At 38.5% G+C, this 141,890-nt stretch overlaps 12 protein-coding genes and 1 non-coding gene across 23 annotated transcripts; 6 read left to right on the top strand and 7 right to left on the bottom strand.

Annotated features, from left to right (window-relative positions):
- Positions 1-2,720: 2,720 nt before the first annotated feature.
- Positions 2,721-6,989, bottom strand: LOC117791013 (doublesex- and mab-3-related transcription factor A2). Its single transcript, XM_034630642.1, has 4 exons — positions 6,843-6,989; positions 6,668-6,769; positions 6,171-6,594; positions 2,721-4,060 (listed from the first exon to the last, which is right to left on the bottom strand). The coding sequence occupies exons 1-4, from the start codon at positions 6,987-6,989 to the stop codon at positions 3,207-3,209; spliced, it is 1,527 nt and encodes a 508-aa protein (XP_034486533.1). The 3' UTR covers positions 2,721-3,206.
- Positions 6,990-14,186: 7,197 nt separating this feature from the next.
- LOC117790163 (protein RUFY3) lies at positions 14,187-23,766 on the bottom strand. Of its 5 annotated transcripts, XM_034629482.1 has the most exons (7): positions 23,366-23,766; positions 22,652-22,659; positions 22,495-22,566; positions 17,867-18,300; positions 17,552-17,802; positions 17,044-17,479; positions 15,615-16,812 (listed from the first exon to the last, which is right to left on the bottom strand). In XM_034629482.1, exons 1-7 carry the CDS (start codon positions 23,623-23,625, stop codon positions 16,294-16,296), a joined length of 1,980 nt encoding a protein of 659 aa, XP_034485373.1. In that variant the 5' UTR covers positions 23,626-23,766; the 3' UTR covers positions 15,615-16,293. The 5 variants fall into 5 exon arrangements, with proteins under 5 accessions (XP_034485369.1, XP_034485372.1, XP_034485373.1 ...); XM_034629478.1 differs by lacking the exons at positions 15,615-16,812; positions 23,366-23,766 and adding exons at positions 14,187-15,032; positions 15,417-15,514 and having other exon boundaries at positions 22,006-22,840; XM_034629481.1 differs by lacking the exons at positions 15,615-16,812; positions 22,495-22,566; positions 22,652-22,659 and adding exons at positions 14,315-15,032; positions 15,417-15,514 and having other exon boundaries at positions 23,316-23,756.
- Positions 18,447-21,415, top strand: LOC117790165. Its single transcript, XM_034629483.1, has 6 exons — positions 18,447-18,690; positions 18,766-20,418; positions 20,465-20,847; positions 20,899-21,052; positions 21,110-21,222; positions 21,281-21,415. The coding sequence occupies exons 1-6, from the start codon at positions 18,462-18,464 to the stop codon at positions 21,329-21,331; spliced, it is 2,583 nt and encodes an 860-aa protein (XP_034485374.1). The 5' UTR covers positions 18,447-18,461; the 3' UTR covers positions 21,332-21,415.
- A 663-nt stretch (positions 23,767-24,429) lies between the features above and the next one.
- LOC117790711 (zinc transporter ZIP13 homolog) lies at positions 24,430-30,022 on the top strand. Of its 2 annotated transcripts, none has more exons than XM_034630247.1 (6): positions 24,430-24,797; positions 28,252-28,628; positions 28,687-28,794; positions 28,860-29,273; positions 29,332-29,487; positions 29,547-30,022. In XM_034630247.1, the coding sequence occupies exons 2-6, from the start codon at positions 28,418-28,420 to the stop codon at positions 29,723-29,725; spliced, it is 1,068 nt and encodes a 355-aa protein (XP_034486138.1). In that variant the 5' UTR covers positions 24,430-24,797; positions 28,252-28,417; the 3' UTR covers positions 29,726-30,022. The 2 variants fall into 2 exon arrangements, with proteins under 2 accessions (XP_034486138.1, XP_034486139.1); XM_034630248.1 differs by lacking the exon at positions 24,430-24,797 and adding an exon at positions 27,248-27,357.
- Positions 30,023-31,301: 1,279 nt separating this feature from the next.
- LOC117789434 (40S ribosomal protein S8) lies at positions 31,302-32,804 on the bottom strand. Its single transcript, XM_034628463.1, has 4 exons — positions 32,786-32,804; positions 32,395-32,501; positions 31,745-32,156; positions 31,302-31,492 (listed from the first exon to the last, which is right to left on the bottom strand). Exons 1-4 carry the CDS (start codon positions 32,787-32,789, stop codon positions 31,389-31,391), a joined length of 627 nt encoding a protein of 208 aa, XP_034484354.1. The 5' UTR covers positions 32,790-32,804; the 3' UTR covers positions 31,302-31,388.
- LOC117793088 lies at positions 31,579-31,625 on the bottom strand. Its single transcript, XR_004618230.1, has one exon. It is a non-coding gene; the product is annotated as a small nucleolar RNA R442 (small nucleolar RNA).
- Positions 32,805-33,225: 421 nt separating the features above from the next.
- Positions 33,226-34,559, top strand: LOC117789433. Of its 2 annotated transcripts, none has more exons than XM_034628461.1 (2): positions 33,226-34,082; positions 34,135-34,559. In XM_034628461.1, the coding sequence occupies exons 1-2, from the start codon at positions 33,417-33,419 to the stop codon at positions 34,420-34,422; spliced, it is 954 nt and encodes a 317-aa protein (XP_034484352.1). In that variant the 5' UTR covers positions 33,226-33,416; the 3' UTR covers positions 34,423-34,559. The 2 variants fall into 2 exon arrangements, with proteins under 2 accessions (XP_034484352.1, XP_034484353.1); XM_034628462.1 differs by having other exon boundaries at positions 33,228-34,082; positions 34,156-34,559.
- On the bottom strand, positions 34,438-36,546 carry LOC117789432. Its single transcript, XM_034628460.1, has 5 exons — positions 36,381-36,546; positions 36,091-36,326; positions 35,843-36,028; positions 35,133-35,783; positions 34,438-35,077 (listed from the first exon to the last, which is right to left on the bottom strand). Exons 1-5 carry the CDS (start codon positions 36,406-36,408, stop codon positions 34,568-34,570), a joined length of 1,611 nt encoding a protein of 536 aa, XP_034484351.1. The 5' UTR covers positions 36,409-36,546; the 3' UTR covers positions 34,438-34,567.
- A 484-nt stretch (positions 36,547-37,030) lies between these two features.
- Positions 37,031-39,700, top strand: LOC117789766 (KAT8 regulatory NSL complex subunit 2). 2 transcript variants are annotated; one of them, XM_034628899.1, is made up of 6 exons: positions 37,031-37,623; positions 37,680-37,872; positions 37,927-38,090; positions 38,157-38,557; positions 38,893-39,363; positions 39,451-39,521. In XM_034628899.1, exons 1-5 carry the CDS (start codon positions 37,113-37,115, stop codon positions 39,346-39,348), a joined length of 1,725 nt encoding a protein of 574 aa, XP_034484790.1. In that variant the 5' UTR covers positions 37,031-37,112; the 3' UTR covers positions 39,349-39,363; positions 39,451-39,521. The 2 variants fall into 2 exon arrangements, with proteins under 2 accessions (XP_034484790.1, XP_034484789.1); XM_034628898.1 differs by lacking the exon at positions 38,893-39,363 and having other exon boundaries at positions 37,039-37,623; positions 39,451-39,700.
- An 87-nt stretch (positions 39,701-39,787) lies between these two features.
- LOC117789765 (glutamyl-tRNA(Gln) amidotransferase subunit A, mitochondrial) lies at positions 39,788-42,636 on the top strand. The gene is made up of 4 exons (XM_034628897.1): positions 39,788-39,940; positions 39,994-40,241; positions 40,296-40,538; positions 41,601-42,636. Exons 1-4 carry the CDS (start codon positions 39,908-39,910, stop codon positions 42,601-42,603), a joined length of 1,527 nt encoding a protein of 508 aa, XP_034484788.1. The 5' UTR covers positions 39,788-39,907; the 3' UTR covers positions 42,604-42,636.
- LOC117789767 (NADH dehydrogenase [ubiquinone] 1 beta subcomplex subunit 11, mitochondrial) lies at positions 40,680-41,332 on the bottom strand. The gene has a single exon (XM_034628900.1). It carries the CDS (start codon positions 41,264-41,266, stop codon positions 40,805-40,807), a length of 462 nt encoding a protein of 153 aa, XP_034484791.1. The 5' UTR covers positions 41,267-41,332; the 3' UTR covers positions 40,680-40,804.
- A 238-nt stretch (positions 42,637-42,874) lies between the features above and the next one.
- Positions 42,875-45,885, top strand: LOC117789497 (uncharacterized protein C2orf42 homolog). Its single transcript, XM_034628527.1, has 4 exons — positions 42,875-43,873; positions 43,938-44,561; positions 45,371-45,532; positions 45,595-45,885. Exons 1-4 carry the CDS (start codon positions 42,875-42,877, stop codon positions 45,862-45,864), a joined length of 2,055 nt encoding a protein of 684 aa, XP_034484418.1. The 3' UTR covers positions 45,865-45,885.
- Positions 45,886-46,182: 297 nt separating this feature from the next.
- On the bottom strand, positions 46,183-77,912 carry LOC117792899 (tyrosine-protein phosphatase 99A). 4 transcript variants are annotated; one of them, XM_034633209.1, is made up of 12 exons: positions 77,131-77,912; positions 66,591-66,794; positions 63,652-63,932; positions 61,948-62,064; positions 60,681-60,820; positions 52,841-53,130; positions 52,437-52,777; positions 52,212-52,378; positions 51,595-52,150; positions 50,235-50,503; positions 49,899-50,173; positions 46,183-49,529 (listed from the first exon to the last, which is right to left on the bottom strand). In XM_034633209.1, the coding sequence occupies exons 1-12, from the start codon at positions 77,600-77,602 to the stop codon at positions 48,988-48,990; spliced, it is 3,654 nt and encodes a 1,217-aa protein (XP_034489100.1). In that variant the 5' UTR covers positions 77,603-77,912; the 3' UTR covers positions 46,183-48,987. The 4 variants fall into 4 exon arrangements, with proteins under 4 accessions (XP_034489100.1, XP_034489099.1, XP_034489101.1 ...); XM_034633208.1 differs by having other exon boundaries at positions 46,183-50,173; positions 77,131-77,909; XM_034633210.1 differs by lacking the exons at positions 60,681-60,820; positions 61,948-62,064; positions 63,652-63,932; positions 66,591-66,794; positions 77,131-77,912 and adding an exon at positions 55,898-56,331 and having other exon boundaries at positions 46,183-50,173.
- Positions 77,913-141,890: the final 63,978 nt, after the last annotated feature.

Genomic DNA, 141,890 nt, shown 5'->3' on the forward strand with positions numbered 1-141,890 from the left:
TGCTATTAATTCATTGTCTATTATCAAGCAGTTCCTTGCCTGACATTGTATGCATTTTGTGGGCCACTCCAGCGGCAGAAGCAGCGGTAGAAGCAGGAGCAACAGCAGGAGCAGGAGCAGCATGTATGTTGCCTGCTCGCTCCATTGTTTGGCCTACATGGACCGATACTCTAAGATATTATCGACAGCTCGTCCATTGACAATAACAAGCCCAGTACAGCACAGGCCACGCCAGGTCAGGTCAGGCCGACCGACTGACTGACTGACTGACTATACACTGGAAAAAAGACCAATTATTAAAATCAAGAACATCAATCTTAATTACAAAAACTAAGATTATTAATCAAAAATATCGTAAAATCTTAATGTACTATTTCGTATCAAACAAATGGTGGCCCGTGGCGCTCTGGTTAGAGAAACCGCTTCAGTTGTGAACGCAGTAGGCGGCGGTTCGAATCCCACTCCGTAACAAATTAAATTAACATTTATAAAATCACTAAGACATAATAAAATGTATATAAATCAAAATTTAAAAAAACAATAATAATAAATTAAAAAAACAACTTTTAAATTTTTATTTTTTTATTTTAGTTTTAAAAAAATTTATTCTTAAAATAAGAACTTGGTCTTAAAACCAAGATGTGCTCTCTTAATTCTAGAATTCTATGTTCTCGACGCATTTTAAAAAAAAAATCTTAGTTCTAAGACAAAAATCTTGATTTTTGAACATTTATTTTTATCAGTGTAGTCACTGCCCAGAAGCAGCCACAAGGCAGTCAGTCGACTGTTAGTTCTATTGTCCACTGAAGCGATTGGTGGATGGTCTCTGGTCTGTGGACCACCCCGTCATTGTTAGGCCCTGACAATGGTACATAGAGCGCATTGTATGTCCCTGTTGCCAGCAAAATACACACATGAGGCATAAATATATACACACACACACACCACACTACTGTTTTTATTGTTGCTGTTGTTGCTGTTGTTGTCGTTGACTTTTCGAGTTTGGCCTGGCACACAATGCCACACAACGCAATTGGACAAATTGATATCCAATAATTTAATTTTGTTATCCATTTCAGCTCCATGTCGGAAAATAGTTTTGTAATTTGCACTCCGGCATGCGTGTAACCGATATTATTGTCATTCAGCAGCCTGCGAGTCCTTTTGGCCCATTGTAAAGTATCTCAACTATACATTCTCATCCTGATAATTTTCGCATCCCTGACCCTTGACCCCGTAGCCCCGACTCCTGCCCTAATCCCCAGTGTGTGGGCATTAGTTTTATTATAATTTGTTTATGTGTCGTGTGTCCGAACAACAAACAAGCGAAACCATTTGTGTGAAAAAGGTTTTCACACTTTTCCACACAGTTTTACAGTAAACAGTTTTCATAGTGGATCTGTCTAGGGTCGTGTGCCGTCACTTTGATAATAGTTTATAGTGGCGAATAGATAATATTTATATGGATTAACGCTTCACAATTATTATCGTCCTCGTCGTATCATAAGCCCAATAATTGTCAATGCTGGCGTCCAATTGGAAATATTCTCACATTAAAATGTTTGCAATTTTCCCTCATTTATAGCTGAATACTAATTTCCCACATTTTTAATTATTATATGATTAATGAATCAATTACGAGTGCTTGTCAATGACTTATTAAAATTAACCTTTGGTCTGTTAATACCACACTAGTTTAATAAGTTATTAATGGAAAGCCATTTATTTTACCAACACAATCTGCTTTCATACAGTTCTTTCTCAACATTCTTTAGTTAAGTCTGGTATTTTTTTGCTTTACAGCTAAAGATTTAGCATGCAGGATATGTGTTTTGAATAGATCGGATCGGATAATTAACTCAAATGTTGTTCAAGATTATATTTTTCGCAGCCTAGAAAGAAGATGAACTCAACTGTGTTCGTGATTTTTTTCACAAAATTCAATGGCAGTAAAAAATGTAAAAGTGGGCAGCGTTATTTTAATTTGTCTGCTTTTTTTTATTAAAAATTGGATCTATATATACATATAAAATTCTTTGTCCTCACACATGCATTCATTCATTCACTAACTGAGCATTGTACAGGCCACACCGCTTGGCGTACAAGTTTGAAATTTTGGCACATTACAACTTTGACAAATTCATCGTGGGATAAGACGGCATTTTGAGAAATTGGACCTATATCATACGTGTCTATACGTGTTTATGAACCAAAGAGACTGTACCAGGGTAGCTGTAGTCGAGTTCTCTTAACTTAAACTTTCTTATTTGTTTGTATAACTTTTACAGATCATTTTTTTTACGAAAATCAAGGACAACTTTCTTGACAATCCCAAATTTTTGACGTATTAATTGGGAAATCGTTGCTGAGTTCTCAATTCTATTATGCTGTAAGATCGATGGGGCCATAGAATGTATAATTCATTATTGCAAGATGCTCCCGGTCTTCTTGTCCTGCAGCTTCCGTACTTAAGGTGATCTAAAACTACCTAAATCTTATGATTTAACTCAAAAAAAGTTTTAAGCATCCTGTGTAGATAGCATTCGTCTTACACATCCTTAAAGATCAGGTATTCCATTAATAAATACTCCAGTACAAGTATTCCATTGCAGGCTAGATTTGTAAATTTTAGATCCCATTATTGTTCCAAGAAAAATGTCGTGTAATTTGATTTATTGAATTTGTTTTTAAATTTATTAAATACTTTAACACAGTGTTTGAAATGTATTATCTAATACATAGTACGATATATTTATATGGTATATGGTACATATACATAGGTATCTCAATAATTATATATATATTTATATGTGGTTCTTTACACAATAATCTCAATAGGTTTAATTTTATCTAATCGTATCTTAGAGCTCTTAACATATGGTACAATACTTCTGAGTGATAAACATGCCGGGTATACAATTTACAGTTATGCTTAGAGGGTGATTCGCTGGGTACACATACATACATACATACATACATATGGGGATATATAGATTCTAGGATAAGAGTATAGCTAGAGTTACAATCGCATACAAGGATCTTACGAACTACAATAATGAAAACCAATTGCTAGGCTAAGATTCGGCGATTTCTCTAGAAGAATGTTTACAATATACCTAATCCATATGGCTTGTGGCTTTCAGCTAGGGCTCAAAGGGTCGGAAGACGACAACACCGCTGGCATTGGCGTTGCTGTTGCTGGAGCCTCAATCCTGAGAGTCGCCTGCATTGCTGCTGCGATCCATGGCAATGCCACCGGCGCCATTCGATTCGGATTGCTCGATATCGGGTGTGCTCAACACTCCGGGCAGGTAACCAGTGCCGGCATAGGGGGCAGAGAGGAAGCGCTTGGCATGCGCCTGCATGAACGGATGATAGCGATGCGGATGAGTGGGTGAGCCAAAGACCGCGGGCGGTACCAGCGGCGAGAAGGCGGACTTCATGGGGAACGGCGGCGAGGGTGGCACCTGCGGCGGCGGCGGTGTCTGCGTCAAATCCTCGCCAGCCAGCATACACTCCATGGCTTGGAGCACGTCGCCGCGAAAGCGCTGCATCAGCTGCTCCACATCGCTGCGCCGTCGGTTGGGAAAGACACGCATGAGGACATCGATGGGGGAACGCTGCTGTTGCTGATGCTGCTGCTGATGCTGAGCCTGCGCATGTTGTGCCAAATGCTGGGACTGCAGCTGCGACTGCGCTGCCGGATGATGGGCGGGAAGTCCAGCGGCGGCCAGGAACTGCGTGTGATGATATGGCATAAAGCCCTGGGCATGTCCATTGCCAAAGGAGCGCAACAGATGCAAATTCTCGGCGGGCGTGTTTGGCGGCGAGTTGCTGTCCTCCTTCTTGAGGCTCAGATTCTCAGGTGTGGCCTCGTCGGGAGCGGAATCCACATCCAGATCGGACTCGGGTGAGCTGGGCGGACCGGTGCGGGCAGGTGAAAGGCTAGAGGTCAAATTGAATAGGCCGGCGCCCTTGGGCCTCGGGCTGCTGGGTGAGCCGGATTCCGATCCCGTGTCCGGATCGGTTTCATTCGAGAGAGCGGCGCCGCGCTTGGAAACTGCAAATGAATAGAAACGCAGAGCCAGAGCCGAGGTTAGATCAGGCAGGTAGTTGTGGGAAACTGTGCGGTTTTCCACTTGACAGGGCAAAACAAATAAAAGTATCGAATTGTGCGCAGAGGACATAGAAAAAGAAAAATTTTAAATGAAAATACAAATAGAAAAAAATCAAAAAAAAACAAAAAACAAACAAATAAACAAAATGTAATCACGGGAATCGCAAACACAAATGGGGTTTGGAAATGGAGGAGAGGATGGTGGAGAGGGTTCGTTGACATGCCAACCCCAGAGACAATGGGATGAGTTATGGACTGCAACCTGTACCGAAATGAAACAAGTTATACGATATTTTTTTTCTATTTGATTTGCAGTTGACGAAGCCGCAGTGAAAATTTAATTAAGTTGCACCCTGTCGATTTGTAACCCTCGGTTCTGGTATACCGATACCGATACCGATACATTCCTCTGGGCACGAACTGGGACACGGACACCTGGTGTTGCTCCTGCTGCTCCTTCTGCTACGTTTCTATTTCTGTGATGAAACTCAAGCGTGAAATCGTCTTGAATTTCAGTGCAAATAAACAGTGAACTACTTAAATGGACAGGTTCGATTGATTCGCGTGAGAATCCTTGTGTGTTTTCTTTTCTCGAAACAATAAAGGCAACCAAATCAAAAAAAAAATAACCCCGAAAAAAAAGGAGCAATAAAGAAGTCCGCAAGTATTGCGAGTCTCGTATTACGCCCTCAGTTTGGAATTGTCTTACAAGCTGACAATGTAATCCACATCCAAATTAGCCCATTGACTGGATAAGTATCTACTGATAGGCTTAAAAACTGTTCAATATGTTGCTTGAGCGATTTATAGGGATGATACACCAAGGATGCTAATGTGTCGAATAATATTGAATTCTGTCAACTTTTGAAATTACTCTTGAAGATACTCTATATAGGATACACCCGCATAAAATGAGCTTTTACATGGAAATGAGTCGATCAAAGAAATCAAAAATCAAATCAGTTGAATTATAAAGAAACTGTAGAGAGAGAAACGCATTTCTTATGTTCCATTTACTATTATGATAAAATCTATTCGGTTGGAAGAAAAAATTATAGCATAAACTTCATTTTTTCATTGCTTTCAAATGTCTAAAAGAATTTTGAGATGTTGAACAAAATTTAATATTTATTAAATTGAACTAAAATATCTTTAAAATAGATTTAAGATACAAAAAAAATTGTTCCAAAAGATTAAATCTCTGACGTTTAAGGAACACAAACATTTTGAACGGATGTTTTTAAAAACATTTCTATTCAAAATCTCTAGAGATTCCAGGAACACACTTGTATATAGTGTTTTTATTACAAATTTCGACAAAAAGAAAAAATTTGCTTACTAAATTGTGCAAAATTAAAAAATATTTAAAAAACAGAAATTTTATTTTTAGTAATTTGAACTAAAGTTGGAACCAAAAACTTCGTCAAAGTTTTGTACATTTTCAGCCTGGAATTTTATATTATTTTCAATTTTAGCACAGAAAGAAAGGTGAAAGAATGTAAATTTTAGAAGTTTTTAATTGAAATTGAATACTTTAATGTTTTAAAGACCGCTTAACTAGCCAACTCCTTGCTTAAGAAATCTCCTTAATTGTTGCAAATTATTTTTCTATTTACTCGCATATTAAATTTGAACTTGTGAGGTTTGAAAAAGCGTTGAGTTTAACAAAGTGCAAGGCAACGCCTTGGCTGGGAACTCTTTGTGCTATAAACACCTAGACCCACACACACACACTCACACACACTTAAGCAGTCAAGCACACACACCCACACACACACCCACACACACATATGCAAATGGGGAGTGTGGCACTTTATGCTCCGTTGCGCTTTTGACAATTGAAAATAAAAATTATGCTGGTATTTCTTGAACGCTTTTTTTTTTTTTTGTAAGACTTTGAAGCGCTTTCGGGGATGTGGCCACAGACGGGAAGGGGAGCGGGAGTTGGAATGGGGTAATGTCACACATCAGCTGCACTGTGAAGTGCCTGTTGTTGTGGCATGATGAGCAACAGGGCATAAATATAATAATTTCATTTTTTAGCAGGACTTACCAGGACTCTCGTCCAGCTCGGTGCGCGTGGGTGAGAAGCCGACGCTCAGGTGCTCAGATCGTGTGCGTCCATCCGTGTCGGATTCATTGCCATTGTAATGTTGCGTCGACTGTCGCTGATGTTGGTGCTGATGCTGATGCTGATTATGCTGATTATGCTGATGCTGCTGATGGTGACCGGGCGTGGAGCTGGCCTCATAGCCATCGCTAGGTGGCGACGGAATGCCGCCATGGAAAACGCCATTCTGTGTGGCAGCATTGCCAGCTCCGGCGGCTGCATTGCCGCCACCATGTGGTGGACTGTGTGAGGTGGGCGTGACACTGTCGCTGCCATTCTGTTGCCCCGAACCGGGCACCGATGTGTACAGCAGACCCAGTTCACGTGCCTCGTTCTCCTCCTGCGCCTGCTGACGACGCAGGGCAACCTGGAAACCAATGGAAGCGGAAAACTAACTGATTAGATGACTATGCGGCTTGGCACGACCATTATTAACCCACCTGTGCGGCCATCACACGTTGACGCTCCGCAATGAGCGTGCACTTGGCACAGACGCAATCCCGCCAGCGGCAATAGCGTTTGTGACCCTTCAAGGCGCTGACCTGCAAGGCAAAACAGATGACAATCTCGTTAGTAGGCGTCCCAAGAGTGCGGACAGGGATTAGGTACACCTACCACGCCATGGTTGCGACAGCGCGCACATTTGGGAGTACGTTGATAGCGCTCCGAGGCGGCGCGCAGAAAGAAGGCGGGCGGCAGAGCGCCCAACACTGGATGCTGGGACATTAGATTCTGCATATCCACGCCCGACGGTAAACTCATCCTGCACACACACAAATGTATACGATATTCCACACACTACACACACACACACACTCGAACACTCTTTGAGAGTTTGCTTTGATCGGTTTGCTGATCTTTTTGTATTTGTATTTGTCATAAACAATTTCGTTTGTTTTTTAATTTCAAATTTACGCGCATCTCTTGCGACGTAGCGATTTCGATAACGATTTCGATACAGATTTCGGTAACGATTTGAGAAACGATTTGAGTAATGATTTGAGTAACGATTTGTGTAACGATCTCGTGTAACGGTAACGGTAACGATCACGGCTGATGGAAAACAACACGCGCAGTGACGACCATGTCAGACGGAACACTCGATTGCAACTGAATCAAGTTGGGATAAATCTAAAGCGGGCAGCAGCCACGACAGCGACAGCGACAACGGCTCTGACAGCGGCAACAGCAGCGACAGCATCAGGGCAAATGGCGGCAAGCGGCAACATTTACCAATACAAAAGCCGCACACACACACACACACACACGCACGCACACATGCACAGTGTCGGGGAGAGGCAAAAAACGAGGGTTGCAAATACATATACACGCACGTACATAAATGGGACATTCAGAGAGTGTTGCCACCACCTTTTGTGCGCTGCCTGCGTCGGCGTTGGCAGCAGCAGCAGCAGAGCCAAGTCAGCAACAGCGACGGCAGCAATTAAGAAAAAAGTTTCAAAATCTAATTTGGTACTGTATACAAATTTGTGCACTCGAGGCGACGGCAACGACGACGATGACGACGACGGCGACTGCGGCAGACGCGGCGTATAAGCAACGTGCAATGTGGAGCGAGTCTGGTGGTTGGCTGTGTTTGTGCTGCTGCTGCTGCGACGGATACTACTCCTGATGCTGGTGGCAACCGGGGAGGAGATGGTTGTGGTGGTGGTGGTGGCAGTGCTCATATTATTGCCTTAGCCGCTGGTGGTTGTTTGAGGTTTCTTTCATTTTCTTTGTTGCTTTTGTTTCACAATTTCTTTTTTTTTTTGTTGTCGTTGTTGTTGTTGTTTTTTAGCTTAAGCTATGTGTGTGTGTGTGTGCAAGAGAGCTTCGTTAATGGAACAGCCAACCAAAAACGTTGTTGCGCCTCAGCAGCGATGCGACCTCGCCGCTGGTTGGCATGGCAGCGTAGGCGATACATTAACACACACACACACACACACACACTGTGAGACACAACTGACACAGTTGGCATACAGTATTTGTTGTTTCCTTTGCTTATGTATAAAACTGACAGAGAGGATGGAGCAACTTAGGAGGTCAACTGTAACCTGGACTCGTCTGAATCATTGTGCAGCTGCTCTCAATGTTAAAGCTGCTTGGTTTTTTATTTTTTTTTTTGGCATGTTGCCACCTGCTTTTCATTTTCAGCTGCTAAAAAGAATGGCATCAAAGTAGAGGGCAAATAATTGTTTATTGTTTATAATTAAGAAATGTTCACTCAACTGAAAGACTTGAATTCTAATGCATAAAAAGAAATTGCGGTTTATATTTTAATGTAAATAACAATAACTATATGAAGTAGTAATGAAAGAAATGAAATGTAAGTACTTAGATTGTATGAATACCGTTGACAGCAGTCGAGAAATGAAATAAGTTGAGAATTTTTATTACTTGAACCAATTACATTTCCAATTATTCGCTTAGTGTTACACTTATCATTTTATTGAAATGTTGCATGTATTAAAATTTGTTGAAAACACCTTACATAGACTTTACTACTTTATGCTTTAATATCTGCAAATTTAAATTTTACAATTTAAGTCCGATAATATAAAAAACCGTCTATTTTCAATAACAAGCCTAAATGCAACGTTAATAATACAAGTTAATCGGCGTAATTTATTTAATTTAATAACAAAGTTTATTAAATAAATTGAATACCAAAAAGTCTTTCCGATGGCTTTTATAGAAGTTGACGTTTAATGAATAAATAATAAAAATATTTACAAAACAAGAAAGGATTATTAAATACGGGGTATGTAAGTTAATGCTTATTCTGATTTCAACTTTAGGCAACATTTTTCGGAATTGAATTTAATTTACCTATACCGATTTTCATTTAAAGCTGCTCATCTTAATTTAGATTAAGTGAAAAAATTTAACAAATTAAATAGAAAAAAAATTATTTTAGAAAATAATTTACATTTAAATAAATACATATATTTTTTTTTTTAATTTTAAGGAAAAGGTCTTAAAAATAAATGTGTTGGCAGTCAGAGTCAAGAATCGAAGCAAGAAGTTTACAATAATACAACAAACAACTTAAAGCTGTTTGTATATAAGATGTCAATGGCAGGGGCTGTGTGGGGCAATGGCGGCGCCAGTGGGTCGTATTGGCCTATTAGAATGTTACAAAATTATTGCAATTGAAACAAACAGCGACGGCGACGCCAGCAGCAGCAGCAGTAGCAACAACATCAGCAACAACTTCAAACCAAAAGTCACGTGTGCGACGGAAGCGGCGACATTTTCAAAGCTCTGCGCACATTACTCTCTCTCTCTCTCTCCCGCTCTCGCTCTCTTTAACGCGCTGCACGTTTTGCGCTCTTTATGTAAACTCCGCCTACGCGCAGAGGCGGAGCCAATGCTCGCACACATACACATGCACACACACACGCACATACATACACATGCAATGAAAACACAAAGCGGCTACAATGTTGTATTTGCCAGTTGGTCCAAAAGAAACAAGTTTCCAAACTGAAGAGAGGAGTAAAATAGCAGCAAAGTGTGTGTGAGAGCGGCAGAAGGACAGCCAACTGACTCTCTCTCTCTCTCTCTCTCTCTCTTTCTTTCTTTCTGTCTATCTGTGTTGCTTTTGCGCATACATATACAAGCACAAAGTCACTGGTCGTTGGCAACTGTAAATGGCTAGAAATTGTTGACTTTGTTGTTGTTGTTGCTGCTGCTGCCAGTTCTAGCGCGTTGCTTATTTCTCGTATTTTAACTTTGTTTAAAGTGCGCACACACACACACACACACACAGATATATGTGCTGTGAGCTGCTGGGTGGCCACTTAAAAAGTGTTTTTACTGGGGGCCAAATATGCAAATTAGTTGGACCGCACTGACAACTTCTTCAACCAACAAAAGCTGAAACATGTCCATTATGTCGTCGTCGTCGTCGGCTTGGCCGTCGCTCTTCATGCATGAGCTGGGCTCCACATCAGCGCCGAGGGGGTAGCCACGGGGTACCAAATGCGGCGGCATAGTCCAATACAAACAATATTCGTAATCATCAGCTACCACAGTCAAGGCGTCAATCAGTAACCAGTAACCAGTAGCCAGTACACTACAACAACAAAGTGTGCTTAACAACAATAAACAACAACGGCAACTTAAACAACAATAAAAAATAAAAAATACTCACAATGGAATGATGAATCTGATATGCCCTAAGTGATCAGTTGAGTACAAGTACGGAAAGCATTTATTTTAACAATTGAAAAACATAAATTACAAATAAAATAAAATTAGTAGCTCAGAATAAAAGAAATTATGTATTAAATTTTAAATAAAACTTGATAGTTAATGAACATTTGTTTTTTTTTTTTTTTTTATATTAAAAAATGATTATAAATATCACTTTTGAGAAAAAATGATGCGGTTCTAATCAGAGCTGGGAAAATTAAGAAAATAAGCTAATCCAACCTAATTAAATAATGTAGTGTTATTGAAAATTTGTTGGAAGCTGTTTAGTTTTATTTTATTTAGTGTCAACTTAGAAAAGCTGACATAAGTTAAATAAAAATTATGAAAATAAATTTAAAATAAAACTGAAATAATAATAAATAAAACAACAAAAACATGCGGGAAAGGCTATAGTCGTTACCCCGACTACAGTAATACCCGTTACATACTTTTATGAGCTTTAAGGATTAAAAATTGGCATTGCTGCCGTTCTATTAAACCGATCTTGTTGTGATTAGGAGGGATGATAGATAAAAATAATAGAAAACGTTAATTATGTTAAACAAAATAATAGCAGAAATAGTAAAAAAATTAAAATAATTAAATTATATATTTGTGCATTGCTGGAAGACATCACAAGATATATATCACAATATAATAAAGACAATATTTAATCACTATTTCCAGTTCAGGTTCTATTTATTGAGTGAAAGCTTTAACTTCTATCTTTTTAATCCTCTCTAATCTATAGAGAACTGGTTAACTAATAAACTGTTAATACTCTAGTATTAGTAATCTTTAAGAGAATCTTTATGGACGCATTTGGATTCGTGTGACTAAAGTTAGTCATCATTAGCTTGGTTAGATGTGAATAAGATAAGAATCATTACAGTGTAATACAAATAAGTAGCCGTTACTCGCAAAGTGCTGGTGATGGTCATGAAGAAGGTTGCTGGTGACGAAAGTTGAAATCACTTGGGGATCATTGCTACTTGCTACTTTACGTGCCCCCTTGACGGCTGTCGGTTAACTGTTGACTGTTGCCTGTCGGCTGTTGGCCATGTCTCTTTGCTTTTGATGCGTCCGACGGGGCGAGGACCGAGAGTCAAGTGCTCAAGTGAGCAGCAGACTGCAAGTTACGATGAACTGCTTCTGATTCAGATGTCGAGACAGTGACAGATACGGATACAGATACAGATACAAAAGGTATAAAGGTATACGAGTATGGTATGGCATGGGCTAGGGGCTTGGCGGGGCACTTACTGAAGACGATTGAGAGACAAAAGAAAAGTGCCTTAAAATGTTGACAAATATTTGCCATGCATTGGCCGCAAAATTATTTGATCAAGACCACCGAAAAAACAATATGTATACAAAGATCTTTGTGTCTTCTCACTGAACGTAGAGGAATGAAAAAAGAGAGAAAAAAAAAGATTGTACAAAATTAAAAATGAAACTTGAAGACACGCGGCTAATGAGATTTCCTTGCGTCATTGCCTCATTCATTCATTCCGATTGCGAATTGTTTGTTTTACGTTTTATGATTATTATTGTAGTTGTTGCTGTGGTTGTTGTTGTTGCTGCTGCTGTTGTTGCGCAGTTGAACTTGTGTTTTGATGTTTATGCATCTTGTGTCGCATCCAACGACAATATTTGAGCAATCATTTAAGTGCGAGGACTGCAGCGAACATTGTCTCTATTTTGAAAGGTCTATGAAAGGTACAGCCAAGCCACCCAAAGCGTAACCCCCAGCTCCAAAACGCTTTCCATTTGGAGCTGTCAGCGGCAGGCATTGAACAAAGCCACTCCAAGTGGACAGGGGCGAGAAAAAAGTTAATTTAATTTCAAGTGTGTGCAACAATTGTTGGTCTGCGCTTATCCTTTTCAGCCGTGTTGCCGTCGTCGTCGTTCTCCTTGTCGTCGTATCATCATCATGTTAATAAAGCCACAACCCTCGTTTCAGCTTGAGCCTCGGCGTGGGACAGTTCAATGTGGTTTTTTTTTTTTGTGGCCTTTGCTGATTGTTTTACAAGACCAGGAACATTTGCTTTCTTAGTTGCAAACTGTGAACATTTCTCCTTCGACTTATCTTTGACATAAAGAAATCTCATTAAATAACTTCCGGCGCTTTCAAGTCCTGCCAGCCAGCATATCCAGCATCTAGAAAGCTACAAGCTGAAACTTTGAACACTCTCTTGTATTTCTCGTTCTCGTCGTTCAGCGAGCCATGAAATTACATTTTGCTTCTCTTCCGTCTTAGACGATAATATATGTATTCGGTACGAGTACAAGCTGATTTTTCAGAGGGGAAGCACCGTGAAAGTCGGAAGCCATTTTCATCTACCACGTGCTGCTGGCTAGCGAAGGACGAAGGATATATACAAGTATTGTGAATTCATGGAAACGTGAAATTTTCTTAAAAGTTCACAGAAACTTTTGTGTTGTTTCTTGTTTTCCTGCCAAAGTTGTTAGCTGAATTTCCTCGAAGATTGTCGGGTGTCATATGCAGATCCTATACATATGAGCCAGGCATTGATGAACTCTAACAATTACGTATTTGTAAATGTAATCGAATTTGCAATTTGTAATTCCCTGTTACATGACACACGCCAAAAGCAATCCTTGGAGATCTGTACTAAAATTGCCACTACAAATCTGGCAAAAAATAACACCAAACCGGAAGCTCAGATTTCAAACAATTGCCGTGACACAAAATGGCTAAAAACAAAACAACATTCACATTTATACAATATTGCGAATTCCAGCACAAAATCAAACTTGACACCCTGACGTAAATGGTCCATTATAGGATCGTTAGCAGGGCAGGACGATGGGATTATGAACCCGTAATTTGAGCTGGCCACATTACTCAAAACAAGGTCGCAGTTCGATGACTGACTTTGGCTATGACACGCACGGGTCTTGAGTGTTAATATAATAACACAATATTGTACACAGTTTGTATAATTTTTTAATAACAATCAGGAACATGAAGAGGCAACGCCCTTTAGCCTAGCTCTCAAAACTCACAGCCATTGTTTGGGTACAAACACTGTTTCCGATTTCGAAGAGCTACCCGGAAAAAAAAACTAAACTGAACCCAACCCCGTTATCTAACCCTCAGTTAGGAGAGCAGAAAAAACGCCCCTTTGACAATTTGGTGAGGCAACTGTTATTAGTTGAATCTGCACATATGCCTGGGCAAAGGGCGCGTGTTTCCCAGCCAAACACCGGGTTTATATTCACTCTCTCATATTATGGTAATGACAACTCTTGAACGGCCGTGGGCTGTATTTAGTTGTAGACGCTGCCAGCTGTGAATTTTATTTGATTTAATTAAAAAACTATGTGTATAATGGCCGACAAACTGACAGTCATTTGAGTGTACCGTCGATGCATGTCCACTTTCACTGCGGCTGACGATATTAATTTTCAGCTGGTACATGGAAAACGAGTACGTTATAACGCGATTAAAACGATAAAAAATTGTATCTATAGTTATTTATTATAAATAAATTAATGAAGACAGATTAAAGGTATTAGTTTCAAGTATTCGCTGCAACTTTTGAATATTAGCGGCAACATATAAGAACTGCATTATCGATTGCGATACTTCGATAGTCGATACATTTAACAAATATACCAGAAAAATACCGAAATGTTAAGTGCCACCCAGACCGACCAAAAACTGTTAAGTTAACAGACTACTGTAGTTACAGCTATTTTAATTTCAATTAAAAACAATTTGCATAAATAATAGAATTTCAGTATGTAGAATGTTTATTAAATTTTAGACAAGGTTGTTTATGTAAAATGAAAACATGCTTTGAAATTTATTGCCAATTGGGAATGTGTATGCGCGGTCAATTGTCAATAAGTGGATAACTGTATACATATGTAGACTCGAAACAATATTTATTTATAACAATTGCAAATATATCGTACTTAGTATGCACATAAAACATTATTATTGATCATTTCCCAGTGGAAGCGTAGCAGGCGTCACAAACTCGCACAGGTCGGCCAGGCTGTCCCTGGGCATTGAGCAGGGGCAGTGTGTGCTCGGAGCACGCCTTGCAGAAGATCTCGCCACAGCTGCGACAGTGATGTTTGCGCCGGGTCAAATTGAACTCCCGAGTGCAAGCTGTGCAGTGGGTAGCTATGGAATCGGGAGCCCAGATGCCAGGGCTGCTTACTGTTTCGGGCATTGTTTGAAGGGATTGCGATGAGCCGGACAGTAGTTGTTGCTGACGTCGTTCGTTGTCCTGGAACTCGGATATCTTCAGTTTGCTCACGCTCAACTGTATGCCAAGCTCCTCGAGCGTCGTCTGAGCCTCAGACCATTGTGTTCGCACCTTTTCCAAGTCAAACTTTAGCTTGTCACTCTTCTGTTTCTCCTCGTTGAGCTCTTTGACACATTGTTGCAGCGTTGCAATCTTCTCCTTCAGTTTGAGCTCCTTCTCCTGCAAAGAGACACGCCAGTCCCGTTCAATGCGACTCTCAGCCTCCGCGCGAGCAGCCCGTTCCTCGCAAGCCGTCACTTGGGTCTTTAGCGTTTGTGAGGTACTCTTTAATATTTCACCCAAGTTGCTCTTATCATTAGTCCATCTGGGGAAAAGGGGTAACAATTGTTTCGATTAGACATGCGCTCAAAATTGGAGGCGTTTTAAATAAATTGTGATAATAAATAACATCTATTAAACGCTTCTTATCTGACTGACGCATAGTTTAATATACTTTCAATAATTCTTTTATTTTAAAAGAAGAGTTAAATTCCAACATATGCTAAAAAATAAGGCAGATTGATAATGTTTTCTCTAATTTTTATTCTGTAACGGAGAAATTGAAAATTCTCTTATAAAAAATAGTTTGTAAGCTGATTTCATGACTGATTTTATCAACATGCTACCAAAACCCATTATAATTAAATTAAGCGATTTTCCTAACTAAACTTCACATTCTCGCAAATAAAATCCATCAATTCCATCTTACTTTTTCTCTAATTGTTCAATTGTGCTCGCCATGTCTTCCTTTTGGCACTCTAATTTGCTCATTAATTCCGTTTTGTGGGTCAGCGAAGCCTTGCAGTCCTGTCGATAAAGATAAGATACGGGAATCTTTTGTACAGGTTTTCTTAGAAGAATACAACACACATTAGCCATAATGAAAGATTGTTCAAGGATTAATAATAAATGAAACACTAGAGTTAAGATAAGTTTTATTTCTTTGGTTTGGTTTAGCTAGAGTTATTAGTAGTATGTGTGTGTGTGTATGTGTATGTAGTCCCTTTAACATGTAAGTATAGATACATATTTATATAATTACACTGTTAGACAAGCAAGTTGAAAGTACATATGCGTATCGAATATCATCGGGTTTAAGTATAAGTACATATAATATAATTATTCAGCTCTATAACTGTACATACGTACGTACATTACATACTAGTATAATTTGGAATTCTTTATTTGGGGAGGAAGGGTATTCAGCTAACAGCTTATAATTTTTAAGAATCTTCAACAACTTGTTACGATTATTATATATGTATGTAGTTCTATATCATATGACTAGGGAATCTATAAGCATTGAAGGCATCGTACATTTATGTAATATCGTATATAAAACATAGACTCGATAATATTTATTATTGTTAAGCAGTTGCACATTGAGTTCCGATTAGGTTTGTTTTGTAACTCTACAGGTGACAGCAGGTCGCCAGATCGAATCAGGAACCATAACATAGTGCTTGTATATAGGGCTGTCTATATGCATGTACATATACATATGATGTAGTCCCAGCACTGGTCATAGATTACAGAACTTAAGTAAATGCCTTCTCAACAAGTAATTAAAGCTACATCTAATGACTTTAAGTATTGCCCAGTGTGTCCTGATCCTGGGACAGAGCGTAGTCACTGCGAGAACCATCGCCGCCGACCTTGAAGTGCTGCGTTAAAGCGGCAGCTGCCTCGGCCAGTTCATCGTTCAAGGATTTGGCAGATGTGGGCGTTTTGATGGCCACCGGCTCTCCAGGGGGCAGCTGAGATTGGAGCGGGGGAAGAGCACCACTCGCTGGTGACTTGCGATAGTTGTTGGGATTGAAGGGAGGAATGCCGTCCATCTTGAGGTGGAGTCGCTTCATGGGTGGCCCAGTGTCCTGTTTGTGCTTCTTGGTGAGTGCCTCGAACTTCTGCAGATTTTGTAGACGACGTCGCGTGTTGGGTGATCGATCGCCGCCTGCTGCGGAGTTACCGCTCATCTGGTGCTGATCGCTGAGCTTGGACTCGTATTTCTTTTCTAGCGATTGTAAAATGTTACCAATTTGTGAGGCTTTCGTTTGCAAACGAGAGACCATCTCGCCTTTCTGTGTTAGTTCATCTTCACATTCCTAATTAAATTTTAAACGAGGGGGAGTAGTTATATATATTTTTTTTTTTTGTCAAATTGGCCAGGCTAAAAGAAAATAGCCAGCTTACGATTTGGGTCGAATTTGTTGAAACATTAAACCAAAGACAGCAAACAAACCAATAACCAGCGACCAAATGAGTTGATGATGATGAATGTGATCAGATGAGGAGTTTGGTTTGATGATGCTGATGATCTGTGAGGGGATACGCACCTGCAGCTTGCGATACATCTCCAGATTGATTTGCTTGATGTCATCCAGTTGCCTGCGCAGCGACACAATCGTGTCCTGCTTCTCATGAATGTCCTTCTCCAGCAGCTTCATGGCCATATCCGACTCGGCCTTAAGCGACACCTGCAACTTGAGCTCCTTGTCCAGTTCAACATTCTTCTTGCGCTCCTCGGTCAACTCTGCGCTCAGAGTCTCCGCCTGCTGTGCCTTCTCCTTCTCCTTGTCACTGCCACTGCCACTGCCATTGGAGCTGCTGTCCGAGTGACTCTGCATTGTCTGGGTGGCCGACTGACGCATGGCCTGATTCTCGGCCTGCAGAGCCAGTAGACTGTTGCGTGCTATGGCCAGATCCTCCTTCATCAGGGCATTGGTGGTGGTCAGGGACTCGACCTTGGCCTGCAGATTTCCAACGGTTGCGCTGAAATGCGTGTGGAAATACATTACTTAGATGGATCCATTCGCCGGGCATTATAGGACTTGCTAGACGCACTTGAGATGTCGATTGAGCTCCTCAATATAGTTCTTCTGGTCCAGCACGGCAATCATATTACCCTGTCCAGTCGCATCCATCGGTACAGGTGGTACATTGGTCTCCTCGTTAGCCTCCGCCTCGCGGGAACTGGAGCGCAGATAAAGTGAAAAGTCAATAACACCCTGCTGCGAGTCCAGATCCTCCTCCTTGACGCACAGATTGCAGTCGATGACATTGAGACCCACCAGAATGCCCATTATCACAACAATCTACAACAAGGCAAGGGGAACGAGTTACTAATGGACAAGCTGGCCGGGATTGAGGGCCACAGACCTCGTCACTCATCATGAGCGCATGTGGCTCATAGTAGTCATTGAGGGAGTCATCCCGATGCTCGATCAGAGCCTGCAGGTAATCGGATAGCTTCTTTTGCATCAAGGCAATGCGCAGCCAGGCACGGGCTCGACCAATGTGGGTGCGCACGGTGGGCAGGTCACGTACACTGGCCGTAATGTCCTGTGCCTCAGGGCAATAGCTTTCGACACTTTGCAACAGATCCCAGAGCTCCTTGCGAGGTCCCAGCAATCCCTTCTTAGGCCTCAATCCATGGCCTAGCACATGCTCGATAACAATGAAAAAGTGCTGCAACGGCAGGTGATCCGAGTCCAGCATTCGTCCATAACGCAACGATTGCTCCAACAGCTCCTTGACAACCAGCTTGCATATGTTGACCAAATTACTCCGCTCGATTTCAGCCGTGTCGCGTGCTGCAAGAGAAGTAATCGGCCCAAGTGACGGTTTAGTGTAACGTTTCTGGCCGGGATTGTGGCTAACATGTGTAACTACATAGCGAACACGAATTTAAGATCCAAGTTATTGTCGAACCGGAGCATTCTGCTTCAAATACAATGAAAACTCAATTGAAATTATGAACATTTATGTGCTGTTCTCGTTGCTGTTGTTTCTGGCGCCCGGCGGTTGTCCCATCTATAGCATCGATCTGTCAACACTGGAGGTACCCAATGACTTTCAAAATGAGCTGACGCTCCAATCAATGCTGTCGTCCGAGTTGCATCAGTATAGGAATCGACTGAACTCGAATTCGAAAATCAATGAATTGTCGGCCGCCCAGCATTTCGAGCAAGCGCATCCCCCCAGTCCAGAGGATCTGCTCGAGAGGAATGAGCTAATGCGCAGCATTGAGGACCGCATCAAGGCAACCTATTATGCAGCTGCCTCGCCGGATGAACTGGATTCGGACCTGGAGACAGAGACAGAGGCCGAACATCCGTCGAGTAAGGTCTATCGTAGCGCCAGCGATGAGGCCTCATTTCTGGGCACAAATCTGTTTGGAAACTATCCCAAGAAATGCTTTTCCGCGGAAGACATTGCCCTAATGTCGGCACGCAAGGATTTTGAGATTCTCATACCCAAATCCTATCCACAGTGTCTGGTCCACGACGGCATTGTCTACACCTTGATGAAGTATTTCAACAGCGTCAATCAGGTAATAAAGCGGGTGTCCGACCTGGAATCGAGACGCCTGCTCCAACGGGCTTTCTACGATGCCTTGGGAGGCTATCTGCGCTTCTACCTGCTGCCCGTGGCGCAGGTGTCCTACTACGCTGGACGCCTGAAGCTGTGCACGGTGGAGCGTCTGGTGGCGCTCTATCGTCAGTGTCAACTGGTGCTCAACACAAATGGCAATGGCTGGAGGACACCTGTCGCCGACGTGCTCAGCCAGCTGAAGAGCGTGCATATTAAACCCATTAAGCTGAACGAGGATCGCGGCAGTGAGGACGATGCGTCCAGCTGTGCATTGCTGGATCAGAGTTGCCTCAACGAGGATGCACAGAAGGAGCAGATGATAGTGCCCCTGCCGCATCTAGAGTCTGAGGATAGCAACGGGTTTCTTAGCAACATCTTTCTGCCCTTTAAGCATCGACGTATCTACAACCTGCGCTCTCCCGATGCCTCATTTATCCTGGTCAAGTTCTTCAAGACACTGATCAACTGCTATCGGTTTCAGGGTATCAGTCCGAAGACTTACAATCGGAAACTGCGCAACTGGATTCGTGAAAGTCTCCAATTGCATTATCGGGATGAGTCCTTTTATCCAGGTCTGGGCGGTGTACTGCAAATCTACGAGGCTCTTGACTGCTCTTCAAAGTCATCGGAGCAATCAGAAGAGAACGAGGAGCCAGTTATTGGTGAAGATGACTGCAAGGACTATCAAAGTTCCCTCGATGATGACAACAAAGTAACCGAGAACGACAGCAAGCGGAACAACAACAGAACTGAGCGACTTCATAAAAGCAAAAAGGATAAAGACGCTGCGAATTCCCGCAAAGAGAGCCGATCTCCTCGACAAAAGCTCGGTCCACGCGATGCCTCCGACCACAAGGATGGCGAAGAGGTGAAGAAGAATCTGAATGATCGCAACGAAGAGGAGTGCGTGGATTGCAACGATGAGAGCTACGTGGCCTACATTGCCGCAATCTTGGGTCTGCTCCTGTTGCTTCTGCTCTTGACTATCTGTTGTTGCTTGCAAAGACGTAAGAAAAAGAGTATTAACAACGTATTAAAGGAGCAGCCGAAACCAAAACACAAAGAGAAACCACACGAGAAATCATCGGATAAACATATCGAAGATGTAGAGGCACCTCCGCCCAATCCCAAATCCGATGACGCCAATCAAAGTTGTTGGAGCAATCTTTTCCGTAGTCGCAAGAAAAAACCGAAGAAAGACCGGAAGAAGCTTGACGAAGTAGATAATACGAATCAACCGACTCCAGGCATGGGATTAATAGGCAGTCAACAAGACGATCCGTATCCCTACCCCATGAAATTGGCCAATTTGGAAAAGTTTATTTCCCGCAAAAAAGGTAAGTACGAAAAGAAAAACTATAACCTCCTCACTTCTAAAATCAGCCTTAGCCTCAACCACAGAGCATAATTATGAACAGGAGTCTATGACATCGACTTCATCGCTGGGCTATCAATTCCACAGAAAGTTTATACCCCTCAAAATGAGTCGAGAGAAACGAGACGAATATTACGCCAAAACGGAGAAAAAGCGTTCCAAATCGGCTAATAAACAGTCAAGCTGTGTTTATAAGAAAGAACGAGAGCGTGATCGGTATAGGGAGGAAAGACATCAGAAACCACAGACTATATCTGAAGAAGAATTGCCGGAGAAGAGGGAGGCTGCTGTGAAACCTGTTAAAGAGGACGACGGTATTCGACAACTTTATAGCCATAGTAAACATAAAAGACAGGAGGGTGGTCGGACCAGTGTCAGTCACGAAAGAGAGGTAAGTGATCTATTACTTAAGTAATTAAAGCCCCATTCTAATAAAGACTAGGTTGAACCTTGTGAAAGTGATTTAAGTAGCAAAAGCGATTACTCCAAAAGCATTAGTAGCCCAGCTAGCAGGAAGGAGTCTTCGCACGACAACGACCATGAAAGTCAGGACCGACAGACTCCCGCCAAGCAACAGAGGACAACTGAAATGAGTAGTATGTTCCCAAGTAGATCTTTACCTACAACACTTTAAGTCATAAACTCATTTACAGCGTCTAATCCCAGCAGTTCGATAGTATCAAACATTTCCGAGTCGCAACCCAACAGCGCAGAAGCTGTATCAATGCCCCTATCCTCACCAGTTCAGTCAAGAGCTACCTGTCAGGTAAGTATCGTTAAAATCTTCAGTAAAGGATTCTCATACCTTATCTCAACCTTTTTAGTCGTCTATGTATGCGGCCAGCTGGGAAACATTTGAAGAAGACAGCAAGTGAAGAGCATTTGCCTGTCGCCTATTTTCCACCCTATTACATTGTTTTACAAATATATTTGCTTAATAAAGTTCATTGCATGTTTAAGCTGCTCTGCCTGTACAATGATCTAAGATTAGGACAAGCGCCCTCGAGACAAGAGAGACGACAAGACAAAAGTGTGCACAAAACATAATAATGCAGCAACATAGACATGAAGATTAGCGTTAGTAAAGTAAAAGAAAACAAGAAATTAGAATAAATCTATTATTAGCTATTTTTTCCATATACAGTAACAACTCTGTCTGTTTTTGAATTGAAACGACTTAACCTCACTTCATGCAATTGATAGGCGCAGCCAACTTAACGTGCTTGCACAATTAAGTCAAGTTGCCAGATTGACCAAATGACCAGTCTGGCAATGCCAACAAACAAATTCAATTAGTGTGACAAGGAAAGTGCGCAAATGTTAAACAACAACAAACTACAAACTACAAAAGAAGAAGAAGAATAATATGAAATCAAAAGCAATGCAAATTAAGAATGGGCAAGAAGCAACCTACAGAGATGCGACCACTCAGCAAGTGTGCCACCGATGAGGCCCACATTCTTGTGTTGCTGATGCGGTGCCGCTAGTGCATTTGAGCCGACGACGTCGCACAGACGACGCCCGATTAGATTTTCAATTGCCATAATACCATTATCCTCGAATGTGCTGCCGCCACTTGCCGTCGATAGGCCCGAGAATCGTTTGTTTCGCTGCCCGAACTGATGGTTTGTCTGATGACGCTGCTGCACGAAGCCACCACTTGTGGTACCAGTACCACCACCAGCAGCAGCAGTTACATTTAGCGCTGCAGCACCGCCGCCAACTGTCTTGACACCACCAGCCACATCAATGTCCTGTAGTTCCTTGAGACACAACCACTCGCCGTCGACGGAGACACGGAAATTGCACAGATAAATCGTGTCCTGAACTCCGCCGGCCAACTCCTCGTTGGTATTGGCATGCGATGCTTTTGGTAGTGCAATTGTGTTGCTAATGTTGTTGTTGTACGGCTGCAGCTGTTGCGAGTGCGACTGCAACGGGGGCGCGGGGGTGGGTGTGGGCGTCGCTGTCGCTGTCGGCGCCGCTGTCGATTGTGTCACTGTGGACGTTGGCTGCGTTTGTTGGGGTTGATTCTGACCCTTTGGTGCTTGTGCTTTTGATGTTGCTGGCTTTGCGCTTGAGCTGCTTGCTGTGGTGGTAGTTGTTGTTGCTGCTGCACTTGATGACGCAGCCGTGGACTTTGTGGACTTGCCGACTTGTTGTTGCATACTTTGTGGCGTTTTCTTTGCACCAACGGACGACGCTGTTGTTGTTGTTGGCGTTTTGATGACGCCTTTCATTTGTCTGGACGTACTTGCACTTGTCATCGATGTTATGGGCTTTGAACGACCACTGCCCAACACACTGTTGTTGTTATTGTTGGCCTGCGACAGTTTTGTCTTCTTTGCATCCTCGACTAGTCCACGCATCGTGCTGGCCTCCTTGCACCTACTGTGTGTCCGTTTCAATAAAAATAGATTGCCAAAAATGAGCGCATTGAACGTTTAAAAAAGCACTCTGCACACAACATACGTAAACGAATTGAGTTAATCCAGCGCTTTCCTCCGGCTTTCAATTGCGTGCCGTTGAGCACCGAAGTTCCGTAAACACTTAATGAATATGTTATAATATTTGTACTGTGAAATTATGACTAAAATTATACAATTTGCTGTTTTTTAAGTCGCTGCGATGAGTTATCCTGTTGTTGCGTTGAGTATGACTGACACAAAAGCTCCTATTGATTTGTCAAGCCCGCTTGGCAACGCAGCTTTTGCAGAGCTTTTCATGGGGGTTGTTCAAGATAACGTTTTGCACATTTTTAAAGACTCACAATAACTAAACATTCGATTTCAAATATGACACGTTTGTTTTTCTTAAATTTTCGCGCAATTAAGTAAATAAACAGTCGTTTGTACTCACCGGGTTTCTTACGTTTGGGATTGGAAGTGCCCGAAGGGAATGTTGAAGACGTCGCCACTGTCTGTGGAACTTCTGGGTATGTGGTAGTACCGTCGATAATTTCTGAGGCGGTCGCTGCGGCAGCGGCATTCGAGAATTGAGTTGAGATGTGGTTAAAAATGTGCGACGATATACTCTCAGTCCGGCGAAACGTGTCGCGCAAGCGATTCAATGATGAATTAGGCGCAGGCGTTATTGTTGGTGTTGCTGGCGAAGTTGACGGTGAATCGTCGCCTTTGTCGTGGCGCACCAATAAATCATCTGTACTCATCTCGCTTTATATCTTACACACATTCACTCAGCACTCACAATGCACTTTAATGCACATCTACTTAATTTTATACACTGCACTTATTAATATTTCTTTACAACACAAACATAAACAAAGCCCGACACCAAAATTGTAATAAAACTGAAACAGCTGTTGCATGCGACCAACCCCTCCCCCCTTTTAAGTGTTGTTTTTGACAACTTAGCATGTTACTGTAATGTTATTAACAGAGAGCATCTGATGTTGCTGTAAATTCATTTTTTCTCTTCCCATTTTCTACAATTTATCAAATAAATTTTAAATCAACAAATCTAATAAAACTACATATTAATATTGGTTATTATAATAATTGGTTAATAATGACACTGTCTATCGCTCGACCGCCACAATCTAACTTTTTCTGAACGATTCGAACCAAGAGAGTTCTGCGCACAATTTAAATGTGAACTCATTTTAAACTATAAAAAACTATAAAATGAATAATTGAATAAATAATTTAGTTTAAGTTCGAAGTTCGCAACTCCTCGAGGGGTGAAGTTGTAATACTTAATAAGAAAAGTTCTGAACAAATTAAAATAAATAAAAATTGTCTAGCTTTTTAGCTATTTTGCATTGCAATCTCAGCCATTTTTCGGTGCTTTCCAGCCAAAAATAAACAGCTTTTTTCATCTTTTAAGTTGGCAACACTACTGAGGAATGTGTGTGTGTCTGTACCGCACAACTCTATTACTCAGCTGTTCGCCATGTTTGTCTTTCCACACGGCCCAAAACAAAACAAAAACTGCGCTCATAAGGCGTACCTGCTTCATTTCAGCTGTAAATGCCCGCGACGAAACGGCGAGACTTGATAAACATTCTCGAAAGCTAGAAAACTGGGTGACAATCCTCGTAAATTAAATAAAAGTGTAACATAGAAAACTTTAAGCTTGTAAGCATCTCGAATAAAATCCAGTTACTCAATCTCAGTGTAGATTAGTGGTCTGGCGAAATTGATCGATACTGCGCATTAAGAATATTTTTGCATGTTAGCCTATCACAGACTTAACAAAGAAGTTGATGCACTTATGATCCCGAAGTACGAATTAAATCGGTAAACTATATAATGCAGACAAAGGCGACCGCAGCAATTAAGTGAAAAACCTGCAAACATTACATGAACAAGGAAGACAACGGTAAGACGGAAGTAGTGTATAACTAACCTACACCTACAACCAATATGTTTGTATAACAAATAAAAGTTTCAAGTAGTGATAAATCGTCACTGTCAGCGGCCATATTTGTTATTTTTGCGAACAGCACTAAAGTTATAAATGTGAATCTGTGCAATGAACAACACTTGAATATGGCCGAATGGCTGGCTGATAATCAAAACGATAACACGGTCAAAACAACAACAACAATAAATTGATAAACAGGTTTTGGCTAGATCACAATTGCGCCGTAAAGACTTGTTCCGAAGCCAAATAATGTGGATAAACCCTTGGTCAACACAATCAAAATAGCTTTTCACATTTCACAATCCTTTGTCATTGACTTTTTTGTACATATGTATGTATGTATATTCTGCATATGTTTACTTGTACATACACTCATATGGAATGGCAGCAAACGACGCCATGTTCCCACTTTTGCTCTCTATGGCATTCCCTCTCTTTATCTCTCATTTGTCACTAGCACAGCTGATCGACTCAGGCGACTTGCTCTTATCATTTCGTCACAACGGCTGTGTTTTCTTGATACCCCACATACACAAAACCTATGTATGCACATATATAAATACATATTTATGTATGTAGTACCAACTAAACAGAGCTGCAATGCATTTCGCTTTTAAGTGACACATTCTCATTACATTGACTTGCTGGAACGGCACGTTTCGATTGATAGTACGAGTAGCTCCATCTCTCTCTCTCTCTCTCTCTGCTCTCCCATTCCAAATTCCTCTATAGTGCAGCGTGCAAAATAATGTACGCCATTGCATTTCACATGGAGAACATAATAACGGATCGTCGTCGTTATAGATGTCTGATTCATGTTATTATTATACACTTATATGTGACAATTTTAAATAAATATAGTTAACTCTACGTAGTTGTGCGTGGTTGGCAACGCTGCCTCATTGAAATCCCCCGCAAATGGTATTGTGCAGATCGGACAGTCACGATATACACAAAGTATTATTTAAAGGAGGAGCAACGCATCTCTAGCCTCATATCGAGTAAGGTTGCTGGCGTGATAAGACGGTCGATCATAAATTTCCGCATTAGCAGCAGTCAAGTGTGTGCCAGGGAATTGTATTGTGTGTGCGTGTGCGTGTGACTTTTCGGTTGGAAGATAAACAAATACAATTACATCCACAAATACACGGATACCACAAATCAAGTTCAAAGCACCGGCAACCGCAGTCGGAGAAGCACTTGTCAATTTTTAATAGGCAGCTCTTTTGTCCTCCATATCTACCTATATTCATACATATGTACAGATCTTTATGTGTACGCCTGAGTGTCAATTTCTATAATTGAAATATTTTGTGTTGTTGTTTGTGCGTAAAGTTCTTTGTATGATCATATTCACACATGTATATAAAGTGCCTGTGGTATCAAAAACAAGAACTGTAGTCCCATCTCGACTCTAGTATTTCTTTTTGATTTACGTGCTTTGCTTATGTGCTACGTTTTTCGCCCCAAGCAAAACTCATATATGAATATACCTATGTATTTATGTATAAATTTATTATAAACTGGTATTAGTTGTGACCAGCTTGTTCTTCAGGTTGGTCTCTATGAGCAAATACTTTGCCGCACTTCAAAACACATGTGTTCTACAAAATACAAAATTTGTTAGATATTTTTTGAGTAGTAAGTGCAAGTGATACAATGTAAAGACTTGTTTCCTTGACATTTAAATATGAATTGAAAAATCTTGATAAGAGAACCACAACTGATAGTTTTGTGAGCGAATGCAGTACATTTATTTACTAACAAACAAACCGCGTCTATGATTAACTTGAAAAAAAAAAACAACTAACTGGTAACTACTTGGTTAAGAATTGTTGATAAGCAAACCGCAGTCGCTTTTCGAGACTGATAGACTTGTGAGCTGGCTGAACAGTTAGCAGTCGCTGGCGTCGCAGTTAGCAGGTGAGACGCGTTAGTAGAAACCGTTTAAACCTTAAACGCATTTGCTCTACCAATTTGGCATTGATGTACGTATACGTGATATTCGAACGCGACTCACATAGTCACCCAGTCCCGTAGACGCCGTGTGATCAATCACAATCAATACACATAGAGAAAGAGAGAAGTAAGTCCAGTGTTCACGTTTTTCGATATTTATCCATAGTTGACGGCTCGCTAACACCTCAAAGACTCCCAGTTAGGCCCGAAGTTAATCACCGACATGAATATGTATATCTTCTGAATGTCTACACACTCGCTATTGCCATTTAGCGGCGTCTATTTATACATATGTATGTATCTTATCGCCAGAAATTGAACAATTTAAGCTGCATTGTGCACATCAAATCAAAAGTGAAGCGAACTGATTCAAACTGTGTCGTAAATCACAGGTGCACAAGTCTTCAACTCGACTTTCAGTTACTATTCCAAAAAAAAAGTGTTTCAATCATTCAGTCTCCGTGTGCTCGCCAACTGATTCGGATTCGGATTCTGATTCAGCTTCAGATTGTATTTCCTTACCATTGCCAAAGTGTTGTTCCAGACGTTCCTCAAAGTGCGATTTTTAATTGATTATCTGTAAAAATTATGTGTGTTTGAATTTGTGCTGATTTGAATCATTAGCTTGCTGGTTTTCCTTGAGTACCACCTGATATCTGTTATTATAAGATTGCATTACAAGATTCAGGGCGATTTCATTTGCACTATGAAAATACAATTTATACGAGACCTTTAAACTGATATTTATTAATACTAAGTAATGTTATTATTATTTAAAAGATCGTATCTTTATTTAAAATCAAGTGCGTAATTCTATAAATAATAATAAATATGGTTTGCTGTTATTAAAATGTGCAATACTGAATTAAAATATCAAGTGTTCATCCAACATTCGTACATTTAAACAGCTATTCGACATAGAAATCCATGTATTTAAGTACTTAGTCAGAGATATCTTTAAATGTTGCAATTATTAATAATGCAGTAAATGCTTTGAAGTGAGTAATTCTATGCTTTTCCATTGCTCCATCTTCATAGTGAAAAACCCTCACGAAGTTTAGAAAATCTTCTATGAGCCTCATGGGGGTTTTGCGACTTTTGATAAACTGTCACTTTTCACACAGTTATCAGTTATCTAGTCATATATAAGCCGTGCTACTTGACTTTTACACTAGACCGCTTATCGATCGTGTCAGTCAAGGGTGTGGATCATGTGGCTCTAACGGCTGTTGCCCGGCGGAGAACATATTGTGGAGGATTTGTACATCAATCTAGTATCAGGAAAAGTGTCTGCACTGATCGGTTGCTAGGCGACTAAGTTGTTAAATTGTTGTTGCTCATTGTTAACTTAAAATCCAGTGAAAAATATTCTTATGAATTCAAAATCTCAAAAAAAAATGTTTACATTGTTTCTTGTTTTTTAATATTTTTTTCCTTTTGTAAATTGCAGTTTCTAAAAAAAAAGACAAATTGTGGGACATGATAAGGACTTGATTGAGCCATAGCCGAATACCAAAGACACTTAACATCTAATCCACTCAAGGCCAACAGATAAAGCTAGTAATAAAAGATAACAGTATCGTCATCATCAAAATCAACAAAAAGAGTTAACCACAATGAATGTGAGCAGCGGATTCTTCGATGAACACTTTGGCATGATCTACTCAAATCTGGTTAATCAGTATATGCCCGAATATATAAAGAGCTTGGAGTACACACCATGGGTATTTTCGCTACTCGGTTCCATTGTGATTGGCCTCAGCGGCATTTTTCCGCTTTTCATCATACCCTCCAACGAGAAGTTGGCTAAAGAGGGCTATAAAGATCGTAAGTCTGACAAATATAAATAAACAGTCATCACATTTCTGAATTGCGCCATTTATAGCATCCGAGTCCAAGTTTTTGAGGGTGCTGCTCAGTTTTGCGGTGGGCGGACTGTTGGGTGATGTTTTCCTACATTTACTGCCAGAAGCCTGGGAGGGCGATAACCAGAGTGAGTAATCTCTTGTTGTAGTTAGTCCAAAGAGATAACGAAAGTTCCCCCTTTGTGTTTTATAGACTCCGACGGTCATCCATCGTTGCGCTCCGGCATGTGGGTGCTTTCCGGAATACTCATCTTTACCATAGTCGAGAAAATCTTCTCCGGCTACACGAGCGCCGACGAGGAGAATCCTCAGCCCAAGTGCGTGGAAATCGCCAATTGTCTGCTGCGTCGCCATGGCGGCAAATTGCCCGAGGGTCAGACGTCGGACAGTTGCGGTGGCGCCTGCGACATTGAGGATGTGGGCAAGGTCTGCTTTTTGCGGGAACGCGAACAGAAGGCCAAGGTGCAAAAGGAGCAGCCCAAGAAAGTCGCTGGCTATTTGAATCTGCTGGCCAATTCCATAGACAATTTCACCCACGGTCTCGCAGTGGCCGGTTCTTTTCTGGTTTCCTTCAGGCACGGAGTGCTGGCCACTTTTGCCATTTTGCGTGAGTGATTGTGTCCTAGCCAGCTTTGCGTCAGCCTAACTAATAAGTCTGTTTGCAGTTCATGAAATTCCACATGAAGTGGGAGACTTTGCCATTCTTTTGCGTTCTGGTTTTAGTCGATGGGATGCGGCACGCGCACAATTGCTGACGGCCGGTGCCGGCCTATTGGGTGCTCTCGTGGCCATAGGCGGCTCCGGGGTGACATCAGCAATGGGTAAGCATACTTACGGCTAAGATGAATTCTTTAACTAACAAAGTTCTTTCCCATTACAGAGGCGCGTACCTCCTGGATTATGCCATTCACCGCTGGCGGGTTTCTACATATTTCATTGGTCACAGTATTACCAGATCTCTTAAAGGAGGAGGAGCGCAAGGAGTCTGTCAAACAGCTGCTGGCCCTAGTCTTTGGCATTGCCTTAATGGCCCTCATGACGATGCTATTCGAGCACTGAGCGCCCAAACAAACGATTAGAAGTTGCTTTCAAATTTTCTGTTATCTTCATAGCCACTGCATATCGAAATTGTCATTGGCAGTACAAATTGCCAGATATTTGTTGTACTACAACTTCGACTACGACTAATTGACGGGCCCTGTGTGTTTGTGTTATGTAATTATAGCCAACTAATACGAATGATATTTGAACTATTGTTATTGATTACGTATATTTTGTAACATACTGTATGAATTAAAATTGCATAGAAACAAACGAAAAAAAAATATACACTTAAATATACTTCTCATTTAAGCATGAATCAATTTATGCAGTAAGGTCTTCTTATTTTTCCATTGTTTTGTATATCAGAAAATGCTTACCAATGAAACTATTTTTCCATTTGCATTTTACAGGGTAATGAGCAAGATCGTAGCTCGTCATGCTGATTATAACAATTTGGACACGCTAGTCATAATGCTTAACACAGTTTATAATAAAATATTACAACTAATTCGGTAAAAGGTTCTATTTCAGTTGTCTCCTTTCGGTTTCTTTTTTGAAACATTTTAAAATTTGAAAATGATAAAAATTTAATAAAATTTGAATGCAGACTAAATTAAGATGCCAAACCATGATCGAAATGACATTCCGCTTGAAAATCGGTAAGGCTTTGCCAAAGTTATGACAGTTCGAAGTTGTTTAATTCCTGACCTAGAAACATTTAAAGTCAAAATATTTCTTAATTTTGACATGATATTTTACAAAAAAATTAAAGGTCTTACAATCAAGTTTAAAGTGTCGTTTTGTACTAATTAAGATTAAAAGTGAAAACTTGAGATTTAAAATTTTGAATTTCCAAATTTTCAAAGGGGGGACCCTTACCATTAACGTGAAACCATGGCTATGATGGTCGAAAAATTATACAATTTTCTAAACGCAAAAAATTTAAATGTAGTATGAATTAAGTGACCGAATCATGATCAAAATGGTATTCCGATTGAAAATCGGGTCAGTTTTCTTCGAGCTATGACAGTTGGAAGTTTATAAACTCTTTGACCTAGCAACTTTACCACAGCCGTACCGGTACAAGCGTTTCGGGTTTCGGTTCTTGAAAGAGAATCAATTTCGGTTACGGTTTCAGTTCCGGTACTGAAAATGAAACGGTTAGATTCGGTTAACGGTTCAGATATCGGTTACGGTGTTCTTCCCTGGTTAAAACCTTAAATCAATTGATCCATCAAACAGAAAAATACACATTAAGCAAAATAATACCTAATAGATATATTGAAGTGCTGATAGTGATTAGATAATAAAAATACTGTCGTAACATCTATAAGACGTCTGTTTCGTTTTATAACACCAATATTTGCATTCTTAGCTAATTAGGCTACAATCATAATTGACTTGACTTTGATTATATCCAGTTAGTTGATCCCATCACTGCGAATTGAGAACATTATAAGCCATTCTAAAGGGTCACCTTACTGTCTGTGCTTATTTTGTGTTTAATACCAATTTGAGAACATTTTATAAACAAAACTATTTAACATAGTAAACTGCCGAGTGCACAAATACGATTGAGTAGTAAAATGTGTTCAATGTTTTTCTTATAAAAAAAACAAGCCGTTTTATTGTTTTCAGTTGCAAATCAGTTGGTGGTTTGCATTCTTATCTAGTGCCTTTATTTCTTAGACTTGATCTTCTTAAGGTAGAATTCCAATTCCTTGCCTTCCAGAATGTAGCCATCGGAGCGACCGCACTGTCCGGGGCGGGAAGAGATGCAAGCTGTCGGAGAGAAGAGAGAGAAGTATAGATATTAGAGACGATAGCATATAATGAGCAAAGTCGATCTGTTAACTATTCAACAATGTCATCAGAGTAACTATGACAAGCAAAATTCACACCCAACTGGCTTGCATCGCACTTAAAACAAGATTGATGCAATAAAATTAGCTGGATCGCTATAGTTTTTATCATCATCGACTGGGACAATTATTGAAATGGTAACAGAAATGGAAACGAAAGGGGAAAACATACCCAAGATGCGGCCAGAGGTGAACTGATCCTCAAGAGCCTGCTCGACCTTGCCGTACTTTTGGCGCTCCAGGTACTTCTTCATGACCTTGTCGCTGCGCTTCTTGGACAGCACATCGTTCTCATCCTCCTTCTGCGCATGCTTGGGATTACGCTTGCGTCCCAGTGGCAGCACATAGTGTGACTCGTACCATTGACGGAATGGTGTGGCATCGATGACAACAATGCTGTTCTTCACCAGCGTCTTGGTGCGCACCAGCTCGTTGTTGGAGGCATTGTAGACAACATCGGCAATACGCGTCTTGCGTGCAACGCCCTCAGAGGCCCACGCAAAGTTGCCGTTCTCCAGGCGCAGAGCGCGCAGTTTGGAGTTGCCACCACGGGTGCGCACTGAGTGCACGCGGGAGGAGCCAAGCTGCAAATACAAGTGTCCAATGATTAGCAAGAATTCTCCAAATACTTAAACTACAGATAGGGATTTCTAGTATGTCTAATCAGTAGTCCGAACATAATGCTTTTTAATCATCAAGGATATTTGCTTACGAACTAGTCGAGTGCGATTGCAGTTGACACGCGTTAACATCATTTTATATACATACACACATGTATTTATCAAACACTGGCGAATTGAGTGTTGGAAAGGGGGAACTCACCTTGGTATTGGCAGCGGGACGACCCAACTCGAACTTGCGCTTCTTGCGGAGCGACTTGCGCTTGCCACCAGTGGCGCGACGCTTGTGTGAACTATCGCGGCTAATACCTTAAATTGATTTAAATTATAAACACAATTAAAATGTAATTCAATTCACTCAACTTGTCAAATATCAAGAAAATCAAACACATACACACAACAGTGCAGCACGCGGTGCTGCTGCTGCTACTCAACTTTAAATGCACAAATAACTGCAAAATTTATATATTTCACATATTCGTCTACTGCAAAACATGCAGTCATAAGTTATGCGCACTATTATGTTATTTTTATGCATTTCACTGATGATTTTCTTGATATTTTAACACAATTTTATCAAGCCGACGACTCACCCATGTTCGAGTAAAAAGCGAGAAAGAAAGGAAAAGACACGCACAACCTCGTGTCAAAAATTTTTAGGTTATCGACTGGGCAGTACTTAAACCATTTGACAGCGATGGGCAGCACTTTTGCAGGGTTGCTTTTCAAAAATTACTGCCAACTTGCCGCAATTTCTGTTGATGTAACCTCATTTTAAGTTCATTTAGCCATAGATTATTAAGCAAATGAATTGGAAATAAGAAGAAATAAGGGAATAATAATTAAAAAAGGATAGTTTTCAGAAAAATGACTATAAAAATAGTGAGAACACTATCGTACTTTTTATTCATTTTCAATCTATCGGTATTTCTTTTTGAGATTCATGGCTGCCACATCGGTTAAAAAAAAATTGAAGCATCGATACATCGATGCACGTACTGAAACTTACCATCTCTACTATCGATATAGTCGATAGATCAAGGGTTTCTTAATCGCAACTGTACACGAACTAATAATAAAATTTTCGTTCAGGATTATTGAAGTTGTTCGATCGAACTTAATCGGAACGATACTGTACACGAACCAGAAGATTAAACCAAAGCCAACTCGGTCCAAATAATTGTTGTTTTTTTGCATACAAAAACGTAAACAAGAAGAGCAAAAATGGTTGGCAGAAATGCTAAAGCGTTGTCACACTTTCACCGCCTCACCGAATACATTGTGCAATGCAAGCACTGCGATAAGACGCTGTCATCCAAACACACCTCCTCGAATCTGACGCGCCATTTAATAAGGAACCACAAGTTACTGGCTCGAGCCATATTTGCCGGTGATGAGGGCAAAATGCTGGCCGAGCTGAGGGAGGAACTTAATGCCCCCGATCCGGAGCCCGAGCCCGATGTCGAATTGGACGCCACGATGGGAGAGCGGGAAACTAAGACGGCGGTACGCACCATCATTGATAACCAGCATCAGGGAACAATGAAACAGGATCAACAACATCATCATCATGACACACGCAACAAAGTAATTGGCAAGAATAATAAACTGTGGGCGCATTTTGTGCGTATATCCGAGTTTATGGCCAAATGCAAGCATTGCAGCAAAACGTTATCCTCCAAGCACTCGTCGTCCAATCTGATGAGGCACATCGTCCGGCGACATCATAATTTTTCGAAAAACTTGAGCTACTCCCAACACAGCCTAATCTCACCTAAAAAGGAGAATATTAAGGTGGAGGAGCGAAGACAAGTGGATCCACTGGAAAAGGTGGACTTTGACGATGTCGACAGTATAATTGAGAAGGTCACGGACCAAATGGATGATGAGGTAAGCTACTGCGAAAACACTTAATACTGAAGGGAATGAATTTTGATTTTAGTTTGATTCGATTTCGCAACAGGAACCTTTCTACGAATACGTGGTGGACAATTCGGAAGTAATGGTAGCAAGGCATTGTGATGACGAGCCATCAAACATGACCAACTCTATGGAGCATCAAGGCGATGGCAATTCACTGCACGAGGGAACCACTCAAATGGACGAGAAGCTCAAAGCTGAAACCATATATTACAATGAAATGGCCGAATTGGCAAGAGCCAAGCGACGCCTTATTGATCTGCAAACCAAGAAACTCTTACTTGACATGAACGTCGTGGAAACCAATTAAATAAATTATTATCAATTATTTTGTTATGATAATATTACACACAAATATATTATATGATTTAAAAAACAGTAATGACAGTTGGCCTATGTAACAGTTTGAACTTATATACATTATTCTTAATAAATACAAGAAATAAATCGAATTGTTATGAGCTCGTCAGATTATTAACAGACTCTTCGCTTTTCCCCATCGCGTTTAGTCTTTCGAATTCCAGACGCTCCTTTCGCACCTGTTGGGCAACCAGAAACTTCTGCATGCGATAGAAACCAGCTTTCTCGCTAAAATATATTGCCTGCTGTCGCAACAGATCTTCTTTGAGTTCCCTCATGAGTGGCGTATCGTCGGCTTGAATCGTTGTCGTCACCAGCTGGGCATCATTGCTGTCATTACTAAAGTCGGAGTAAACATTTTCACCCGATTGCGCGGAGAGGGAGTTCTCACAATTCTCGCTTTCGATTAACTGCTCTCCAACATCGTCCAGATCGTTGAGATCGTCTTCTTCAACCTCAATAATTTCGTTATAGAGTGCTTCATCGGTATCGGTATCTGGAACTGCAATGTCAACCTGATCGGCAGCTCTCTCAGCGTCGTCTCCAGCAATAGGGGAATATAGGGTGACAAACTGTTGTTCTTCGCCTTCTGTGGCTGGAGACTCCTGCAAAAGAGCGGGCAAATGTAATTTAAATGTATAAATATTGGCAATAACGTACATCACCATAATCTCTGCGCATGGCAGCTCCGTGAACCTTAATCATATGTGTGCTGATGTTTTCCTGCATGTGTTCGCTGTCCTCGAAGTGCTCCTCACACATTTGGCACTTCCACACCGACGGATCACTGGTGGATTCACAAAAATCGAAGAATGAATCCTCGCTTGATGGATCTGTCTCGGTTTTGACTGGCAGCGATGTATCTTGAAGGTTCCAGATAATGTTGTGCATGCGATGGAGATGACGTTGCAGATTACTGGTGCCCTGATACGACAAGTTCTTGAGGCAAACCCGACAACGCACCGTATCCTCCGAGAGACGCGTAATGTATTTCCAGACCACACTGCCACTGACACTGCTCCTGCGGGACGTGGCATTCTCGTTGGTGCTGGACATGGCAGCTTCTTGTATATTGCCAGGTGATTCTATTTTAACACAGCTGGTTTCATCCATAATATCGTGTCTGCGCTGCAGGTGCGTTATGACATTCGCCGTTCCATGGAATCGCATCTTTCGATTGCATAGCTTGCAGAGAACTGTGTTCTTCGTCAGCTTTTCGCAGTAGTTCCATACATAGCTGGATCCCCTGCGCTCCTTTGTGCACGACTTCGTTTCGGTTCCCCAACGAACGTTTCTCGGCATTCGGTTTGCCTAGAATTTATAGAGATGTCTTGAAGTAATTCGATACACAGGCTACAGTCCATACTGACCATTTCATCTATTTTCTCAGCGTGCATCCGTTTTAGATGCTTTGTAATATTGGAAGTGTTGCCGCCACCGAAATATAGCACCTTCTTGCACAGATGACAAAGTGCGCGCTTGTGATCTAGCTTGGTGCAAAAGTTCCAAACGATGCTGCGATTCGGTCGTCCCTTCTTTACTGAATCCTCAAGATGCTGCAATGAAATACGTTTGTTTATGTTAACAAAGTTCTTTCAAAGATTGAAAGTCTACTTACGATGTCGCTGACGCTGTGAACCGTTTGTAAATGGCGTCCTAGATTGGCGGTTTTGTTGCCAAAGGTCTCACTGCATATCTTGCATCTATATACTTCGGAGTGGTCAGGCACAGGTGTAAAGTATCTCCAGACGTAGCTGCGACGATTGTGCTTGGGAAGAGGAATCGTATTTTGACTCTCCATGTGCTCCTCCGACTCAGTCTCGGCAACTAAATCACTTTCCTCCGGTTCCTCATCTGGGATTCACCAAGTTAATAATATAATTATTAATTTAACTCAAAAATACTTACATATTAATTTCATTTTACCCTCGTTCATGATGCAGTAATATCGTGATTGTTTCAACTAAATTCGATAGCTAGTTCCATCTAAAGTAGCGAATTACTCTTTGATTGGTTACAGGTTACTTCGTCAGAAGTTCTTATTATATACATTAAAAAATATTGCTTTGGTAAACCACAATTTATTCACTGTTGATATAAAATATATTTTAGAAATCTTGATATCAAAATATTTTTTAGTTATAATCGATGACATCGATTGCAGTTTGGATATTTAGTTCAATTAAAGAATAAGTTCAATCTAAACTAACTAGTATTTGTTATCGATGGTCAACTTATTTTGCCGATATAAAAAATGCAATAACTGAATAAAAAATTAATAAATTTGACAAAAATCTAAAATTCGAATATATGAACTAAAAAAAAACAATTTTTTTGATAAAAGGTAAAAAATTTCAGAATACCTGGTAAAGGAAATTAAATTTAAAAAAATCAAACCAGATCGGGAAGTTTTACTGGAGTGGGAACACTCTGTTTAAGGACGCTGCGCCGAAAAACGACACTTTTCGTTCACTGAACGAACTGTCTTTGAACTAAATGACCCAAAATCAGCGATTTAGTTCGTTTATTCACTTTAGTGGTTTGCTCAATAGAACTTATTCCGAACGATTCGATACAACTCTAATTTTCAGTTCTGTCGTTGGAAAATCAGTCGCAGCTGAAAAAAATATTGAAGAAAAGATGTCAAGTTTTTCTCCGAACCAATTGCGCCAATGCGCGCGGTTCTCGGGAACTGCATGTACACCAGAGAAGGAGCAAAAGCTGCGCGATCAAATACACAGCGAGCTGGCCAAGATTAAGTACTGCAGCAATCCCACATACGAATGTAGTTTGATGCGCCTGGATGGATATGAGTATTGCATTCGTCACATTTTGCGCGATCCGCGCGCCAATTACCGCCAGTGTACACATGTGTATCCCAACGGGAGGAAGTGCACCAATGCTGTGCCCAAGCTTGACACCAAAAAGGAACAGATTTTAACAACACTGTGCTTCGAGCACAATCGTCAGACACAATTGCAAAAGACTCACTTGTCCGTGGGTCGCTTGCGCAGTCGGGTCGAGACTAATGAGACACTACTGAACAATTTATCGCATCACATTAATGTGGAGGACATCAAACCGGAGCTGCCCAAACCCGAACCGGACGATGATGAGATTGATGTCGTATCGCCGCACGTGACACCGTTTGGTAAGTGACATTTCGCTATATTGTGAAATTGTTTATAATCTTCAAATGTCCTGCAGTCAATGAGGATCATACGAATAGCATTGGACAGGTTGTGGCAAGCGTGCGAAAGCGTCGTCGCATCTTGGATTATGCCTCGGACAGCTCCAGCAACGATGACGACCCACCATGTCTAAGGAACACTGCACGAGATCTAGAATTCTTCGAATCGGACTACGAGAGCGTCGACTCGGAGGAAGATGATCCACTCAAGTGAGTAACAATACTTTTCTCTGAATATAACGTGTTTAACAATAATAATTGCAGACATGCTGGTGTCTACACCCGTGCCGAGGCAGTGCGTCTATCTGAGCTGAAGTTGATCAAGTTACAGGGATTGTATCGAGATCAGATCACACACTTGCAACACGTCTTTAAGCAGCGACGACGCAGCTATTTGCACGACATTCGCCGCGAGCGGGAGACATACTGTAAATAATTTGTAGATTTAGCAAACGTGATGCAACTGTTTTTATACTTTGTACCTTCAATTACAGGCAGCATTCATGATCAACTCAAGGAGACACCGCACGAGCGCAAATTGTATGAGCAACTGAAGGCATTGAACGGCTATCATCGCAGACAGGGCATGGAGGCGGTTCTGTATAAGAAGATGAAGGAGAAACGCACACGTGACACCTTGCTGTCAGCCAAATCTTCCAGTCAGCCCAAGTGCATCTTTACCGAGGGCGGCGTCAAGTGTGGGGAACGAACACTGCCATGTTGCAAGCATTGTCGCAAGCACATTCTTGAAGATAAACGTCAGGTGCTGTATCGCGCCTGTGGCGTTGAGCGTAGTGGGGTTGTGTGCCAAGAACCAGTGGCTAGCATTCTCGAGGACTCCACTTGTGTTCTCCATTTGAACGTGGCGACTGCCAAGCGTCAGTACATACAAAAGGTGCGTTAAACAGAGGCTGAGCCTAACTACTACCAATACCACTACCAAATCCACTACCAATACCACTAGCACCTAAATAAGCCTTGTACACCATTTGTATACACACTTAAAGCATACATACGTTAACATATTTGCATATTCATAAAACAAATCAGATGATACATACAGACAGCATTTATACCTAAATCAGTTGGTAGTGCTGTAGTATATATACTTACTATATAGTCATAGCTAGACTTACACGCATACATAAGTATTTCGTAGCGTTAAATGAACAAGCTTGTGATCGAAATTTGAATAAAAGACCGACCTTTCACCCCCCTCCCTCCTCATAGTTTTATGGAGTGCCGAGCACCTCGAAGAGCGAAAGTATATTTGCAGCAGGCCGCAGTGCGGATAGTTATAACAGTGACGGTGATGGTGATGGTGAACGAACCGTTGATTCTAATGAGTCTGGGAATCTATTGGACTTGACAAACGGTATATTTAATTTTGACAATGATATAGCCGAAGATCTGGCTAATTCTATTGATGAGAACTATGCCATGCTACTGAACATGGACTGTAGTGAACTGGGGCTGGGGCTCGAAGATCCCTATTTGAACGATCGTGGATTAAGTCTTGAAAATCAAGAGCAAGTTTCGAATCAAGGCGAAGAAGCAATTGCAACTCCAAGTTCAAATGACATCCAAATCGAATCAAGTTTTGAATTAAATCAAGTCGATGATGATATTATGAATATTCTCGAAGGCATTGAAGAAATGCCTTGGTTCGACGATCTACTCCACTAACTCAAATCATATCCTGCATGTACCATTTCATTATTATACTTTGCAATTAGTTTTATTTCTCAATATAATTATAATTAATGTGTCTTTTTTTATCATCTACAGAAATGCGAATCTGAGACTGAAGACGAAGAACCGTCTTCTATTGCCATTAAACTGGAGATAAAGAAAGAGGAACCATTGGATGCAAACACTTCTCTTAATATAACTACAGTACATGGCGAAGAAAGTCAAAAAAGTATTGAGATGATTAAATCTCAGTCTAATGTATTGAATAAGGCGTAATATGTAGTCGAATTGTTTAGTAATGTAGAATGTTTTAAGAAATATATATGTGTATTACTTGTTAGTCAGATAAAATGGTTTTCAAGATATTCCCGCCTTTCAAAAGCTGCAGTCAAATTTGAAATTATCGATATTATGCCCATCCCTAGTTGACAGGGTGCCGGCAATAAAACTGTTGATGGCCAAAATATAAAAAAGGCTGTGCACTTCTTTTGTTTATCATGTTCTTTTTTAAATAAAAGCATAAGAATTTTTGAATTACAGATTAAATATAACAATGAGACGTCACGTGCAGTTGAGCATTAAACAGGTACGGAATATTTGCAAGTTCTTGTCTGGATTTTCAAATGACTGAAATTTCAGCTGACTGCCGGTTACATCAATGGTCAATTGTCTCCACTCACAGTGGCGGAGCAGGCGCTGGAAGATGCCGCCAAGCTTAAGACTTTGAATGCCTTTGTGTGCGTCACACCGGAGCAAGCTCTTCAGCAGGCCAATGAGTCTGTGCAACGCTATACAAAGAAGCAACCAATTGGCGACCTGGATGGTGTCACTATTGCCATCAAGGATAACTTTTGCACCACTAATGTGCCCACTACATGTGCCTCCCGGTATATGGATAGATATACTTACTTTAAAAGTGTTAAAATCATTCAATCCTGTAGCATGCTTAAGGATTTTGTGCCGCCCTACGATTCGACGATGAGTGCACGGTTACGTCAAGCGGGAGCTGTTTTAGTTGGTAAAACTAACATGGATCAGTTTGCCATGGGCGCTGGCACTGTGGATTCTATTTATGGGCCAACGAAGAATATATGGAGCGAGGACTTGAGCCAGGACAACTGGAGAATAGCGGGAGGCAGCTCTGGTGGCTCAGCATCAGCTGTTGCAGCGGGTTTGTGTTATGCGTGAGTACAAAAAATCATTTGTTTACATTTTTGTTACTCTCTCTAACCTCAACGCGCAGCTCGCTAGTCTTAAAAAAACCGAAATCATTAGATGGTGTAAATTAATTGCTATGATTTTCATGGCTACATTTCACTACAAGATTTCATGCCGTAATATGCAATTTTATTGACAGGCCTGATGAGCGAGGCAGCATTTTGGACACCAGCTTTTCGCAATTACATAACATTCGCTTACAAAACAAACTAAGGGATAGTGCACTAATTGTTTAAATGATAATTTCCGTATTGCCGAGATCCTCGTCGGAAGGCAGCACTATGCTAGCTTTGTCCACGTAGTCGGGGCTGACCAAATCAATGCCTGCCTGTTCGCGGCGACGCAGCTCGAGGAAACCTTCGCGTTGTGCCCAGCTGCGAAGTTGCGTGTCGGGCAAATATGCCCAGTAGAATGTTCCCCATACCAGGCAGAGTGTCACAGTAACAAAGAATGTGGACTTGGTTGCCTTGCGATCCTCCGCTTCGGTTTTGTAGTCAAAGCCATAGCTCATCCAATTTTTAGGGCTGGGATTGGCAAAGTCTTCGGTTGTAACGCTGGCTGGTGCTGCAACCGTCTCGTCCTTCTTCGGCGACGTGTTGATGCTGCGGCACGCACGCAAAGCAATCGCTTGATTGAGCGCCACAGAGCGCTGAAGCGCCACGGCGCGGCTGGTTAGGCGAAAAAGCGCAGACATCGCTTCAGAACGCTAAAATGTTCGTAATTTTCGTAAATTTTGGCAGTCTCTACGTTCGTTTTTGGCGCAGTGTGACCGTTCTGCCTTTAAATGTCAGCTGTGTTTTTTTTAACAATCGAAAGAGCGTACATCGATGAATTCATGTTGGCTATCAACTTATCGAAGTGACTTAATTATATTTTAAGTAAATTCAAATTGAAAAACGGAATAACTTTATTGATTCAAATTTTAGTGACTAATGCAATAATTTCTAAGTCATTGTGAACTTGTTGCATTTGGAATTAATGCATATTAAATAGAGTATAAACTATTATTATTTATTTGTGCATTCTAGAGCAATCGGATCTGATACGGGTGGATCAACAAGAAATCCAGCTTCATATTGTGGAGTGGTGGGTCTTAAGCCTACGTATGGCCTATGCTCGCGACATGGATTAATTCCACTGGTCAACTCAATGGATGTGCCAGGTATATTTGCACGTTCCGTTGGCGACTGCGTCGATGTGCTGAATGCGGTAGCCGGTCCGGATTCCATGGACTCGACGAGCATACAACAGCCATTCAATAAGTTGCAGTTACCAGAAGTGGATCAAATTGATTTGCGATCTGTGCGGATTGGGATACCAAAGGAATATCACTGCGACGGACTGTCTGTCGAGGTGCTGGAAACCTGGACCAAGGTGGCCGATTTACTGGAGAGTGCAGGTGCTAGGGTGCGTCAGGTGTCACTGCCCCACACAGCGGCCAGTATATTCGTCTATTCGATTCTAAATCAGTGCGAGGTTGCGAGTAACATGGCTCGTTACGATGGCATCGAGTATGGACATCGTGCCGCCGATGAACGCAGCACGGAACAGCTCTATGCTCAATCTCGGGCGGAGGGCTTCAATCAAGTGGTCAAGACACGTATTTTGACGGGAAACTTTCTGCTTTTGCGCAAAAACTATGATCACTATTTTGAGAAAGCGTTGCGTGTACGTCGATTGATTGCGGAAGACTTCAGCCGTGTCTTTGAGGCTCAAGAGGATTTTGAAAAGGTTGATTTACTGCTAACACCCACAACGCTAAGTGATGCACCGCTTTACAAGGACTTTATCACACAGAGCAATCGTGATCAGTGTGCCGTGCAGGACTTTTGTACACAGCCCGCCAACATGGCAGGTATTCCAGCGATTTCAATTCCCGTGCGCTTGTCAAAGGCTGGATTGCCGCTCAGCCTACAAATAATGAGCAACAGTTTAAATGAACAACTGCTGCTGACAGTGGCACGTTGGATAGAAGCACAGGTTGGATTCGATAGCTTAAAGAGTTTACAGAGGCCTGCTGAAAGACTGTAAATTGATTTAATAAACATTTAAATATCAAATTAATTTTAGTTTCCTTTGTTTTCGTTTTTAAATTGCGAGCCCAACTTTAGAGTTATCGATAGTTACATGTACCATCGGTCTGTTTGCGCATTTGAAAATGAAGTCAAGCTGGCAGCCCTTTGAAATCAGCTGTGCCGTCGCATCTCTGCTCAAAAAGTTGCCAGATCGGAAATATGGGCAGGGTGGCAGCCCCCAAACAAATCGCATTTGAAAATGCTGAAGTCGAAAACATTGAAGAAAGATGTCAAGTTTTTCTCCGAAGCAATTGCACCAATGCGCACGGTTCCCAGGAACTGCATGTACACCAGAGAAGGAGCCAAAGGTACGCGAGCCGGCCAAGATTAAGACAGCTACACTGCGTGGTATCAGAAAATGTCTAAGTTGTGGAACTATTAATGGCAGTCGTGCGCTTCTGTGTCGCAATCCTGTGTGTCCACAAAATAAGAATGTATTTGATGGAGTGCAGCTGGTCTGTCGGCGAACCGGCTGTGCTGTGTACTCACTGCGTACAAAGGAACGGGAGCAGGATGCACAACCCCGGAATTTTGTTTGCATTGAGGATGTGACATTGTCACTGCAACCGAATGCAGCCGTTGTGTCCAGCAAAGCGGTCTGTCATGTGGATGCGTGTAGGAATGACAACAACTGCAAGCACATCAAAGCCTGCCGAGAATGCAGTGAACAGATGCCCAAGGCGCTGGTGTATACAGTGTCGCGGGAGGTGCTCTGGAATCTCAACATAAGCCTGGAGCAAAAACAACAGCTCTGGCAGCAGTACAAGATCGCCGAGGAGCAGGAGCAGATGCCAGCGGTGCAACGCTTGAATGCCACCACTTTTGTGGTGAAATGTGAACGCTCGAATACGTTTCCAGCTGAGCATCTGCATGTTACCGCACTGGCTAATGGTTTGTCCACCAAAAAGGGCACCTATGCCTGTGCCTGTCGCAAACTTAAGATCATTGTGGAACCGGACAACTCGCTAGTCATGCAGGATGAGATTTGTGATCATTTGCTGCTCGTCTTGGCTGGAATTCTAAGTTCGCCGCAGGGTAAAACGGTCTATGGCAACTTTACGAAATCTCTGCAATCCTTTTGGATGCCCGCCAAGTTGGAAACACCTCTGGGCGAGGTCACACACGATGATTTGCGTTTGAGCTTAAGCATCAACATTGGCGGTGACATTGATCCGCATGAGGACATTTACATCTTTGACGACGAATGCTGTGAGACTGTTACTGACGTAAGATGGTTCAAGTAAACGAATATATAACTATAACATAGATACATATTTGTTTCCATTACAGCTGCTGCCTCTGCCGGAAGAGCTTCCCGATGTTGTTTACAATGTGGATTCTACGCCTGCCCAGAACAGTGCCAACAGCAGTGCTGTGGTCCGCTATGCCAACGATGCTCAGCTCCTGTCCAATTATGACATATATGCCGAACAGCAGAATCAACACCTGGAGCTGACAGACTGCAATATTGAGCTGATGGATCAGTATCAACTGACTGATCAAATTGATTTGTGCAGCGAAGATATTGAGCTGCCGTTGGTCAGTGAACCTTTCAACATATTGGCGCCTCCGCCCATTTTTACAAATGCGCCACCAACGACAACCAATCAGCTGCCACCTATTGAATTGCCCACCATTTCTGTGATCAAAGAGTCGGCCATCAAAGCATCCGAAATTGTCAACGAAGTAAAGACTCGTAAGCAGCCGCCCTTGCCAGCGAAACGTACGCTTATTGTAAATGAATCCACGGGTACAGCCGCTGTTGAAGCTGTAGGAGTGGAGGTGGAGCCAGCGTTGGCCTATGAGGCCTGGCTGGATTATGTGATAGAACTGATCAATGACTCCATTGAGCCTGTGCCAGAACAGGCGGCAGTAAGCAGGCGCTTGGTGCAGCACAGCCTTCATGTTCACAAGGTATGCTACCGATTATCCTAGACAATCCAACTACTCAGGGAATAACACCAAAACCGATTCCGGAACCGTTAACCGAAACTAACCGTTTCATTTTTAGTACCGCATCTGAGACCGTAACCAAAATAAATTCTCTGTCCAGAACCGAATACCAAAACGCTTATACCGGTACGGTTAAAGAGTTGACCAACTTCAAACTGTCATAACTTGTTCAAAACTAAACCGATTTTCAATCGGAATGTCATTTTGATCATGATTTGGCCTCTAAATTCATTCTGCATTTAAATTTTGTTCATTTAGAAAATTTAATTATTTTTGACCAAGATTCGATATCGATGGTAAGGGTCCCCCCTTTGAAATTTTGAAAATTCAAAATTTTAAATCCCAAGTTTTCACTCTTAATCAACTCCCTATATCGTAATTAGTGTAAAACATCACTTTAAACTTGATTCGGACACCTTTCATTTTTTTGTAAAAAATCATGCCAAATTGAACAAAAATTTTGACTTGTAAAGTGACTAAGTCCGCAGTCTGACCAACTTCAAACTGTCATAACTTGATCAAAACTGAACCGATTTTCAAGCGGAATGTCATTTTGATCATGATTTGGCCTCTAAATACATTCTGCATTCAAATATTGGAGAATTCGTAAAAAATTGTTTTTTCTCTATGTACCGGTACTGAAAGAAATAAACTTAAATAGAACCTTTTACCAAAATAGTTATTTCGGGACTTACCGGAACCGAAACCGTAACCTATATTTGTTTCGGTTTGATTCCCTGCAACTACTCCTTTTTTCTTGCTACTTTTAGGAAACCTTCTCCCATTTTTGCAAGAGTTTCAGTGCTGGAATCAAGCATCGTCCACTTCATAAGGTCGCCGTCATTGAGACTGGCAAACACAAAGGTCTCAGCAAATATGTTTGGCATTTTAGCGCTTCGCACACTGTGAAGCGCATCTTCAGTAGTCGTAATGTGTGTATATAGTCTCAACAACATCCTGACCAAGACACTAATTGGTTTTTCCTCTTTATTAGCTCTGTCTGCAGCTGGAACGCTCCTTTCAACGTCACAAAGATGGACATTTTGAGCCATATGTGCGTCAAGCGCCTGTGCAGACAATTCCACCAATCAAGCAGCGTTTTGTCTATACAAAACTGAGACTATATATGGTTAACATGCTCTTTGATACTGAGCAAAAGGACAAGAGCGGATTGCTCTTATCATGGACTCCAGACGTGCTGGCACGCAGTCATTTTGGCCTGATGCAAGTTGAATTTACTCTGCAAACGCGTTCACCGATTTAAATGTACTACACATGTGCGTAATCAGATGTTCTTTATTTTTATTTGCATTTTCTTTAGTTTTATAAGTTTCGTTTTGCATCCACATCAACTTTTCATTGGCTTAACCATAACTTACGTGTACATACAATACATAAACTTATTTCATTTTAATATATATCGAGATACTGTTTCTTATGCATCGGTTCATATGCTTTCCTCGTGCACTACTTGAAGCTTTCAACAAGTTTTCTATTTTCTGATTCTTTCTCTTATATCCGTTTACTTCATTCGACTTCGACTTGCCGATGCTCTACTTTGCTCTGCTTGATTTTTATTTTGCTGCTACTCTGTAATTCCCTTTAAAAACTATGGGCTGCTCTTTTGTATCCATTTGCATATCGCTTAGCTCTAAAATCGTCGGTTATGCTTACTTAAGTTTTCGCTACATTCAGCTTTCTTACTAATCGGTTGTATTTTTTTTTTGTTTTGTAGGGTTTTCTGTTTTGTTTGAGTTTTATACGCTTAAGTTTGACATTCATCACATTTATAAATTGCATAACACCGTCAATTAGATAATATTTATATTAATTATATATGATTTGTGAAGGTAGTTAGTCTTGGAAAGGTTTCCTTGCTCGAGAAGTGTGTGCAGTGTTTTTCTGTTTTGTTTTGTATAGTTTCGGATCTTGTATTCTTCACATTTTCTGGGATATTACTCGCCAGATTCGTCAAGGTTTATTTGGCTGTCATTTACAAATATTCTCATTCATTCAATTCAATTTATAGTATTACATACAATTATGTATATCTAAAAGCTACTCTGTTTGTTTTGTATTAGTTAAAATGCTTTAGTTATCGTTTAGTTGAAATAATATGGTTTTTATATTACAGATGAAGCATTCTAGTTTGCCTTTAGTATGAGAATTTACAAGCCTTTGGGATATAAATACATACACATAAATTGTTTCTTAATCACTTAACTGTAAAAGGGTCTCTTTTTAATAAACATAATTTTAAAATTGGTCGTTAGGTTCAAATGTTCATTTTCATTTATGTGGTTTTTTAATTCAATATGGAAACGCAGCATGAATCAATATATACCTGTAAGTTCATTTTGACAAAATTAAAAAATATATTTGCGTTCACTGATATCTTCGGTATTTCCAGATCTAAAGCAAATTTCAATGGATTTTTAGCTGGTTAACAGACATGAACTTTTGGTATACCTTGTAGCATTAAATGAAAACCAATCTGGCTGACGTGGGCAAATCAATAAGCATTAAAGGTCAAATGCAATTATACATTATAATCATAATCAGTATACCTGCTTAAGATAATGTTTACAAAAAACCAGTCTTTAAAACATTTTTATCAGTAAATACATATGTATATTTACTTACAAATGTGTAAATCGATTACTTTCTAGTTGCTTAAATGTCGAGTCGATGGAACAGGGCGCAAAACTGACTCAAGCATTAATGTGGGGTATTGTACAGCTGTTTAGAACCCAACTAATCGTAATAATAACACCCTGCTCTTATGCAATTAATACTATTTACTTATAGGGCTACCATGAAAACTTGTACATGCGTAATCCATTGATTCATCGTACTTAGAAATATATATTTATATAATTTGTTATTTAAATATATATCTATATATGAGCCATGGCAATTCAAAAGTGCAAAACTAAGACAAAACAAAAGTTCGATATCATATTTGTCTGTACAAGATTGGGAAATGGGACACGGAGTATTACTTCGCATTGTAATACATATTATATCTTAAGAAGCTGGGTATGTTTGTATTTTAAATCTCGTTTCCCATTTCTGGAGCCGTTAAGAAATGCACTTCTTATTTGATTTTTTATGCTTTTCCATATTCCACAAGTGAGAAAAACAATTTTTTAATATTTACCAATTTTTATCTTTCGAGTTTTTCACATGAATTTATATTTTAGTAATACTTTGCTTGCGATCTGTTTTACAAATAATAAGTTCTTAAATACTAGACGCTAAGCAATTTTATCATATAATATATTTTTATTTTTACAATATTTATAGTATTAAGAGCCGGTTCAGAACAATCCAGTCCAGTATTTGGGCCCGTCTTAAACATTAATTATTTTTCTGATTCTTTCATGCATTTTTACGGTCTTTATTTTAAATATATTTACAATTGTGATGCGTCGGTGTTTTGTGATTAGTTCAATTGTTTTAGGATTTACAGTGATGTGCTCATTAAGTGCTTGGTTTAATTTTAATTTGAAAAATATTTTGTGTACGTGCCTGGGAAAATACATATTTGACATTATTCGTATTCGTTAACTCTTGAATATGTGTATGTTTTATGTTCACTTTTTCGTCTATTAAATTCGCATAATTTTCGCTAAGTTATTAAATTTGTTTTTTTTTTTGTATAATTCAATTGCATCAAGTTTAACAATTAATTGATAAAAGTGTGAGCAGAAAACAGTATCAATAACAGATTCTAGGACGGACATTGAATGAATTTAATTTTGCAAACGATAAAACAATTAATGCTCATTGGTTAACTGGCATTTAAGACCTGATTTCAACTAAATATTAGAGCATGGCACAAATAGACAACATTTAAGTGTAAATGTAACGAATATTAACAAAATATGGGATTTAAGTATTATTACTTTTTATTATTATTTATATTATTCTCGTATGTGGGGAACTATCCATTCACTTTGTGCGTTAAGCTACATTAGCGTAACTTTTATCGATATTATGTAATATAATTCTGTGCCTTGTTTCTATGTTTCTAGTTGTTTATTTGTTGACTATTTGTTAGTTGTGACTAATTACTTTAAACATATGAATAATGATTAAATGTATTCCGCATTGAAATACCATTGTGGTAAATGGGAAGGGTGGAGGAGGGTCTATTAAATAAAAGCAATTATATCAATAAATAAATCATAAATAATAGTTGAAGGATATTGCGCTAAACGCTTAGTTCACTCGCTTAAATACATTGAAGTGTATACATAATTATATTTAATTACTGTGTATTATATTTACTTTTATATTAAGACGTATCATATCTTAGCATATACATATATATAAAATTATTCATATCATTATATTATAAAATTGTTTTTGTTTTTTAGTTAATTTAGGCTACAATATCTAGGTTTTGAGCATCTGTGACTGCTGCATGAAGTTGTTGTTGTTGTTGTTGCAGATTATTGTTGTTTTTGTTGTTGTTAATGTTGTTCGGTTGAATCATTGTGTTCATTGGATTGAGCAATTCATCAACATTTGTGGGCAGCAGGCAGTTGGCATTATCCGATTGTTGTTGTAGTTGTTGTTGTTGTTGATGAGTATTATATTGTTGTTGCAATTGGGTTTGTTGTTGCATCAGCGCCAGCATTTGTTGTTGTTGGTGTTGGGCCAAGTTTAAATCATCAGAGGCAGCAACAATCATCGGAGCATCAGCGACCAAGTTAGCAGCATTATTAGTAACAGTGGTAAGATTAGCATTAGTATGGGTTAGATCATTTGTAGGTGTTATTGTTGTTGTTGTTGTTGCAGTTGGTGTTGTTACTGAAGGTGGTGTAGTTGGTGTTGTTGATGTTATATTGTTTAGGACTGTTTTTGTATGGTGGTCGGAGCTGTTTGACGTTGATGATGTGTGTGTGATGGATGATGGAGCAACTGTGGGAGGTAACAATGATGAGATGGGTAATAAGGAGGAATTAGTATTGGTTGTTGTTGTTGTTGCTGGTATTGCTGTAGCTGTTTCTGTTTCTGTTCCTAATTCTGTATTCGTATCTGTATTTGTATCTGTATCTGTATCTGTTTTTGTTATGGCTCCTACTTCTGTTTGATGACTATTATGACTAATGAGATTTTGTTGTGTTTGCTGTTGCTGTTGCAGATGTTGTTGTTGTTGTTGTTGTTGTAGCTGTTGTTGCTGTGTTTCATGTTGCATTTGCAGCTGCAGCAAATGTTGTTGCTGCTGTGCTAGCAACAGCTGTTGCTGCTGTTGTTGCAGCTGCTGTTGTTGTAGGTGTGGAACATTACCGTTGCTGCAGATTTTGCTATAGAGATCCGGCGTTGCCGTTGTCACATCCTCGAATTCAGTGCGCAGCGCTGTGCGCTTCAATAAATTCAGATTGCCAGGCAAATAGGACAGAATGTTGTAGATGAGACGTATGTCCTCGCTGGAGGTCCAAACACCAGGACGTTTATTGTGATACAACTTGGCATACTGATACACATTCGCCGTGTTGCAGTATTCCATCTCAATGGCCAGCGATGAGATGGCACAGAAGGTGCACGCCTGTGCTCCGCCATATCTGTAAAGGAATTTCAATAAGTATAACAGTTGTGGAACACTCTGGCAACACCTCAACTCACCTGTCGACAATGACAATGGGTCCATTGCGGTAATCATTCGAGCGCTCGTGCACATCGACAATAAAGTCATAGATGCTGTTCGGATTGGACATCTCTGGCCAGCTGGGGCAGTGCAGCATCTTCACACTCAGCTCGTAGTCGTCCTGTATGGACTGAATAACGAAATCGCGACTCACATAGTCGCTTTTGTTCGTCTTGTTCAGGAATTTGACGCGATAATAATCGCTTTCGATGGGCGTGGCCTCGTCCGGCCAGAACTGTGCAAAGTTCTGCAAAGAAAATATTTGTAGCATTTTTTGATAAATCAGGGAACGTAACAGTTTTAATTTTTGAAATAAAATTTATGAAATAACAATTATTTGGTGAATTTTATAAAAAAGTTGAAGAATAACCAGGGAATAACACTGGAACTGAAACCGTAACCGAAAGAAAATTCAGGTACGGTTGTGGTAAAGTGCTAGGTCAAAGATTTGCCCAACTTCAAACTGTCATAACTTGATCAAAACTGAATAGATTTTCAAACGGAATGTCATTTTTATTATGATTTGGCCTCTGAATTCATTCTGCATTTAAATTTTGTTAACTTAGAAAATTTAATTAATTTCGTCCAAGATTCGATTTTAATGCTAAGGGTCCCCCCTTTGAAATTTTGAAAATTCAAAATTTTAAATCACAAGTTTTCACTTTTAATCAACTCCTTATATCGTTATTAGTATAAAGCAACACTTTAAACTTGATTTTGGGACCTTTCATTTTTTTGTAAAAAATCATGTGAAATTGAACAAAAATTTGGACTTGTAAAGTGCCTAAATCCGCAGTCTGACCAACTTCAAACTGTCATAACTTGAACAAAACTGAACCGATTTTCAAGCGGAATGTCATTTTGATCATGATTTGGCATCTAAATACATTCTGCATTCAAATATTTTTAAATTCGTTAAAAATTATTTTTGCCCTAGGTCTGTTTATTCTGATGTCATATTTATAATAGAACGACATCTTAAAATTTTAGTTATTCGAGACGTATTGGAAGCGAAACTGCAACTTATATTTGTTTCGGTTTGATTCCCTAAAAATAACTATTTAGCTATTTTATATTTAAATTAAAGTTTCGTACTTCCAAAATCCAAAAATATTTACAATGTGTGACTCAATATTTCATATGATACATTAGACGACCTTGAAGGACGTATATTAAGGATGTTTAAGGTATTAATATTTACACTGGATTTCCATTCTTCAATTTTTATAATAGAAATTGACAAATAATTTTTATTTTTAATCTTTTTAATAAAAATTTAAATTAATAATCTTTTTTTTAATTCCCTGTGATAAATACTATAGATTCAGCTGCACTTACAATGTCATCCAGCGATGAGAGCAACACGATGGTTTGGGCATTGTGATCCCAGACCATTTGCCAGAAATCCTTTATCGTATGCGTCATGGGATGCTGAGTGACAATAAAGTCGCGTAGTCGCCGGAAACCATGCAGCCAGGAGGCGTTAATATAATCACTGCCATCCTCTCCAGGCTTGGGTGTCAGGTGAACACGACTGCCCTCGATGGGAAAGATGGCGCCACGATTCTTGATGGAGTTGACCTGTTTCATGGCCGAGGCGATGTGTATGTCCTTTGTCTGGAATTGTATGATGTTCTTGTACTGCTGCTCCAAGTAGGGAGTGCAGTTCTTTAGCTCCTCAATTTGCTCGGTTGTCAGATTCGTTTCGCCGGAGGCAATGCCCTCCACCAGAGCGTCATGCAGGAAGATGTACTGCTCCTCCGTCTGGACAAGGAAGTTGCGCTGTGCGCGAATGTGTCGCAGAAATCCAAAGACATTGACTATCGACTTTTGCTGAATCTGCTTCAGCATGGCGTCCAGGACAATGTAGGTGCCAGTGCGTCCAACGCCAGCACTGCAAGGACAAGGGATTAGCTTAGACTGATCCTGTCTCATTTTCCGGACCGGACACTCACCTGCAATGGACAACGATGGGACCAGCCTCGGCGGGATTGGCGGCAGAGGATTTCTTGATGAAATTCAGCACTGGTAATGGATGATCCGGTGTGCCATGATCTGGCCAGTTGGTGTAGTGATATTGATACACAAGTTTCTCCATATTGCACTGCTTCTTCTTCTTCAACTGCAAGCGAGAATTTATTCAATTAATAAACGAAAGTAATGCAAAGAAAGCTACTTACTTTCAGATGCTTAATCTGCAGAGTTCGCACCGTGTAGGTGGACATGACCTCCTCCTCGACCAGTTTGACCTGGATCACACCATAGGTTTCCACGCCATCCTTGGGCCAGTACATGTCGCACTTGCGCCTGCCACGCTCAACCAGATTGGTGATCATCACAATGATGGCCACACGCTGCTCCCAGATCATGCGCCAGAAGCAATCGAAGGTATCAGGCAACGGTCCTTGGGTGCCGATGAACGCATGCGACTTCTGATAGCCATCGATGAAGTTGGCATTGATATAGTCCAGGTTCTTCTTTTGCCCAGGAGTCGGATGCAAATGCACGCGACTGTGATCGTCTGTGGATGCAGCAAAAAGCGTAATCAAGAAGAGATAACTGGAATGCTTATATGCCAACTTACAGGCTGTAATGTTAAGGTAGCGATTCTTGCGCTTGTTCTCCGGATGCTGTGAGTGCTCGCAGGCCAAGTCATCGGTGATGCATTCATTCTGAATGGCCTCGTACTCTCGACTGAATCCGATGTCTCCATCGGCGTGCAGGGAAGCCACATGCTTGGCAAACTCATTTACGGGCACAGCAGCTCGAATCTCATCTCCAATCTTCACGGGCACCTCCCAGTCCACCTGAGGCGCATTGGGATGATGCGGAGGATCGTCCAGGTAGTAATAAGCGGCATGGAAGCACTTTCTGCTGAAATTAGCCAAGTCACAAAGTTCATGTGTTAATCAATTTGAAATTATAAATTAGAAATGTTAATAACAACAAATCATTGATTCTGAGAAATGTTCTATATTTATTATAGAAAAATTTACATATTTATTTTATACCCGTTACTAAATAAATAAGTAGAAGGGTATATTGTATTCGTTGGAATGTATGCAACAGTGAGAAGAAGGCATCTCAGATCCTATAGTGTAAGTATATTCTTAGATAGCAAATTTGGCAAACAGACAAAGCCACCACAGCCACTGTTTTTGAGATCATTCAATTTTTATGGTAATTAACGTTATCTATTAATATTATCTATAACATCACTTAACCGCAGCAAGATCGGACAAGTAGAACGGGAGTAATAGCTAACCAAAGTTATTAATAAAGTTATTATTTCAATACAATCACCTAAAAGTATGCAGTAGTTTTTATAAAGTAATTTTATATATATTGAAATAAGTAACGGGTATCCTATGGTTGGTATCTGGACTGTAACCTTTCCCCACTTGTTTTATTTGCAAAAAATAGTTACATAAAGCCTATGAAATTCATTATTGATACTTTTAATTTGTCCCAGTTAAATATAGTAAAGCAAAATAAAATGAAAATATTAATTAAAACAAAAGAATTACTTGAAATCTTCAATATCTATGTTCTAGAATCTATAGTGAAAGTTTCTTTTCAGACATGTATTTGCCATCAAAAGCTCATTAATAATAAGAAAACATTTTGTATTCCAACAAAGGACTTCAATGCCGGCAATGAATACAAGGACTCAAGTTTTATTTGCTGCCATGGACAACAACACAAAAAGATGTTTATACATTTGAGAATTAATAGAAATTGTGTGAAATAACAGAAATTATGAAATAGCAGGTGTCAGGTAAGCTTAATGTAGAAGCAGAAGGAAAATGAGAGGAAGAGGGAGGAGGAGGAGGGAAGGGGAGGGGAGGGGTAAAAGGAGCCAGCATTCAATGTGCAACGTGCTTTTAAGAAATTCAAAATGCATAAATAATAAGCTGTCAGATGATGAAAAGGAGCAGGAGAAACACAGGGAGCAGAGTTGGGAGAAATGGAGAAATGGAGAAGGGGCAGCAGAAAGAGAAAGTAGACAGCTGGTTGACCATTGAAGGACCAGACATAAGAACGTGCTAGGTGGTCAGCATTAATGGTATTTAATAGCATTCAGGCATAAACAGGAAACGGAAATGGGAAAGGGAAATTATTGTAAGCCATGTTAAAAGTAAATGGAACTTTTGCCATACTTGAACTTTGCACAAATATTCGTGCATAACTGCACAACAAATGAGTGACAACGTTGGTGAAGAATGCCTTTAAGAGCCACCTGGGTATCCAAACAATTTGAATGGCAGCTGCTGCAGTTGCTGCTTACAAATTGAGGTTAAGTTTCGTAATTGGCTTAAGCGATTACAAGGAGCAGAAAACTTTCGCGCCAAGTTTCATTCAGCAGGCTCATTCACAGCGGGAGTGAGAGAGAAAGAAAGAGAGTGAGATTGAGAGCTTTACGAGTTATACAAAAACTAGAACTTAACAAGAACTTTGCTTAAAGTTTTCAACTCGTTTCAAAGCTCGAAATGACGATTGTGGTTCGTTGCATTTGATGAAAGTTGCAGGCAAGCTAATCAGAATTTTGCGAGCCTCTTTTGTTTCTGCTTATGGTGCAAAGTGCTTCTGATTAGCCTATTATCTGTCTCTCTCTCTCACTCTCTAAGCTGATAAGATTATCCAAGTCTATAGAAAACTTCATTATCTTAGACTTGCCAATGTTCTTTGTTTGCATATCAAGTATTTTTTATATAAACAACGCTGGATTTATAACCAATTGATTTTCTGTTTAAATAAATTGCAAATGGAATGTTTTCTTTAGAATTGATCCAAAAGCATCTGTCAGCTGAGTTTGCTTATCAATGCAACAACAACAGCAATAATGTTAAATAACAACAACAACAAGAACTTTATTTAAATGTCTTTGGGTTATTTCCTATGCATAGTTATCGCTCACACATATTCCCATTAATATTTACATATATTTCTAAATGTATGAGTGTTGTTATTCAATTCCTTTTTTTTTTTTGTTATTGTTTATGGGCTGCTATTACGCACCAAATATTTATTGTAGCAAAATACATTTATTATAAACTTGCTCACGTTGTTTGTAAATCATAGAGCTAGACATTTACGACCCTATAAACTGACTGACTGAGTATATACTATTTATTTAAATGACTTTTTCAAGTTTTGTAATCATAAAAAAAAAACTAATGAATGAATGATAAATGTTTCTTAATAACTACTTAACTATACAAGTTTCTACTTATGTAAAATATATTGTTATATCAGAGCTGCTTAAAGTTAGAGAGTATCTGCGAGGCGACGACTTTGTGATATTCTTTTTGCTTCTGTTTTCTTTGTCAACTTCCGTTTTGTTTATTTATTTCTTATGCTTTTGGCAGCAGTTTTACTTAAGTGTGGTTGTTGTTGTTGTTGTGCTCATTTGCTATGCATGCTGTTGTTGTTGATTGTTTTTATTTTGACATAAAGTTGATCCGAAGATTCTGTCTACGTCTCTCTCCCTCTCTCTCTCTCACTCTTTTGAACTGCCCGCTAACACGTGAGCGGCGACCTAAATGGCCTACATTTTGCCGGTGGCCCACTTGACCAATTGGCCACTTGGTGGCAGCTGCGACGGCGACGGCGACGTCGACTGTGAGTACTTGAAACTTACGTAAACCAATTTCCACGTTGCGATTTGCGGCGTACAATTTGTGGCGTCGCTGCCGACGCTGACGGCGACGACACTGAGCTGCTGCGTCGCTTTTCCCCTCCAGCTGACATGCTGCCTAAGCTTTTAACGATGATCTCGGCGTTGAGATGCGCGTAGCAAGGGACGAAGGCGGCAGGCGGGAACACAGCTTTGTTCACTACAAGTCAAATTGCATTGCAATTGTTGTTGTTGTTGCTACTTGCACACTTTTATTTACACAAATTACGTCATATTGACAATTGCAGGCGCGTTCGATTCACAGGCAACAGCAGCAGAGGCAGCCGCTCTGTCGCCAAGCACTTGCAAAATTGTATAGTACGCAATTGACGCACTAATACACACGCACACACTCACACACTTACACAAACAACACGCACACACACACGCAGTCTTTTATGTTTTGGCACAGCAACCAAATTGAGCTGTGAGAATATAAAATTAAACAACAACACCTGCTTATCGTGATTTGTTATTTTTGATAAGCAATATTCGTTCTCTTTTCTCCATTTAGTTGGCGCATTAAATTTAAGTTTGCTCTCTCACGCTCTTTGCACGCCCTTCGCTCACTTGTTGATCACGAGTCGATTATCAAAACGAAACTGAAAATCCAATTGGAATCAAATGCTGCGCTCGGCTCGCCATGTTATTTACACACTGTTAATGCTAATGTTAAGCTCAACATGAGCATGTTAAGTGCTCGCTCTCTTGATCTGTAAGAGAGTGAGTGAGCTTTTTGCGGCTGTCATATTAATCAGCTGTATGCTAGATAACACAAGTGCTCAACAGCTATCTAGCTTGCCATCTCGCTCTTGCTTTGTTGCGCTAGCCTTGATTCAATTTGTGCGCTACTAAGAAGAAAACCTTTTTCTTATTGGAAACGCAAGGAAGAACTTTCAATAGAGTCAACTTATTACAGCAGACAGATTAATCGCCTAATTGGCAGAAAGTATAACAATTGCACAGGCAACGTAAAAGTTTTCCACAGCTGTTGATAAAACAAGAAAGAGTAGAGTAGAGTACTATGCAAAATAAAGAAAAGTGAGAGCATGTCGATGATGCTACAGATATTTAAGTTAAAGTTGGCAAAGTTTCATAGCTGCCAGCAACAAAAGAAACTGATGAAGTGAAATCTTATACATACATTATTTGTATGCATACATATACGTACATATATTTTTCAGGTTCACTTAACGGCAGCCTTCAAATAATTTTTTTTTTTTTTTTTTTGTTAACTTGCTGCTGCTGCCAAGGAAAGGTCTTACACATTTTGACCCACACGTGCTTCTAATATTTCTACCGCTGCCAGGGAAACGGGCAACAATGGCACGTTGGCCAAAGTTGCGCATACGAAGCCAAAACAATTTCTTGCCAGCATTGTTGTTGTTGTTTTTATTTTTATTTTTGGGTAAAGGCAAAAGTTGGCAGCCAAATTTTCTGACACAACAAACCTGCACCTCATCTCCCCCCCCGCAACCAACACACGCACACACACGTAAGGTAGACAAACAAAACCATTGCCGCGAAAAAATGTTGCCAAACTGCATAAAATTTTAAACTACTAACATACGAATACGAATTCGAGTACGAGTTCTCATAAGCACAGCGTGCGACAAAGACAGATATATATAGAGATAGATAAAGAGAGATAGACATACAATATCTGTTCATGTGTTAGCAAGATACAAAGTTTTTCCACTTTTGTTTTTTTCTTTTTTCACTTGGCGTCAAAATGTAAATAAAAATTGTTGTTATCGTTGACATATTTTTTGTAAGTATTGTAACAGGCAAATTGTTCCAATATAAATTCTTTGAGTATTTTCTGTGACATCAGCATAAAAGTTTCAGCAGCACAAATTGGGGTCCTTGTAGGACGAACTTAACTATCGAACCAAAAGTGAAGGAATTTCCCACAAGCAATTGAGTTTGAGCTATACATAAATATATACATAGTATATATTTTGAGGCATATTTTATAGGTTTGAGTATGATGAAAAATGTAATATAATCATTTTCAATTTAATGGTTTTTTTCTTTGAGTCAATGTAAATTTCCAGCATTATTATTTAACAAAATTGCTTATTTAGGCAGCTCAAAAACTGAACCCTTTCATTCTCATTTAGCAAGATCTTTTATTTGTTTGCATTCAAAAGGAAATTGTAGAAATTTATTTTGTTTGGTAAATATATAGAAATATACATTTTTTGTTCGACCAAAACTTTGGCATGTTGAGAAATGGTAAGCTTTTAAAAAGTACTTTCCCCTCTTATTTTTATTCCCCAATCCTCGCTGAGTGATGTCCCTTAACTTGCCGGCGTATTTGTAAAAAATAAATAAAATGGCATTAATTTGTTAGAAAATACGAGCTCTTGAATGGTGTGAGGGTGTGTGGAGGGAAATTGAAGAGAGAGCGGCAACTTTTATTTGACATATTCGCGGGAGCATGAAAAATGGCATAGGATAAAAAAAGCGTAAACAATTTTCATTGAAGTTTAAAAATGTTTCGCATTTTCTTTATGTTGTGCCACGATGCCGACTTGATCTGGATGTGGGTCTGTTACCCGGGGCCTTTATTTTCCTGGAGGTTGGGTAAGGGTAAGGCTTCGGCACTGGGTTAACCACTCTTACACATAATAAAGACTTTAAGTAACTTAAAACTGTTTGCTTGTCTTTCCCTTTTCTTTCTATTCCTTTACTTTACTTTCGTTCCATTTGACGTCCCTGTCGGGTTTATGTTTTTGTTGTGATTGGAATTTTAATTAACATTTCTAATGAATATGCTGTCATGCGGGTATGAGTACCTATACCCATTTCTTTCTAGTTCTGGCATGTCTAGATTTCAATTCTAATCTCTGAGTTTTTTGCCTTTTTGCTATTTACTCTCACTTTTAGGCAATTTTCATTTCAGTTTGCCTTTATTATCAAATGGAAAGTTCGATTGTTTACGCACGACTATATTTATTAATTTCTTCAGTGTTTACACTATTAAATTCACGTTGTAATCTCAAATTATCCGTTTTATGCTTCAAATTGTATATTGGTCAAAAGTTGAGATTTGAAATTTAAAATTTTGAATTTTTGAAACCACAAGACCTTCGACCAAAATGCAGAATGCAGAATGAAATAAGAGGCCAAATCATGATCAAAATGACATTCCGCTTGAAAATCGGTTAAGTTTTAGAAAAGTTATGAGAGATTAAAGATTTCGAAAAAATGTCAAGGGGTATGTATGGAAAATTGGATGATAGATGGCTTAGAATCGAAAATTTATCAAATTTTTTAGATGACAAAAATTTGAATACAGAATAAATAAAGAGGCCAAACAATGATCAAAATGACATTCCGCTTAAAAATCGGTTAAGTTTTAGAAAAGTTATGAGAGATAAAAGATTTCGAAAAAATGTCAAGGGGTATGTATGGATGTATGGAAAATTGGATGATAGATGGCTTAGAATCGAAAATTTATCAAATTTTTTAGATGACAAAAATTGAAATGCAGAATTAATTTTGAGGCTGAAATCATAAACAAACTGACATTCCGTTTGAAAATCGGTTAAATTTTGATGAAGTTATGAGAGATCAAAATTTTTGAAAAATGTCAAGGGGTATGTATGGAAAATTGGATGATATATGGCTTAGAATCGAAAAAAAAACCAAATTTTCTAGATGACGAAAATTGAAATGCAGAATTAATTTACAGGCCAAATCATGATCAAAATGACATTCCGCTTAAAAATCGGTTAAGTTTTAGCAAAGTTATGACAGTTCGAAGTTGCTCAAGCCTCTGATCTAGCAACTTTACAAGTCAAAATATTTCTACATTTTGACATGATTTTTTACAAAAAAATGAAAGCCCTCAGAATCAAGTTTAAAGTGTCGTTTTATACTAATTACGATATAAGGAGTTGATTAAAAGTAAAAACTTGAGATTTAAAATTTTGAATTTTAAAAATTTCAAAGGGGGGACCCTTACCATCAACATATATCCATGGCTATGATGGTCGAAAAATATTAAAATTTTCTAAATGCAAAAAATTTAAATGCAGTATGAATAAAGAGACCGAATCATGATCAAAATGGCATTCCGATTGAAAATCGGGCCAGTTTTTTTTCGAGTTATGACAGTTGGAAGTTTGTAAACTCTTTGACCTAGCAACTTTAAAACAACCATACCGGTAGAAGAGTTTCGGTTGTCTTCTTCTCATGCAGCACATGTGTGAAGTATTTCATGAGGTTGTTTTAATCCCTATCTAAGTGTTTGCAAATCGCCAGACTGATCAGCTGCACAGTTCATACAGTTTAAGACTCTTTCTGTGCCACATGTATGTACATTAATGATTGTATGTATGCAATAATATAAATATACGATTATGTATAAGTAAGTGCATATATATTTTTGTCGGTCTGAGGGAAATCAAATAGAGAATAACAACATTTTCATCGGCACACGCACAAAAATAGAAGGCAGAGTCGCATGCAGCATCGCCTGCTGTGCAACATTGGGTGCAGCATTAGTTTCTGTGGCATCTGCCCAGTTCTCAGTTTGATTTGTTGTTCTTGGCTATTTATATGGCGCCATGGGGATGTGGCGGGTGCAAGTTGAGAAGCACTAAGAGAACTGGGAACTTAGAACTAGTTGAGTTTTCTTTTTCTTATTTTATTATTTATTTATGGGTTAGCACGTGCTGGCTGCACTTGTTTCTTGAGGGGACGGGTGAATCGAATGTAGACAAGGATCGCCACTTACCTCCACAAGAAAAAGGCCATGACGATCAGCACGATGCCAAAGCAGCTGAAAATGATGCCCACCAACACGGCCAAGTTGTAGTCATTATGGGATTGACGCAACAGCGGTTGTATCTTCTCACAATTCGGATGCAATTGTATCTGAAAAGAGAAAGGCAAGGAGTTGAGAGAAGCCAAAGAGAAAGCAGCTAGCATGTAGCTGAAATTTATGAGATTTACAGTAACTACTTAAAAAGTAATGGTGTGTTTGTGTGTGTGGCGCCTTGGTGTATGCTACAGTTTTGTGTGCCCTTCACCTTTCACTTAATTTTCTTTTTCTCATATACGAGCATTTAACAAAGTAGATTTTCATATTTTTGCAAGCTTCTGCTGCTGTTGTCCAGAAATTAAATGTTATTTTGTTTGCATTGTTCTTGCATAAATTATATTTATTTCGAAAACATTTGTTCTGTTGTGTGTGTGTGTGTGTGTGTGTGTTGTGTGTGTGCGAGGAGCGACTAAGCGGAAGTCGCAACGGAAGTGTAGCATGTAAATGTGACCAAAAGGTGCAGCCACTTGAAATTCAAGCGAAAGCACAACAGCAGCAATGAATTATATGTGAATGCACAGCAAGGCATAAAATGTTTAAAAAACAACATGTACACACTGAAATGGCAGAGACTGCAAAAGTTATGAGGGCGTGACATTTTAGCAACCCCAACCCTTCACAACCATTCCCAACCATGGGCAACGAGGTCAACTAAATTGGTATATTTTGTCACGGTTTTGCAGCATATTTTATGCATGCGACAAAGTTTTAGTTGGCTTAAATGTGTGTATGTGTGTGTGTGTGATTGTGAGGGGTTAAATGTCATTAAGGATGTTGTTATGACAAGTTGAAAAGTCAATAAACGAACCCATGTGTATTGATAGGCGTGTCTGAATATTGTTGACAAAGTGCCATTAAATGCGCACAAAGCGAATATTACACATACGCCGCGAGGACCAACAAAAGTCAGAGCTAAAGGTAAACTCGTATTTTGTATACTTAGCTGAGATGCCAAGTCGAAAGACACAAGTAATCAGATCTGACACAATTTTGTAATATTACATGCAAGTTTATGACAAGCCAGAGCTATAAGACTGGCTTTAACACTGACATTGCATTTTTTCTACTACCTTCATGTTGGAAATCAAGTGTCAGTATTCAAATTGCTTGCCATGTGGCAGCCGAGTGTGTGTGTGTGTGTGTGTGGATGAGTATATTTCCTTCTTTATGTGATACTTACAATTCTGGGTTCCGAAAACTTGCCAACCACAATTTTCTTGGGATTTATAACACTGAATGTTGCCGCTGCCACCTTGACTTCATAGTAGGAATTTGTTGTCAGGTTTTGTAAAATCATCTGAAAAATTCAAGAGTAAAATCGCAAAAGTTTAAAGTTATATTCAAAATATGCTCACAATTCAGGAATCGTGTATTACAATAATTTACTGCGCTTATACGAATTGTATTACAATTGTACATATTTTTTTTAGCAGACTTTTGCGCAACAAATATTATTACATTTCGCATTTTTTTTGTATTTTTCTACAAAATATTTCAATTACAAAAATAGTGCTCACTGAAAACAATGAAAAATGCGCGACAAAACGCGGAACTCGGAACATCAGAGAGGATGAGCTCATATTACAACAGAAGAGAACTAACAAAAAACTATAGAATACCTTTCGTTGCTGCTCGTAGTACAAGGAAAAAAGTCAGAATACTGCATGCTATACTACTACGGGTATTATACAATTTTATTGTTACGATATTTTGTTGGCCAACTTGTTTTGCCAGAGTTTTATGTATTTTTTCTTGCCAAAAAAAAGATGAATAAAAGCTGCGGACAAAGCGGCGGCAATACACCAAAAACCGAAGCGTGGAAAAAAAGATACAAAACAAAGCAGCATAAATTTAATTTATTTGCACGGACAAACCATACAGGTGTGCCAGATGTCCTGTGTGTGTGAGTGTGTGTGCGTATTATTTTGGCCAAGAATTTATGTTGCACAAAGCCAAAGCAAAAGCAAAAGCAAAAGCTCATGTTCGTGGGGGCGTCTCTGCAGATAAACATTTGTAAAATATTTACATGAATTGAGCCACAGAACCACAAAGTTTTCAGTGGTTGTCTCTAGTAAGTCTACTTAAATGGATTTGTTAACCATATTTTCCATCTGCAGCAGATACTCCATTTAGTTTTGAATTAAGATAACAAAATTTGAGCTCTTCCTCATACTTTTTACTCTTATTCTCATTCTTTTTACTGTCAAAATTTGTGTGATTTTTATAGAGAATCCCTTAAATTAATTAAACAATAAATATGCGAAATTCCAAAAGGTAAACTCATTTTTAATTATTCATATTGAGTCATGTAATTTAGTATTCATAAGAGTTTATTATTAGTATTTATTTATTAGTAGTGTAACTTTTTGTCGTTACTGAAAATAGCGTAGAGTAATTTTAGTTTGTAGATACTGTCTAGTTATTTATGCTCTTTGTGGCATAAAAATGCAATTATTGTGTGCAGTTTTTGGCGAAATTCTCCATAGTATTCCCCCCCTGTTGGATGTTATCGGGGTTGTTACCGATTGGTCTCGCCTAGACCCGCTTCCGTAGTCTGTTTATCAAAGCATACTTTTTGAGGGAGCAACAAAAATACAATAGGAATATGAGAATATCATTGTAAAGCTGCCAAAAATCAACATTTTGTTTGTGCGGGTGTAGAATAAATCGTTTAGACAGCCAAAAAATTGCAAAAACAGAAAGCAAATAAAATTCGCATAGAACAATGCAAAGGTTCCAAGTTGGAATACAAAATTGTGGTCTGCTGCCATAGAGAAGAACCCTTTGAATATATGATAAATTGTTGGACAACAAAATGGTCTATAAATACGTAAAACCTGGACTTAAAACAATGAGAGTCCTTGGGTCTGCTTTTTCTACTTACCGCCGTTTCCAGCTCCTTGGTAGATGCATTGATGCGTATATCACGATGCGTATCCTGACCGGTCAGTCGCGTTTTAATGATGTAAAAATCGATGGTGTTGTAGAACTCATAGGGTCGCTTCCAGCGTATCGTAATCGACTCCTGCGAATGACATGTCAGATTTACAATCGCCGGCGCACTCGGTCCGCCCACATCCGTTCGCTGGGCAATCTGATCGGAGGGTTCTCCCTCGTTCTTTGTTGTGAATGCTTTCACAATGACACGGTAATCGGTGAAGGGTTCTACAAAAAACAGATAACAAAATAAAAAGAACGAGCATAAATAGAAAGAACAATTACGCTGCGATGAGCACCTTTTATTTCAGTTCTATAGCCAATTTGTCTGATATAAAGATAAGACTGCTTAAATTACCTGCAACTTAACACATACCTATAGATTTGACTTAAAATGCTAATTTATTTATTTGGCTATTGATTCTCAGAATATATGTTATAAAATATGTTCAGCATAGAGAGCTTTTAAATAGATTTAGTTTATCGGAATCACATAAATCGCATGCCATTCAAATTACTTATCAAAATTATAAATATTTAAATGTTTTAAATAAGAAAAAAATTAATTTAAAAATGACTTTTATTTATTTTTTATTTTTTATTGCTTGCGATGGAATGGAAAAATTATCCTGCTGAATTAAAAGTAATTTTTTTTGATTTTTTTTTTGCTTTTCAATTGCTTGTTTTTAATTCATATTAATTTTTTTGTTTAAGTTAAGTTTTTCTAGCAATTTCCTATTAAATTAAAATGGAATCAGATATATTTGTCTTTTTTACATTTTCTCAATTTTTGTCAGTTGTTGCTGTTGTTGTTGTTAATGTTTATTATGGGCAACGTTACAACACTATTGGCATATAACTTAATGTGCTGAAATGCGAGCATGTGAAAGGAAACAGCTTGTGACTGTAGTAAGTAAGCAGCATTTCATTGACAAAGTGTCGAGCATTAATAACATCAACTGAGGAAACAGCCAAGAGACACAAATTGATTTAATATGCAGTGACAAAATGAAATATTTTTCACTTTGCTTCTGGGTTGATTACATTTACTGACATGTTGTGAGTTTTTAATTAGTGCAACGGTGGCAAGAATGCGCTGTTATTTATGGAAATTAAATTTTCAACATTTAAATGTTGAGCGTGCAACCAAATTTGGCAAAGGACGGATTCCGAAAGTCTTTTGAAAGTGGCTTGCAACAAAATGCTGCAGGCTGCAACAACAACTGCAACAGCAAGAACTGCAACAATTTGATGCCTGAAGCACCTGATGCACGTAATTAATTAAACAATGTGGGAAGCGGTTGCTTCTTTGACATGCGGGCGTACGCTGCGTATGAGCAACACGGAATGCGAGTCGCAGCTTAATTGCACTGCCTGTGGCAAGGAAAATACCACGTCTCTTGGCTGCCGCTTCTAATAATTCATCGTAACGCTGAAACTATGCAACAGTTTTAGCTGCCATGCTAATAATGCTTAAGCTCTCCCCCCCCTCTCTTTCCCCTTTCTTCCCTTCCAGCATTAAAATATGCGATGGAAAGGAAAATTATGCGAAGGGCGTCTCCTTGTGACTGGCAAATAATTTGCTTGGCTTAACTTGGCCCAGCTTAACGGGTCAGCAGCTGGCTCATAATTACAGGCGTCAGAGTTGTTAACAACAAAAAGTGGCCAGCGAAAAGTACTTGAAACTATTTAATTACAAAGCGGCGAGCAAACAATTGACTTCAGCTACAATTAAGTCTAACAAAAGGTAAAAGCCACCTAGCTGACAGGTTGACTGGTGCGTATCGGTCTCAGCTATTGACAGCTTGAAGCCTGGCCAATAGAAAGCAATTAAAATGCCGTTTTAAGTGTTGACAGCTGGCGGGCATGACTGTACTTTGAATAAGTAGCTTAAAAGAGCTCGCCTGTTTTAGATATTTATTTGCAAAGTTTGTCAATTATGTTGATATTAACGTTTTAAAGAGTCTAACATTTCATAGCATACTTTTGGGAGGCCTTTAAAAATAAGTACGTACGTTGTCAATTATTTAATTAATTATTTTCAGAGACTGTAATCATTTTCAGTTTTATTATAAAGCTAAAAAAATAATCATTATTTTATGAGTATTATTATTTTACTTATGATTACTTTTGAGCATAAAATAGAAGTCAAGAATAATCGTTATTTTTGAGCAAAAGAAGAAAACTCATAGAATAATCCTTATTTCTTGAGTTTTATTTTTTTCAATCAATAATAAATCTAATGGTGTTATTTTTACTTCATACAAAACAAAATTAAAATGAAATAATTATATTATTGGTAATATCATTTTAAAAATTGTTTTTATTTTATTTTTAAATTTTAAAATGGTTCACTGACTAGTTATGTATATAAATTTTGTTCATATTTTCCTTATAAAAAGTCAAAATAACACCTTGAGTTTTGTTTGATTCAAAAAATAAAAAATAAAACTCAAGAAATAATCATTATGCTATGAGTTTTATTTTTTTGCTCAAAAATAATGATTATTTCTTAAGATTTAAGTTTTATTTTAAGTTTTGTTTGTGATTCAAAAAAAAATAAAACTCAAGAAATAATCATTATGCTATGAGTTTTATTTTTTTGCTCAAAAATAATGATTATTTCTTCAGTTTTATTTTTCTACTCCAAAATGATGATTATTTAAAGAGTAAAATAATAAAAATCATAAATCTTAAGATCATGGTGAAATTGCATAGATTACCTTTGAAAAAAAAATTTGGATAAATTTCACGTTTTTTGACATTTATTTGAAGTGAATAATTTACTTTACTTGCATGCATTTCTGTTGTTTAATAATTCTGACTTAAGTAGGAGATTTATACATTTTTTTTCTTACTTAAAATCTAAAAGTTAGATGTACTTACTCAGACTCTGCAGCTCGAAGTGTATCAGCGTTTCGGCCGAGTTGCGGGAATTCTTAACAATCTCGACGCCAGTTTGATTGTCGTGTATGTGGAAAACATGATAGCCGGCAATGGCACCATTCTGGTTCTTTGGTGGATGCCAGGACATTGTAATGCTATTAGCAGACACATCCAGAACGGTGAGATTTTGAGGTTTGCTTGGCACTGCAAAAAACAAAACAAAAAAGATACAAAAAAGTTGTCAAGTGAAATGCGTATAGACTCAAGAGCTTAGACGGTGAAAGTGCGAGTATCTGTCGCTTGACACACACTCGTCCTTAAAATATATAGAAAGTTAAATATTGTTTTTTATCAAAGCTGCCATCACAGCTGCCAAATCCAAACGCATGACAATCCTAGAAGAAAAGTTCTTGAGCATACTTTGCGGCGGAATCGCATAATGAAAGTCAGGCCGGAAGACGCCAAAGTAATGTGGATGCGAGCACATATAAATAATTTATTAAATAACAAACAAAAATAAAAGTTGCAAGCGAATGAATGGCAGAATGAGAGTAAGAAAAAAAAAAAAAATGAAGAGAGTCAAATAAATTGAAATGAATATTTTGCAAGCAGACGAAACAATTTATATTCAAATGCCACTCACATGTGTGTGTGTGTGTGTGTGTGTGTAAGGAGGTAATAAAATTATATATTCAATTACGAAGAAGAGCAAGGAAAGAAGCGAAGAGAGAGAGAGAAAAAAACTGGCACAAGCCAAGCGCAAAGTAATCGAAGCGCATAAAGAAACGGAAATGCGATTGCAAGCAATTTATTATGGCTGCAATTGTGTAAGACTCACACACACACACACACACATTTATATATATATATAGATACTCCTACATACGCTGGTTATAATCCAACAAATGAAACCAAAGGATGCAAAGCTGCAGCAATAATTTCATTTGGCTGCCAAAGGACAACAGTCGACCATGTGTGACGATCGAAGAGGAAGTCGGGAAAAAGGATTTTGCGGACTCTGTCCAAGTGCAAGTCCAAGTCTGTTATGTATGTAAGTGGCAAAAAGCACTAAATGGTAATTTATTTTACTAACACAACAAAAGCAAATGGCAAATGCCAAATGGGCATGGACAAAGGGCAAAGGCAAAAACGTTTTGCGTTTGGCAGCAATCAAAAGAACAAATGAGTGACCCGAGGGCGGTCCAAGCACTTGACCTGACACTGTGCCATGCAAATGCGATAAAGCTTAGCAAAACACAACACACAACACATTCTCAGTTTCACACATGTGTGTGTGTGTGTGTGTATAAAATAAACAGTCGCTGTCAATGTGCAGAAATTTATACAATTCAATAAATGGCATTTCTCTTTTTGCTCCACTTTGCTTTGCTGCTGCTTCCTCTTCCTCCTCTTGTTCAGTTCTTTGCAATTGAAAACGGAAATGGAAATGGGAAATGGACAGACGAGCAGTAGCATTGGGTACCGGGAACTGGAACAGCAAAGGAAAAAGCCAATTTATAGACTCCCAACTATGAAAGCTAGCTGAGCGAGGCAAAGGAGAGAGCGAGAGGGAAGAAGAGAGGGCAAGAGATAGGTTGAAAACTACGGCATTGGCAAATTGTAGGCGCCGTGCGCGTGGTATTAAAATCAATTAAGCAACAAAGTGCTGCATACACTGAGGCGCCACTGTCGTCGAAGGTACAACGAGGCAACCAACGGAACGTCGAGTCGTGGCAAGGATACCTGCCAAATGGGGACAGGGGGCGGGGGGAGGACAAAAGTTAATAGCATTGACAGATGCCACAGACAGTTGGCCATACATTTTCTTTGTCGACTATCTTAATCATTACCCACATCCTCAACTGGCTCTGTCTGTTCAGCCAAAGCCAGTTTCTGTGAGCCTGTCTTAAGTGCTCCTAATTGGTTTTCCCCATATCGTTTACAATCATGTGAAGCCGCTTTGTTTGCTCTTAGTTGACTGTAAATTGATTTGCATGCGCTTTCCTGTCTACTGGTTAACCATGTTGCAACATTCTCCCAGGGATTTGTGGCAGTAATTCTATAGTATTGATGCCTTTACAATAATCAATTTATATGTACTTAATTGATAACATAAACTTATTGACATAATTTCTATCTATCAGGCATAATAAACAAGAATTTCTAACTGGCAAATGATTTAAAATGCACAATTATTTTTATACATTTTATTATAATGTATTGAATTAAATTACTTTTTTTTTAATTGAAAAGAAATGCATTAAATGTGTTTCAAAAAATGTATCGAATAAAATATACAGGTGTGTTCTACAAATTTATAGCCCAAAATCAATTGTTGATGTTCCTGAAAAAAAAAGAAACCATTGGATTCAAATGTCTAAAAAAAATTGGTGAGATTTGACAAAATTAAATACTTATTAAATTGAATTAAAATATTTTTAAATTTAATAAAAATGCATAAGAAATATGTTCCAAAATATTAAATCTCTAACATTTTAGCAACACCAACATTTCGAACGCTTGTTTTTAAAAACATTTCTCTTCAAAATCTCTAGAGATTTCGGGAACACACCTGATACTCACAATTAATAATTTTCTTGAATTTAGCAAAACTCCGAAAAACTAAATCTCGAACAAAAATTTTTCATCCAAATTTTTAGAGATTTTTGGAATACACCTGTAACTATATATTATTCTCCCTCAAGCTAGCTTCTTAGCACAAACTTTGTGATCCTTATAAAAGGCAGAAATGCGTCTCTTGAAAAATTCCTTTTACCATTTTCCTATCGGTTCACAGGTCTATCTTTAACGACTCCGTTTTTTCCTTCAGAGAGCTACAAATTAAAAGAAAACAATAGAGAGGAGGCACACTAAGAATTGCCCGGCGCCCAGCGGAAGAAGCCAAGTGTGAAAAGCAAAAGAAAAACTGTGCAAAAAAAAAAAAAAAAAAAAAACGAAAAGAACGGAGCGGAAAAAACAACACAAAGCTGCGCGTGATTATTTTCACAAAGCAAAGACGAAAGCAGGAAGCAAAATCTTTTTTTAAAAGAGTAACGCCCGAAAACCAATATAGACGACGTGCTTAAGTTGTTAAGAAAGGCAAACAAAGGCTGTGGGCGAATGCAAGAGAGGGAGAGTAAGAGGGGTAAGTGGTGGTAGGGGTAGTAGTAGTAGTATCGGAGATGGCTAAGGGACCGTAAGGTGCGCTTCACTCTGTGTGTGTGTGTGTGTGTGTGTGAGTGTAAAGCAAATAGCATTAAGTTGTCTGAGCCTAAAAAAAAACTACGCTAAGAATAAAGTCAAGAAAAACAGAGGGAAAATTATCGTGGTCACACTGACAACTCAATACACTATGAAAGTTGCTTGACAAGTCAATTAAAAACATAAAAATTGTAGTGAGTTGTAGAATAGAAAAGTAGTCGTAAGACCTGAATTTAGGGTATTAATGAAACAAGTCTTGGCCATTGTAACGCGTGTGCTTTATTTAGTTGTGATCCTTTGGGCGTTGTGTTATTGTTGTTGTCGCTGAAGTTTACGAGCTGCTTTAGGATTAAGCCAGACGTAAAAACTAAACAAAAGGCAACGTGCAAAGCGCCACAGAAACAGAGGGAGAGAGAGCGAAATAGAGCGGTTGTGTGTGTGAGAGAGAGAGAGAGACAGAAAGCAAGTGCGGGCGGCTCTCACAGACACAGAGGCAAACAAACAATTAAAGCGCCAGTGTGTAGAGATGTGTTAAGGGCACACACTCGCACACACACACTCGCACACACACACACACACACACATCCGGATTCACATGCAATTTGACATGTGAACGCAACGCGCTTGGCTGCCTTTCAATGGCACCTCAAAGGCTCGACTTGACTGCTCGAGATTTCGCATAAAGGCGCAAAAAAATTATGCGAAATAAAGCCGAAAAAATAAATGAAAAACTTTGTCTACCAAAGAGAGAAAAGCAAGAGGCGTAGTGCTGACAGTGGGCGTGGCAACACAAAGTGTTATGTGTCTGTGCCTTAAACGGACACTTTAAAGTGTCAACAATATTTCTGAAAATTATAGTACATAACATTCAGAAGATTATAACATTCGTTTCACATTTTATATATTGTTAATATCAGGGAATCAAACCAAAATAAAAACGGCTCCAGTATACTAATTAGAGTATACTAATTAGAACATAAATGTAATAAAAGTTGAGGCTTAAGATTTAAAATTTTGAATCTCAAAAAACCAAAAATTGCCAAAAAAAAACAATAATTTTTGATTTGTCACGATTTAAAAAAAAAAAAAAAATTATACACAAAAATAAAATACTAATTAAAAGATAAAAAGTGAAGCTTTATATTTTTCCGGTTCCGGTGCTATTCCCTGGCTAAAATATTAAAAACAAAAATAGAATAGTTCCATTTAATTACATGGTTGACAGTGTAAAAAAAACCAAAAACCCAATTCAATTTGTTAATAGCTTAACGCAGTTGGAAATTAATATAAAGTATTAAATATGGAATTGAATGAATTATATTTTATTTAATTGCTGCACCCTTTTTAGTTAATAATTTATGGCACATTTAACTTCAATGTGAAATATAGCCCAATGTTGTCACAGAACTTGACATGTCTTCAAGCTATTATTCAAGTTAATGTGCCATCTACTCGTATTTATACTTATGTCATTTAAATGCACACTCAACATTTGCTAGGCAAATAAACCCTTTTGCAATGTTACGTTGTTAGACTGTGTGTGCTTTGCCATTTGTCTGATACATGTCATTTGCTGTTCTTTGATTGCTGCTCGTTGTTAACTTGGCCTGTAACTGTAGCTGACAATGCCCACAAATTTGCGAGCTGAGCTTCTTGACATGTGTCCGTTCGGGCCATTAACTAAGCACAGAACAAAGGATCGACAGGTAAATAGCTACACTGAAAAAAAAGACCAACTTCTAAAATCGAGAACATTCTCTTAAATGGTTTGTTCTCAATATACTCAGTATATTTTTTCTAAAAATTAAAGGTTCGAGTCCCAGGCTTAACCAATTAAAAGAATATTTATAAATTTAAAAAGACAGAATAAAATGTATAAAAGTGGAAATTAAAAAATAAAACAAAAAAAAATTATAATTTTAAAAAGTAATATTTAATATTTTTTTATTTATTGATTTTTATTTTAAGAACATTTACTTTTAAAATTAGAACTTGGAACTTAAGAACTCTATGTTCTCGACGCATTTTTTAGACCAAAATTCTTAAGAACATATAATAAAAAAAAATTATAAATTGAAAATTATAGTATAAATTTTTTTTTTATTTATTGATTTTTGTTTTAGGAACATTTACTATTAAAATTAGAACTTGGAACTTAAGAATTCTATGTTCTCGACGCATTTTTTGACCAAACTTCTTAGTTTTGAGACAAAATCTTGATTTTAGAGCATTATTTTTATCAGTGTAGTAGGCACAGTCAAGTCTAAGCAAAGCGATTTAATATTTGTTGTATTAGAATTGTCATTTTTGGATTTCTTTATGGCTTTCTGCTTCAAGTTAATTTATATGTTTACTATATTCCGACTCGACTGTATTCTAAACAACCATTTGTTTTATTTATTTGCTCACATTAAACAATGTTGCCAGCTTTAAATGGCGTCGGCTAATTAAGCCTGGCCCACACCAAAAGGTTCATAAACAATTGTGCGATAAATCCAACGGCGCCGGCTTCTGCCATGGCCAAAGGTTATCGACAGGAAGTTGCACATGGCAGCACCATCATACTATGGCGGCCATTACCATCCGTTTTGGGTAGGAGGAGGGGGGGGGGGGGTGGTTGCTCTCTTGAGACGCGGAAACTGTTTAGGGCTCGACAGATGTAGATGTATCTGGCGACAGAGTCGGCTACAAAAGAAGGCATCAATGTCACGTTCAACGTGTCGAGTTGTTGCACTAACAAGGTGTTTATGACTTTAAGCATCGCATGTGTGTGTATACACACCCACACACCCGCAAGTTGACGTGTGTAGCTACAAATGATGCAGTAGGCAGACAAAAGGCGTCCGCCTACAAGTGACTTTCAAGTGCAAAAATAAAAAAAAAAGAGCAGCCAACACATCAGTCGGGGAGTAAATGATGCTCTTGTTGCCATTCAGGGTTGTTGTACTGCATCCGTTGTTCTTGTTCCTGTTGTTGTTGTTGTTGTTGTTGTAGATTGTAGGGAACAAACAGATTGTCATGTTGGATTGCAGTTAGCCGGATGTTGTTGGGCGCTCGTTTTTTGCCCAAAGCGCCGATAAAAAGTGTTTATCTCTTCAGATTTGGCCATTTGCATTGTTTGTGTTGTGTTGTGTTGTGGCTGCAGGAAGTTTAAAGTTGCTCGAATTCCATGAATTAACACATAACAATGCAGCCGAAAAGTAGGCAACATTTTTTTGCACAGCGATAAACGACAGACGTGTGTGTGTGTGTGTGTGTGTGTGTGAGGCAAGTGTCAAGTGGCAAGAGACAAGTCTAGAGTCGCTGCTTGGCTTATCAACGTTCGGGCCAAAACGCCTTAAGCACGTATGCAACGCGTGTGTGTGTATGCGTGTGTTTGTGTGTGGTCATGTCGCAAATTAAAATCAAGACAGCAGCTAGAAAAATGATTGATGGCTGTTTTGCAAAATCGCTGGCAGCCAAAACAGCCAAGAAGTGTAGAAAAAGTTCAATGATTTATGCTTTTCACTTAGTTAGTTGTGAAAATTTGCCGGCTACTAAATGATTGTTTTCTTCTAGCTGCTGCTGCTGCTGCTTCTTCTTCTTCTTCTTCTTCCACTACTTTGGACTTTTAATGTATTTTTTGACAAGTCATGTTCATAACTCAGTGTCCTGTAAAATTTCTATGAGTGACGCCTAGTCCAAATACACCCACACACACACACACACACCCAGCTCTCTCTCTCTTTCTCTTCTCTCTCTTTCCTTAGACATTGCAGCATTGAAAGTTTTACAGCAAAGTTAAAGTCCAAAGTTTGTGTTGGCCGCTTTTTAGTTATTTTTCGTTTAGACTGACTTTCATCTTCTCTTTGTGTGTGTGTGTGTGTGGGTGTGTGTGTGTTTTTATTTATTTCGTGCAAGGCAAATCATTTGTCAAAAAACAGCAGCAAACTTTGGCTGCTTGCTGTTGACAAGCCAAAAGTTACGTCAATTTGTATTAGCAACTTTTGCGGGACTACAAAACTTTGAGTGGCCAATGCTGAGATTCTATCCATCGAAGATGATATACCAAAACATGTTTAAAATCTATTCTTCAGCTCAAATGCTGAGAAGTAGTTACAAGTTGCGAATGCTTGCGGTTTTAAGATGTTAACTTTACTGAGTTAATGTCAAACATTTGAATGCTTAATTCTGCATACGTATAGTAAAACAGTAGTACAGTAGTCTATCGCAATGACAGTTACACATGGCACCTCGTCGAAATTAATTATCCGAGTAATTCTTTAGCGAAAAGTTGCAGTTGCGAAACTTTTGTCAACTGTTGTTTGTCATTATGTCGTCAACAGACTGCAGCATCTGACAGATACTCGAGTGCATTTAATTGCTAAATTGGGTCTGGGTTCTGGAAAGTGCAGCTGCTGAGACTCGGCTGCATGTTGCAAGCTGCAAGCAATTCCAATTTCATGCCACTCGACGCCTCTCAAGTGCCATTCAGAAAAGCTGACGACAGATATCCCAGTGCAGTGCTCAACAAAATTAGCGGCATATTTGGGGGAAGTCTTGGGTCTAGCTCTTTCCCCAGGCACTTGATGAGCCGAAAGTGTTACGAATTTGTGACGGTTACGCGGCTGAACTGCGTCTTCAAATGAATTTTAAACACAAAAACAAGCGGGAAAAGCTATAGTTGAGATCCCGATTATAGGATACCCGTTACTTATTTCAATATATATAAAAGTACTTTAAAGAAATTACTACCTAATAAAAACTTCTGCATACTTTTAGGTTATTGTATTGAAATAATAGATTTTTGAAAAACTTTGGTTAGCTATTACTCCGGTTCTACTTGCCCAATCTTGCTGCGGTTAAGTGATATTATAGATAATATTAATAGATAACGTAAATTACCATGAAAACTGTAGTATCTTAAAAACTGTGGGTGTGGTAGCTTTTCGCGATTGGAGATGCCTCCTTCTCTCTGTTACATACATTCCATCGAAACAATATACCTTTTTACTTATTTTTTAAGTAACGGGTATAATTAACTCAACACCAGCAGTTGAAAGAAGCACAAAGTTGTGAAAAACAATTAATTAAACTAATGACTTGATAGAAATTTACAGAGAAAGAGCATGAGATGAATTGTAAAAAGTTCATTTTGCTAACTGATAATTTTCTGTATTGTTCTCATTTGCCTAGTCATTGAATAATGCCATAAAGCTGTAAATAAGCTTTAGTTTCTCAGTTATCGATTAGATATATTAGATTTATTTGCTACCCAACACATGATGTTGGTGCTAAATACTTGATCTACATAATTAATTTACTATTTTAAGCCTACCCTTAAATCTTGTATGTATATTAACTGAGTGCTTGTATTCAATTCCATTTCCAAGCGTGTTTTCATCAGTCTCTCAAGTGAAAACAAATCAATTTGCTTGACTCAAATAATAATTAACGCTAAGCGCATTTTTAAGTTGTGTGCCGGCAATTGCTTAATTTACAAACTGCGTCGTCGTCTCTCGACTAATTTGCATAAATTTTTAAATATATAGTATAGTCTAGGCTGCTTTTAGAATGACAATTCATATGAAATAAATGATATAAGCATGCCTACAGTCAAGGTTATTTCATTGTGTACAAAAATAAGATAATAATAAAGTTGAGTATTCACAAATAAAGTTATTGACACTAAAATGCAATCAAACTTTCGAACAGCTAAAAAATGAGAGAAACTTCAAACTATTTTTATTTTACTGAATAATTGGATTGCCAAATTGAATTTAAGTGTCATTTCATTCAAGTTCAAAGCAAGTTATTTTGGGATATTTGAAGTACAATCGAAATGAAATATGATGTGCTATGCCGTGAACTACTTAGCCCTTTATTTACTTTGATTTGTGTTGGGAGCAAGTGCTGAACTAAATACAAAAAACTAAATGCATTTTAATTCAAGTTTTGCGTGTGACCGCTAAATCAGCGCCCAGTCTTCCCAGCCACGCCCCCTGCCTTGGGCAGTGCCATGCAATTTGCCAGCTGTCAGTCTGCTCTCAATATTGAGCGAACTTGTAAAATGCTGGTCAGCACGCAATGAGCCAACATGCAAATTGCACATACGCCACGTGGTCCCCCCCCAACTCTTTATTAGGTTTGGAGTGTGTCGAGATTGTAAATTGTGGATGGAGTGTACAATTAAACGATAGCAACAACTTGTCAGCAGCTTGCGTTTAAAACCAGGCCATAAAGATTGTGCACAGTTAGTTAGAGCTTAACAATAAATACCAAATAATTGTGGGCCATAAAAGTTAAGTTGTTAATTGCTTTGTTTCGTCCTTTTCCATTCATTGTTGCTATCGCGTGATGCTCGAATTTCAATGAATGTTTTGCCCTCAACTTTTGACGAGTTGTTTATGTTGTTGTTGCTGTTGTTTTTGTTGTGGTGGATGTCAATCCCAAGGCATATTTCATTAAACATCGGCCAGCGACCCAACAAAAAAACTTGCACCGCAAAAACAATGTTAAATAATTCATTCGACGAGCTGAAAGTTTTGCGTGAGAATTTAGCCATATTACAGAGGGTGGCTAACCCCCTAAAGAGGGTTAAGAGCCAACAACAACGCTGCGTGTTAAGGCCGAAATTCAAACTCAGTTAATTGCCTTGAAGTATGCAGAGAATTGCCATAGTTCATTCATTTTGTTATTGTTTTCCGTGTTATCGATAAGAACTGAACAGCTGAACAATTGAACTATTAACTGTCTGTCGATTGAACCTAGGTTATCAACTATATATTGCTGCCACACTTTGAGGCATAAGTTTTATTCGCTCTTTGCAGCAAAACTTTGGTAATGTCAATGAACCTCGGCGAGCCTCGGGCAACCCAACAATAATGGGAAAGTCTTGTAAGCAAGTCCATTGAAGCCATTTATAGACTCTGAATCAACTCACTGACCAGGCTGGGAGCTACAAGGACTCAACTGCAGCTGAAAGTGGTCTGAGCAGTGCTTAAATTCAATTGATTTTCTATTTAAATAATCACTCGACAAAATATACATAGAACTATATGGACTTTCTATAATTATATATAAGTACTTTTCTTATTGCCCTTTGGACATGAACTCTAAGCCATAAATAGTGTACATGTCATTAATTTTGAGCCTTTGCAACATTAAGTTTTGCATTCAAATTGTTATATTTAAATTTGTAGCTTATATTTTTATTAATTTAATAAACTATATAACGCTTTTTGTGGTTGAATTATATTATTTATATGCAACAAAAGGAGTTAAAAACTAATGAGAATTGTCAAATGAGTCATGAATCATTTGGTTTTCTTAAAGATATAGTTATTTGCAACAAATTTACCATAATTATCATCGACGGCGGCGTAGGGAGGCGTGGCATCGCCCAGTTTGGAGTCCAATGTGTCGCCGGCAACGGCAACCGCATTGGAGAAAGCCAACGTTGTGGCAGGAATTGCCGGTGGTTGATCCTGCTGCTCGATGGATGTGGGTGCAGTGACCTGTGGTTGTTGTGGTTGTTGTGGTGGACTGTGCGTGGCTAAGTGAAATTCAGTCTCAAGGGTTTCCCAGCCAGAGCCAGCATGTCCATCATCATTGACCAGATCCCTAAGATTCCGATCCGACGAACTGCTGACCATGGGCAACTCTGTGCTGCTGCTGCTGATGATGATGTTGTTGGTTGCCACCGTGATTGGTATTGAAGTGGTGCTTGTGGTGGGCAATGCGGTGGTGCAGTGTTGCTGGGCAATGTTGCTGAACAGCAACAGTTGCAACAGAGCACGCAGCACTATGGGCAACTGATGTGGGCGTGGCATTGTTCCTATATTTACGTTTATGCTATTCGTTGTGCTTTAATTGCTTGAATCGATTGTTCGTTTGCTTTGTGCTCCTTTTGTTTTCCTCTGCTTCGCTTTGTATTCTCGGTGATGTTTGTGCGCTTTTGTCCCACTGTGCACGCGACGCGTCACGAATGTAGGACTCAAGCCTTTTGTTATTGTTGTTATTAGCTTTTGCTACTTAATTACAACATTTTGTGCATTTTATTCATTCGCGATTTGTTTAGATTTCTTGTGCATTTGTTTATCGTCTAATTTATTGCTATTGTTTTTTATTTGCTTAAATGATTTCCATTTTGGCACTGTCATAAAAAATTGTACAAATAAATAACTGATTCGCAAGTTGTTCTTGTCTTGATCTGTGCTAACAGTTGTTGTTGCTGTTGTTGTTGTAATGCTTACAAAATAAAACAACCCAAGCGATGCTGTCACTTTTTATGATAATTTATTGCATTTTTTCGATTTTCTGCCATTGTTTCAGCGCTCTTTTTCGCCTTTTACTTATCTCTGCCCTTTGTTCTCTTGCGCTTTCTTTTGCACTTTTCTGCGTTTTATTGCTATTTAATATACACACACACACACACAGTCATCACACACACACGCACACACACATGCAGGCAGAGAGCGAAGAGCGCAGAGTTCAACGAGGTTCAATCTTTCACCAACTGAAGGGGCGTGTCTGAGCAGAGAATCGTACTCATGTGTGACCAGTCGACCACATGAATATTATAAATGTGCCCATATAAAATATGAGGAGCTTGCAACAAATTGGCGACCCTAAAGTCGACGTCGTCCTCCCGTTGACATGTGTGCAACAGCTGGACTGGAAGACTGTCTTCTGGATCTACATAATACAACAAAATTCAGTGACAGATTTGTGCGCTAACACAGCAGATACTATTTTCAAATTCCTATTTTTTTTAAAATTATTTGTCCTTTTTTATTATACAAATTAATCTAGATTTGTATTTATTAAAATTTTAAAAATTGAAATAAGGTTTGTTTATTAATTTTTTTACTAATAAAAAAATTATAAGGTATTTTGTGATTTTTAAATGATGTACAATTAAATACTATCTCCAAATTTAATTTAATTTTAAGAAAAATATATCTTTTCATAATAGCACATCGAAAAAAGTATAACTGATATTATCTAGATAATTATTTCGGGATTTGTTTTTAAAGCCAGCGCTTATTAGCGATCCACTCTCTTAAGCAAAGGAAAATATGATATCTTTACCGATTTCTAAAGGGAAATCTTGTTAGCTGTCTATCAATGTGTCAATCTAGTTAACTAATTGCCAAACGAGAAACTAGTCTAATGCAATATCTGTCAATCATTCTGTGGAACTAATATACCTCGCCTCAACCAGTAATTGCAGCGCATCACTGCCTCTGGCTGTGGTCAGAGGGAAAGGGATAGCGAAAGAGAAGAAGAGGAAGAGAGAGAGAGTGCTAGGGAAGTGAGCAAAGTGCAAATTACAGTGCGCTCGTGCTGATTCATTCAGAACTGCCTCTGCATTGGCACGCCATGTGCTGAGTGTAAAGTGTTTCTCGTTTTTTGTTTCTCGTTTCTCGATTCTCGTGACTGTCGAGCAGCCGGTGCTAATTAGCAGCTCATCAAACTGCAGCCACATGCAAAAAGAAACCAAGTAAGGAAGGGCGATTATAATGCTTAACGGGCTGACTCTAAACATTAGCATTAGACGTTACTCCAATCAAAGAAGCAAAAAAAAAAACAAGTGGGTAAGGCTATAAACGATATCCCAACCATAGGATACCCTTTACTTATTTTAATATAAAAGTACTTTAAAGTAATTACAACCTAATAAAAACTACTGCATACTTTTAGGTGATTGTATTGAAATAATAGATTTTTTAAAAACTTTGGTTAGCTATTACTCCCGTTCTACTTGTTCGATCTTGCTGCGGCTAAGTGAGATTATAGATAATATTAATAGATAACGTTATTTACCATAAAAACTGAATTATCTTTAAAACTGAGGATGTAGTGGTTTTTCGTGATTTGTGGGGACAGAAAGGGACATGGCTTAAATTTGAAACAAACTTGATCTGCGTGGGGTATATAGAAAGCTGTGTGCCAAATTTGGTATCTCTATCTCTTATAGTCTCTGAGATCTAGGCGCTCACACAGACGGACAGACGGACGGACGGACAGACGGACAGACACGTATGGCTATATCGACTCGGCTGTTGATGCTGATCAAGAATATATGTACTTTATAAGACTGGAGATGCCTCCTTCTCCCTGTTACATACATTCCAACGAACACAATATACCCTTTTACTTATTTTTAAACTAACGGGTATAAAAATTAATATAAAAATGTGGCACATAAAGACAGACAGATTGAGAACACTTGCACATTCTGAAGTACGCAGACTAGATAACAGGGAGAGAGGAGGGGCATCTTTAGTAGTTATAAAACGATATTGGAAATCGAGTTGATGACAAGACTAAAAATTGGTCAATCAAGCGACAATTGTTGGCCATTTATGGCCCAGAGAACGTTCAACGTTGTCTGCGTTGACGCAGTCAGCAAATACGATAAACAGTCGGGCATCGTAAAAATAATAATGGCAATAACCATAGTAATAACACTCATAGGGAGCCTCTGTCAATATTTAATAATCGAATCGGGGTCAGCGACTTTGAGTCAACAATTTGATTAGCAGATTCGTGACTGGCCTGTGTGACATGTGCCCGGCAATTGCAAACGTAATTGAAAAATTGCCCACTGTTCGCTGTCAAGTGCAGAACGGAAGAGACGCAATGGGGATACACAAACATACACATACACATACATATGCATATGTATATCATCTATATGTATGACCCATAAATAGCAATCAAATACACACAGCCTGAAAGACTCATTCACATACATGCACAAAGAGTCGTGACGACTTTTTTATGGCCGCTTGTTCAGATAAGCTCCATTATACTTGTCATATATGTACATAAATAATAATCATAAGCCTGGCTTATGTGTGCGTGTGCGTGTGCGTGTGTGTGTGTGATTGATAAAAAGTGAACGAATTGTAGTTCTAACAGGTAACAAAATTCATAGATGCCTCTTTTCTGGAAACGGAAGTAGAAGCTACTTACTTGGCCCAAAACTGCCCAAAAAAAGTATAAGCCGATTTTCGTTTCGATTCTTTACAAAACTGGCATTTTTATGGGGGCAATTCAAGAGCTGAAGTTGTGTGTGGGTGTATGAACAGAGAGAATGCTGAGAAAGTGTCTCAAGTGTCAATAAAAAACACATCTAATTGATGCTTGTCGATGGCTGAACCAATTGACTGTAACTGAAAGAGTATTACAACTGTGTAGAGTATTATTAAACTGCAATCAAACTAAATTGATCTACATACTTAAGAAAACAAGCTCAGATGTGTATGTGTATTAGTGAGCTTTTGACTGAAAAGCTCTGTGCGCTTGTCTCGTAGAGATAAAGCTTTAAGCTTACACAATGTTCGTGTCCGTGTGAACTATGTGTGTAAGCTGAAGGAAGATCGTCTAAATTTCAGTTTAATCCATCGAGTTTTAGCATATAATTAGCGTGAGAATAACTAAGAACCCACATCCACTTGAAGAAAACCTCAACGCAAATAGATACATTTGTATCTGGCTACAACACGCGTCCCACATGAAAGTGTTTGTTTATATTTGACGCAGACAAGCGGTGTTTTTTATACACTCATGAATGGCCTATATTGTGAGCTCGAGGGTATATCGAAATCGTTTGTTTTGCTATGTTAACCGACTCTTTGAATGGCGTTAATTTGAAAGGGAAATAAACGAAAAGACAGCAATGCAAACGGAGCCAAACAATGCAATGAATCGCCGAATTGTGACTGGATGGGCCATGGCTAAGGTCAGTGCACTGGGATGCAAAGCGCCGCATGTGCCGCATGGGCGAAAGATGCGCATGCACACAAAAGGACATTGGCGCCACAGGACATGGCGAAAAATCAATAGAACCGGGCTGGGTTAAATAATGCACGTGGTACCGACGACAGCGTACAACGAGACAACGAGATATCCAGAACTCTATTGGAAGACCTCTCCCCAGCAGACTATCGGATACCGAATAGAACCCAAGGGAACTAGCACACAGTACTCTGGAAATTGTGTCACTTAACTGTCAAAGAACCGAACTGAGCGTGCTTATCATGATATATGTTGTGTTGTCTTCTTTTTTTTTCTCCAAAATTCATCTGTTGACTTTGCTCTGTTCTTCTTTTGCTAAATATGCTAAATTATGGCGACATTGTAAAAGAACCGAAAAAAAATAAGTAAAGCTGAGCTTCTTGGGTTCCATATAAGACATACGGCGTGCGGCAGAATGTCAACAAAACTCGACGAGAGCTGAGAGTTAAACTCTCTCGCGCTCTTTGTGTTACACTCTTCGCTCTCTCTCTCTCACTTGAGCGTGCGACTCGTTTTGAGCGAATTTGCCTGGCCTTTGGGTTGCGTTCTGTGTTTTTTTCTTCTTTTTTATTGATTTCTTGAAAGGTACACAAAATGCGAATAACAACAACAACAACAACAACAATATAAGGAGCAACGCAACGAACAAAGGCAACAACAACAACAACACTTTTAACACTGGGCGCACTATTGGAAACTATTTTTTGTTGTTAGATATTCATAAAGTTTATTGTCATATTTTTATGTTTAGTTTGCATTGTTTTCGATTTAAACTTTTGACACATATTATGCATAAATATATAAATTTTCTTTATTGTTTTCAGACTGTTGGTATGTATACACAAACATACATAAGTACATATTCATATTCATATGTAGATACGTTTTTGAATATTTATGTGTGTCTTGTACATTTGCAGACTGTTGCCATAGATGTAGACATAAATACAGAATTACATGTATGCTTATTAGTCCATATATTGGTTAATTTCAGTTAATTGCTTGATTCTATATTCTTTTATATGCTTTGTACCAAACTGTCCGCAGCTGCCGAAAAAAAAGGCGGCTGCTGCGCAGAGAGTTTTTCAAGCGAACGCACTACACGAAAATTTCACAGGGTTTTTCACGTCTGCAAGCACTGAGTCACTGCATTTTGTTAGTTAATTGGTTTAAATCAGTACAAGCAATTGCATTAGGTAAATTTTATTTAGTATTTGTTTAAATTTTGTATATAAATTTGCCTCTTTTTGCTTGGGCCACAATCAGAAAAACTACAGCAACGAGACGGCGGCGACGACGACGGCGACTATGATGACAGAGACAGACAAACACACGGGCGACTGCTGCTGCTACTGTCAGATACACTGATACATTCGCCGCCGTTGACTTGGGCCAATTCGCCGTGTTGCGGCATATGCGGCAGCTGCTGCTGCTGCTGCTGTGAGCAAGAGAACAAGAGAGCGAGAGAGTGAGAGAGTTCTTGTTTTTGTGTGTTTGTGAGTGACTCGCCAACTGAACAAAGTGCGAGTGCAAAAGGGAAATTATGCTGTTAGGGAATTTTTATTGAGAGCGCGCATTTGAATTTTGGGAAATACAAGTGTGTTAGCTATCGATAACAACTGCTTATAGTGCAAGAATTTAATTTCAATTTGCAGAGATTGACGTTTTGATAATAAGAACAACACAATCGTAATGTGTGTTTATATAAGAACGTGATTATTTTTGGTTATCAATTATCAGGTACTTCAGCGATAAGCAATGTAATTAGTTTGTATCACAGAAAAGATTGATAAAACAAATAAGCTATAGGGAGACATCACTAAACGTATTGGAAACTGAAGGGCTTAGATAGCTATATAATTAAATATATGTATTTTGAAAAATTGTGGGGAATTCTAAGTTCATTGTTTTATGTTCTATGTTCATGTAGAATTTGTGCTCTATGGCAACACTTAAATCTGAAATGCTATAATATTTGACATCAGCACCCATTTTATATGCACAATAACTAAAGGAGCGCTTAACTAACTGGTTACTGCCCGTTTGCGCGTGTGTGTGTGTGTGTGTGTGTGTGTGTGTGCGTCTAGTACCGTAACCTACCACATCTTTTTTGGCAATTTTGTAAGCTCCCTACAAGAGATACATCATTTGGCATTATGTTAAAATTACCTGCCTATGCATAAAACCACTTGAAAACTCATTACAAAAGCAGCACACAACGTGTTACATAAGATACAGATTGTAATACATACACACGCACACACACACACACACATAGAAGATGGAAGGGGGAATGATGGCTCGAACTGGTAAAACAGTTTGCACCATTGGCCACAAAAGTAGGCGCTGCACAAGCTGCCTTAGGGGCGTTAAAGCACTTAGATTTATGTCGCCCGATACACGCACACACACACACACACACACGTACACACTGATACATACCACATAGTCACGACTTTGACTCGTTTTATGCATTTAATAAAAACTTTCACTTCAGCGTTCGCATTTTCCTTTTTTTTATTTATTTATTTTTTTTTTTTGATTTTCTTTCGTTTTTTGTGGCGTTGCAGCTAAAAGTTTTGCGCTGCATTGAAGCCAAGTACTTAAAAAGCAATTTCCATGCGGGCCAAACATAAAAAGGGCTGCTGCTGATGTTGCTGTGGTCCAAACTCCCGCCCAAATATTAATGAAATGATTTGAGTGGAGTTACGCTTATGCTTGAATATACTTAATTTTTTATTCTTTATCTTTTTTTTTTAATATTTTTCAAATTTTTGTGGCTTATTAAAAAGTTAAAAACAGTTCGAGGTGTTGCCATTGCCTATTTGTGTATGGGGGCAAGTATGAACAAAATCATAAAACCCATCAAAATAATGTTAATTCATTAAGTGGCAGTAACTTGCTCGGGCGCCCAAGTGTAGGCTATAAAAATTTTACGCACAAAAGGCAGCCGCAAACGCAGCAACAGCAGCAACAACAGCAACAACAACATCCTCATCATCTAAAGGACCTCAAGGAGCTAAAGTGCCTGTGGCAGTGGTAGAAATGTTGCCGCCTTGGGTTAGGTTAGGCAATTCTCCAGCATGCACTGAAAATGAATGATTTTTATTTATATTTTATGGGCTCTCGTTTTTGGGGCTGGTAATTAGAGCAGGTTTATGCCTTGCCTGCCAGGTGTATATCATGCCAGCAACAACAACAACAACATCAGCAAACAATAAACTCAAAAATTATGTGAATGAGTTTCTTAACTTATTTTCGGTTGTGAAACTGTTCTATAGGCTTTCCCGCAACAAAAAAGTTGCCCCCGGTCGGTTTTAGGCTCTCAAGATTTATATCTGGCACATGGCAGGCTGTCTGGCAGTCCGATAGTCTCGCAGTCTGGCAATCTGACAGTCTCGTAGGCAGGCAAACAAACAAAAAATGAAACGAAACGAAACGAAACGAAACAAACAAGCAAAGTTAAATGAACAACTTTTGTGCATTATTTATCTGCAAAATGAAAATACGAGCACTAAGAACAAACAAGATCATATAAAGAGTTTATTTAGCGACTGTTTAATACCCTATAGAAAAAACTAGGACAATTCGATTATTTTGAGATGTTCATATCAATGAAATATTGTCGGATTTTCAAAGTCTAATGCTCAGCGCTTAATGCTGAGCAAATTCTTTATGTCAAATAATAACGTTTTTACCCATACAGTTTTAAAATAATTTTTTTTAACAGTTATTTGTTGTTTAATTTGAATTTTTTTAAAATTTTATTTCATTGATTCCCAGCGCTACAAGTATTAAGTTACTAACAATTTATCGCACTAGTCACGACAATCATAATTTATATAAGTATAAAGTCTAATCACAAGATTGCTTAATCCCTAATTATTATAATTGATTTTTGTATTCAGTATTATAAATTGTTTTAGTTTAAATTTAATATTAGTTTTAATTTTTAATTTTATTGATTTAATTATTACTAATATATAAGGCTTTAATTTAATATTTTTTTTTAATTTTTTATTTTTAACTAAATATTAATTAAATAATTAATTACTATGATTTGATTGTAGATGTGAGGATAGTTTGGCCCTAAATTGTGTACTGCTGACAATTGTTTATAAGTTTTGAGGTTTTGTTTTATCTATGTTTAATTCAAAAATTGTATAAGCTGTATTTAAGTATAAAATTTAATTTAAGCTCCCAGAATATTTACATTTGCATTACACTGTGATAATTTAATTTATTGACAGTAAATAAATAAATAATTAAATAAATAAATAAAAAAAAAATATATAAATAAATAAATAATTAAGAAAATAAGTTAATATATTTGTTACCAATTATTGACATTGAAATGCGCAACTTGTAGCTGCAAGCTAATATTCCGTTCGTGTGGCTTACTAGGTGCAGGGTATAACAAATCATAACCACAACATTGCGGCATAATGGCGGACCAGACGAAGAAAACAGCTTGCCAGAAGCAGATGAAACCACTGTATGCCACTTGGCCTATCCCACTAACTGTCTGCCTGATTATGAGCAGCTGTCTGTGAGTGTGTGCGTGTGTGTGTGTGTGTGTGTGTGTGGTAGTCACTCATTTAATATTTTATGACTTATCTATTTTCTATTAAGATATTTTAATGCTGAAGCGAAATTGCACAGAGGAAACCACAGGGCAGACTTTGCTCCAAATTCAGATGAGCGCCCATAAAATCTAATAAACATAAGTCACTGCCTTATGTGTGTGAGAGTGTGTGTGTGTGTGTTGTATATTGTTGTGGTTTTGGCATTTTATGAGTTGACTTCAAACTCCTAAGATCTGCCTGTTTCCATTTTATCGTTTCTTAGCTTTATTAATACGCTCCTGAAAAGTTACAACTTCGTTGTTGTTCCTGCTGCTCCGGAGTCCCGCAGGCTGCGATTTTTAATATGCATTAAAATTAATAAGAACACGTGTCGTTCAAATATCGTCCTCAGCATCGTTTCTTGTCGTCTTCATAATTCCATTTTATCGCGCACAAATTTTTATAGCATCGCCGCAGGCGTCGATTTTAAATAATGCTACGCATTCGTCGTGTCTTGCTTTCATTTCGTCCTTTTGGTCCTGCGGTCGTACTTACTTTCGCCGTTCACGCAAATAATAATGTGCAAGATTTTTTCGTTGATTTTGCCGCCATTTTGTTGGGTTGTTAATTTTATGCTCATGAGATACGAAATTGTGACAAAAAATGCTGGCAAATTGCTGTGCAAAATGCTTGAAGGTAGCAATATGTATGAAAATAAAATTGCGTCATGTGATAAATTCCCTTCAATTCATACTCGTAGCTCGTTGGATTCTCGGTCATACAGAAAAGTGTTGCTTGATGTTCCGATAGCTGCGTTAATCTGGCAATCAAGTATTTAATTACATGGTACTTGAACTCGGGATTATTTGGCAAGCAGGAGCTATGAGTCCTATCAAACACGTGTGCCTTTTGATTGGCAAATTATGTGTCTGCTAAGGGCCAGTCAAGTATATGCGTTTAATAATCACATTCCCGGCTATCAGGCACAGGTCAATATGTCATGTGAAGTGCATTCAGGCCGAAAGCAAACATATTTGTGGCTTGCAACTAATATTTCATCTGGTCAGACAGCAACTGGTGACTGCAATATGTACCTATGCCTAAAAGCAGATCCTTTAGCCGCCTTTGACGAAGTTATACTCACAGTTGGCTATTAACTATTCAATTTTGTCAGTTTCCAGTTGGTATATATTAAGTGCTATGGGTTGTACCCTGAAACTTGTCAATTTATGCCAGTGAGAGTATAATAAAATTATCTGTTCCTTCTAATCCCCTGGCGAAATGTGCGGTCCGTTGGCCAAAAACAAAATTAGTTGCATTATGTCAGCATCAAGAGAATGGCATCTGTAATAATAGCAGTGTCAGCGCAAATCTTTTCTCCCCTCTCCTTTCCTTTTATACCCGTTACTTAAAAAATAAGTAAACGGGTATATTGTGTTCGTTGGAATGTATGTAACAGGGAGAAGCAGGAATCTCCGACCCTAAAAAGTACATTTATTCTTGATCAGCATCAACAGTCGAGTCGATATAGCCATGTCCGTCTGTCCGTCTGTCGGTTTGTCCGTCCGTGAGCGCCTAGATCTCAGAAACTAAAAGAGATATAGTAACCAAATTTGGCACACAGTTTTCTATAGACCCCATGCAGATCAAGTTTGTTTCAAATTTAAGCCACGTCCCTTTCCGTCCCCACAAATCGCGAAAAACCACCAAATCCACAGTTTTAAAGATAATTCAGTTTTTATAATAAATAACGTTATCTATTAATATTATCTTTAATCTCACTTAACCGCAGCAAAATCGGACAAGTAGAACGGGAGTAATAGCTAACCAAAGTTATTAACAAAGTTATTATTTCAATACAATCACCTAAAAGTATGCAGTAGTTTTTATTAGGTAATAATTTCTTTAAAGAACTTTTTTATATATTGAAAAAAGTAACGGGTATCCTATGGTCGGGATCTCGTTTACAGCCTTACCCACTTGTTTTTTTTTTTCGCAGCTAACATCAACGCGTTGTTGGTAGCTCTGAACAAACATTACTCATACGCACCGTTCGCTTGCTGTGCTCGAAAAATAGCCACTAGTCACAGGTGGGCGTAATTCAATTGCCACGCCCCAGCACAGACACCGCACTACCGTGCTTTATACTATAGCATATATGACTATGATATTTATACCCCGAGCTCTGCTGTTTAACCAACGAACAATAAAACGAAATTGAATTTTGCGCTTTTAATGGCAAACGCACAAAGGCTATAACCGAAGAGGATGTGGATAGAGGAGGTGAGGGAAAGATGTGGCAAATGGGAGGTGTGGATAATGGCACACTCGCAGGTGTGTGTAAAACACACACACACATACACAAATACAAAGAGCAACACACGCACATTTAATGCAGCTTTTAGCCTTTGCCCTAGCTGCTATCAGCCCAATTGCCACTACCACAACAACAGCAACAACAGAAGCAGCAGCCACCACATTAAGCCAATTATATGCTGCACTTTTGACATTAAATTCGATTCAATTTATTTGCCGTCCTTTTGGTCAGCGGCTGCAGCCACGCTGCGATTTTGAAGTGAACGTTGTTTTTGTGCCCGGCTTGGCAGTCCCGTTTATTGTTTTTGACATGGAATTTAATTTCATGCTTTCAACCACACTCACACACACACAGACACACTCACCCACACACACACACACACACAGATACAGAGAGATCAGCAGAGAAAACGCTTTTTGGCGGCGTCTCGTTGCCAAAGCAGCACAAGCCAGAGGAAATTATGCGTTAAGTGCAACCAAAATAAGTTAAAGGCAAGCAAAAATTGTGTAGCAGTAAGTATACTTATAGCAGATACGCTTGATAGCTGAATCTCAATGTTATAGTTTATATATTACCAAGGTTACAGTCTCAATTTTATGCAAAAATTTATAGTTGCTATAGTTTTCAAACTGTCATAACTTGATCAAAACTGAACCGATTTTAAAGCGGAATGTCATTTTCATTTTGTTTTGGCCTTTTAATTCATTTCGCATTCAAATTTTATTAAATTCATAGAAAAAAATATTTTTCTCTAGATTCTACAGGATATTTATTTCGATGCTAAGGGTCCCCCCTTTGAAATTTCAAAAATTCAAAATTTTAAATCTTAAGTTTTCACTTTTAATCAACTCCTTATATTGTAATTAGTATAAAACAACACTTTAAACTTGATTCTGAGACCTTTCAATTTTTTGTAAAAAATCATGTGAAATTGAACAAAAATTTGGACTTGTAAAGTGGTTAAATCCGAAGTCTGACCAACTTCAAACTGTCATAACTTGATCAAAGCTGAACCGATTTTTAAGCGGAATGTCATTTTAATCATTATTTGGCTATTTAATTCATTCTGCATTCAAATTTTATTAAATTCTAAAAAAAAAAATATTTTTCTCTAGATTCAACTAGATATTGATTTGGATGCTAAGGGTCCCCCCTTTGAAATTTCGAAAATTCAAAATTTTAAATCTCAAGTTTTTACTTTTAATCAACTCCTTATATCGTAATTAGTATAAAACAACACTTTAAACTTGATTCAGAGACCTTTCATTTTTTTGTAAAAAATCATGTGAAATTGAACAAAAATTTTGACTTGTAAAGTGGTTAAATTCGAAGTATGACGAACTTCAAACTGTCATAACTTGATCAAAACTGAACCGATTTTCAAGCGGAATGTCATTTTAATCATTATTTGGCTATTTAATTCATTCTGCATTTAAAATTTATTAACTTCTTAAAAAAAAACATTTTCCTCTAGATTCTTCTAGAAATTGATTTCGATGCTAAGGGTCCCCCCTTTGAAATTTCAAAAATTCAAAATTTTAAATCTCAAGTTTTTACTTTTAATCAACTCCTTATATCGTAATTAGTATAAAACAACACTTTAAACTTGATTCAGAGACCTTTCATTTTTTTGTAAAAAATCATGTGAGAATTGAACAAAAATTTTGACTTGTAAAGTGGTTAAATTCGAAGTATGACGAACTTCAAGCTGTCATAACTTGATCAAAACTGAACCGATTTTCAAGCGGAATGTCATTTTAATCATTATTTGGCTATTTAATTCATTCTGCATTTAAAATTTATTAACTTCTTAAAAAAAAACATTTTCCTCTAGATTCTACTAGATATTGATTTCGATGCTAAGGGTCCCCCCTTTGAAATTTCGAAAATTCAAAATTTTAAATCTCAAGTTTTCATTTTTAATCAACTCCTTATATCGTAATTAGTATAAGACAACACTTTATACTTGATTCTGAGACCTTTCATTTTTTTGTAAAAAATCATGTGAAATTGAACAAAAATTTTGACTTGTAAAGTGGTTAAATCCGAAGTCTTACCAACTTCAAAGTGTCATAACTTGATCAAAACTAAACCGATTTTCACGCGGAATGTCATTTTGATCATGATTTGGCCTCTTAATTCATTCTGCATTTAAATTTTGTTAACTTAGAAAATTTAATTATTTTCGACCAAGATTCGATTTCTATGGTAAGGGTCCCCCCTTTGAAATTTCGAAAATTCAAAATTTTAAATCTCAAGTTTTCACTTTTAATCAACTCCTTATATCGTAATTAGTATATGACAAAACTTTAAACTTGATTCTGAGACCTTTCATTTTTTTGTAAAAAATCATGTGAAATTGAACAAAAATTTTGACTTGTAAAGTGGCTAAATCCGCAGTCTGACCAACTTCAAACTGTCATAACTTGATCAAAACTGAACCGATTTTCAAGCGGAATGTCGTTTTCATCTATATTTGGCCTTTAAATTCATTTTGCATTCAAATTTTATTAAATTCTTAAAAAAAAATATTTTCCTCTAGATTCTACTAGATATTGATTTCGATGCTAAGGGTCCCCCCTTTGAAATTTCAAAAATTCAAAATTTTAAATCTCAAGTTTTCACTTTTAATCAACTTCTTATATCGTAAATAGTATGAAACAACACTTTCAACTCCATTATAATACAGAAAAAATGCTGCTTTTTGATTTTAGTACAGGGTATACAGATAAGATTTAGGTATGCAGTTTTCTGCATAATTGTGCACTTCTGTTTATAAAATTAAACAGCCGCTGGCGAAACATTAATAGAATTTTACAATTACAATTTGGCAAATCTGCAAATTCAATTATATGTTTTAGAGCTTAGGGGAATTAAGTTGATAATCTTTATTTTTGTGTCATATATAGTTCGCTAAGAGTTCTGTTTTAATATTGTAATCAGTAAGAGCGTGTAATGAATAGGAAACTATAAGTTGACGCCTAACTATTGTTGTTGGATATAATTATTTCGGATATATCCAAGCTCAAGCACTCAAGGCTTTTAATGATCAACATATACCACTCGGTTGACCAACTTTGTTCTCCATGGAGATGGGGGCGACAATAGAAACACAACTGTGCAACTGAAAAATTTATGTTTTCTATTATGCAAACCAAACTGTGTGCACATTTTCATATGTCACTTGCATACCCATTGTTATGGTTGTTCCTGTTATAAATGTTGTTGTTGTTGTTGTTGTCGTTGACTTAATGGCAGACGACATTGTGAACATAATGCTGACATAATAATATTTTTGTTGTTGTGATGATCTGCTTGATACTCCCCCCACTTTATCTTTCACTCTGCACTTTTAGTTCTATTGCACTCACTTCTCTTCACTATGAAATGACTCGTAGTTAACTGACTGACTGACTGACTGACTGACTGAATGGCTGACTGAATGACTGAGTCAGTGAATGACTGTCTGAATGACTATGAAAGCTGTCGACTGCCTTGCCATTTGTCTGGTCCATTATTCACAGTGGCAATCTCTCCCACACACAATACCCCCTCCCCCCTCTCTCACCACTGAATGCACCCTCACAGAACCCACACATACTTGTGCTTTTGCAATTTGCTGCAACTTCAATAAATTCCACTGAAAGCGCAATTTTATTGAAATATATTTTCTACTGTTTTGGTGTCGAATGCTCGAATTGAAACCAGAAAAATCAAATATGAGTAAATAAAACGTGTGTAGGTAAGTGTATATATTTATTCTATGTTTCTTACACAAACTATTCACCTCGCTTAATTGGAATCTTAAATTTGTGCAAATTTTTTACTTTATTTTTTTTAAGTTTTTGCACTTGAACTGAGCTTTTTTTTCTGATTGTGCTGCATGCATCAATATCCTGCAGCGTTTTTTCTGGTTTTTATGCTTCACACCTTCCTTCGTTAGTTGCAGGCAACAAAAAAATGTTAATAACGAGAATACTTAAGCTATTTATTAGCCTTTAATTCGTAAATTATGTTAAGGGTGAAATTTTATGCGATTAGAGACAAGCTAGAGCGATTAAGGAGGGCAAAGAGAAATATAGAAAGAGCGCAGAATTGATCCAGGCTAAATTTTAAAATTAACTGATGATTTTCTATTTTAATATTTTATTATTACATTATTTTATTACCTTCTATCAAAATTTATTAATTTAGAAAAACAGTCAAAAGCTCTCTATTAATATTTCAACTAAAAATTTAATCCTCAAAATATATTTATTATAATAATTACAATTAATTTTATACATGTAAAATTTAAATTTAATTGCTACAAAATTTTTTGCATTTTAATTTTAAGATTCTAATCAAAACTCAATTAGGGTAGATATCTGATAGATTGGAGTAGGGCTTATAAAGGTCAGCTTTTATTTGTTGGCCATCAAGAAAATATGCGTAAGTATTTATTAAAATTTTTTTAGACATGCTCAAGATTAGAAAATATTCGATAAGGGGGTCACGAAGCTAAAACCGAAGGCTAAATTCAGTTGTGTATTCTCGGATGGCCTTAAACAACGACACAAGTCGCTCTCAGCCAAAGCTGTGGACAAGTGTTGAGCTCATTTTGCATGTGTGTGTGTGTGTGTGTGTGTGTGTGTGTGTGTGTGTGTGTGTGTGTATGTGTGTGATGATATGCTTGTGATTGGAGCACGAAACCGAGACATACGATGATGTTGATGACGACAAAAACGTCGACGGCAGCAACACGCAGATGCCACACACACACACACTCACACACACACACACACACTTCAGGGGTTGAGGATAAAGAGCTGGGGGTGTCATAAACAACAGACAAGTTGCACATGCACTAGAGCATAACTACCCGTTACAGCACCATGCGAAAAATGTATATGTATGCGTATCTGTATGGTAAAGCCCAGAATGTTGAAGCAAAAAAGTCAGCTATCAAGGGGCAACGACGGGGGCAGGAGGCAGGGGCAGGGGTGGGACGACCCATCATGGAGCCAGCCAGTCTGTGCATATTTTAACTCCCACAGGAAAAATTTCACAAGACAGTTTAGAAGCTATGACGAACATGTCGGCTACAAGAGGCAAGGGGAGGAGCAACAAAAAGGGGGAGGACGGGTTGGATTGGCAGCGTAGACAACAACTGTGACCAAACAATGTTGAAGCTTTGATGAACCTTAAAAGACAACAACAGCAACAAAACACAACACAACAGCAACAAAACAAAACACAACACAAACACACTTACATTGAACAACAAGTAAAGGAGAAATATGACAAAATACTGCATTGGGAGCAGTGTGCATTGTAAAGTGTTTCTATCTCTGTTTCTATCTATCCGAGAGCACGCCAACAGGGCGTATGAGTGTTAGAAATTGTGCACTATGGATGAATTGAAGTTGCAATGGGGTATGCCTGCCTTCGTGCAGACGAATTTGAATGTGGTGTGTGTGTGTGCGTGAGAGTGTGTGTGTGCGTGTGTTGCTTCGTCACTTTAAGCAAATGGAGATGAATGCGTCATGTGCGCTGTTGGGAACAGTATATAGAGTATATACATTGGCATATTTTATGCATGCTTTTACCACAAAAGACACACACACACACAGACACACACATCACCTGGGATTGCATGTGTGTGTGTATAGAAATCACTCACTTTGCAGCACTGCGGTCACATTGAGCTTTGCATTGACGCTGATCAAATGGGAATGAAACTTCAGCCATTTCGGACAGGATTTTGAGAATTTTTCAATTAATTGCTTATTGAATTTGCTTTTGTTGGCCAACTGCTGGAGAAACCACAACAAGTAATGCTACAAACAATGCCATAACAATCGTCAGTTATCCTTTGTCCTTCGTTGTGGCAGCTGCAGCTTAATCTCAGGCTTAAATACTGCTTATGCAATTATACAGTAATTGAAGTTTAAGAACCTCAATGCAATCAACATGAAATTATTGTTAAATCAATTAAAATCCAAACTATTTGGCAAATGCAGTTCAAATTTTCATTTTAAATTATTTATTTGCAGTTTTTCACAAATAAATTGCAAATAACAAAAGCTCTATCTAGATACATATATTGTCAAATGTGTAATTCTTATAAATTATTTGCCTAGCTCGTTTGCCGTGCAGACGGACGGAACACATCAATAAGCACAAAATGACATGCCCCAAAGAGTATGCAACACTTTTTGATTCTCAAATCAGATGCAGCTGCAACTCGAGTTTCATGTTGTTAAATTGTTGAACAGCTTTCGACATTTAGATTTATGTTCTGGCTTTACTGAGTGCAAGGCATTGCCAATGGGCATGCTCGATGTTAGATGCTGGTCAGAAAGTTGCTATCGTTATAATTGATTAATTAAATCTCTGGTCTAGATAGCGAGCAAGCGGGTGACACACACTCTCACACAGTCACACACACTCACACACACATTTGCACAATTGCAGGCAAAGTTGAGCAAAAGTTGTCACAGCTAAAAAGTTTTTATAACAAATATTTTTGGCTTTTTGTTGCTGTTTTTACTTTGCATATTCTTGTTCAAGTTGGAGTTTGACATACGAGTTGAATTCTCATGTTGCTCACTTGTCAAGCTGTCAATTGGCACAAGACTGTCATGACATTCACTCGCACACACCCGCACACATCCGCACACCCGCACACACACACACATATCGTCTGACTGATATGACATTACATATATGGGCACTTGAAAAGTTTCAAATGAAATGTGCGGAAGTTGAGGGAATGCTTAAAACGATGCAAGTTCCCTGACAGCGTCTCTTATTTTATTTTTTTTACATGCTCGCCCAGCTTTTCGCAGAGAGACTGCTCCTTGGCACGTTAACTGTAATCAGATTAATAACAGTAAACACTAGAAAAGGTAAAGCTATCGGTTGGTTGATTGAAAAACTGCAACTGCAACTGCAACTGAAATGGCATCCAGGTAGATTAAATTTCATTCTGAAGTTGAATTATTGACAACGGAAATTGATGTCATTGACTTTATGTATCTGCCACACGGCCACACGGCCACACTGCCACCCTGCCACATTGCCACACATGGTGCAGGAGATGAGTTCGCTCAGCTGATTGTGATTAGTCGATTGTGCAACTGCAAAGTTGAGCAGTTTGATTGATTTATGTGTGCTGCTTTTGACATTGGCACGCGTCTGCTTTTGTGGCACAGACAACATGCAGTTGAATATGGATTTGGCGTAGGATTTCGATTTGAATTGCATTGCAGGTTGATCTCATTGGCAGTTAAATGAGCTGAAAGACGACCTGGCAACTCTCTATATATATTTGACAAATGGCAACGTTTTGAAAGTATCTCGCAAATGCAAAGAATTTTCTTATTTACACTCTGTGGTTTCTTGATATCTGTTATTTAATGTGCGAAAAGCTCACAGTATCAATATTGTTGTTTGCCAATTGGCAAACTTAATTGATTTGAATTTCAATAAATAGTCAATATTTATGCAGTGTCTTCTCATGTGAATTAAAGCATGCGAATCCATATTTAATGCATAACATAATTATGTATTTCGTTAAAGTATTTGCAATTCACAATGCAAACTCCATCTATCCATCTATCAGATGCTGGCTAATTTGCAAATATTTACCAGTTGTCCAATGGGGCGTATGCGTGCTGTTGATTTAATGCCTGCTCGTTTCATTGAAAAATAACAACGATTATGCGTTCGATTATGACGGGGTGGGGGTGAGATTGATAGGGCGGGCGGGGTTGACTTTGCGGCTGTCAGCTCAATGACAATTGGCCAAATGGTTTGAGTCGTTTGATAATTTTGATTAAGCGCTAATATTTTAATTTATTATTATTATGTTGATGTTGCAAGCTCGTCACGTTGCGTGTGTGTGTGTCTCGTTTGACGTGGCGTATGGGTGTTGTGGCATTAGCTTGTCGGCTTGTTATATAGTCAATCAATGTTTACACAATATACTTCTCACCAGTACAGCTCCCTTTCTCTCACTCTCTCTCTCTCTGTCTCGATGTATATATGCAATATTAATTTGCTGCTATTTAATTTTATGAATTATTGATGCATATTCAGCAAAAATGGCGTACTCGTTTCCCTTTATGCTATGTGTGTGTGCGATTAGGAAATTATACCTAGGGGCCTTTTTTATATTGCATCGAATATGCATAATAGACTTGGTCAGGCCTCTTGTTATTTGTGGTTGATTTATGCGGTCGCTGAACCAGGGATTAGTCGGATTTACACAACACATACTGTTTATGTGTGTGTGTGAATGTGTGTATTTGCAGTTCATTTCAATTAAAAATTACTTTATGTTGGAACTCACTTGAAACGTTAAAAAACCGCATAATTGACTGTTCGACTTACCTGCAATTAAATAAAGTAAGAAATGCTTTGATTAAACTCGAATATACGGTGATTAAAAGAATTATAAATGTGAATTTGAAATGCATTTCATTTCTCTAAGTTTACAAATACACTGTAATTGAAATGCTTTAATTGTAACAATTTCTGACTTATTCTGGAGAGTAAACTATATTAAAAATTGACATCCTTTAACATTTCGAAAGGAAATATGCTATTATATTTTCAATTTCAATCAGCGTCAGCTGAAACGCCTCTCTGGTGAATTCAGCAAAAAAGTGTCCCTTTTCATTTGTAGAAGTATGTGTGAAATTTAATATTTGTGTTGCCAGACACAGTTTTCTGCTGCCAAACACTAGACACACACACACACAGTCCTACACACACTCACACACAAAGTTGCAGAGTTCGTTGGATAAATAAGCAAAAGGAAGAGGAATGCCCGAGGGGATCCCAAGGAGAGGAAAGTTGAGCGCCAAGTCTTGGCGGCTTAGCGGCAAAATCAATGACACAATAAATATTTGTGCAACGCTTAAGCTTGAAGTGTTTAAGGCTGTGCGCAACAAGATATATAGATGGATAACCAGATATACTCGTATATATGCGCATATATCTGCCGTATATATATTTAATATATATTTATAGTTATTTATATTGAGAATATGGGGTCTTGTCTAGGGATTCAGCTTTACAGGCGCTTTAAATGGAAGTCAGGTCATGTGTTTGACTGGCAACAACAACTGCTACTAAGCACACACACACACATACTCACACAAATGCATATGTGTGTGCGTGTGTGTGTGTGTGTGTGTGTGTGTGTGTGTGTGGAAGGCTGTAAGCCATCTTGAAAATGGCTCGCTCGCTTATTTGAAGTTTATTTCTTCTTTACTCTGCATTTATATTCGGCAAAGTTTACACTTTTTTCTCTTTTTAATACCCGTTACTTAAAAAATAAGTAAAAGGGTATATTGTGTTTGTTGGAATGTATGTAATAGGAAGAAGAAGCCATCTCCGACCCTATAAAGTATATATGTTCTTTATCAGCATCAACAGCCGAGTCGATTAAGCCATGTCCGTCTGTCCGTCTGTCCGTTTGTCCGTCTGTATGAGCGCCTAGATCTTAGAGACTATAAGAGGTAGAGATACCAAACATTCACCCGCAGACTCCAAATGAGTTGGAGCAGGTCAAGTTTGTTATACATTTTTTTAACTTAACACGCCCCCGGAAATTGCGAAAAACTTCCACACCTACACTTTTAAAGGTAAAACAGCTTTTATTGTAATTAACGTTATGTATTAATATTATCTATAATCTCACTGAACCTCAGCAAGATCGTACAAGTAGAACGGGAGTAATAGCTAACCAAAGTTATTAATAAAGTTATTATTTCAATACAATCACCTAAAAGTATGCAGTAGTTTTTATAAGGTACTAATTTCTTTAAAGTACTTTTATGTATATTGAAATATGTAACGGGTATCCTATAGTCGCGGTCTCGACTTTAGCCTTTCCCATTTGTTTCTCTTTTTTTTTTGACTATCTTGCAAAATTTAAGTGTGCCATGACATAGGTACCAGTGTGTGTGTGTGTTTGTGTGTGTGTGTGTGTCAGTAGCGCGCATGTTTATTGCACTTTGGGGAATATCACTCCTGACCCAACCCAAGAAAGCCGAGCAAGTCGAGCAACTCAACTCAACTCGACTCCGTTTGCCTTGTGTAAGGCAAAACGTCGCTTAATGTGGCAGAAAAATGTGTAAATTACGTCGAAGCGAGCGCAGTCTCCATGTTTTTTTTTTCTTTTCTGCTTGTATGTGTGTTTGTGTAAGTCACAAGTAAATTGAAAAATGTAGCGCATTGTAAAAATGGAGAAAAGTGTTGCAAAATTAAATAAAAACGGCAATGACAAGAGATATACGAGCATCTTTCCACTTAAGTTGCTATTTACTTAGTATTTGTGGAACTGTGCAACTAAATTTGAAAGTTGTCTCATAGTATTCTTTAATTTCTAGTGTCATCGTCAACTCATTCAATTACTATTAATTTACAATTTCAGACATTTCCAATTTAACTATAGAGCTACCTTTGAGCTGATTATAAATTTTAATTAAAAGTCTTGCAAAAGACAAATAAATTTCTGCTTTTCAATGTTTTTGTAATTTTAGCAAAGTCTTAACAATATGATTTTAAAGGGTGAAGAGCGAGGAAAATAATTTATGTTGGGGATACATAATTCTTTGTCCCTTTACTTCCACCGTAGGAGTCGATGTGGAAACAATGAATCGTCGTGCTACAAATTTGATGGCAGCATAAAAATCATTGCATTGTTGCAAAGCGTGAGCAACAAAGGGAACAAACATAACAAATCAGTGCCAAAAAATGCAAGTAATAACTCAACAGTCGTCTCATTGTATTCTCATTTTTATACTCATTTTTATTGCTCATCATGCGCAGTGCGGTTCCGTTTTGTATTCGTATACTATTTGATTTTTGTTTTTTGTTATCTACTTTTATGTGCTTCCGTATTTCGATATTTGTTGCTGTAACCTTTCGCAACCCACAAATCGCCGCATACTTTTATTTTGTTTTTTGTTTTGAACTCTTTATTTTTTTAAGTTTTTTTAGTTGCTTAACGGAAGGCACAAATATCATGCGCGAAAAATCAGAATGTTGTTTATGTGATTTATGCGCTAGTGTTGTTGGTTTGCTTACTGGAGCCAAGGGGAGCATTGAAATGGTCGAAGATGTCCGTGTGGCGTTTTGGCAGTTGAATATTCTAGCATGCAGCATATAAAGAGTGTTTCAGCCAAATGAAATGCGCATAAAAGTCAAACTGGCAACGTGATGGGAGTGCTTGTGTATATATACAATACACGAGTACCATTGGACAGAAGCAGGAACTGCAGTTTGTAGCAGGTGAGCGGGTGAGCAGGTGAGCAGTTGGAGCAGGTGAGCAGTTGGAGCAGGTGTGTTGCACCCTTAACCCACTGACAAACTGATGGACAGCTCAATTCAAAAATCTGCTACAGCTGCCATGCTGGCGCTTAATACGAACACTTTCATAAATAAACACACAATTGATGCTTGGGGAAATGGAAAATGTGAAAATGTTGTTGTTTGCTTTTTTAACTATTTCTCCCCTCCAAACTGGTCAAGTATATATATATACTCTTGAAGCGACAGCGTTTATATTTTAATTACAAGTTTTTTCCCTCAACTTTCTGTCAATCAATGGCCATGCAAAAGTTTTTCAATTTTGCAGCAACAAATAGCTAACAATGTCTGTTTATATACTACACTATAGCCGATTCAATCAATATGGAACACAATTGGTCCATTCACACGCCCATTTGGCAATCCCGCTGTGCTGATCCTGTCCCTGTTCCTGTTCCTGACCCTGTTCCTGTCCCTGCCCTTGTCCTTGGCCAGACCAAGTCAGCTCAGTTTAGTCCAGTTCAATCCAATTCAGTTCAGTTCAGCTCAGTCCAGTTGAGTTCAGTTCAGTTTGGCCAACTTTTGCCAACAAAAAATTAATTTAAAAACTTATTTCAATATCAAAGTGGGCCCAAAGTAGTCGCAAAAGCTGCGCCCACGTCTAAAACGGCACAAAGCGTGTAACATTTTAATAAGATTAAAATGAAAATGTCGTAACAGTTTTTCCTTTTCGCTGTGCACCGAAAAAAAAACGGAACAAGAATTGAAAACGATGTGCGAAAATTGCCACCAATAGCCGTCAGTTATCTTTTGCTTTTCCTATTTCTCTTTTGAATCCAAATTGCAGTTTTGATCTTCTACGAGAAAGTTTTTTAAATTAGTCAAAACGCTTGTTTAATAAATCTTGAATTTCGTTTTCTTTTCGATAAATAATTTTTCTTGCAATAAAATGGAATAAATATTGATGTGTAAAATATATAAAATTGTTTTGCTAAGAAAATGTTTAATTTTTTTTTTTTTTTTTTTAACAAAATGAAGTAATTTGGCAAAACAAATATTAAAAATTCTCATAATCAAACTGCTTTTAATAATATTTTATTACTTTAAGAGATTGTTTACTTATAAAGGAAAATAATGAAATGTCCGAAAACAACTAAATAAATGGAAGAAGCCCGACACTCGTTGTTATATAAAAGCTTGTTGAAAAATGAAGAGGAAAATGGACTTGAAGACAATTATTTACAATGCGATGTGCTTAAGTCAACAAACATGAGAAAACTACAGAGGGAAATACAAGTGTGTGAGTGCTTGCTTGAGTGTGTGTGTGTAAGTGTGTGTATCTTAAGCCAATAACACTAATTCTCAAGCAAGCAAAGAACACGCGGATGCTGAAAAATTGAAGCACCAGCAAAAAGGGACTGGTAACATTATTTTCCCCCCCGCCAAATTGAAATCGGAGGCGAGTTTGGTGAGAGCTTCACAACATGCCACATGGCTGCAAAGTATTGCGACATAAAATGAAGAAAGTAATGCAGGCAATGCAATGGGGGGCGTGTCGCAAAAAAAAAAGAAAAAAAAAGAGAGAACGAGCTGAGCTGGTGAAAAAGAATTGTTGGAAATCATTCAACGAGCGGCAACATAAAAGCTGAGCGCTTGGGTGGAACCCAAAAAACCCGCACCAGGACAACACTAGCTGCTAATGCGCCCTAGTTGTTGTTGTTGTTGTTGTTGCAGTTGTTGTTGTTGTAGTTGCAGTTGCTGCACTTTCACCGCACTCGAGAGCGTGCACATTTTTGGCACAATACAACAAAATTGATTTGAAACATGCATCATTATCAACATCGTCGACAGGACGTGCCCCCATCCCCTATCCTCCCATCTCCCCATTCCCCTCAACCTCTTCAAGCACTTACTTAGTGTTACTACAAGTATGGCAACCCTGTCACGTTGTTGTACTTGCTGCTTGCTGCAAAGCTTGTGTCATTCAATTCAATGGGGCTCATTCATTCAACATTTTGCAACTCGTATGAAACAGCAATTGAAGGATCATTAGCTGCAAGCTTTTAGTGCGCTTGCCACACAACATTGCGTATGAGTAATGTATGCATTCCATTTACATTGATTTGCCATAGAACGCACTGCAACATGCTTGTGTCTGTCAGTGTGTGTGTGTGTGTGTGTGTGTGTACTTGATATAGCAAACTTTGTTAAATTTTCAGTTTAAGCTGCTTAAAGTTCTTTGATGTGCTAAGCCAAAGAGAAACAGAATACGAAAATGTTGCCATGACTTTAACAAAAATACAACAGCTTGTCATGTTGGCCCTTAAGTATGTATTTCTTTAAATTGGCTAAGAAAAAGCAATGGTATAGAAGAATAAATGTACATCTTCAATGCTAAGATCTCTGCTAATTTGAGAGTAATGTGATTGTTCCATTCAAAACATCACGTATACTAATGCGATAAAAGCGCAACTAAGAGCTAAATGTTTTGAGAATTTACTCAGCTATTGCTGAGTTTCTTCTTTCTTGCTGTATTATGTGTATATGTTGATTTTTTGTCATGGACTTGGCCCTACTTTATTTGCATTCCGTGTGCCACATCCGCAGCCGTTTCCTAAGCGCCAAATATTTTCCGCTGCTCAACTGACAAAGAGGCAGCAATGGGGAAAAGTTGAAAATAATATTTATTGCGCGTGCCTTTTGGCCACGACGACACACGCTTCGTATACGTATTTTTCAGCGAAGAGCACTGTTTAAACATTGACAAAACAGAGGCCCGGCAATCTAAACCACAACTTGGTAATCCAAAGATACAACACTCAGGTGCGCGACGTGTGGCAGGCATAACTGTGGTTGTGGCAACTGCGGCTGCCGCCTGTCAAGCACACGCAGTCGACGTCCGCAGCGCAGTCAACGTCAGCATCGACTGATGTGTTTATACGTTTCGGGAAATGACAGAAATTGAATAAAATGTGTGTGTGCAACCGCATAGGAAGCCAAAGAGAAAGTCACAAGTTTGCGTAATAAATTGCGTCATGGGATAAGAGGTCATGTTGCCACAATTTGTATATGTGCAAAGGTCATTTCATGCAACGCTGCTGCACTTAAATGCCAACGAGAAGTACGTGAAATATTGCACTCAAAATTTGCATTTCCATCAGATTCAGAAACCTGAATAATTAAATAGCAACTATCTCCATATGCTTCTTGCCCAATAAAGTGTGTATATTCAGTTGGAAAGTCTTTCCAAAATGTAATTATTTAAGTTGACTGATCACTTTTGTCTCATCTTTCATAGCTGACAGTCTGCTTGCAATATCCTAATCCTTGTGAGTGCATAACCCTGTTGTCCTTGGCCTTATCCTTGCAGATGTGCCATTTAATGAAAGCTGCGTTTATTAAAGCTTTATGTGGTCTCGGTGCCGAGCAGCTTTTTGTGGCATCCACATCAAGTGCCGCAGCTGCCACGCCTTCCGGCCGCAGAATGCAAAATTTTATGGTTTTCGTTGGTTTATTGTTCGCTCAAAATATGCATTTTGCGTTGACTTTAATATTGTTTTATTTTCATTTTCATTTTTATTTTTATTTCATTTTATTTTTGATGGCAAACTTTTCAAAAGGCATCTCATTTTGCGCGACAAGGATAACGAACAAAAGGCGGTGGTCGTCATGGTCCTTGCTCGAGCTCTGACATGCTACGGCGACCATGTCATATAGCTAGTCTTCATATTGCTGTCGTTGTTGTCGCTGTTGTTGTTGCTACTATTATTGTTGTGGCTGCTGCTTCTGATCTCATTCCATAGCTGTCAGGCACAAGACGCTTTGATGCCAGCGGCGACCGCATGCCACAAATGCTTAAATGAAATTAACGCATCTTGACTGCAACAACAACAACAACAAGGCTAACACGCTGACGCATTCAGTTAACTTGGCCTTTAAAATAACTGCAATTACGACATACAGCTATGTTTCGGTAATGGCAAACTTTTGTAAGTTACTTTTCATTTCGTGCGATTTTAATCTGAGTGACGATTAAGAAGCATGATAGATAATACTAATAGATAATGTATATAGCCAAAACTAGTTATACATTAAATATATTGCGTAAGTGGAAGCGGGGTTTAATGGAAGTCTATGTGCCAAATTTTGTAGCTCTAGCTCTTAAAGTCTCTGAGATCTTTTACTATATCTTTAAAATTACGTGCATTAAAACAGCTGAGTTCATTTTTTTATAGGTATCGCAAGCATAAGTATAATTTTTTTCAATAAAACACTAGCTGCATTGAAATACAAATTTTTTTTTAAGAAATAATTTTTTTTTAATAAATTAATTTTTTTTTTTTTATTTTTTTTTTGTTCGGCAAAGTAAAAATTTCTAAGTTTTAAATTAAGTTAAGAACTAAAATTAAAATTAATATTATAGATTATAAATTATGTACTGTAAAGAAAAAAATCTGGTGTAAGGAAAAATTATAAATGATCCAACATTTGTTGCAAGGATTGGGAAAAACCCAGAAAAAACCCAATCACATCAATAAAAATTAGTGTTGGTATCAGTAAAAGTATTATTATTTGACTAGTACAATGTAATATAACAAGTTATTAGTATTGGTAAGGTCGAGGATTTAACGAAAGCTATCGGAAAAGTCAGGACTTCAGGAAAGGCAGAGAGAGTTCTGAGAAGAAAACGTGAAAGAGCCTATTATAGTTTTTGCACAAAACATAAAACGAACCGTGTGAAGCGTGAATTAAATTTAATTTTCAATTCGCAGACTCAGACGCAGTCATTATAACTGGCAATATAACTAAACGGATGCTGACAATGCTGGATAGGAACAGCTAAGTACGTAATTAATTTGGTCTTAGCCGTTGCCTGCCAACTAGCAGAGATAAGGATTATTTAGTTCGCGACAAGTTCGCTTAGCCTTTGAAGGATCAAAAGGCATTCAAAACAAAGCCCGCTGGTTATATATAATAATATATGCATTTGATATGATGAGAAGGAAGGCTATGTTTAAACCAGCAGCAGCTGCCTCTTAGTCAAGTGTTGCAACATGTGCAACAGCTGCGGAAGCTGCCATGTTGTGCTGTGGATATTGCTAAACAGGATTTCCATTCTACAAGGCATTTAACAAAATGTTGCAAAAGAAATGACAACAGCACTAAACAAATGTGGGCAGCAGTCTCAGCAGACAACTCAGTTGCACAGTGGTAAAATACTTCATTTTCTTGCATACTTGCATATTCAGAGGAACCTAGTGGAATATCCTTCAATGCTGTATTAAATAAAAATAATATCCTGCAACTGGAATCAGTGTTGCCATAAATAATAATATTAACATCGCGATAAGTATCGCATAGAATATCTTATCGTAATAACTATGAGCCATTACGCGCTAAAAGTCGATAAGATCGATAATAATCTGATCAATATCAAATATTTAAATATTAATTTAAAAAAAAAATCTTTCTGGACTACTGGGATTATAAATCCCTCCTAACTTTGGTGGAATCCCAATTTGGGATTCACAAAAAAAAAGGTAAGTGATTTCAGAGATGTTAATATTTTCCGAAATATCGCATTAAGTATCGATAAATCGCTCATATGATACATTATAATTATTACTATATCGATACCCAGCCTAATAGTGAACACTACTGTTGGTGTACAAAATTATGATTTTGCTCCACTGTAGCATTAGGTAAATGCATTGCGAAGCCAGTCGACTGGTGGGCGTGTCATTGAGACAGTTGTAGTTGTAATACCGGCAACAACAACAGCACATTTCAAATGCAAATGTGTTTGTGGTGTAAATGCAGTTTTACAAAATATTTTATATAGCCGAGCGGACACAGACAGACAGAGACAGAGAGAGTGAGAGTGAGAGAGAGTGAGAGAGAGATTCGTCTACACAATGTGCATAAAATTTGCTGGATTTACATTTTAAATAAAAATGCAGAGAAAACAGCAGCCGGGCAGAGGGACGTTGGAAAGGGGAGTGAAGAGTGGGCAGGAGAAAGGGGGGAATGCTTGCAACTGGCTGCCACATTGGGATACAAGATGTGTTGGTTTGCAAATGCGGTTTTAACGCTTTACGATTGCGACAACAGCAACGCGAAGACATTGCCAAGCAATGCAATTTGGCTAAGTGCGTTTGAGGCGTGGCAGAGGCGACAAAATGGGGCGGGGGGGATGAGGAGTGTCGACAAGCAAATGCTGTAAATGAAAATGATTGCATAACATACATATATGTGTGTGTGTGTGTGTCTGCATTCATATATGGGCAATCAGTTCAAAGCGTTGTCGAGCCTAGGCCTTGTCTAAAATGTGTTGCCTACTTTTCTGGGCAAGCCGCAACTGTGCAACTGGCAACTTGCAACTGGCACTTGCCACATGGCACATTGCTGCATAAATCTACGCCTGTCCGGGCACATTTTATAACGAGCTTTAGGCATTTAGATAAATTTCAAAGCTGATTTGCTAAAGCCACCACTCTGAGGGGCATGTAAGGCGGTAACGGGCACGCCCATTTAGCGTTAAATGTGCAGAGTTTTGTCTGGGCCAGCAAACTAACCACATGAAAGTCGCTCTAGTAGCACACACACACATCACACATACAAATGCATATGTGCAACATGACAAGCTGAAGTTGAGTGGCACACACACACACATGCATACATGCAGTGATAACCACTGGAGAGACACATATATACATATATGTATGTATTACATACTTTGGAGAGTCGGCTGAGCCACAGTCGGTTGGAAGAACCTTAACCGAGTTAGATGGAGACAAAACAACTAAAAGTGACGCACGAAGGAGGCGGAAATGTGGCCAAGAGCAAGAAGTGTAAAGAATGTCACTGACAATGTACAAAGTGCAAAACTAATTTTACAGAGTGTAGCTTGCAGCAGCAGCAACAACAGCAGCAGCAACAACAGCAAAAGTCTCAGCAAGTGGATACAAATGCGCAACAGCCTGAAGAGTCACCGAGTCCTGGCAACATGTTGTATGTCGCCTGTTGTGTATTGGACCAGCCCGAAGCGGCAACTGCAACAAGCTTAAAGAGAAATCTATCATACGTCATGTTGTGCAATTGCCACACTTTGTGACACACTCTCTCTCTCTCTCACTCTCTGCACTGAAAAAAAAGAACAACTTCTAAAATCAAGAACATTCATCTTAAATATTTTGTTCTTAAAACAAGATCATCTTAAGACCAAATTACTAAAACTAAGATTATTATTCTAAAAAAACTTAAAATCTTAAAATAAGAATAAAAATCTTAAATTGTTAGGAAGTATAAATAGGTACTATTTCGTATCAAAGAAATGATGGCACCGTGGCGCTCTGGTTAGAGAGGCCGCTTCAGTTGCGAAGCAGTAGGCGGCGGTTCGAATCCCCCTCGTAACAAATTAAAATAACATTTATAAAATTACTAAAACAGAATATAAATAAATCAAAATTTAAAAATAAAAAAAATATAAATATAAAAAATAATTTTCATTTATTTTATTTTTTGATTTTAATTTTAAGAACATTTATTCTTAAAATAAGAACTTGGTCTTATTTAAAATGTTCTTAAAATCAAGATGTGTTCTCTAAATTCAAGAATTTGATGTTCTCGACGCATTTTTTAGACCAAAAATCTTAGTTCTGAGACCAAAATCTTGATTTTAGAACATTTTTTTTATCAGTGTATATATGTTTCTCTCTTTACAGTCTTAAATTGCATTGACATCGTTTGCTGTAATTGCACTGATAAAATAAAAGCCATTTCCAAATAGGCTTCTATGTGTTTTTAGTTGTTGTAGCAATAATCGTATTATGGATTGTTGTTAAATGTGTGTGTGTGTGTGCGTGTGTGTGTGTGTCCACCATAATATGTAGTCGACATTTGATTGGTTTGCAACCATTTGATTAAGTATTGTTGGTTACTTAATTGCTTAGGTTTTGTTTAGTTTAAGGCGATTACAGCTGACCACAATTTGTAAAAAGCTTTTGTTTGCGGTCGGACAGGTGTTTGCTCAATTATGGTAATCGACCCGACATGAAATGCATTTAGTCTATCAATATCTCTAAGGGCTGTCGGAAAATCAAAAGAACAACGTCGCCAGCAGATGTATCACAGCAACACACACAAAGACATATCTATTCAAGCCCTAACCTGGTACTTGTGTAACCCATCAATGGGTATCTGCCTTGAAAATAAAAAAGCCAAAGAAAAGAGGAAAAAAAAAAGGACAAGTGAAAAGTTGGAAAAAATGTAATCAAGCACGTAACTTGCACAAATTTTCTGCACTTTTGCCAAAACCCAAAGCGGCAAGCAGCAGGCGGCAAAACAGCAAAAAAACCCGCAGGACTAACATACACACACACACACACACACAGGCAAAGAGACAAAAAGAGTGTCAGGTTGGGGTCCATGATGGGAATACACGCACGAGAGGACGGAAAGGACACCTACACATTCCTCAGATGGATGCTAGACGAGGTGCTCTCAAAAGACATATCCTCGAACGAAACTTCAATCCTTTTGACTATGAACTTTACTTTATTCTTTGTTGCGCAGCATTGACAAAGTCAAAAGACAAGTTTAAGACTTTAAAATCCTGCGTCAATAAAGTGATTGAGAGTGTGTGTGTGTGTGTGTGTGTGTGTGGGTGTGTGTGTCGTAAGCCTGAGGGTAAATTTGTCAAAAAGTTCAATGGAATCATTGTGAGTATCAGACAGGTGGATGATCCCCTTCACCCCTTCATCCCCTCGCATTCTCTCACGCTGCTGGATGAAATCAAATGAAACTGATCCTGAGAGCAAAAGGAGAAAGCAAATCAAATGAAATCTAAGCAAAGGCAAATGCCAGTCGCATTGCCAAAAAGCGCAGACATGATATGAAATTATTTGTCAACGCCATTTTCAGCAACTTTTCCAACATTTCATTTTCATTTTCATTTTCATTTTGATTTTGGCATGCGCCAAAGTATGAGAGTATGAGACATCTCCCTACTTTTCTATTTTGAATTTCGTGTTGCTGTTTCGGTTTCAGTTTCAGTTTCAATTCAAGCTGGTTTTTTTTTGGTTTTTTTTTTTTTTTTTTTTTTTTATTCCATGGAATTGCATGCCAAACGGCGCAGACATGCAATGACAGCCATCGAACTGGAGCGCAAAAGTTGTGATTGCTTTCAAATGTTTTATAAGCTTACTATCTGCTGTCGAATTGGGGAATGGGGCAACAATAACAACGACGGTTGCATTGCGGTTGGCTGCACAAATGTGTGGATAAGATATGTGGCAATAATATGGAAATACTCGTAGTTCAACCACGAGTATCTGATAAGTTCTCTGAGTGGCTTCTCTATTTCTAGTTGCCAGTAAATTCTGCTCTTTCAAATGTTGCCACGTATAACTTTATTTAAATTAACAAAATAAATTAAGTTGGCCAAACAAATAACATAACAATTTAATTGTAAATGTGTTAAGTGAAACCTTAACTTGTATTTTCCAAGAATTGTTTGATGGATTCACAATTATAATGTCATTAAGCATTTACTTGCACTTCAAATTCAATTAAATACTCGGTGAAATCAATACACCTGAGTCTGTGCCTCCACTACTACTACTTCCCTTTCATTCTTCACCAGAAATGTGGCATGCAATTTTCGTTGCCGCACATTAATTTCATCTGTTTACAAGCAACTTTTTTCTCACAAGTTTTTTGTAAGTGGTTTTTTGGTTTGCAGCAACGTTGGGAATTAAATGCAGCAGGTCAGAGTCTGGGCTAGATCTCTGGATGCTGCTGCAGTTACTCTGGAGGCAGCTTCAAACAAAACTGTGCGCAAACAGGAAATAACGGTAACGCTGCTTCATTTCCGCTTTTATTAAAACATACTTTTCGCGTTGTATCTCATCCGTTCCGTCCTCAACGTTGGAGTCGGAGACGGAGACAGAGTCGCCGTGTTCTTCTTTTTATTTGCCATCCTTGTTGTCCTTGCTTCATGTTTTATGCTACTTTCGTGCTTGTTGTTGTTGCTTTGTCACATCCGCTAGTCGTCCGCACTTTCCACTGGCGAAACTTGTTTGCTGTTTGATGGTTTTCTATTTTCTATTTTCTATTTTTTTTTTTTTTTTTTTTTTTTTTTTGAGCAGCTTTTGCGGCTTGCGCTTTAGAAGCAGTCAGCGGATGTTGGGCCACCTTTTTGGCCGAGCATGCAAACAGCGGTCGCTCTCTCATGCCGAACCACAACTAGTTGAAAGTAGCCAAAGGTAATTAATTTTCTTGCTGCAAGTTTTACTCTAGTAGGAAACGGAGTAGCAATAGTAGTAAGAGTAGAAGGTTTCCATCCTAAGGCAAACAGCTGCTAGTACCATTAAACCGCGAAACTCTCAGCTGAACTCCGCTCAACTCCTCAACTCAGCTCAGTTTAGTTTAGTTTAGTTTAGTTGAGTTTCAACAGATCGGAGGAGAGAGCCAGGTGATGTGGCATTGCCAGGAGCCTTTGACAGTTGTCGGTGTAAATGGATTTCACCATTTACTTTCATCCTCATTTAGAATGAGTGACCGCTATTTTATACATTTCCTTTTCGTTTGGTTTTTCGTCAAATTCAGTTGAAACTGCAAAATACGTAAGCAGCTGCTGACAACCCTACAATTTCCGCTGCACTTTTCCATTTGCTGTCATTGCTGCATATGTCTATTAATTTCCCTTGTACGACCCCAAAGTTGGGGCGTTGACAGCAAAGGACACTTAATAAATGACTACGGAAAATTTGAGTTCATCTGATTGGCGAACAAAGCGGCTAATGAAGCAGTCAAATTGACAACACTGATTATGCTTTAGATTATCGTTAGTAGGTTATATGAAATTATAGTCCGACCTACTACTAAAGGTATTACAATAATTTTTATATTAATATTCTATTAATATATGCTGTTGGTTCCGGGTAAAAAGGTATGATTAAGCTTCATAGAGTTGAAATTTCTTTTTACTCTACGTCAAAACTTGTAGTTAGAAGATATGGCCTTTTTTGTGAATAGAAATATTATCAACAATCTTGGCCTTGTAACATTTTGCAAATACAAATTTGTTCAGAGATTGTTTTCAAATATTTCAGCTGTTTTTGCAACATAGATAAAATCATTATGAAAAGTTTTATGTTTAGCTTTGACAGATTATCTCAATACAAAAGCAAAAGACTTGAGTAGTTGAACAACAACTCAAAGTCAAGACAATGCGGTCAACAGCTGATATCTTGAACCTTGCGTCAGTTGGACACCTATTCAACTGTTTCGTCTGGCCTTTGGTGTAACCTTTTGAATGTACAGTACAGACAGTAAAAGCGCAAATCCTAAGGCCATGTCTGAAAGAAAATGTTACTGTCATTGTTTGAAACATGACGCATTTAAGTTAAAAGTTGTTGCAACAACACGAAGGGCCATCAAGTGCCACAAAAGACAAGGACGAAGAAGAGCACAAGTATGACAGGCGAAAAGTAAAACTGTGCAAGTGAAATGAAAACGAAACGAAGTTATCTTGACTGAAGGCACATGACTATTACTGCTGTCTCCCTGTCTCGCAGGGATAAGTGTTTCGGGACTGGGCAGAATACCCATTCTATTCCATTCCCTCCCCTCCCATCTTGTGCCTAGCCAGCCTGACAGGAGGCAGCCACAAAGCACATGCCAAAGGTCCAAATGAAATTCTAGTGCGTACCGGCTAAAGTGCAAGGCGATCCAAAGTCGATCCGGAGTCGGAGTCGAAATCACAGCCAAAGCCGGAACCAGAGCCAGAGTCAGAGTCACGGGTCAATGTCAAAAGCTAAAACGCAACAGAAAGCAACAGAAACAGTAAAAGGCAAGTGGCAAAATTTTAATCAAAGACGGCCTGCCGAGCTGCTCAAGTCAAAGTGCAGGCACAGGATTTAACAGTCGGCAAACAGTAATAACAATAACAGCAAGAGCAGTGACTAACTGAAAGAATATTGAATACAGCAGAAACATGTGAAGCCTTAGAATTGTTAAGCAATTGCCTCTGCACGTGTCCTTTTTTCTTTTTCTTCTTGTTTTACCCTGTGCCGATTACAAATGGTCAAAAAGGGTATAATGTATTTGTCTGAATGTATGTAAGGGGCAGAAGGAAGCGTGGCAGACTTTATAAAGTATATATTCTTGATCAAGATCAACAGCCAAGTCGATTAAGCCGTGTCCGTCTGTCTGTCCGTCCATCTGTCCGTCCGTCTGTCTGTCCGTCTGTTGAACGCGTCGATCTCAGAAACCAAATGAGTTAGAGACTTCAAATTTGGTATGTAGGTTTCTGGATACCATACGCAGATCAAGTTTGTTTTCATTTTTTGATCGGACCTCTATGTCATATAGCTGCCATAGGAACATTAGTTCAAAAATGAAGTTTTCGTATGAAAAAGTTTTTTGTTTTTTGAGATATCTTAACCAAACTGATAGATTATGCATTTAACTTAGTTTTTACATACTGACCGAAGTTCGCTCAAATCGGTTCACTATATCATGTAGCTGTCATAGGACCGATCGCTCGAAAATCAAGTTTTAGTATGAAAAAGTTTTTTATTTTTCCAGATATCTTAACCAAACTGATAGAATATGCATTTAAGTTACTTTTATACATCCTGGCAAAATTTAGTTCAAATCGGTTCCATATATTATATGGCTGCCATAGGAACAAGCGGTCTTTAAATTAAATTACTTTTAGTGCAGAGTACCTGAGCACAGGGTATCCTACTGTCGAGCGTGCTCGACTGTATCCGCACCTTACCGCGAGCGAAACGAGCAGGGGGCGCAACCCCCTTGTTTTTTTTTGGTTCAGTTCGCGACGGTACAGTTAAGGCATTATCACTTGCTGGGGCTCAAGTCCTTTCCTCGAAAGACACATATAAAGGTTGAGTGGGTGTGGCAACCAGCAACCGGCAACCGGGTGCTGCTGCAGGGCTTCTCATAATTTTCACCGCATGCGGCCCGTCGACTTGCGGCATGCTACACAGCATGTAACCAAATGTTGCAGACAGCCTGGCGATGGAATATATGGTTGTATGTATGTATGTATCAAGTAAAGAGAAGCATTTGAAAATGAAATGAAATTCATTAAGTCTGATTTGAGTTTTGAGAGCCGTCTAACTGCTAATTAATCAAGTCTGTCAAAGGCATTGCCAACATGTTGGCAATCTCATCCAGTTGCCACGGCCACGGCCACAGTTACAGTTACAGTTACAGTTACAGGCGCACTCGTATCCGCATCTACAACCTTGTTCTCATCCTTATTTTCAGCCGCATCCGCAGCTGTTTAAGCTTGTCGACTAAGCCGCTGCAAATCCCTTGAAAGCCTTGCCTGTCTGCACCTGGATGCCCGAAAGCAGGCGAAGAATAAAATTCGAGTTGAGCAAAAAAAAAAAAGGCAGCTGATGGGAAATAAAAATGAAATGAAATTACAAAATTATGCCAGATGTGAACATTTTGCAGAAGTTCGCTCACAGGAGCAGCCCAAGTCAAAGGCGCTTATGAAAATGCGCCAAAGACAGTTTGCCGAAAGTAAACAACAAATTCAAGTAAATACAAGTACAAGTCTGTATATCATTTAGCCTACCATCCAAATATTTCATATAACTCCATAAACTCTGTAGACTTTGCAGTATGACTTGAATTTCAGACATAACCATTTGTCTTATTAGGAAATGTGTATCAAAAGTATAATTTTTGTTGGAATCTCTGAGCCGTGATATATACAACCTCGGAGTTCACTGTATTTGAGCGGATTTTCCGCTGAATTATATGTTAATTATACGCTAAGCTCGTAACTTTTTCTTAAGTCTCTGCATCAAAGAGTTGAAAACTTGGCTGAAGACGTTTTAGAAATAAAAGTAATGAAAAAAGAATGAATTGCGCGTTGGATATTATTATTTACTTAACTTCCTGTCCCACTCCGGCGATATGCATGCTTCCGCCCTGCCTGAATACGTTCTGACCAAGTTAGTTGAAGGTAGCGGCCGGCGTCTGCAGTCTGAGGACTTCCGTTAATGGCGGCGTCTGTGCCTCAGACTGAAACGGCAACGGAAATCCACGTTAGACCGCGACAACAAAACAAAATACCGAATTTTCGCTGGGAAATGGAGAATGGAGAATGGAAATGGAAATCGCAACGTGGCGCATAAAAGATATGCCTGAACAGTTCTTGCCTCGATTTGCTGCTGAATGTGCAGCATATGGCAAAAGTTTAAGTAAGCAATTTTTATTTATATTCCACACCGAAGCACACACTCTCACACTCACACACACACACACACACGGCTGACTAGTATTTGTTGTGTGTCTGCTTGCAGCTGGTGAAAGAAATATGAGAAATTGTACCATATTTTTGCCTCTGTTGGTCTAACTCAGCTTTTATTTGTTTGCTTCATTGCATGGCACAGACATTTTGCGGTCGAGCGAGTCAAAGCCTCGGCTCTTTTCTCCATTTAAATTGAGAAATTGAGAGAAAAAAAAAAAAAACACACTGCACACACAAAGTCGAATTTGTTTGTTGTGGCACTTCTTTCTTCGAGTTGTTGTTTTTTGCTGTTGTACGAGAATTGACTAAACTATGAGTAGAATGTGTATCTTGGTCAATTTCTGGTCACTTGGTATTCCAATAAGCAGTTGCATCTGCCATTTTCCATATGTGCGAAATATTTAGTTGCATTTTCAGCTTACATTTCCAACGATGCCTGTCCATAAATGCAAAAGAGATGAATCAAATATCTGGTATTCAACTATGTCTGCCTCTTCAAGTGGCTATGGCCACATGCCACACATTGTGCTCATGTGGCATCATACTTATACTAGTCAAAGTCTTTTACATATACACATTTTAGGAGTCTTCGATAAAGAGGCTGTCTCAATCTTTTGTCTGCAGAAAGACTTTTATCGAAGTAAGTTGCAAGTGTGATTGCAGTCAATGTGGTAAGTGAATTTACCAGAAACTTTGGCCCAAAGAATGTAAAGCATCTTTTAATACTTTATTTGACGAAATACATCTGTAACTTAGAAGCACAGTACTAAGCAGACAATTGTCAAAGCAAGTGATAGCACTTTATAAAGTTGTTTGATTTTTGTTCTCTTTTTCAGATCTTTGTCTTATGGAGAAGTCAACTTAGTTTATATGGATCATTGAATCAGATTTCTAAAGTAAAGTAAACCAATATTCATACTTAGAAACTTTAAACTTAATCTTATATTTAAGTTAAGACATTTAAACACTCACCTCCTTCATCGGTCATCACCAGTATGGTTGTCTCCGGGCCGAGACCCTCCGGATTGAACACCTGCACCGTGACCTTGTATTGGGTGTACGTCTGCAGGTTCTGTATCTCATGGCTCTGAAACAGTAAAAGGAAGTGCAATGCAAATGTTAAAAGATTCCACATCATATTTATAATATCAACATTCAAAGAGTTTACAAGGAATGTAAACTTAAGGGTATAGCAGAATTCTTTAGACTTCCTCCTTGTGCTTATTCTTGGAGCGGAAATTGCGCATTGCATACTTTTGTGTGTTGTTGGCAAATAAGCACAAAAAATGGAGGCAGTTAAAAATTTATTTTTTTTTGCAGTGGCACAAAGAGGAAATTGAGTTGCATGGCCAGCAAGCAGCAAACGTCATCTTAATTGTGCGAAGCAACTTACATATAGATATAATGTGTATAAGTGGCTGCAAAAGCAATCACTAGAGTTGCACTTCGAGTGGCCCCATCGAAGCCAGGAAAGAACCACTTAGGTACACGAGCATATTCTAGCGGCTGCGGTTTATTAAAATTTAACAAAAGGTCAAAAAGTAGTGCGAAACCATAAAACAAGCCGCTGGCTTTGAGAAGTTCGCAATCCGTACTCACATACACAGAGTGAGGCACACATACACGTGCACATGCTGAGGGTAAACCCAAAATGGCTGCTGCTATAACATACACACAATTTATGTTGCATACATTAGAGCGTTGCTTTCAAATGCCTGCCTTGCTTTTCTTTTTGTACGGGTATATTAAGTTTGTGCAAATGTATGTAACAGAGAAGAGAAGGCCTGGCAGATTTTATTAGGTATATATACCTTTCTTAATTCTGTTTTAATGAACAGAGATGGTTAGAGCTACATAAAAGCACAAATTTTGTGAAGATCCCAATTTTTTTTTTTTTTTTTTTTTTTTTTGATTATACTGGTAAAAAAGATTGTAAATCTAAATAAAATTATTATAATAAAAATAAATAAAATTATTTTAATTGATATTCAGATGCTACCTTAAGTTTTGGCACTTATTGAAGAAATTACCTTACAAATTGGGATATCTATTGTTCAACATTCAGCGTATTTAGTAGTTGAGCACTCTCGTCTAAAGCTTCATTATTTCTTGTTTTCGTTGTTGTTGTTGTTGGTCGAGTGTTCTGACCACAAAGCGGTTGGTTTGCCAGTGCTTGGTACGGCTCAAAGCCTGTGCTTAGAAACGGATTGACCGCCATGCCAAAAGCTTAAGTGGCTGTTGGGCTCCAGAGTTGGGCAACGAGCGCTTTGATTTAACAAGCGACAACACACACATATCTTCTCAGTGTGTATGTGTGTGTGTGTGTGTGTTATATGGCGAGATTTCAGTTGCTCTGGCGACCCTAATGCCCACTATATAATTTCATTTCATTTTATGTAGTCGCCGGACGAGTGTGCCTAGTAAATGAGCTCCGAAATTTACAACTGCTGCCACTTTTATGGTCACCAAAAATTGGCAGTGCCCAAGGCCAGAACAGTTAATTGATATAATATAATTGATAGTGGCAAGTTGAGTCGAACTAAGTGTGCTTAGCTAAAAGTATTGTAAATTGTTTTGCTAATGTTTCATACTTTTGATTCGATCTTGGCATGGGTATGTTGGGAAACTGGCTCTTTAATGAAAGTTTAGCTGGAGCTAAAATAAATCCTCGCTTATTAAACAACTAAGGCAACAATTAGACACATCAGAAGCAACTGAAACAAACAACAAATTTGCAGTTTTCCACTCAAAAGTGCTCTCTACAATGCATAAATCTCTTATGAGTCAGTTTCATTTGGCGTTTTGGGTTTTTGTGTAACATTTTAGCCACGTTAAGCGAGGTAAATTTATGCTTTACGGCGCAGAAATTTTAATTAGAAAATTGGCAAATTTAGCGCAGCTTCAGCCCCAGGCTCTTTCACACGTGACAGCTCAATGTAGCCAACCAGGGCTGCTGTCCAACTGGGCGTGGTTAAGGGTTTCGAGCTTGTAGACGACGGCAGGGAGGGAGGCTCCTGACAGCTAACGGTGATATGGGAATACAGAAAGCCATGCCCTCGAGCTCGCAGAATGACTTAAAAAATGAAGTCGCACGTTTCTGCCTGCAAGGATAATATTTCAACATGCAACTGACATGCAAAAAGAATAAAATCCAGCTCAGTTCAGCTCTGTTTTCAGTTTTGCCCAGCTTGGCCTGCGGGGCAAGCGTCTAGATAACTGCAAAATATGCACTCAAGCACAAAAGCGTGCCATGTCGCTATCAGCGGGAACTGCAACACACTCCCTATCCCTACAACCCCTCCAACCCATCCCACAAACTCTTCTTCTTCTCCCGCACGACACATCGCATAGTTTTTGGCATTTTAGGCAACTACGTCGCGTCGAGTGTCGTACGTGAGCATTATCGCTAATAATTTTTGCATATTTTAAGCCCCATCCCTTCCACCCCTGCCACTCCCACGCCCACTCACGACCCAAAACAATGTTGCCCATAACCGTGCATTGAAAATACTGTAAATTCCGAAAAATGCATTGCATGCCCTGCATATTATTGTTCAAAATAGAAAAGGGGAGCGGGTGAAGCTTAAATCGGAAATTGGCAATGCTTTAATCTACATATTAAACGTAAATAATTTAATACATGTATCTATATCTATATCAAAGGCAACAAAATAATAATAAAGCAATTAGGCGTGTTGCATTGACTGTACTTTGCATTTTTAATATATTTTTATTATTTATTTTATTGGGAAAAATATCGAAAACTGTATTGAACATGAAATTTTGTTTAGTTCTTAACCCCAATCAAGCTATATCGTACCAAAGTCTCTAGACATTTCTCATACTATACATATTCACACACATTCTTTTTGTTCAATGTTTTGGCTTAGGCACATAAAAAAGCTGTAAATCGAAAAATCTGTGCAGAAAGCATTAAGTCTGACCCTTGTGACGCCAGTCATTAGCTAATTTCACTGTATGCCCTTGGGATTACAATTTAAATAGTTGGGACCATCTAACGTATCGCATCGAAGGATAACTAGCTCTCTCACCGGCTATTAGGTGTTACCTTGCTTTTGGCCTAAGACATTGCTTTCAGCTTTTGGCTAAAGGTATTCCCATGTGGCATGTTCCTAAGCACGTGCCACTTTTGGCTACCCGCACGGTATCAATGCTACATTCTCACACCTCATTAGGGCCCTCGCGTGAGTTGGTATTTGAAAGATACACTGGAAAAAAAGACCAACTTCTAAAGTCAAGCACATTCATCTTAAATATTTTTTTCTTAAAACAAGAATATTTTAAGACCATATTACTAATAGTACGAAAATTTATCTAAAAAACCAGAGTTGTTTATATTTACAAGAGTAAAAATCTTAAGTTAGGAAAGTATATAAAAAAATGGTGGCCCCGTGGCGCTCTGGTTACAGAAACCGCTTCAGATGTGAATCCCACTCGTAAGAAATTGAAATAATATTTATAAAATTATCAAGAAAAAATAAAATTTATATAAATCAAAATTAAAAATTAAATAAAAAATTCAATTTATAAATCTAAAAATTATTTTTTATTTAAATTTTAAGAGCATTTATTTTTAACATAAGAACTTGGTCTTACTTAAAATGTTCTACAAAACTAAGGTGTGTTTTCTTAATTTAAAAATTTTATGTTCTCAACGCATTTTTTAGACCAAAACTCTTAGTTTTGAGACCAAAATCTTGATTTTGGAACATTTTTTTTATCAGTGTAGAAATGCCAACATACTCACACACATCTACCTTATAAGGCTCTCAACTAATCGTTAACAAATTGCTTGTGATAGCGACCACTACAAGATATGGTAAATGAGCCCCATGGCAAAAGTAATATCTGACAGGTTGAAGCAACAACAACAACAACAACAACAACAGCAACAACAAAGACAAGCATTCCTCTCTTTTTTGGTGCCTGCCACATGTGTGGCTGATGTCTGTTGACTGGGCGTGGCTGTGAGAAAAGCACCTTGTGGCAGCAGGTGTAAATTACTTTTTAATATATCGCGACGCGTTGCTGACAATACGGAAAACATGAGTAGTATTTTAGCATATTTGTAGTCCACTTGAGAAATGGTATTGTATGAATGGATGCATGGATGTATAAGAGCAACAGACAGACAGACAGACAGACAGACAGACAGACAGACAGACAGATACAGAAACTCAGCATACTTTAAGGGAAATCAATAGAGTGCACGATTTGCTGGCATTTTCAATACAGTAAAGTGTCAGAAAATTGTGTAAATTCAATTATGATTGTAACGTGGTCTGTCTCTTTCTCACCTCCACAGTATTGTCACGTATATAGATTTCCTTGGTGTCGTTGGGACTGCGATCGCGTGGCCGATATGTAATGCGATAGCCAAGAAACTCGCCCAATATGGTATCCGGCGATGGTGGCTTCCATGAGATGTACACCGATGTGGAGGAGGTGTTGTGCGCCGTTGTCGGTATCGGTTTGCCTGTGGGCGCTGTAAGTGAAAGAGACAGAGAGAGATGAATAGGAGCTCTAAAGTAAACTTTGCCTGCCAAAAACTTGGCGGAAACTCAAAAATTTCAAATTAAAAATGCCGCACAAAAAGTTACGCTCTCACAGTTGGGCTCACTGGGCCGCCAACTCGTCGTCGTCGACGTTGCGTTGTCTGTGACATTGTCAAGTTGTCACTGTCACGCAACATAAGTTGCAAGTGCCCCGCGCCTAAGCTATGGGGCCATAAGATTTGCTTTGCTCTGCTCTGTTCCTTGCCTCTTCTATCGCATCAAGTTAAATGGTGCGTGTGTCTTACGCCGTCTGACGGTATGACGGTATGACGGTATGTCGGTCTGACGGTCTGTTGGCCAGGTGAGCTAAATCGACGGAGAGTTGAAGTTAGTTGTGGCAGGGGAGGCTGGTAAGTTTCTCACTTGGCAACTAAAATTGTGCTACCTATAAATAAATTAAATGATATTTTCTTTTGACTTTGACACCAAATCAGCCGAAAATTGAAAACTCCTCCAACCGCTCGTCGTTGTGGCGTGTTCTCTAATTTATGCATGCGACAAGCTTAATTTATACAAATTGGCAAAAGCCGCAGTTATGCGAGGCATCTGTGGCACGGTGGCACGCTGGCACTTAATGAGCTTCGAGCCGCAGACTATTGACTAATTTGCAGCAGCCGCATGTACTATAGCATGTTGCAACATCTGCTCAGCTCGCATTCCAATATTCTGTGGCATAAATGGAATTTCACGCCAATTCGGGTCCCTCAACGGACGCTGGCAACGTCATTTAGAGTGCTACTCCTAAGACAAATGTGTTGCTAATAGCTTGTCGCTGTCGCCGTTGGATATATGGCTTAAACAGAGTGTGAGGTGGAAAGACTGAAGGGGGCGTCACAACTGGAAGGCAGTTGTTGTGCCTCTTATGCCTCTGTGATTAATGTCTGCAAGGCGCACTTTAAGCCTAGCCGAACTTCTATGACTTTTTGGGGTCAGTTTGGCCAGAAAGTATGCTGCGACGATTAATCATTGTCCGTGGCAGCCACAGTAGTAGCAGGTGAAATGTCAATGCCACACGCATGAGGCACGACATGTTGAATCAACATGCAAAGTTGCAGTGCCACTGTAATGCTTGTACTTATGTCTAATCTTTAAACTTGCAAAACACCAAAATTTTCCTTAATTTGTACCTTCCAAAATACATTTAATAAAAAAAAAAAAAAAAAAAAAAAAAATAGTGCTCAGCTGTAAAGATATTCTATCTAATCTCTGATACTAGCATGTAAAGCTAGCTTTACGCCATTGTAAAAATCTAAATGGCAATAAAGCCATACTATTAGTATTAAATACATTAAATTTGTCTTGATTTTTATCTACCTTAAGAAATTAACTTTATTTTTTTGAATTATTAAATAATAGCGTAATATACCAAAGGCCTGCTTTACAGCGCTGTCTTAATGTTTTTTTTTTTTTTTTTTTTTATTTAGTAATTGTTCAATAATTCATATTGTGGATTTTCAGCTTTAACAGTTCAGCAGAAACAGGTTAAATGGTCTGGCTGTTCAGAGCGTACATCTTGTAAACAGTCACACACACACACATTGAGATAAACATAAAAATAATTAAACGTATATGAGGCTTAAAGGCATGGATGCGGCTTTATGGGGCCGCTTTTCATAGGCAGCACTTAAAAGGTAACTTAACTCTGCTCAGCTCAGCTCAGCTCGGAGTCGGCATAAAATTCAAATGAAAATTTAATGCGATTGTAAAAAGTGTTATGTCAGGCTGTCGGGCAATTAATGTGACTCACTGTCATAAAATAATGTAAGTATGGCGCAACTATACGTGCCAGGATCAGTTCAGTTCTGTACTTACCTTCGCGCAGCGTCACAATATAGTAGGACTCCTTGGAGGGCGGACTCACGCCCAGTTTGTTAACGGCCAGCAAACGAAAGCTGTACACGGTGAAGGGCGTCAGGCCGGTCACCTGATATGATGTCGCATTGGTTCTCGTATATATCCGTGATAACTGATCCCAGATACCATCCTCGCCCTCGCTGCAATGTTCAAAGAAAATGATCGATGTAAGAAACGAGTTATCAAATAAATAATCTATTGCAAATATTACAATATCATTGTGAATTGAAATCAAAGCTGAGACTGTCGTTTTACAGAGAACTATTATAATTTATTGTATGTACGTTTTGAACTGTAGCTTTTCTCTTAAAATTAGATTTCTCATTATACTATTGTCATCAAATTGTTCTGCTCAATATTGCACTTTACGGAGACTTAAACGATAAAGTAATATTGAACAAATTGTCCTTAAACACATACCTACATAAATTTCCTTAAGGCTCTTACACTATTAAAACACCTTGGTGTAGGGCATATGAATTATTCGAATTGTGTTCTTTAACTGACAGATTTTCCTAGAATTTTTCTCAATTACTACCTGAAAATACAATTTAAATTTTTACCATGGCAACAGCATGCACTTTACTGGGTAATCAGGGAACGGATACATTTAAATATAAAGCATAGGTTGTAGATGCATTATGGAAATGCAGGGTAGAGGCAATTGGGTGTGTGTGTGTGTGTGTGTCGCACATAGGCACTAAAATATTTATGCGATTTTTACCCTACCAACACACATTCAAAAATACACCCACACAGCCATTTTAGAAACAACAAATTTGTGCTTGGAAAATTGAGGTCTGCTTTGTCGCATAAATTTATAGCAGAAACTGAGCCCAATGAGCATTTTTCATGACCAATATCAAAGTGCAGTAAATTTTGTTTAAACTTGCAAAAATTTAGCATATTTTTTTATTTTTTGGGGTTGCATAAATTTCACGCATGTTACGTAATGTGTGTGCGGGTGTGTGTGTGTGTATTTGGTTGTGTTGAAAATGCTCACATTATGTTATTAGGGCTTATGCACAACATCAGATGAGCGAGTATAAAATGAATGGACAGCTTTTATGTGTGATTAAAAATGCATTAAATATGAGATGTCGTCGAAAGCAATAGCAAAAGAAAAAAAAAAAGGAAAATAAAATAACAAAATATTTGACTACCAATAAAAAATGGTAAATATTTTTTTAAGTTGCATGGAAAGCATTAAAATTAATAAATGCTTGTGGCCAGCTTGACTCACATGCGTGTGTGTGTGTGTGGGTGTGTATAACAGATGTGACTGTATTGTCAGTGCGCATTTTGCAAAAATGAATACAAACTGTTTCTGGCAGGGGCTGTAAGGTGAATGGCAGAGTTGAGGGAAGCCGAGTTGGGTATATTTATGCATACGTATACGTAATGCGTATGTGTACACTGTGCGAATGGGAAAAAAGTCTTGGCGACTTCATGAAAATTGGGCGGCAAAAACTTTTGAAAAATGTTGTAGGCCTAAAAACAGCTCTCTGCGACAGCAGCAACAACAAGAAAATAAACAGCAAAGTAACCGCAATGGCAAATAAATTTGTGGCCATTCTCACAACATGTGTACGTGTGTGTGTGTGTATAAATCGGTATAAAATACACACTCAACATTTTTTGTAAGCCGCTTAAAAATTGTTGCTGCTTTTACCATATGGCTTTTAGTGGGATGTTTGTGTGTGAGTGTAAGGACAAAGTTCACGCACGACTTGTTTAAAGATGCAAATTTATTTGTGGTTTAACAACTATATAAAATATAAAAGTACATTGAACTGCATAGATAATGCTCAAAATAAATACAATAAATTGAAATCCTCGCATTTCATTAAATGCGAAACAAGTTTTTAATACAACTAACGATTAAAAATGTTTTAGGTAATTGGTAGTACACTTATAAATAAAATGTATTACAAAATTCCATTTATAATGAGAAATTAAGTTAAGCCTTATTATTATTTTTTGCAATAGAAGTAATTCAATAACAATCTGGCACTGCATTTAGAATCGGTATACTTATATAATTAAATGAAAAATATAATAAATAAAATTAGAAAATAGTTGATTAGATTTATGCGAATAGATTTGGATTGCACTTTAAATTATGACGGAATATTTACATTGCTTTCAGTTGTCAATGACGTAAAGTTGTCTCTGAGTGTGTTTGTGAACTGCATGAAAACCAAAAGTCAACAACAATTGGTCAATAAATAAAAGCATAAGTAAGTGCAGGTGCTCTCTGGTAAGTAAGTACAAGTATATATTTGCATAAAAGCCACAATAAACTTTTAATGTCAAATCACAACAGTACACACTCTCACACTCAAAGGCAGACGGACAGACAGTCAGACAGACAGACAGACAGACAGACAGACAGACAGTCAGACAGACAGACAGACAGACGGACAGACAGACACACTCTTTTATAGGTCGTATTAATGTGAGGAATCTTGTTTTGGGGCCACTTCAGAAACGCCTGAACTTATTTCAATTGCATTGCTATTCAGTGTGGATTTGCGATGGAAGATCTTAGCTGAAGCATTTCGTTGTCATCGTCTTTCAATTTACAGGCGAACCGAAAGACATTCACCATATTAATACTCCTACCCGTCTACGCCCCCGCTGTTGTATGCATCGAAAATAAACCGAATCAAGCGAAAATGTAAATAAGAGGCGTGCTATGTCAACAACAACAGCAACAACAACAAGAGCTCAACCTCCCACTTCACATCACTTCACATCGATGGGAATTTACATAAAATGCTGTCAGCGTCGCAGTCGCAGTCGCTGCTCAGCGGTGGCTTCATTTTGTGCATTGAGCGCACGCCCAAAAAAGTATGCTACATATATTCGCGCTTGTTCGGCTTTTGTGTGCGGTGTCTGTCTGTGCTTGAGTGTGCGAGTGTGTGTGTATACAACGCGTGCCTGTGTGTGGTTATTTCTTATTTTGCATAAATGCACCACAGGCTTTGCTTTTCAGTTGCCTGTCATCGATTGCCGGCCCCGATGTCTTCTGCAGGTCGACAGCACGCCGTGCGTCCCTTCCTCTCCCCTATCACTCCCCCTATACTGAGCTCTGTGTGGGCGGTACTGCGATACTACGGCTGCAGTTGCTGCTGTTGATGGGAATTTATTGAAAAAGTTTCGCTTTTCAGTTCTTTTGCATTCTCTCTGCTGGCCTTTGTATTGCACTGGCGGCAATCGTTTTCATTTTATGCTGCGCATTGAGTTCAAGTTATTCGGAAAATAGCCGCTGCAAGAACGCCTCTGCATGTGCTTCTTCATGCGTGTGTATGTGTGTTAAACAGCGTGTTTTCTTTTCTATTTAAATGGAGCACAAGTGAAGTGCGTATTCTTTCTTTCACACATACACATGCACACACTCGAATTCGCGTATTCGTATCGCCTTTATCGTTTCACATATTAATTAAAGTACCCAGCATGCAGTTGTGGGCGAGTGGGTGTGGCAGTGGCGAGTGGAGAGTGGAGTGACAGTCGGAAAGCAATAAACGCAAGATTTTAATTGAATGCCTTCTCAATGAATCGCACAAAGAATCGCAATGAATTAACTGCTCACTGACCATACTTGAGACTAGCTATATTGAACATAATATATTTATTGATTGCAATTTTATCAGCATGAGGTATCGACTTTAAATGAAAACCCCAACCAAGCAGTGACATTCAACACTTACCGAGTTTCAATCACGAAATGCGTAACGGGTGCATTCCGTGGATGCTGCGAGTGAGCCCAGGATAAGTTCACCGAGCGTGACGTGAAACTTATTAACAAAGGACGCTCCGGTGGATCGGGCACATCTGTATGACAAAGGAAAGGAAAAGAAAAAGAAAACCAACACATGAGAGAAATGCTCAGTTATCAGTGAAATGCAAATGAAAATCATGACACGAAGCAGAACGAAAGAAAATGTGCGGTGTGGATATCTTCAGTGTGAGCACATATCTGAAAATGAAATCACCAACTGGAAGGAAACCGGATAAATCAATAATGTAGTTATGGCTTTTATTAAATGAGAAAAGCCAAACGAATCGAAATGAATATGCAATGGAAGCCAAGCACTGATAATGAGAAAAAGATAACTTCCACACTCCAACGTCGAAATACGCTTATAAAAAATACATTTTAAGTAGTACTCACCTTGCACTAAAAGATCAACAATGGCCTCAGGTATATGTCGATCGTTGACTAGGCAGATGTATTCAGTGGTGTCAACGGCCATCGCCGGTGAGAATTGCAGACCAAAGTTATCCGATAATAGCTGTATCTGCAATTGAAAAAGTATTTGGGTCAAATGCCAGTAGATTCAGTGTAATTATTGCATCCTTCTTGTCATACTATAGTACTTCAACTACTCAGTTGCGAATAGAACTCGAAACGAATGAACACCATTCTGTTGCCTCGATGCCTAATCTATTTTGGGTTGCCATCAATTGGCATAACAAACAAATTTGCCTCAACGTGTGCAAAACAAGTGCAGTCAAAGTAGGTTGAAAAACCAAACCAAACGTTGGATGGAGTAGGAGAAAAGACCAGACCAAGAGGTATGAGGGAAAACAAATGGACATAGAGATGTTGACAGTGCCTGACAACAATGTGGACAACACGAGTTTCTACTTTAGGCTGCACAAACTTTTTAATACAAAAGACAAATAAGTTGACCAGGAGCAAGTTTGCTGCATGACCACCTCCTACACTGAAAAAAAAGACCAACCTTTAAAATCAAGAACATTCATCTTAAATATTTTGTTCTTAAATAAAGAACATTTTAAGATCGTGTTACTAGTACTTTAAATATTATTCTAATAAATTAAATAAATCTTAAATTTGTAGGAATGTAAAAATATGTACTATTTCACATGAAACTTATAGTGAAATAAATATTGAATAAATAGATAATTATAAATTTAAAAATCATTTTTAATTTTTTTATTTTGGATTTTAATTTTAAGAAATTTATATTTAAAATAAGAGCTTTGTCTTATTTAAAATGTTCTTAAACCCAAGATGTGTTTTCTTATTTTAATAACTTTATGTTCTTAACGACTTTTTAAGTGCAAAATTCGTAGTTTTGAGACCGAAATCTTGATTTTCGAAAAAAATGTATCTAGATCGAAATTGAATAAAAAGATAATTATAAATTTAGAAATCATTTTTAATTTTTTTTTTTTTGGATTTTAATTTTAAGAACTTTTATTCTTCAAATAAGAACTTTGTCATATTTTAAATGTTCTTAAAACCAAGATGTGTTTTTTTTTTAATTTAATAACTTTAAGTTTCGTAGTTTTGAGACCAAAATCTTGATTTTCGAAAATTTTTTTTATCAGTGTATTCCCTCTCTTTCCCAATATTTTTTTTGCAGCCTATACCCTGTTAGATGGTCAGTTGGTTGTCTGCATGGTCAGCATTTAAACTGGCCAGATGGGAGGAAGTACATATATGTATATTGGGCCAGCATTTGACTCGGGCGACAATTTGTAGCCGTATCCGAGAACTTTCCAATGCAAATGTTAAAATTTTGTCTTGTTGTTATTGTTGTCTATGTTGATAGAAATCTTTTTGTGCTCATAATTGAGCTTGGAAAATTGAGTTTGGGCCAGTGCTCGTAAATGGCTTTTAGATTTGTTAGTTTTACTTGAATGTAATAGAAACATTTATAAATTCATGACATTTAATATCCACATGGGTTGATGGACTCGTGCACTCTGTGTCTTTTATATAATTTTCAGGAAATTTATTACAGATTATATGCTTAGAGCAAACCTTAAGCTGCAACTGTCTGATATTTCAAAGATTGTTTTAAGGACATGAGCAGTACTTAGTGCTTAAAAGGCAGTTGCTCGAGGTGAGCATGAAAACTTTTTGTATGTGTTGAACTATTTGCAATAATTCGGTTGTCTGCATTTCGAAATCTCTTTGCAGCTGCCTCGTTCAATCTTCTGACGGTTATTTGACCAAATTTTATACTATGTAATCTGTAACATGTGTGTGCGTGTGTGTATTTCTGTATTTTTCCACAAAATTCTCTTCTTCCTGTGTTAGAAATTTAGCAGCATTTTGTTGCCCGATTGGATTTTGTTATTAAGCAATAACCAAGAGTTGCTGGCCGCAAAACAATTTTCCAATTTTTCTACTCGGTTTTTCAATTTACATTGCAGAATGCAGTCAAGCAAAAACTAGCAACAACATTTTAATTACATGCAACAAATTATTGCAACTGTCTGGCAACTTGATTGCATTCCTAGTGCAATCTTTGATAGAGTTATGATGTTGATTTAGGTGCTATTTATCTATACATCTGTCTGTTTCGAATGTTACTCAGAGAAATTTCCACTAGCCCAGTTAAGCTCGTTTAAGTTGCCAACAGTAAGCGACAGGAACATGAATCATATTTTGCTCCAGCCATAAAACAAAAGTTAATAGATGCTTAAGATTAAGTTAGTGTGTGTGTTGGTAAGCGTATGTAGTGTCAGTTGTAATAAAATGAAGCAGCTACTGGGCCGGGGTGAAAAACTTTTAATACACATAATAGCCGAGCATAAAGCACACGACACAGCCGTCGCACTTTGAGCAATGGCATTGGCAATGGCAAAGGCCAAAATGGCCAAGAAATATGAGCGAAAGCACGGAGCAGGTAACAAGCTCTGCTTAGCTGGGCGCCCAACTTTGGCTGCAGCTCAAGTGTCCCAGTTTGCCATTTAACACAATGTGAGGAACGACTCTTGGAAAGGAGCTTGCACAGTTCCTTATCCCAAGCCAGTGTGCCATCATCCACATCTTCTGCCATGTCGCCTGCTGGCTTGCAGCTGGAACTTCTTCATCATTTTCATGTTTTTGCCGCCTCAGTGGCCCCCCGAGTGCGTTTAAAGCCATTGCCGTGCAACTTGTCTGCTTGGCTGTTGGCAGCCACTTAAACCATTTTTGCGCCTCGTCCTTTTTCTTTAAGTACAACTATCAAACATTAAAAATATATTGGACTTCTCCACTGTCTGCAGTCTGAAAGCAGCTAGACCCAAGTAACTCCCACCCTCTGTTGGCCACTTAGTTCTTTTGACTTTTGCTGCACTTTCTTTCAGTTTTCAGTTTTCAGTGGTGGCAAAGTTCAAACAGCCGCCTTGGAAACTAACTGGCTATCAATTATTTTAACAGCTACGTTTTTTGTCTAGCACCAACTAGCAACGGCAGCTTAGAACCAAAAATATTTAATGGCCAAACTCAAGTGCCTTTGTTCGGGCCATAAAGTGGCAGCCAACGAGTGCGGCAAGTGGGTAATGAATTCTAATATGACACAAAGCAGAGCTATAGTACTTGTACCGTTCGTTAGAGATTTCTTTCCATTCCTGATGGAATGAAACAATTCTCTTCAAACTGATAAATCGCAACTTACCCTCGGGCTATGCAGCAATGGGATGCGATTGGCAAACTGTGCGATTGTCGTTGATGCTGTCTTCCAGACGAGCGTGTCGACCAGCGAGTGCTCGGTAACGCCCGGACATGGTATGGTCACGTTCTTGCCAGCCTCGGCATTTACCTTGACGTAGTCCAGATTCGTGACGTCTGTAAATAGATGAGAAGCAAGAGAAAAATGTAGTAAATGTGAGGGCAATGTTACCTGGCCAAATGTGGCCAGGTTGAAGAGGCTCTTAAGTTATTTGGGCTACAAAGTTGGGCAAAATGTTGGCAAAAATATCTGGAAGGCATTTTAATTACACAAAATGTTTGGACTCAGATTATAAAGCTCCTTAGTGAATGCAATTTTATGCAACCAACTATTGAAAATGGCTTACAAGTTATTGCCAGCTTGCCAGTCGGTCAGTTGCATCTCATTCTGTGTGTGTGTGTGTTGTGCATACACACTGACAGACTGAGTGAGCGGCATACCACAGACAATAGCTTGACACAGACAAACACACGCTTACCTTTGATCCTTATGAGCAATATTTGTTTAGGAAATTGCCAAACGCATTTTAGCATTAAGTCTTACACAGCAGAGTCTGTGCCACTTTCAAGCACAGGCTCAATCCGGTCTGAACCGGAGATTCAATTAAAATTAAAAAAAAAAAACATCAAATTGATTATGGCTTCCCACTGAGCAGCTTGAGTTCTTTGTTAACATTAACAGCATTCTGTTTGAGGCGCATGAATTTGTAAGCTTCCAAGTGTTTGAAATAAGCATAAGACATGGCTCAAATGGCCAACACCAGATATGACTATGCCCTGCTGTTCCTTGCATACGGATTCAATTGAAAAATCATAGTGAAAAAAACAATTGCCAGTGGCAATGCAACTAGTTGCAGCCGCAGCAACTAGCAACAACAGCCAGAGACGCCTCTCTGCAATCAGCTTCCATACAATTTGCAACTGGCGTGTGTCTTCAACAGGCCTTTTAAAAGTTTCGGCCAGTTTCGACATGGCCATGACTCGATTTCGAGCCATTGTCGACACACATTGGCATTGGCAGTGGCTTATTGGTTGCATTCAATTGGTAACATGGCCGGCACTGATGCAACTTCAATGCAAGAGTCGACCTGAAAAGTATGCCACTGAATTTATCGATCGCACCGCATTGGAATGTACAATGGGCGATTTGCCTGATTTAGCGTAACTGAATTAAAAATTTGGCGCAGAAATTACCACTTAATGTTTCTATTTTTTAGTGTGGCAGTCAGAAAATAAAAAAAAACCAAAATAAAAAATTTGTATAAAATATAAAATAATATTATGTTTAGGATAATTATTTATACAATAATTAATATTATAATTAGGACATGTCATGATTTTCAAACATCTGTATGTAAAAGATTTTCAACATGGTAGTTTTGGGTATCGAACCCACGTTTTTTTTTCAAAGTAAAGTACTAGTTACGGGATAGGTGGGTGACTTTTTTTATAAATATTATGAGCAATCTACTTGCTACTTAAAGCCCTTTCATTGCAATTTCAAGAATCAACAGAACAGGTAAATTACAGATTTTTAGCATGACAGGGTTCGAACCCCTTTATTTTTCAAACTGTAGTTCTAGTTATATGATAGGTGGGCGACTCTAACAGCTGAGCCACGGGAGCACACCTCACATGTTATTAAACAGAAACATTCTAATCATTGAGAAAACTTTTTAAATTTGTGGTAAGCTTAAAATCGCGTTAATCTAGAACAGTCATATCGACCACTGTGCAACGAGTAGATAGATTGTTGGAGTTTAGCTTGATTTGTGTCGAGTTTTAAATGCCATAACGCAGAAATAACAATTGTGCCAAGCCTTTGGTCAATTCTAATGTGGATGACACCTCTGGGGCACGCTTTTTCAGGGTGGACACAAATTCAACCCAAGAGCGCTTAATTACTCTGCTTCTGTCGGCAGTTCTGGCTCTGTTTCTGATTCCGGAACGGACCGGAGTTTTGGCATCGTCTGCCAACGGCATCTGTGTAATTGTCTCTCATGCCACAGGCAGCATGGATGGACATTGGGTTGGAGTCGTACGCATATTTTGCATATTATAAGCTGACCATGGTCCCAGCTGGACGCTTCTATTTCTCCAATTCCTCCAATTCCTACTCTATCTGCACAATGACGTAATGCGTGTGGGTTGCTAGCCGGGTCCGGTCCTGGGTCTGGTTCTAATACTAGCTGTGGTGGTCAGTTTTGTGTAATTTATGGCTTTCGGCACCAGGATACGGACTGCCCGGACTGGCGAACTGGCGAACTGGGACCACTGCAGCTGCCAGAGATTTTGCATACTTATTATGCCAACCACATGCTGATGAGTCGCCCAAAGAGCAGCGCAACTGTGGCTCGAGGTCAGAGTGTTTAATTTCCTGATCATTTTTCGATGCAAAATCGCGACGCCGGTTTATTGCGCTCAAATGTCAAGCGATGACCTCTGACCCCTCATCACCCACCTTGCAAAAGCATCATACTCCTACTCTACATAATGATAACCATGCAATAACTGTGGAAACAATTGTGCGCAATTTATGCGAATGTTGGAGTGGAGTTTAAGTTTTGAATTAAATAACACGAAAACCCAATGAAAGATACAATTAAAAAACAGGCCCAAATTATGCAGGCAAGCAGACACTGGCTGCGTAAATAAATTATAATTACGAATATTTTGGAGAGCTGCCCGAGTACAGAAGTACCCAGGGGAATCGCAGTCTGAGTTCAGCGCACAATTGGCCAAGCAACCCCGGCAGCAATTGCACTTGGCCTGCGGTTCACTTGACTGGGTCGAGCCAAAGCTAATAATCAAATTGAATGCAACCCTCAAAATGGCAACAGACGAAGCGGCAACAATTAATTTTATTTATGTTGATTCTAATCAACGAAAAACGTTTTCACTTCGACAATTGCCCCTTGTGGCGCTTGTAACTATGGCAATCTGTCCAGCTTTTTATCTTTTACATCTAGCTGTCTGTCCGGCTGTCTGTCTGTCTGTCTGTCTGTCTGTCCGCCTGTCTTTATCTGTCTGACAGTCTGTGAATTAAAATTGAATCCATGCACAGTTGCGTCCACTGCGTGTGGCAAACAGTTTCGAGTCGAAATCATTATTGTTATTAGTATATTTAGACGTGTCCGATTGGCCAACAGGTCCCATGCACTCCTGACCAAGTCAATGGCCAACAATCACAAGCACAAACACTTGCCACTTGCCATTGAGTTCCGACAGCATTGGGCAGTAACCCAAGCAGAACTCAACCAAATCGTGTTTCTCTGCACGGTTGAACCTGGCGATTGCTCTCGAGAGAATCTAGTTGCAAGTAACTGTCATTAGCTGGAGTGTGCAGCATGATTGTTGCTGATGCCACTGACTGCAGTTAGTTGTGGGTCAGTGCCAGTCAATGGTACTGTTATGTTATGTGTTGCACACAAGTTCAACTGGCGTTGCACACAGATTAGCAAACAGCATTAACAATTTTCTGCTACATGAAAAACGCTTCAACCCATAATATGCTTACCAACATTTATAATTCTATGTATGTGCTTGTGTTGTCAAAATAGTTAATTCAATCATAGTTCATAAGAAACATTTTGTACATATCACAGTGAACTTAATTTTTCAGCAGTTATATGTATGTATATGTAAGATACTTTTGTAACTAACAGATACTTTTCTAAAGTCTACATCAGCGGTGGGCACGTCTTTGCTTTTGCTACTCGCAGTGCTCAAACAGTTATTTTGCTCAGGGAATAACACCGTAACTGGTATCGGAACCGTTAACCGAAACTAACCGTTTCATTTTAGTACCGGTACTGAAACCATAACCGAAATTTATTCTCTTTTAAGAACTGAAAATCGAAGCTCTTTAGCTGGTACGATTGTGGTAAAGTTGCTAGGTCAAGGAGATTATAAATTTCCAACTGTCATAACTCGAAGAAAACTGACCCGATTTTCAATCGGAATGCCATTTTGATCATGATTCGGTCACTTAATTCATACAGCATTTAAATTATTTACATTTAGTAAATTTTATTATTTTTCGACCATCAGAGCCATGGATATATGTTGATGGTAAGGGTCCCCCCTTTGAAATTTTAAAAATTCAAATTTTTAAATCTCAAGTTTTTACTTTTAATCAACTCCTTATATCGTAATTAGTATAAAACGACACTTTAAACTTGATTCTGAGACCTTTCAGTTTTTTGTAAAAAATCATGTCAAAATTAAGAAATATTTTGACTTGTAAAGTTGCTTGATCAGAGGTTTGAGCTACATCGAACTGTCATAACTTTGGCAAAACTTTACCGATTTACAAGCGGAATGTCATTTTGATCATGGTTTGGCATCTTAATTTATTCTGCGTTCCAATTTTATTAAATTCGTTAAAAAAATTTTTTTTTATTTGGATCTAGATATTTGTTTGATGTCAGAATTATTATATAACGACACCTTCTCATTCTAAAATGTTTCAAAATTGATTTGGTGCACCGTTACATACCGGTACTGATACCGAAAACGATAGAAGAAAACTGAAAACTTTTGTATCTCACATAATCATAATTGTGGAAAAATCGTTTAAGAATTTGAGAGTCAATTTAATTGAAGGCAATTTGAGTGCTAAGTTTACCTCTCTCATATTCGAATTCCTCTATGTGTAGAGTGCATCAAATGCTGCAATGCTGTTAACAACTGAATCATGCAGTATCTGCAGAGTTTGCCGGGGAGAAAGTGGGTGGTGAATGGGGTCGAGGGAAGGGGGAAGAGAGAGGGGGATTTTTCAGTGGAACCGAATTCCGCGAAATTGACATTGGCTGCCCGACAGCAACAGCATCGTTCGGAGCAAAGGCAATTGCGTTTTAATCCTTCTGCTGTTGCCTTTTGACCAACAACTCACTGCCAATCGTCTCGCAAAAGGCTTTTGTAGCTCTGCCTCGTTCCAGCGAATATTCGTTGGATGCTCAAACATGTACGCTATCTACAGTTTGACTGTGCACCAGTTTTCTCACTGCAATAGAGCGCAGTTCATTTTCGCTACCCTTTTGACTGCATTTTGGAAAGGCCAACAAGTTGGCCCATTTGTGCAGCCGTTGCTGCTCTATGCAATTTCGAAAACGGTCATTTATGAAATCATTGCCATGCAATTTAGTCTGCAGCGAACTCAATGTGAACCGACAGTCGCATTAAAATGGAATCGACATAAACAAAACTGTATTTCTCTTTGCCAAGTTTATAAAGTGGCTGACGGACTTAGTTGGAATTTTCTGGCATTCCATTTCCACTTGAATTTCGCCGCTGGAAATACATTTTCCACGCTCCAACACTTGCAGCTGTTGATGTGTTTTCTCGGAGGGCAATTGAATGCATTTTCTCATTTAATGCTGTTGGAATTTTATTAACCACAACTCCTTCGACCACATCTGAGAATTGACCGCACTTTTTACGCATTAATTTCAGCTTCATCTTCGATTGAAATGCTTCAATAATTATCGAATTTAAATTGAAGCCATCGCATCGACATTAACTTGGTATTAAGCTTTTACTTTTTCATATTTATTTATTTTTTTTATATGTATTTTACTTTGCACTTGCTTAAGGCACGTGTCAAGGACAGCAACTGCGAAGGATACGTGTGTCCCCTGTCTGTCTGTCTGTCCGTCTGTCTGCCTGACTGACTGACTGAATGGCTGACTGGCTCGCTGATTGAATAGACAGTCTGTCATCCCTCGTGGTGGTGGCTGTCTCTTCACTGAAAATAAATGCTTACGTAGACCCACAGACAGCGGTCCAACTTATGACAAGGACAAGCACAAGGACAAGGACAGCGGCTCGTTCACATGGCGACAAGATATCCCTTTTTTATGCCTGAGCGCTGCAAATAATGAAATTACAAAAAAGCCCACCTACGCACAAAGAAATACATGTTTTTAATCATTTTAAACAAGTAAAATGCCAAGCTTCCAAATACCCTATAAACTCTTTAATTGTGTATATATCTAAGACATTGATTTATATTAAATAAATCTTTCTTTATCTTGACCTCTTCAACTTATTGGCATACCTTTATAATACCCTGTTTGCATATTTGTTTGGCAAGCGTTTGTGCAAAGATAAGGCCTGACAAGTGGCATGTGGCATGTGGCATAAGTGGGGTAGATGATTGGGCCACAATACTCGAATGCAGGTAAATACACAAACGAGGCGGTATCAAGTGCTTCTGTTATGAAAATGCCTGCTCCTGGCCCATCACGGATCACTCACTAATGCTGACATCATTTTGAAGGCAAGCTGATGCTCCTGTCATCCCAAACTCAACCATGTGCGTGTGTATGTGTGTGTGTGTGAGTGTGTGTGTTTTTCAATTTCATTCAACTTCATCTTCAGTAATATGATGTGAATGATTGAATGGGTGACTGGGTAAGTTTCGAAGGGGGTGAGTTGGTAGGGGTGGTAATTGTTTGACGGCCAGCTTTAAGTGCTTCCATCTCATTACACAAATTCGGATTAAAATAAGTTAAAAATATGTACATAATCACTCGCTTAAATGATTGCCTGAAAGTCTGCAACCCTTTGTCCCAACCCTAAAACACAGAGAGCACCCTTAATTTATCGTGAATATTTAAAAAAAATTGTCACTCATGAGGGGTGTCAATCAAACACACTTGTGTAATTCACACAAATTTATAAACAAACAAGTGGCAAAGGCTATAGTCGAGATCCCAACATTACGATAACCGTTACTTATTTCAATATATATAAAAGTACTTTCAAGAAATTACTACCTAATAGAAAGTACTGCATACTTTTATGTGATTGTATTGAAATAATAACTTTATTAATAACTTTGGTTAGTTATTACTCTCGTTCTACTTGCACGATCTTTATGCGATTCAGTGAGGTTAGAGATAATATTAATTGATAAAGTTTATTATCATAATTATCACAGACAAGGGAGACGGAGGGGGGCTTAGTTTAAATTTGAAGCAAGCTGGACCTGCATGGGGTTTATAGAAATCTGTGTGCCAAATTTGAAAGTTTGGTATTTCTATCTCTTATAGTCTCTGAGATCTAGGCGCTCACACAGACGGACAAACGGACAGACGGACAGACGGACATGGCTATATCGATTAGGCTGTTGATGCTGATCAAGAATAAATATACTTTATAGGGTCGGAGATGCCACCTGCCTCCTGTTATATACATTCCAACGAGCACATTATACTCTTTAACTTATATTTTAAGTAACGGGTATAAATACTTTGTCTAAAAAAAGTGAATTCCAAGGAATAATCGAAAAATTAGCTGAACTTAAGCTTGTGGCATTTACAGTTAATTTAAATAATCAAAAGCGCTTTTTCGAATACGAGTAAAAAGATATTACTTTTACATAGTGCACATTATCGCCCCAGTCATAGTGAGTGTTCTCGTTGAAAGCCTGCAAAATTGGCGGAACATGGCATTACCACAAGCCCCTACCTACCCCTTACCCCCTGGTATTGCTGTTGCCATTGGCATTGCGGCACTTGAATAGAAAACGTTGCACTTTTAAGTACTAAGGGGCAGCACACGACCGGAGGCAATGTGAGGCCAACGGCGGCAGGTGAAAAGTGAAAGGCTTCAATGTTGTTGTTGCCGCTTTGCCAGGCAAATTTTAGCGAGTTTTTGCCGCTGAATACCACTTTGAGTATCTGTGTGTATTAGTGTGTATCTGTGTGTTGCTGAGTGTGTGTGAGTGTGTCTCATTGTCGCCCTTGTCATGGATGGCGCTTGGCGTAATTAAAGCTAAATAGCCGACATAATGAGCAAGTAATTAGCGATGCTTTGCCACCAGTTTGCCATGTCCTGCTTCGTCCTGTTTCGTCCTGCTGATGCACCTTTGGCCCCTAGTTTCAGGCCAAATGCTTACTGCTCAATGCTCCGTAAGCTATGATCTCAAAATTGTGTAATTTGCATATTTCAGTAGAAAATCTGAATTGTTCTCGTATCTGATTTCAAAAGCATTCACGTGAATATCCTTGACTCCTGTAACATTAATTGATTGATACATTTTAATTAATTTCGATTCAATGTTCTCATTTTTGGATTGCTCTCCAATAGCATTTGCCGCTATTTATCATAATTAATTGATAATCTTTCATGTATACACAATAACTTTAATTAAATGAAAAGCCGACTGAAATATGAAATTGTTGCTCTTGACCAAGTCGAATAGATAACATCGGACCATAATACAATAGATTCTGGTGTAATTTTGTTTAATATTGTCTGATTTTTATGAAAATTGTAGAATATTATGTTTTTACAAATTATTTTCATTATGAAAGATAAATATAATCCTTGAATTTCGAGAGTCAGCATAATATTAAATATATAAATGCAAAGCGGCACATTTTATTTTATATTTACTTAGTCTTTCCCCTGTTTTTGGTTCATTTTATCATATCAAATGTAATGGCACGAAAATATCACATACAATTTATTTTATTTTAATTTGAATATTGGCTTTAATCATATGCTTAGCTGCAGATAGCTGTTAATGTTAGGTTACCCACAATGATATTCTGGCTGTAAGCAATCTGTTTGCTTGTGTGGCACCCCTATGCCCCCCCATGCCTCATGTTGCGTGCCTCTTGCCCCAAGGCCCGCGACTTGGCAAACAGAAGACCCAACAACGACGAAAAGCAAACTCAAATAGTAGAGTAAGTTTCTTTCTCATTAGGCGTCATGTTTACCAACACACACCTACACACACACACACACACACATGAACACACACACACACACACACAGAGGCATAGGCACATGGCCAAAGCAATTTAGACACCAGCAGCTGAAGCTGCCTAATGAGTCCAAATCCGACGCCCGCACACTGCAAAAGTTCCCCAACCAAATTCCTAACAGAGGATGGGAATTATTTGAGCTAATGTCCGTAGACAACAAAACAGCAACAACAACAAAAAGTGCTGTTGATGGTGACAAGGATGGCAGGCCATCAACGGATGGCATGTTGTTTGTGTAATTTGTTTAAAAGCTGGCGTGGTAAAATAAGTACATAGTATATAAATGTTGTGCTGGTCGACAGCGACAACAATAGCAACAATGGAGCGTTCATGTTTTAATTAATCATAGCCTGGCTAAACAAAAGTCAAGCTCGGTAAGAGCTGTGTGGCAGGAGGAGGGGTGGGGGGAATAAGGGCGTCAAATCGAGTCTAGAAATACGTATTTGGTAAACAACAACGACAGCAAAATGTGAACAACAAACGTCTAGATAAATATGTCAACGACAAAATACGCGTCCCCAACCCCTAACTCCCCACCTCCCTTCCTACCCCGACTGGACATGCGGCCATTTTCTGTGACACTGATGACCCCATCCCATTCCATTTCCTTCCCGATTCCCGCATTCTGGCGCTCTGCATATGGATTGGATTGGGTCAACACGGGCTCGGTAAATATTTGCCACTGGGATAATGAAATTTACATTTCACTGAAGTAGAAAACGAAGCAGTTTTTTTTTTATTCCGAGTTCACTCAAGAACTCAACTTAACCACGACACCAGCGGCGCTTTAATTGCGTCACAAATAGTTTAACAAAAAAAAAAGTTGAGACAGCTGCTTGCTGTTCACTGTTGCACCTGTGGCAGCAACAAGCGTACTTGCCCCGCAGCTTTATACACGGAAAACGACTTAGCCACAGATTCCTCACTTCTCTTTCCCTTTCTTCATCTATTTTCCTTTTTGTTTGCGGCTCAGGTGTTTTTGCCTTGGTTGCAATTTACTTACTATTATTTAAATTTGGATAGTGCAACCGTCATTTAAATGTGCTCTTCAATTTAATATCAGTTTAATTTCAGCATCTTCACTTTAAGGTTAACTTTACTCAGGGACTGAAAATAATCATTATTGTTTAAAATAGCAACATTCAAAATCAACCCTAAGAAGAAGTTCAATTTTTGTTTCGAATGTACCAAATTTTTTGTTATTTCAATATCTTTGCAAACAGCTAATAAACTTTTATTTCATTTATAATAGAAAAAAGTCTTTAATAATGGTTATTTAAAGACTGGATTTTATTTTTAATTTGTTTTTTTTTTAAAAAAGTAACTATTAATTAGTATTTATTTATTTTATATATTGTATTGTATATGTTTATTGGATATTCCTTATAACAGTTATGTTCCCTGACTTTACTTTTAGTAATGCTCATTAATTTTCAAAGTTTCCCTGTTAAGTATGCACAGCTTGTCAGTATTGCCACGCCCCCCAAGGGGCATCCCCTACAACAAATGACATGACATTTAGGTATTTATCTCTCTGTAATACTTGCGGCAAAAAGGAATACATCTAATAAATTAGGCGATACAATGTGGCAAGACAGAGACAGAGAGAGAGAGAGAGAGAGAGAGGGAGGAAAGGAGATGCTATAGATTGGCTCAGCCTGAGGCAGAATAAGCCTTAAATTGAACACAACAACAACGTCAAGTTGAACTGTAAACAAACGCGACAATTTATCTTACTTTCATTTAATTGTCAACGGCAAATTGCTTACAAAACGACAGTGAAAGCAAAAGCGATAGAAAGCGAAAGCTAAAGTGAAACAGGCCAAGTGACATAATCTATTTATGTGTGGGAGTGTGTGTGTGTGTGTGTGTGTGTGTGTGTGATAATCAACGTTAAATTAGCGCTGACAAATGGACAAAGCTGAAATTGGAAATGTTTACCTTTTATTGCTGAATTTTCAATACTTTCAATGGCAAATAAATAAAAACGCTATTAATTTCTATAAGGGTTTTTTTTTATTTTTTTTGTATAAGATTAAGCGTTGAGTCCATACAATACAAAATTAATAACAAAAATACACAAGTATAGTTATTAAAAAAAGGACTAAACCCCAAGCTAGGCGCTTGAGGACTTGTCTGTACACTGAAAAAAACTTTTAAAATCAAGAACATTCATCTTAAATATTTTGTTCTTAAAATAAGATTATTTCAAGACCAATTTACTAAATCTAAGATTATTAATCTAAAAAATCTGAAAATCTTAATATAAGAATAAAAATCTTAAATTGTTAGGAATGTATAAATATGTACTATTTTATATAAAACAAATGGTGGTAGCATTACTAAAACAGAATAAAATGTAAATAAATCAAAATTGAAAATAAAAAATTATAAATATAAAAAAAAAAAATTTTAATCTTTTAATATTTTGATTTTAATTTTAAGAACATTTTTTCTTAAAATAAGAACTTGGTCTAATTTTAAATGTTCTTTAAATCAAGATGTGTTCTCTTAATTTAAGAAAAATCTTAGATTTGAGACCAAAATCTTGATTTTAGAACATTTTGTTTATCAGTGTATATGTTTTTGTATTAGTGTTGTACTGTATGCAGCCCAAAAAAGTATGCAACATTATAAATAGAGAGTGTGCAGCTGCCTTTGTTGCCGTTAGTTGTGTTGATGCTGCTGCTGTTGTTGGTGTTGTTGTTTTTGCTGCTGTTGCTGTTGGTGTAGGTGACGTGGTGCTTATCACAAAGTGGGTCAGTCGCTCACTGACACCATGACACTTAAGTGCACACACACAGACACATGCACAGCGAGACAGTTGCAGCTAAAAGTATGCAGCTGATGTAACGTTCCGTTTGATACACTCAAGCGTCGACAGACGCACTCAACAACAATAACAACAACAACAATAACAGCAACAGACTGACATAGTTGACGGCTAGATCTGTAATGCAGTCGGGCAGGCACTCAGTCAACCTCAGAACCGCATCCCCACCTCTACCCTCTCCCCTCACCACTCTTCCCAAGCCCAGCCATTGTTGTCATTTGTAATTTTTTGCTGCTGCTGCTGCTGTTGCTGTTGTTGCAGTGTTTAGCCAACTGTTTTGAGTGTATGAGTGGCGGAAAGACAAGAGTGCCATCAAAATACAGCCAAGTACTTAGACGCAAGCGTTTAAATGTTGATTGTGGCCAACATAAATTGTGTGTACTTGGTCGTAGTTCAGTTTCGTCGCATTTACCTTTCCGCAACTTGACGATGTCTGAGCTCATTTAACTGAAAATCTTCGTTAATGAGCATTGAGTGCTTGACAATAATAAACATATATGTATACAACAACAATTAGCATACTCGTATCAAATCTAATTTGCTTAGTTGTTTAGCTTGTTGTTGTCAGTTGTTGCCAGATACGAGAGTGGACATCTTACGAGCATACCTGATTTTCGCATCTGCAGCTCTTGGCCCAGTTAGTTGTGTTGCCTGTGTAAGCGTTTTGCGGGTCAAGTGCGTAGCGCATGCTACAACACAATAGACGTTGGCCTTTGCCCTGTATACCGTTACCTTGCCCTTTGCCTTACGGCAGCCCACAAAACTCACCTGAGGCCTGAAGTCAGTAACGCACTAAGTGAAACAGCCAACACAAATAGCACACGTTTGCCCCACAAACACACACACACTCTCACTCTCACACACACACACACACACACTCACACATACAGCTTGAAACATGGCGCTTTGGCTGAGCAAACAATTGTCAAGCGTTACGTATACGCAACGTGAGCCATTGTCTAGCTTGCCAGGCGTTTTCTTGTGCATGTATTTACATCACAGCGGTTTCTATATCAGTATGTAAGTGTGTGTGTGTGTGTGTGCACCATCACTACTGGCTTCTCTTCTACAGTCTCTTTGCGCAGATCTCAACTAAATTTTCTAATGCATTTTGTGCGTGTTTATTATTTTAATGACAAGCTGGCAAAACTCAAATGTCTGCTAATGCAAATTGTTCTCGTCTCTCCACTTACTCCTTTTAACGCTCTCCATCTCTTTCCATCTCTCTCTACTGCATAAAATTAACTATTAAGCGCTCGGTTTAGTAATTAAAATGCATCATGATTATTTGCTTATGAGTTGTATCCAACCAGACA

This window comes from Drosophila innubila, assembly GCF_004354385.1.
Source record: "Drosophila innubila isolate TH190305 chromosome 3R unlocalized genomic scaffold, UK_Dinn_1.0 2_E_3R, whole genome shotgun sequence".
Lineage (NCBI taxonomy): Eukaryota > Metazoa > Arthropoda > Insecta > Diptera > Drosophilidae > Drosophila > Drosophila innubila.

What these genes read in the sequence shown, in the direction of transcription:
- LOC117791013 (XM_034630642.1), bottom strand. Translation starts at nt 6,989, where the DNA reads ATGAGTTTACCGTCGGGCGTGGATATGCAGAATCTAATGTCCCAGCAT. An exon ending in GCTGTCGCAACCATGGCGTG is followed by an intron (nt 6,770 to 6,842) that starts GTAGGTGTACCT and finishes TTTGCCTTGCAG; the next exon opens with GTCAGCGCCTTGAAGGGTCA. An exon ending in AACGTGTGATGGCCGCACAG is followed by an intron (nt 6,595 to 6,667) that starts GTGGGTTAATAA and finishes ATTGGTTTCCAG; the next exon opens with GTTGCCCTGCGTCGTCAGCA.
- LOC117790165 (XM_034629483.1), top strand. Translation starts at nt 18,462, where the DNA reads ATGAACATTTATGTGCTGTTCTCGTTGCTGTTGTTTCTGGCGCCCGGC. An exon ending in CGAGCAAGCGCATCCCCCCA is followed by an intron (nt 18,691 to 18,765) that starts GTCCAGAGGATC and finishes CCTATTATGCAG; the next exon opens with CTGCCTCGCCGGATGAACTG. An exon ending in GTTTATTTCCCGCAAAAAAG is followed by an intron (nt 20,419 to 20,464) that starts GTAAGTACGAAA and finishes TTCTAAAATCAG; the next exon opens with CCTTAGCCTCAACCACAGAG.
- LOC117790163 (XM_034629478.1), bottom strand. Translation starts at nt 22,825, where the DNA reads ATGCGTGGACTAGTCGAGGATGCAAAGAAGACAAAACTGTCGCAGGCC. An exon ending in GAGCTCAATCGACATCTCAA is followed by an intron (nt 17,480 to 17,551) that starts GTGCGTCTAGCA and finishes CACGCATTTCAG; the next exon opens with CGCAACCGTTGGAAATCTGC. An exon ending in ATTGAACAATTAGAGAAAAA is followed by an intron (nt 15,033 to 15,416) that starts GTAAGATGGAAT and finishes CCTTTTCCCCAG; the next exon opens with ATGGACTAATGATAAGAGCA.
- LOC117790711 (XM_034630247.1), top strand. Translation starts at nt 28,418, where the DNA reads ATGAATGTGAGCAGCGGATTCTTCGATGAACACTTTGGCATGATCTAC. An exon ending in GGCCACTTTTGCCATTTTGC is followed by an intron (nt 29,274 to 29,331) that starts GTGAGTGATTGT and finishes GTCTGTTTGCAG; the next exon opens with TTCATGAAATTCCACATGAA. An exon ending in CGGGGTGACATCAGCAATGG is followed by an intron (nt 29,488 to 29,546) that starts GTAAGCATACTT and finishes TTCCCATTACAG; the next exon opens with AGGCGCGTACCTCCTGGATT.
- LOC117789434 (XM_034628463.1), bottom strand. An exon ending in GTCCCGCTGCCAATACCAAG is followed by an intron (nt 32,157 to 32,394) that starts GTGAGTTCCCCC and finishes TTGTATTTGCAG; the next exon opens with CTTGGCTCCTCCCGCGTGCA. An exon ending in CACCTCTGGCCGCATCTTGG is followed by an intron (nt 31,493 to 31,744) that starts GTATGTTTTCCC and finishes TCTCTCCGACAG; the next exon opens with CTTGCATCTCTTCCCGCCCC.
- LOC117789433 (XM_034628461.1), top strand. Translation starts at nt 33,417, where the DNA reads ATGGTTGGCAGAAATGCTAAAGCGTTGTCACACTTTCACCGCCTCACC. An exon ending in CGGACCAAATGGATGATGAG is followed by an intron (nt 34,083 to 34,134) that starts GTAAGCTACTGC and finishes TTTTGATTTTAG; the next exon opens with TTTGATTCGATTTCGCAACA.
- LOC117789432 (XM_034628460.1), bottom strand. Translation starts at nt 36,408, where the DNA reads ATGAACGAGGGTAAAATGAAATTAATAT. An exon ending in TTCACAGCGTCAGCGACATC is followed by an intron (nt 36,029 to 36,090) that starts GTAAGTAGACTT and finishes ATTTCATTGCAG; the next exon opens with CATCTTGAGGATTCAGTAAA. An exon ending in CTGAGAAAATAGATGAAATG is followed by an intron (nt 35,784 to 35,842) that starts GTCAGTATGGAC and finishes TATAAATTCTAG; the next exon opens with GCAAACCGAATGCCGAGAAA.
- LOC117789766 (XM_034628899.1), top strand. Translation starts at nt 37,113, where the DNA reads ATGTCAAGTTTTTCTCCGAACCAATTGCGCCAATGCGCGCGGTTCTCG. An exon ending in GAGGAAGATGATCCACTCAA is followed by an intron (nt 37,873 to 37,926) that starts GTGAGTAACAAT and finishes TAATAATTGCAG; the next exon opens with ACATGCTGGTGTCTACACCC. An exon ending in AGCGTCAGTACATACAAAAG is followed by an intron (nt 38,558 to 38,892) that starts GTGCGTTAAACA and finishes CCCTCCTCATAG; the next exon opens with TTTTATGGAGTGCCGAGCAC.
- LOC117789765 (XM_034628897.1), top strand. Translation starts at nt 39,908, where the DNA reads ATGAGACGTCACGTGCAGTTGAGCATTAAACAG. An exon ending in TGCAGTTGAGCATTAAACAG is followed by an intron (nt 39,941 to 39,993) that starts GTACGGAATATT and finishes CTGAAATTTCAG; the next exon opens with CTGACTGCCGGTTACATCAA. An exon ending in GCAGCGGGTTTGTGTTATGC is followed by an intron (nt 40,539 to 41,600) that starts GTGAGTACAAAA and finishes TGTGCATTCTAG; the next exon opens with AGCAATCGGATCTGATACGG.
- LOC117789767 (XM_034628900.1), bottom strand. Translation starts at nt 41,266, where the DNA reads ATGTCTGCGCTTTTTCGCCTAACCAGCCGCGCCGTGGCGCTTCAGCGC.
- LOC117789497 (XM_034628527.1), top strand. Translation starts at nt 42,875, where the DNA reads ATGTCAAGTTTTTCTCCGAAGCAATTGCACCAATGCGCACGGTTCCCA. An exon ending in ACAGCCTTCATGTTCACAAG is followed by an intron (nt 44,562 to 45,370) that starts GTATGCTACCGA and finishes TGCTACTTTTAG; the next exon opens with GAAACCTTCTCCCATTTTTG. An exon ending in GCATCTTCAGTAGTCGTAAT is followed by an intron (nt 45,533 to 45,594) that starts GTGTGTATATAG and finishes CCTCTTTATTAG; the next exon opens with CTCTGTCTGCAGCTGGAACG.
- LOC117792899 (XM_034633208.1), bottom strand. Translation starts at nt 77,602, where the DNA reads ATGCCACGCCCACATCAGTTGCCCATAGTGCTGCGTGCTCTGTTGCAA. An exon ending in AGTTTTCGGAACCCAGAATT is followed by an intron (nt 60,821 to 61,947) that starts GTAAGTATCACA and finishes TTCTCTTTTCAG; the next exon opens with ATACAATTGCATCCGAATTG. An exon ending in TGCAGATTAAGCATCTGAAA is followed by an intron (nt 52,379 to 52,436) that starts GTAAGTAGCTTT and finishes TCTCGCTTGCAG; the next exon opens with TTGAAGAAGAAGAAGCAGTG.